Here is a 144,179-nt window from a genome sequence, read left to right as displayed (position 1 = left end):
AAAAGGTCAGCCTTGTGAACGTTGTTAGGTGTTTGGACATCACGTGCAATCTTTCTTGGCACTGGTAGGTAAATTTGCCACAACGCTTGTTTGACCAACCATGTTCGAGCAGCCCCATGGGTGACCTTTGCCAATTTTGCTATTTTTTAGAAGCAGCTTCATCTTTCCAATAACTGCAAGGATGTTGTAGATTTTTGGGTCAAGTCCGTCAGAAACCATGTTTGTTTGTACCAATATATTTTTCCTCCACTGAGTGGACTTTGTCCACCAGCTAAAATAATCTTGGTCTTCAAACCTTCTGTGATGATCCAACTAAAGATTCCTCCCCAAGTGTAGGATTGATCTCATTCAAGCCATGGATAATATCTACATGAAAACATTGACGTACACGGATATCGTTTCATGTTTTATAACAAGGAAACCCCGATAACATGCAGCATCAACACAATGTGCTTCACCAGGCTTTAATTGGTTATTATTGTCGAGCCGCGTTCCAGCCCAGCCGTAATTTTTATCCATAAATATGTTCTTCAACAGGATATTTACTCTAATGCAGCATTTGATTGCCTCTCTCTTATTATGTGTTTGAACACGCGTTGGATTTACAGCATTTGTTTTCATGAGATTTCGAACGCAACATGAAGACATGATAGTGTCATATACAATAATTGTGTTGACTTTTCGAACGCAACATGAAGACATGATAGTGTCATATACAATAATTGTGTTGACTTTTCGAACGCGACATGAAGACATGACAGTGTCATATACAACAATTGTGTTGACTTTTCGAACGCGACATGAAGACATGATAGTGTCATATACAATAATTGTGTTGACTTTTCGAACGCGACATGAAGACATGACAGTGTCATATACAATAATTGTGTTGACTTTTCGAACGCAACATGAAGACATGATAGTGTCATATACAATAATTGTGTTGACTTTTCGAACGCAACATGAAGACATGATAGTGTCATATACAATAATTGTGTTGACTTTTCGAACGCGACATGAAGACATGACAGTGTTATATACAATAATTGTGTTGACTTTTCGAACGCAACATGAAGACATGACAGTGTTATATACAATAATTGTGTTGACTTTTCGAACGCAACATGAAGACATGACAGTGTTATATACAATAATTGTGTTGACTTTTCGAACGCAACATGAAGACATGATAGTGTCATATACAATAATTGTGTTGACTTTTCGAACGCAACATGAAGACATGACAGTGTTATATACAATATTTGTGCTGACTTTTAACATGGCATCATGAACTTCTCTGATGATATCACTGTCCTTGACCTTTCAGGACATTCTATGCCTAAACCACTCAAGCATAGTTCCGATGGAACTGGAAGTTCCGCGTTTTCAAACTCAGTTCGCTCATTGCTCATTGGTCGACATGGAATAAATGTTTAACATGGACTCTGTTACACGTGATTGTAAAGTTAGTTGATGATCAATTGTGTTCTGATGTTTCAAAGATTTTATTGTAGCGCTTCAGCCGTCACCAAGGTTGATTTCTTTTCCACAATCGACGAAGCTACTTCCGTTGATGAACTTGATGAAAGTAAAATAAAATCGTGTAGGACGATATAATCCTAGAGCATCAAGTCAATCTCGCGATTATAGTTTCACGAAGTCAACACAAACACGTCGAAGTGATCTATTGAACACAACGATTCGCACACGTGCCTAAAGTGATCCATGACAACTGCAGGAGCTTAAAATTTCGTTGCATTGACGAGTATGGCCGTGCAAACACTCATTGAATTTGATGTGCAGCTGACCACTCGAAGGTGAATTCCGTGATATGTTTGCTGAGGTCACCCAATAGCCTTATTGTTTTCTTACAATTGTATCCCGACAAAAGTATCGAGTTGGTTTGTATGAAACAATTTAACAATCATGGTCCAGATATAAAATGTCAATTTCAATATGTGGTGTCAAAGAAGAGTATGGAAAGTGACAACGTAAATCTGCTCGTGAACACCAGGAACTCATTCGTAATGTTTTAGCCGGTCGTAAAAGAGTTAAAGATAGGTCACAATCAAGACAGACTGCGCGACAAAATCTCTGATCTTTAAAGATTTTTTCTGCTGATTAAACCGGAAAGGAAATTGCGGAACGTACTGAGGATATTTTAAAGACCACAAGAGCAACTGTGAAACATTTGATAGTGTTAACAAGAACTAGAGAAGAACCGGATTCAATTCGTAAGACAGTTAAACGCTCCATGACTACAAAACAAGCCACGAGGGCAGCTACACATACTATTGGACGCTTGGTGTGATCGCAAAAGGCACCTGTGTACCTGATAAGGATATTATAGATTATTTTACAGCACATCAAAGTACCAGTCGCAGATGGAAACACTAATTCAATACTTTAAGGAAAGAAGCTCACTAGGCAATCTTCAAAACTCCTTTGCATTTCGCTCTTTACATACCTGACAACTGGAAAGATTACTTGTTAAAAATACCATCAAAAACAAATAAGAAATACAAAGACATGGAATGGCCTAAAATGCATTCTTTGAGTTTATTGAAACATGAACTTGCATCTAGGAACCGTGCAATCATTTTATAAAACTATTTTAATCAGTTAAGAGCAGAACAACTGAAGAAGGTGAGAATTTATGTGTGGAATATATGAAACTGTACATACATCAACTAGTAATACCCACGCAGATTTATCAGCAACAAGAATAAAAACAACAGCAAACACAAGAGAAAGAGTTAGCTATGCCTTCTGCAGCAAAAAACCTACACGGAAACACAACGTAAAGCCGAAGAATCTGACGAGGCGTTTGAAGAACGACCAAATAAAAGGAAAAGGTTTTGGTGGACTATATGACCCTATCGACCTTGCAGATCGACTGAAAACACTCATGGACTGATAATAATACATCAGAACATATTAATGACGCCACGTCGATTTGTCTGCGTGCTGATGCACGAACATCTAAAGACACCATCGATGTTTATTACGACACCGATGATGAATTCCGAATCACCTCATGATGTACGCAAAACCTATGCTGCGATGCAATGTGTCATTCTAAACATAGGCCCGAACGTCACTTCGATCTTCACAATCTCATCAACAGAACCAGAATTTATTTTCTGTGATTTTTTATGAACCATTTACTGCTGATGAATTACGCGCATTTTAGATCGCACTGATATGATTTCAAGTTTATTATAGTTTATAGTTTGATCACCGTCCTTGTGTTGTCTTCGTGTAAATAACTAGCTTGTGTTTTTTGTTGCAAATAGTCGTATTTATAAGCAAAATAAGCCAGTACTTATCTCAGTGATCATCGGAGATACATAAAAGAAAGATGTCCTAAAATTGGTGAATATCATAATTGCATTACGGGTTATGGGGTTTCAACTAAATTATGTTGGTTGGTTACTAATTTTAAACATTTTTAACGGTCTTTTTTAATACGTCATTCGTCCTGTTAAGTTGTGGAAGTGACACGCTAGACACGCTAATGACAATGTAGCAGTCTACCCAGGCTTGTATGAGGTAGATGTCAAATCCGTAACCCGTCTGACGCATTATCAGTTTAGCTACATGGGCTCTACTTGACACGTTAAGTGTATCCTAAATTAAGTGCTCTGTCGGTTTCGAAAATATAAAGAATGAGTCTGCATATAGACCTATGGCGTCAACACTTGATGGAGTAGTGGCCATCTCTTAGCAGTTTAAAAAAAAACAGTACCTTCCTACAGGTCATGAAACAAAATGACCATGTGTCTTCATCAGTCAACTGTGTCACACTCTGTCAATCATAAGTTGCATGCACAATAAAACACATATAGTCTTCTTTTTGTAGAAATATTTGCCAGTTTTTGTGTTGTTGTTTTATTTTAATTTTATTTTATTTCATTTTATTGATTTATTTATGTATTTATTTGTTATTTATGTATTATTTAGTGACACGCAGGTCATTATGACTAACCATTTTACAGGTGAAATAAGTGCACGTTTCGACCCATACCTGTGCCTTAGTTTTATCACGAAGTTTGTGGTAAGTGTACGTTTCGATTCATACCCTTGCTTTAGTTTCATCACATGGAAACCAAATATTATTAAGTATCGACATCCGGTTGCCCCTGTATGCATTTAAAACTGTAACCTGCATATTTAAGTAAGTCTAAATTCTTTCTCGCCTTTCGTCGACAGACATTGGCTGTGTAACAATATGCGCATGCCCGAGAAAGGGGGTGGGCAGTGAATATATAGCATTTTCATTATAGAAGAAAGTTATGTTATGTTCCATTAAATCTTTGTGTAAAGTGGAGATACCCTAATATTTATCTAGATCTCTTCACTGCAGATGCCAGAGTAAATGCGACGCTCCCAATTAAACTGCATTAGAGCCAATTTGGACCTCATCATTTGGACCTCATCATTTGCTGTTATAAATTCTTACATGACTATGCATGTTGTGCAAATATGTGGGAAAAAAATAAACTGTCCCAGAGATCAGTTTTTATATATATGTACGCAGAAAATATTCTGATATCAGAAGGTCTGTGATTTATTCAGAGGTGAGAGTCCGAGTTGCAGAAAAACATGCGAAATGTTTGCATTTTTGGAATGGTGGGGATCAGTTTTTAAATGTTCATCTAATATTCGCTCTGATTCCCACGTTTAATGACGGACGGAAATCACGTTAAAATTATGATGTGTGGCCAAACAACTTAAAAACATGATGTGATTAGTGTTTTGTGTAAGGCAATACCTCGCAAAATACTGACCAAATTTCCATCTTGATTTCAAACGACATGTCTAATATCATTCCTATCAGACGAACAGTGGTGGGATGATTATCTGCCGATTTAAGGTGCGACCCTAATATCCTACATAACTAATAATAATAATAATAATAATAATAATAATAATGATAATGATGATAATAATAATAACATAATTAGCCAGCAGCTAGTTTACACTATGGCCCTGCAGTTAAAACACATACACGTGTACCTAATAGAAATGTACAAGTTTAACATCTACTTCATACAAGAATCTAAAGAAACAAGAAGTTAATAAAATTATATAAGAATAATATAATGTAACCATAGAGACATATCACACCTATCACATACAAATGGTACGCAGTGATAAAATCAGTTGATCATTATAATATTTGTAGAAGTATACTCTCTCTCTCTCTCTCTCTCTCTCTCTCTCTCTCTCTCTATATATATATATATATATATATATATATATATATATATATATATATATATATATATATCTGTGTATGTGTGTGTGTGTGTGTGTGTGTGTGATGGTAAACAAACACGTATCACTATGTAAAGAATAAAAACAGCCCAGAAACACATATCCGCCTTTTAAAATATCTGATGATAAAACTTCCTATATTAACGCAAATACCTATAAATGGGATGGTAAAGAGGAGTTTTGACTACCCGGCCATTCTTCCCCTGTTAAAGTTATTGATGAAGTGCAGATAAGAATATTTTAATAATGAGAATATAGTTTCCATTGGTACCTTATTTCGTACATCAGTCAATTACGAAATGAGTGTACCGCTAACTGTTGAACAATTTAACATGCATGGTCACTTTCCTGCACATCCAAAGAAAGTCTGCAAGATATAATTTTCACACATGTTAACTAAATACTCCAATTTATAAACAAAGGAACAAACCAAAGAAACAAAACAAAAAGAGAAACCCATGTGAGATCAACCCATACAGGGCAGTGTATAACACATGTATGATTGTCTCTGGTCAGATATAATTTTCACACATGTTACGTAAATACTCCAATTTATAAACAAAGGAACAAAACAAAGAAACAAAACAGAAAGAGAAACCCATGTGAGATCAACCCATACAGGGCAGTGTATAGAACATGTATGATTGTCTCTGGCCAGGACAATGACTCCGATCGCTGTTTGATGTAGAATAATTATTACTAGTGTCCTTCTCGTGGCACGAACGCAGGGACTGATAATTTGTCATCTTGGGTTCTAAAAATACTTTTTTGAGCTGAACAAGTAAGTATATTAGCACGATGCTTGACCTTTGTGCAAACAACATGACTCTGGAGACCATGGTTACTGAAATTAACCGTGCCTACCTCTCATCCAAGTGCGAGCAATACAAAGAACCAGATCTGCCGACGACGCATTAATCAAGGTCAGGACCTGGGCGATAGTCTTTAAAAAACGTGTAGAAAGCTGTGGACGAATCGATTTGTATTTGGCACGCACGTAGTCCACCAGGTAATCACAGCAGTTGCACAATGCTTGCGCGGACTGCTAACATTTTCTGACCTCTTTCACTAAGTTTTTCACAAGTTTTTCTCAAGTTGAGATATTGCTTATCTTCCTTATGAAACATGTGACAGTATTACTGGTGTAGATGGAGAAGAAGTCAAAGAAATGACAAAGCGCGTTAGTTTTACGTTTGTAAACTTTGGAATCTTTATAGTCTTGAGAATGAGTTGATAAATTCTTCAAATCTGACGACATCTTGATAATTTTATCAGAGATATGACAAGGTCATCTGGGGTCAAATGCATGCTATGATGACTGATTTTTAATCTTTGATATCACCTAATATTTCAGTGACAAATTTATTGCTGTTAACCTTGTAACAAGACAATAGATATTAAAAAATTTAAATTTTGTGAAGAAAATGTGAGGTGCCATGTGAAATTCGGACCTGATACCGTTGTCAGCTAATGCCTTTAAGTCTACAATGATAGACAGGAAATAAGAAAATTTCTAATGGGTTGCTTGTGGGGATATTAGAAGCTGACAATAATGATAGTTTGAGTCACAGTTCTCATTCCAGGGTTTCTAATATAAGGAAAAGTGAATTACGGTTAATGTCATTTTGTTAAAGTCTTCCGGTTTAAAGCTGACGTTAGTGTTGTTGTTGTTGTTGTTGTAGGGTTTAACACCATTTTTCAGCATATACATGGCAGCCAATATTAATGGTGGAGGAAGAACCCGGGAAAATCCCGGAAAGAACCTCCGACCCACGAGAAGCTACTGGCAAGCTTTCTCACATATCCACATTAGCCGAATCCGAGACTCGAACCCACGCAGACAGAGGTGGGATGGCAGTGACCCGTAACGAAGAGCGCTTGAGACCACTCGGCCACTCGGGGCCCCCTGACGTCAGTGACCTTCCGGTTTACGCAAAGAAAACCAACGCTTTTCACTCACTTTTGCCATAGGACTGCAATTATGTAAATAATAAAATCTTCAAAAATGGTGTGATTACCCTGTCTACTCACGTATCAATCTATTAGTCTACAGACCACATAAATTCGACCATATATTCACATTTTGTATCAATGTAGCCTATAGACCACAACAATTAGACCATATATTCACATTTTCGTCAATGTAGCCTACAGACCACAACAATTCGACTATATATTCACATTGTCATCAACGTAGCCAATAAAACACAACAATTAGACCATATATTCACATTTTCGTCAATGTAGCCTACAGACCACAACAATTAGACCATATATTCACATTTTCGTCAATGTAGCCTACAGACCACAACAATTCGACTATATATTCACATTGTCATCAATGTAGCCTATAAAACACAACAATTCGACTATATATTCACATTGTCATCAATGTAGCCTATAAAACATAACAATTCGACTTTGTATTCACATTCTCATCAGTGTAGCCTATAAAACACAACAATTCGACTATATATTCACATTGTCATCAATGTAGCCTATAAACCACAACAATTCGACTTTGTATTCACATTGTCATCAATGTAGCCTATAAAACAATAATTCGACTATATATTCACATTGTCATCAATGTAGCCTATAAAACACAACAATTCGACTTTGTATTCACATCGTCATCAATGTAGCCTATAAAACACAACAATTCGACTTTGTATTCACATTGTCATCAATGTAGCCTATAAAACACAACAATTCGACTATATATTCACATTGTCATCAATGTAGCCTATAAAACACAACAATTTGACTATATATTCACATTCTCATCAATTTAGCCTATAAAACACAACAATTCGACTGGCACGGAATTGTGTATGATTTATGTCAATATGTATATGCGATCAAAATGTACTCGGGTTTCGTTGCCGCGTACAGCGTCACCCGAGGGTGGTTTATTTTTGTCGGTTCTAGTTATTTCGAAATACTGAGCGCAAATCAATCCACGCTGCATGTGCAAATTGCCTGCAGTGAAAACCTAAGTACCTAGCTGCTCATATCTGTCACAGCTACTATACATAGAGAGAAAATACTCTATAAACAAATTACACTACGACGAGTCTTGTCAGAAGGCTTACCTCTTTACGGGAGCAAATCTTCAGCTGTAGAGGTATTGAAATTTAAGATTGTATTCTTTATCACTATTCGTTTTATATAACAGAATTGTTTCATATATTAGATGTGTTAGAATTTATTCTAAATTCTACAGAGAGTCAATACCTAGGTTATAAAACGCCATGATATTAGAAATAATATAGTCTGGTTCGAGTTAGCTTTTTGTTGTAACTGAACAGACGAATTGAATTTAATTATACGCTGCATGCATTGAACGATTAATGTAATGGGTAACGAATTCATGTGCGCGCATGCGCAACATATATGAATGCAGTAAGTACTTAATCGTGTCATATGTACTACGCGGTTTAGTTGTTACTTTTAGCTGCCTTATATACGATTTGGTGATGTGGAGTCACAGAACTCTTGTGTGGTTTCTTGTGACGTGTACGCTGTGTCTGGTGACGTTGGTTCGGAAGAGTGTACTTGTGTTCTCAATGCGAGGGACCAAAACTTCGCGACCATCGGGTCTGTGTTGAATGTGAGGGCTCTCGATGGATCCTTCAACAGACAGGGAGGAGTGGACCATGCTTGGGGGCTCTTTGACCATATATGTGTGTATATATATATATATATATATATATATATATTACGTGTTCCATGTTGTTATTTCCACTATTGCTATCTGAGCAAAATTACATGCATTCCCATTTCAATATCGTTACATGAACGATAGATTCATAGATTGATAGATTCATAAATTAATGCATTCTCCAATATCGCTTGATGAATTGATAAATTGATGAGTTGATAGATTGATGAATAAATGAGATTATATTGATAAGTACATAAATCACATGCTTGGTCACCCTTGGCATTTAATAAGACCTTGTTTATATTGGGGTGTTGATCATATAATTTTATTTGTTGATCGGTGATAGGACGTTATTCACGTTTGTTTAAAATTCCATTCGTTAAATTCATCTTGAGTTTTCTCGTTGAGTTACTTGTTGAGAGTTCCATGTTAGGAACTTTATAATTTTCCTTATCGTTTTGTTTATAATGGTGTCAGATTTGTTCATATTCAATTTGCGTTTATAAATAAACATCTTATTTACGCAGTTGCGTTCGGTGTCTTCACTAATTCAGTCCCAACCCGGCTTTATCTTGTAACACTGACCATATACTCAGACGTTGTTGAAAGCCACACAAATTAGACAATATACTTACATTTTGATCAACCGGTCTATAAATGTCACACATTTTACCATATATTCACATCTGAGTTAGTTGGTCTATAAACCACACAAATTCGACCAACCTTTCGTTTCTTAGATTCAGCTGTGAACTTCAAAACAAATGTACTGGTGAAAACACATTTCAACACTGTTAAAATATTCTTTACTGAACAAAATGAATAAACACTCATAATAACAAACTATTCGGATATCTTCCTGCTCTGACTGCGAAGGAAAGTTTCCTTGTCAGAGTGAGGGAGGGAGCGATATGTGATCTGGCCTACCTGTTATGGTGCTTTGGTTATAGTTAAAAAGGAGAAGATCGACCACGGTGTTATGGCCCGGATAGAGTAATTAGTAACATAAATTACGAAACTAATGGATGGAATAACAAAGATCTGAGCAAAGATGTAGAATAAAATGTGCCCACGTGTATAATAATATAGCAATTTAATCAGTTGCATAAACAAAATGAGATTGAACATGACATTTGAATGATACCCTTTCTCTTAGAAATAGAATTTTAAAAAATTTGCGCAATGCAATTAGCCGTTCTGTTATGCCGATAAAACAAATTTCATCATAGACCCTAGTGAATGATCGAACTCAAATTGCAGGCATATTAGCGTAACATGGTTGCTTCCTGCCCTTTCCAATTCACTGTCAGTGACAGGTCATCATTGCTTTATTTCTTCTCTCTCTCTCTCTCTCTCTCTCTCTCTCGCAGCCTCGTCGGGTCTTCAACTGTAAACTGTAACTTGAAGACTGTGGTATGCACTTCTTCCCAGTGTGTAGCGTATGCATGGAACTGTTCTTATGCTGTCCCGAGACTCGCTCCGTTTTCTGTGAAGCAGAATCTTTCTTTCCGTGTCCCTCAACTTTCCCGACACTCGTCCCTTGGACAATTTTAACAAGATAAGTACTTTTTACTGATCTCAGAGCCAGCTTCCACATCCACATGGAAAACAACTAGAACTGCCTAATTTCGCAAGGGAAACTACTTAAAACATTGAATATGGCCTTTGAAACACACCCATCGTTTGGCTTAGCCAATAGGGGTTAACTTTTTCTAACCGCTAAAGTTTTAACACTCTCATTGAAGTCAGAATGATTCTCTCTAATCTGGCTGTATTAATAAATATTGTTTTTATGACACCTCTTTCAAATGGCCCAAGATTTTCCAAACTCTGTAGCAGGCTTGTCTATTTCCTCTATTTGACCCAACGTTAACATATCTGTCAGACCGTTATTCTAGCGGGTCCTATTTGATTTCCAATCGTGCTTCCAAAGAGGTAAAACATCGCAAGTTACCAATTTATTGCGAGCCATGCCCATACGTCAGTTTTAATGGTTACGTGTCACACTGATCACGATAGAATGTACTGCAAAACAAAATCTACAAGAGTTTGTACCGTTATAGTCAGTAATTTATATGCATAAATTTGCTGCCATTCTCTCTCTCTCTCTCTCTCTCTCTCTCTCTCTCTCTCTCTCTCTCTCTCTCTCTGTCTCTCTCTCTCTCTCTCTCTTAAAGGACATTTTGAATACATTATTGGTATTATGATGCTTATGAAATGGGAACCAAGTTCCTTTCTCAAGGACACACCGACGTAAACGACTTGGTTTGGTCTGGGTGGGTATAGAACCCACGACCCATGGGTTACCCGATCCGACGCTCCAACTTAGTTACTGCTGATCACCTCTCTCAGATGATCATTTGGGTTCATGTCAGGACCATTGCGAACATCATTGAAACCTTGATAGTTTTTTTTAATGATCATGACATAGGTATGTGTTTCACGACGATGAACGAGCAATGCTTACTTATTCTACAGTCCTAGTATGATAGCAGTCAAACCAAAGTTTTAAAACATGTGTCCTTACTTAATATATTTGATCAAAAACACATCCCTGTTGTGAAGAGTTTCTGCGCGTTGTCTCTCGCATTGCAGGAGAGACAGAAACCGCATATGTTGTGATGAGTGTCCGTGCCTTGGAGGAGGAGCGAAAAATCACACTGAAACGTGTTCTAATTGCATACAATGTCATGTTAAAGTTTTTATAGATGTACAGATAAAGCAGAGACAGGGACACGAGGTAGGGCTATGCGCTAGTTTTTGTGCCTTCTGTAATTAAAAGATAGCATTAATGTTTAAGCAAAAAGAGCGTGCATTATGAGATGGACAATCTGACAAAAGGAGGACAGTACTTCAGTAAGCACATGACTTGGTATAGGCTCTCTTGATAACTGCTAACTCATGTTCATCTAAAGAGTGTGAACTCTTTCAGAATCTATATTGCATGAGAAAGTTAGATAAAAGTTGACAATATGGCTGAAATGAAAATATACTACCTACAATAAATAAAAACAAAATAAATAAATACTTGAATGTTTTGGGAGATTTTCATTAGAAAAGAACAAAAATGCTCTCTCAGCAGGATATTATAGATGATGTGGACATTGAGAGAAAGTCTCAAAATAGTTTTGATGTTGCTCAAGACATGTTAGATAATGAAAATGAGGACAACACCAATTCAAGGCCGGATTTAAACTTATCAGAGATGGATGATATGGGGAAACCGAAGGGAAATCTGAGAAACATTGAAAATGTCACTGATGCTGATACCAAAGATGATACCAATGTTGATGCTCTATTTGTCTCACAGACATCGCAAGCAGAACAAGATTCAGATGTAGACGAAATTAATGAAGGCATATACATGCAAATCAAAACCAAATTTGGAACTCTTAATAGAAGTGCCTTCAAAAAAAGATTGAAATCAACACTTGATGTCAAAGGTCTCAGGGATTCTAGGCAAGCTCTCTTTGATCTAGCAAAAAGGAAGAGATATGATTGTCCTGATGGTCGATTAGTAGAACGTTTACCTCGAACAAATAGTGCTCCTGTGGAGGATAAGTTATCGGAAGATATTTATATTATATTCCATTTCATTGAAGGAGAAAATAATTACAGTGACATGAAAGCATGTATATCTAAATGGGCATTGAAACATAATTCTGAAACAAGATCTTCCCAGCGTATAAACTCAATTCGCAGTGATTGTATGTCACAGAGTCCGAAAGCTCCGGTCAATGATAGCGCCTTACAAAGAACTGATGAAGATGCTGATAGAATGAGCACAATATTTGCGCAGATAGCGATAATGAATGATAAGTTTGAAGAAAAATTCTCCAGATTGGAAAACCAGTTGGGTGATATTATCACACGGACAGAAAATGAGATCCTAAACTTAAAGTCAGACTTAGTGGAAACTACGAAGAAACTCAAAGAGGCGAACTCTCATATAGAACAACTGAAATTAAAGGAAGAAAAACTAATCAATGATAATAGAGGAATGTATTTCCAGATGTCATCAATGGCAACCCGGGAAAATGAGATTAAAGAATTATCTTCTCATGTACATCAACATCTAGATGTGATCATGAAAAAGATTAACTGTATTGAGGGAAAGTTAGACACAATTTGTACAAGACACAAACTTTTATTCAATCAGTCTAACAAAGGAAGTGATAGAAACGTAGACTTGCAAATGAAAGAAAATCATGGAAATCATGAACTATCAGCATACAAGGAGAGTAGACATGTTATCTCTCCATCTATTGATCAAGAAAATGTAGTACATGGACAAAAAGAAATACATAAAGAGCCTGCTAGAGCTCTTCCAGCAAATTTGCCTAGCAATGGTCCCGCTATGTTTACATTGAAAGATTTCCCGCCACTTTCACGGAATGATCGGACTAACATAACGGAAAATGTGAATCATAATCAGCGCACAGAAATAACATCTCACAATGCAAGTACATCAACCTACAATCAGCAAAAGAAATTAAGATATGAAGATAGAGCTAACATAAATATAAATGAAAACATAAATAAAGATCAAATAGGGCACAACAAATCACCAAATGATCAAAGAATGATTCCGAATGACGAGGAGAGACAAAAAAAGGAAGATACATCGTATAGACATATTGAGACAATTATTACCAGACCCAATCAAAGGAATATAGAACCGGATGTGTTTGAACCAGTTGTAAGAAACAAAATAAGACGCATTCTGCTATCAAATGTCAAATCGAGAAAAAATATAGATGTAGTAAGGACAGCTATTGCAACTCAGTGCAAGGAGGAAGGTGTGACAGTAACATTCGTCCGCCTCATAAAGGAACGACCCCATTGGGATGGATCAAATATATATACATTTCGACTAAATGTACTGGATAAAGATTTTGAACTGATGATGAATAATGAATCATTTTGGAGTTCTGGAATAAAATGTAGGGAATGGATAACAAACAGAAAATGGAGAGAAGGCTACTTACTTGATGAAACGCATGAGAATTACAAAATATATTCCTAATGAGCATAACCATATGACTAGTAATTGCTTCTTAATTATAATTATGATCATTATTTCAACATGGAATGTACGTGGTATAATGTCTAGCACGCAGAAACTAATTGAATTGTTACCAGACACAGATATATTTGTTATCACTGAACATTGGCTTTGTACAAAGAATCTAACGTATTTAGATAAATTACATGATGATTTCAAAGTAGTTGCGCTACCTACTGAAGAGATACAACAATGCTATAGAGGTAGTGGCGGGGTTGCCGTATTTTATAGATCATCACTATGCAAAGCAAGCACCTTACAAAATGAGTTCCCAAATATTATGGCGGTGAAAATCTTAGTGAGAGACTTGGAACCTATAATTTTGATTGCAACCTACTTTCCCTCGACAACTAGAACTGATGATGCATATGACAAATTTTGTGAAAATGTTTTTGATGTGTATGATAGGTATTCTGCTGAAAATATATGCATAATTACGGGCGACATGAATGCAGATCTTGTGTGTAAAAATCCATCAAGAAGAGATCTTGCTCTCAAAACAAGAATAGAACAGAGAAACATAGTTGCTACGCTGGTGATAAAACCACATGAACATTACATCACGTATAGATCAAAAGACATGTCACGAACGTCCACACTTGATTATATATTAATACCTGAAATAATTAGAGGTGCTGTAAAAAGACACATAGTAAATGACAAAATCGATTTCTCAATATCGGATCACCTACCTATTACAGCGGCACTTGCAAAAGATATACTGAAGGAAAATAAAAAGACATGTGTATCTCCAAGAATGAAATGGAACTTGGCAAATCCATTAGAAATGAGCATGTATAAATCTGATGTTAGTGCATTCTTGAATTTCACCTATGAGTGTAAAAAGGTAGAAGATATAGAGAAGTATAATGAATTGATAACTAAGAGTGTAATAACTGCATCAGACCGATATATTCCAAAGTCCGAATTCAAATCGCACTTGAAACCATATTGGAAGAAAAGTGGGCTTGAAAATTTACATCAGAATATGAGAAAAGCGCGCGGAGAATGGATCAAAGCAGGAATAAATAGAAGCACAGAGTGTAGCATCAAAAGAAGATACAAGGACGCGAAAAGAAAGTTTAGAAAGAAACATAGGCAAGAGAAAAAGGTATATAAAGAGTGTATATTTGAAGAGATAGAAAAGAGTGCAGAAATGGGAATAGACGAATTCTATGCAGTCATACGGGAAAATAGAAAAGATAAATCGGACATTGGTAATATTGCATTTCGAGGAGTAGAATCTAATACTTTGGATGAATGTGTCAATCTATGGAAACTATATTTTTCTGAATTAAGTGGTACAACAGATGAGGAACATAATGATTGTGTCAAAATGAAGAATATGTACGAAGAAAGCAAACTAGAGAATGATAACATAAAATGTAATAATATTACAGAGGAAGAAGTGTTGCAGCATATCAAGTCTCTAAAAACAAAAAAATCACCAGGCATTGATTGCATATCGAATGAACACTTAAAGTATGGTGGAAAATATTTAATCAGACATTTAACTACCCTTTTTAATTACATGATCCAGTACGAGTATTTGCCTAATGTATATAGATGTGGGATGATTATACCGATATACAAACAAAATGGTAAAGATAAAAAGGATCCAGTGAATTATCGTGGTATAACATTGACATCTTGTCTGGGAAAATTGTTTGAAAAAATATTGATGACTAGAATTCAAAAGTATTTAGACGAAATAAGCTTTCCACATCCTTATCAATTTGGATTTCGTAAGGAGGCTGGATCTATCTCCGCTGCTTTTACTCTTCAAGAATGTTTGATGTACTTTAATAATCATAACTCTAATGTATATGCTGTTTTTCTGGATAACGAAAAGGCATTCGATAGACTGTGGCATTGTGGACTATTAAAAAAACTAAAAATATTAGGAATTAATGCAAAAATATGGAGAATAATCGCCCATTCCTACACACAGTCAAGTGCCTGTGTAGCGTGTAGAGGATGTATATCTAACACATTTCCATTACGGAGAGGCGTTGGTCAAGGGCGTGTAATGTCGGCTTTTTTATTTCTCGTGTACATAAATGACCTATTGAATGAGCTAGTAATGACTAATTGCGGGATAACAGTGAATCAGATGAACATACCTGGCATGCTTTTGGCAGACGACACTACTCTACTAAGCTCTACGCTGAATGGATTGCAAATACTCGTGAATACAGTTTATCAGTATGCACAGAAGTGGAAATTGAAATATAACTCTAACAAGAGTAATTGGATGATATTTAGTAAAAGAAAGGAAGTATACTCATCAAATGGAATTACTCTGGGATCACAGAATATTCCTAGAGCAAAAAAAGTGAAATATGCAGGAGTTACCTTTTCGCAATCAATGAAAACTAATGATCGTATAATCTATTCCTACGATAAAGCTAAACGTGTAACAAACTCACTATACTCAACTGGATTAAATGCAAATGGAATGAATCCTATAGTCTCTGTGAAAGTCTGGGAAAGAGTTATATTGCCATCTGCTTTGTATGGTTCAGAACTCTGGTTTAATATGTCATATCAGGGCATTGAATCAATGGAGAAAATACAACGATATTTCGCCCGGAGAGTACAAGGTTTCCCTCAAAGATCGCCTACTGGATCTACGACATCGTGCTTGGGGATGATATCAATGGAAGCTCGCATAGATAAGCAAAAACTCGTATTCCTTGGTCGCATGTGTAGAACATCAGCAAATTTAACGGCTAAAAAGGTTTTCCTCTGGGCTGTTGGAAATTTTATTTTTGACCCCCAACATAGCTACAACTCTTTTATATATGATGTAAATACTGTACTAAAAAAGTATGATTTAGAAGACTATCTCAACGACTTTATTTTCACTGGAAAATTTCCAGACAAAATAACATGGAAAAACTTAATTGGGACAAGAATACAGATATTAGAGGAGAGAAAACATGAAATGAGTATCAGAAATCCATCAGAGGGATTTGGTAGATTTTTAAAAATTAATCCAGGATTAAAAATGCATCATCTATGGAAAATAGCTTACACTGACTCAAGCAGAAAAATGGAATATGGGACATTAATTCGTATTGGAGGAATGCAAGCAAGACCTGGACTGTGTCCCCTATGTGGCAAAATGAGTCATGACCGTATTTTGCACATTTCGATGAATTGTGCCTTAACCTCAGACGACAGAAACCACTTGATGGAAAGTCTATTTTCGTATATGCCTCCAGTGATTTACCGTGATTTCTGTGATCAGATCGATGATGTTATACTGATTATACTACTTGGTGGTTTAAATGATATATCAGAACGTTTAGAATTTGAGGCATGGTTAAATATGATCAGACTATCTACCAAGTATTTCATTAAGATAAAGGATATTATATATTCGATTCAATAGAGAACTCACTCAAAATATAAGGAAAGAAATACTTGTACTGGATTGCAAAGAGAGTAGGAAACTATTTTTGTTGTGAGGATACATTTTCAAATGTTTTATCGTATATATATCTCTATCTAGATTAGTAATGATTTTAATTTATTTATTCGTTTGCTATTGGAAATAATTCAATAAGTAACGAATCTACTATTTTTGTGATTCTATGTATTTAAATGCATTTCTTTTTTGTCTTAAAATCTTCAGAAAATGGAGGAATAAAAGAATATCATCATCATCATATCATCATCATCTCTCTCGCAGCCTCGTCGGGTCTTCAACTGTAAACTGTAACTTGAAGACTGTGGTATGCACTTCTTCCCAGTGTGTAGCGTATGCATGGAACTGTTCTTATGCTGTCCCGAGACTCGCTCCGTTTTCTGTGAAGCAGAATCTTTCTTTCCGTGTCCCTCAACTTTCCCGACACTCGTCCCTTGGACAATTTTAACAAGATAAGTACTTTTTACTGATCTCAGAGCCAGCTTCCACATCCACATGGAAAACAACTAGAACTGCCTAATTTCGCAAGGGAAACTACTTAAAACATTGAATATGGCCTTTGAAACACACCCATCGTTTGGCTTAGCCAATAGGGGTTAACTTTTTCTAACCGCTAAAGTTTTAACACTCTCATTGAAGTCAGAATGATTCTCTCTAATCTGGCTGTATTAATAAATATTGTTTTTATGACACCTCTTTCAAATGGCCCAAGATTTTCCAAACTCTGTAGCAGGCTTGTCTATTTCCTCTATTTGACCCAACGTTAACATATCTGTCAGACCGTTATTCTAGCGGGTCCTATTTGATTTCCAATCGTGCTTCCAAAGAGGTAAAACATCGCAAGTTACCAATTTATTGCGAGCCATGCCCATACGTCAGTTTTAATGGTTACGTGTCACACTGATCACGACAGAATGTACTGCAAAACAAAATCTACAAGAGTTTGTACCGTTATAGTCAGTAATTTATATGCATAAATTTGCTGCCATTCTCTCTCTCTCTCTCTCTCTCTCTCTCTCTCTCTCTCTCTCTCTCTCTCTGTCTCTCTCTCTCTCTCTCTCTTAAAGGACATTTTGAATACATTATTGGTATTATGATGCTTATGAAATGGGAACCAAGTTCCTTTCTCAAGGACACACCGACGTAAACGACTTGGTTTGGTCTGGGTGGGTATAGAACCCACGACCCATGGGTTACCCGATCCGACGCTCCAACTTAGTTACTGCTGATCACCTCTCTCAGATGATCATTTGGGTTCATGTCAGGACCATTGCGAACATCATTGAAACCTTGATAGTTTTTTTTAATGATCATGACATAGGTATGTGTTTCACGACGATGAACGAGCAATGCTTACTTATTCTACAGTCCTAGTATGATAGCAGTCAAACCAAAGTTTTAAGACATGTGTCCTTACTTAATATATTTGATCAAAAACACATCCCTGTTGTGAAGAGTTTCTGCGCGTTGTCTCTCGCATTGCAGGAGAGACAGAAACCGCATATGTTGTGATGAGTGTCCGTGCCTTGGAGGAGGAGCGAAAAATCACACTGAAACGTGTTCTAATTGCATACAATGTCATGTTAAAGTTTTTATAGATGTACAGATAAAGCAGAGACAGGGACACGAGGTAGGGCTATGCGCTAGTTTTTGTGCCTTCTGTAATTAAAAGATAGCATTAATGTTTAAGCAAAAAGAGCGTGCATTATGAGATGGACAATCTGACAAAAGGAGGACAGTACTTCAGTAATGCATACATTTAACGGGTGGGGGGATAGTTGGTTCTAACAAGAGACTGTCAACGTTTCAAAAGCCAAGTAGGGAGAGTGAATAAAAAAAAATAGGGAGATTGGGACCTAATATCGGGAGGTTTTTCGCGGCGTTGTTTAAGCTTCTTTTTCACTAAATACTGGCCAATACGCGTGAAATTCTCAAAGGACGCGCCATTTCTCCCTGTGATGTACCTTTTTTCACACAGGACGTGCCTTCTTTGCATATTATGGTCAGCTGTGGCCAAAGTGCACAATAGCTAAAGGTTAGCGTTAAGTAATCAAGCAAGAAAACCAGTGTGATTAATTAACAGTTAATCCTTATCACTGCAATTATCTTGTGAAAAGGACTGGCACTCCAACATAATTCAACGAAACCATTTCCCAAAGCGGGTGCTATGTAAGCAACATCACATTGATTTGCAAATAAACCATGAAATCTTAAGCTACCGTACATGTGACAACTATTTTCCAACGTTTGATATCCCACCATATTTCCTTATCCTCAGGTCGAAAGGCATTTAACATTGTTCATCAAATAACTTTGTTATGTATATTTGATTTATTTTATATCTGATTTAATCGTTTGTAAGTTTGTAAAAAAAAATATATTTTTGTAAAATTTCATTATATGTCAAAAAAATGTAGCTCTTTTTGCTAGGAACTCGACACTTTTTCAGAAAATAGCTTGACCTTGCCTGTTCATTTTAGTAAACACATAATGATGAACTGGTTCCCGACTTTAATTGAAAATTAGTAACAGCCACATGAACAAGTTGTTTGTAATTTATTTTTATTGTGGGAATAATAAGGTTGAAATTGAGGCTGTATTGAATACGTGACCCTTGGCTTGTGATTAGTTTTAGTGAAATAAACAACTTTTTTCTCGAGTAAAATGATTGGTTTTTATCAAGGTCATACTGGGGCTACGTGATTTTTTATATGCAAACATGATCACGTGATCATCTATTTCGCAATTAGGCATTTCCAAAATTGCGCATTACTTAGTTTTAATAGTGATGTTTAGAGAGAGATCTCACAATCTGGGCTTAAAAACGCTTGTTGTAACCAGCTTTCAAGTTATATGTTAATTTTTCTTCAGATTATTTGGATTCTAAAAGATTAATTCATTTCTCTGGAAATATTTTTGTGCTCATACAGAATTCTTGAACAAAGACATTTCTGTAAAAAAAATTATTTGAATTTCCAAAACCGGAGGATTATTTCTTATTTCTACAAGGAACTGTAGACAACAACACAGTACAAGATACAGAATACATCATCGCCTTCCATCTTGGATTCTTCGTTGGGACTCGGACTTGAATTACTTAGAACATTTTATTATTAGGACTTCTAAAATTTTATTAGTGGGATATTCTTGGATTATTTTTGGATTTGATTCTTGAAACCGTAAGTTCTTATTTTTTTCATTTTTACAGTATTTTTTTTCCAGGGAAATAAATTATTTGTCAAGTTTTTCAAAGCTTGTTGTTTTCACTCTTTCATGTGTTACTGTTTATTCGAACCTAAACACGTAAAATATGAACATATTTATTCTGAATTAGGTTTCTGAGGGCACATAAACCGAGTGGAATGTTTCTTCATTCTTTCTTTTAATTTAATGATGGTAATTAACGTTTGTACATACGGTACAGTAATGCCAAGTGTTCACTCATGTCTCTTTGGTGGAAATGTATATGCCACAGCGTGCCAGTGCTAAGAATTTTATTGTTGTGTTTTAGTTGTTGTGGTTTATTTTCTAATTTTAGCATTGTTGTAGGGTTTTAAATAAGATCATCATTTGACGTTAACAATGTTTAAACAAGACATTCTATTTACTGAAGAAAAAAATTCTTTGTAGTGTGATAATTATGTCATCATACCAATACTTAAGAGTGATAAAATAGAGCATGACTTCAGTGGATTGCGTAAGATATATCTATTTATGTACGATTTTTTTAAAAGAAGAAATGATAATCAGCAGACATAATGTAATAATCTGGAGTTCTGGGAGATAAGAAATCGGGAGGTAGGCGTGGAATGACCACACCAATCGGGAGTTTTTCTTCTCCCAGCGTTAGAGTTGACAGGTGTGATAGTGTCCCCTCCGCCGCTAATTACAACCTCTTTTTTCCGATTTGCCACTGGTCATTTTGATTTCAAAGATATTTTCAAAATGTTAAATTTTCCTCACATAAAACTTGCTTAATATAATAATATAAAGGAAAACAAAGTATTATTGTATTAGAATATTTCATAGATTTAGGAACTATGATTCTCCGAATACGAATACGTTGTTCTGACATTATTATTATTATTGCTATTATTATTATTGATTTGCTTCATTCATGACTAAGACTGAAATATGAAACTCATCGATGAAATAATATTTCTCTTTTTTGTCATTCCAAAATTTCTTCAGTAGCTAAGATAGATCCTTATATTTTCACATGTAGAAATACAAGATTTCCCATAATCGCAAGTGACTCCTAAATATATGTATCTACATCAGCTATGCCGGTGGCGATAAGTAAAGAACATTATTTGACATATATAAAAAATAGAAGCTGTATTACATTTTAGGCATAAACCATTATTATTATTAGTAGTAGTAGTAGTAGTAGTAGTAGTAGTATACCTAAGGCGTTTGAGACAACCATTTCAACAAAGGCAACACTGCAGTCATATCGCTCGATCCAACGTGCTGTCATGAATGGTTATTCTAAAATATTGTACAATATGACCAAAATGTAAAGTTACAGCTTATTATGTCGTCCTAAATTTCATTCTCTTAAATATCTCCGTTTTATGATAAGCCTCTGAATACGATTCAAGTTGAGGTTGACGTACAATAGAACGGGGTGGGTGGATGGCGGCAAAAACTGATAAGTTAAATCTTACAAACTTCGATTCAGGAACTAGACTGGTATATACTTTTACAGCATTATTTTCGCGCTACAAAGGTAGAAAAGGAAATGTCACGGGGGGGGGGTACACGTGAGATATATCTGGTTATACTAAATGGAAAATATTATCTATTTATTACCTAAACTTTGCATTTCCTGCTCTTTTCTATATCACAATGTAATGACCTCGATTTATTTCAATACGGCCGAGGGGACTAGAGTAGTCGAGTGGTCTAAAGCGCTCGCGGTTACGATCATTGCCATCTCACCTCTGTCTGCGTGGGTTCGAGTCTCGGGTTCATCCAATGTGGGTATGTGAGAAAGCTTGCCAGTAGCTTCTCGTGGGTCGGTGGTTCTTTCCTGTGTTTTCCGTGTTCTTCCTCCACCATTTATACTGGCCGCCATGTATAGCCTATCTTGTGCTGAAAAATGGCGTTAAACACAACAGCAACAACACGGTCGACACTGAGATGGCAGTTGATAAAAAGAAAGGCAGTCGTTGAAAACGAAATAGAACTGAACAAAATTGAATGAAGGAAATGTTCATCTCATGTATTTTGTCAAAGCTTATTTAGGAAGAAAATAAAAATAAATAAATAAATTAACCAATTAAAGGTAATAAGGAGAATTTCTGCATATCAATATATAGCTACGCTCTCGTAGCCTCAACTTGATTTGTTGTGGTTGAGGCTACGAACTGATCCCATATCATGTAATGGAGCCAAAAAAAAAAAAAAAAAAAAATCATCACTAAAGTCAGAAAAACAAATAGTGTAGAAATCTACTACATAAGTATTAATCAATTTGTGAAAGAAGTTTGGCTTATTTTGAATTTATTAAGCCCTTATCGGATAAGAAAGGTAAACGAGATTTTACAACTATTTCTACAATGATTTGCAATACTTCAGGTATTAAATAAGAGGACTACTCAGTTTTTTTCATGCAAGGAATATGTTCAAATTGTTGATATTAGGCTCAAAGAGCGCCGGGTGTGAATCACACCTGGTTTGCTCCATTGACACATATATGCTCATGTTAGTACCCCGTTCACGAGATAGGAGTAAGGGTACTAATATTAGTACTAATCAATATACAGTGTGATGACGCATTTTTACACTTAACAAATCTACCGCTTTTGTGAATTGTCTCAGCTAATCACCTTCATTAAACGAGTGCCAGTTGGCAACATTGAATATTATCATAATTAATTTAGCTTTATTGTATGAATAAATCTGTATCACGTGTATATAATCTTATGCGTGTCTGGAATGGAGATAGGGTCATTTCGTGCATGAGAGTTATCTGCATATCTGTATTAGACAGGACATGCGCTGTGCGAAAAAAGTGCACGATATGCAGTGACTCCTAAAGAAACATCATGCCACTGAATTGTTAAATTGATCAGAAATTCAGCTGACATGGTGTCTATATCAATCAATTAACGTTAGGACAAATACACGGGATGGGTATGAGTAAAACAGTTTGCTTCAAAAAAGTGTGAAGCTCGAAAGTTAGTTTATGTAATCTGCTATTCCAAGGATCGGTTGGGGATTGTTCGTAATGTGATCCTGTCCCTCCTCGTTGCACATACTTGTTTACATGTATAAATGCATGGGGGTGTAGTGTTGCACTTCTTCAAAACAGTTTAAGACAAGCACTAAACTGCGAAATCTGGTTTGTAGATGTGTACGCCCGTCTTACCCCCCCCCCCCTTGATCCATCCCCAGAAAGCCTGTGCGTGGGGAGGGGTCTGTGCTAGGGTTAAGGGTTTTTTCTAAGTGATGACGAAACTGCAAATTCTCCAGAAAAAAAAATAATGTTATTACTTCTCTTCAGTCTTGATTCTTTCATGAACGATGTGCCCGGACTGAAAGGGGTGTGTAGGTGGGTGGGTTGATTATTGAGAGAAGCATGGGGTCGGGATCGACACGGCCTAACTTCAGCATTTAGCCAAGGTGTGTTTGCGCGTGTGTGCGTGTGTTTGAGCGCACGCGTGTGTGTGACATGGTTTAAATAAAATAGTTTCGCTGTTGGTTTCATCGCCTTTCAGTAATTCATATCGTGAACTGAACTGGCTGCGGGAAATTGTAAATTGCAACCGTTTCGTCACAGGATAGTAACATCACATTTCGATAAGGTCAAATATACTTCATACATCAAAATGACAAAATCGTTAGGCCACAAGTTCTTGATACGTGGTTTGGATTTCCTATATATATATGAAACACAAGACACAAATGACTTCTAATCCTCAAAACAGAAAGATCGAATGCCCACTCTTATACAGATAGTAAATTTTGTTGAAAAATAGCAGCAATTTTCCATGACCTTCGGTTAAGGCGGATTTATGATCTCACCCTGATTTCAAAGATTATTAATGTTCAACTAATTATCTGTGTCAGATGTTTGAATTTGATTTGAGTCAATCAACGAGCAATATCAACAAACATTTGAGTCAATCAACGAGCAATATCAACAAACATTTTAGTCAATCAACGAGCAAGATCGACAAACATTTTAGTCATGGCATACATAAGTTTTCTTTTTGCATCATGTTATGCAATGTATGATACTTTATGTACCTATGTATCACTCACGTCCAACCGATTCCTCAGTTAGACCCATATCTTCCGTCACGATAGTAGGTCGGGGTCTAAGCGATCTGCTTGAAATCATGGTAAAACAAACAGCGTGAACCCAGATTTACTAGTGCATTTTGCTACGGCAGGTCTGATGTTTGTTCGCAGGCTGTTGCGGGTTAAACACGGATGAAGACCGGTATTGATGTGTCATGCGATAATAAGTGCGTATACCCCGATTAAAGCGTATGCTTTATCACTTTTTCATTCCCAGATGGAATAGAACTAACACTAGTTACTTAAACAATCCATCCTTGTAAATATAGCGTTATTCAAACAGTGCAACTTTGACGTAACTTTATATGAAAACAGCTAATGCTACGATCTTTCTCCATTCTTTGGAGTGATTCAGATGTGTGAAAATACCGAGGGGTTTTCTGGGGAAGAATCAATCACTTTTTAAGCATCGTTCACAAAAGATATGTTGAAATCTGTCATGTGTAACATTCTGTTGGCTTATAAATTGTTTGTGTCCTGACAAATTACCATATTCCTGACAATATGTTACTCCTGTCTATTTGAGACAATTTGTCACGTTTCTTGCCAGAGGCAACACACATGTATTATTTATATCGACGAAAACTTCTACAAGTTATTTGCGGCTAAAATCATGATTATTTCAATCATTCTCAATCTTCTCAGTCTTATGAAATCAATCTGAGTTGAAATTCTCACATCATTATGGCAACCGTTTAGGTCCTATTCGACTAAAGCCGAGTACGATAAACATATCGCTTGTCAAAGTCTTCATCTGTCACAGGTATCAGCGACCGCCACAGAGTTGACTCGGTCGTAATAGACAAACACCAGACCCTGGCCAGTTTCCGAATCCGATATGTCCTTCACACAACAGATTCTTACTTTCGGACTTTTATTTGGTAAGTTTTTACATTTTACTCATCGAATATAAGTACACATATATTAGGGTAGCTATGTTTTTGATCATATTGAAAAATGAAAAATGGTGACGCATCAAGTCGATCTTTAAACATCAGGAGATCACTGTCACACGCAGACATACCTGCCCACATTCAAAACTACAGTCAACTAATTTGACAAGGAAACCACGTACAGTATTTTAAATTGAATACAAGGCTTATTGTATTAACTGACTAGATTCATATGTCTTAAAATGATGAACAATTATCAGGATATAATTCAAAAAGCTTTTGTGATTTAAACGGAAAACGAAATTAAAATTTGTAGCCAGATTAACCTATGCCCCATTACAAATCATTTACAAAAAGACCCGCTATCTCGAAGAAAAACAAAGACTACGGCATCTAATGTTCAATTTATTGGTCTGTCGCATATCAATTGAAAAATGGCTTTGAAAAGGTACCTTTTCAGCAAAGCTGCATTTCAAAATCAACGGCCATTTCAGTCTTTCTTGATTGTCATATAAGGCTTTGAACAAACATAATTAAAATGACACTATGTACTAACACTTATTAGAACTAATTTACTGATCTGCAGTCATTAAGCTAACAATTACCGTACTTAAGAATGCAAATAACAACCCCACAGCCGCGACATAGTAGACACACACACACACACACACACACACAGTCTGAATGTGGATTGTCAAAATCGAGGTGTACAGTGTGAATGTAGGATTCTCTTTCTACAAATTTGACGTCTTAAAGCTGTATTTACTCCGTAAACGAAGTTTAAACTCGAAGTCCTCTGTTGCTACTAACTTAGAGTCCTTTTTCGCTTCTAAATTAAAGGTCTTTGTTGCTACTAACTTAAAATCCTCCATTGCTAGTACACGATCTTAAGTGAAGTCAAAATTGCCACTGTGGAGACATCTGTATAAAGACCACGTGTTATTTACGGTCATCATCCTAGAGTCGTCATTTCGTAAAATAATAACCGCTCTGGTGGCCTAGTGATTAAAGCGTCCGCCTCGGATGCGGGAGATCGTGTGTTCGATCATACCAAAAGACTTACAAAAGTAGTACTAACAGCTGCCTCGCTTGGCGATCAGCATTAATAGGTTAGTGTTAGGACTGGTCTGCCTGGTGTCAGGATAATGTGACTGGGTGGGACATCATGCTATATGTCTGCGGCATGATGCCCCAGTGTTAGACATCACTATAAACTGCCACACTGCAGACATCGTAGCGATATGACTGTAAAATTGCTAACGCTACATTAAAAATCCAAATCTCTCTCACACACACACACACTCGTAATATAATATATACATGTAACGTACATACAAAAACCCATGTCAATAAAGGGTACTTGTTTGTCAGTGAGAGTCCTTTGTTTACAGGTTTCAGTGTGTTAAGTGAGGTTCTTGCATTTTCACCGCATCGAATATATTGAATACAGTTTTATTCGATGGCTTGTATGAAAACTGTTTTATGAACAAAGGCACGTAGGGATCTGGTGTCTTTTGATAGTTGGCTAAGATAGTTTCTTTTCATGGACAAGGAGAGTTACAATATGTCTTGAACGAGTTTAGAATAGTTTTGTATATGGACCTAACTGACTGATTCACTCTTGCATAGTTTGAATGACCACGAAGGAGCCTGGTACTTACACGAATCTATTCCAAATAAATATATATGTGTTACCTTATGGATCATATATGATCAGTTATTTTGTATGTCAATTAAGTACTTACCTTTTGGTTTGACTCGTTGCATGAATGACTTTGATCACTGACTATGGTATGCGCTAGAAAATTGATAGTACACAAGTTATCTGTATAACGTACTGTCAGTGGATATGTAGAGAGGGGAAATGGTTGCATCTACAGATGCAGGTTTTGTTTACACCCCCCCCCCCCCATCGAATTCTAAAGATATGTCGCGTTATTTACCCATTCGTATGGTGTAATCTGTTTTGAAGTTTAATTAGAACATCATTACTGTTTCCTTACCAATTTTCTAACAACTACACATAGTTCAAACATTCATGTGTGATTTCTTTGCTTCCTTATACAAGAAAGGGTTGTCCAGTCACAGCATTAGCTCACATTTAGTTAATTTTGTAGAATAAAATCTGGACCAATAACCTGAACCAGAATGTGGTTGACAAACTGTGTCTTTTTGCAAGCCACGTTACTTCTTCTGTTTCAGCGCCAAATGTCCTTCATATCGTGACGTGACGTTATATTTTAATAAATCACCAAAAGAGCTTGGTTTTTTTTTGTTTTAGACACATTAAGTGTACTTCATCTATGAAATATACTTACACGGTTTGTTCCTGGCTTTGAAGGATGTGTATTCTATTGCTGATTAGGTGCGGTGTAGCTATTAAAACATAATACATGTGTCCGTCATCCTAAAGGAAATGCGTTCGGGCATCAGTTAGGAAAATAAGACCAGCAACAGAATTAAATAGAATTGAGGGTACTTCTATCTCACGAGGCTGTAACTGCTTAGTACATAAATAATCCTGTAAGTAAGGCAATTTAATTGCTTTTGTGTATCAGTGGGGTAAACATCTTTGTGTTTGTACCACTGAATTGCTCCAATGGACAAACAAGGACTTAAACACAAAGTGTATGCGGCTGAAGAGATCTGATGGTATGTTTAGCCTGCGGTCATAAGGATTTTTGCTTTAAAGTTTTATTGACGCAAATACGGATGATACGCAAATGTAATACATAAATATTGGTACAATCTTTCAATCATAAAGACAAAAATGAATATATTCCTAGACAATTAGTTTTGTTACTTTAAAATGAAAGGATAGGAGTTACGAAGAGAGAGAGAGAGAAGAATAGTAAAGGAAATATTATTTAAATACATATTATAAAGTAAATGATATTTAAATTAATATTATAAAGATAACATATCATTATATATGACAAAATTAGTATTGATACAAAAGTATGAGAATATAACGAGTGGGCATATTCATTCACATCAACATGTACACGTATATGCACATTCTCATTCACCTTTATATACACACATATGTATGTATGTATGTATGTATGTATGTATGTATGTATGTATATGCGCATATGTTGCCAAAAACAATTTATTACTCTGTTAGCTGTTTGCACAATGATCATCTATTGTCAAACTTTTATCATGTACAGTTTATACAAATACTATATCATTCTACATTGAAGTTAAAATAATTTTTTTTTGAACTGAGGCAAACTTGATCTGTTTCTTTTAAATCTACATTTATAAATAAATTGTTTTTATATAGAATTATCAGTTTAATTATGTTATCGGCCTAAGTTTGGTCTTTAATTCTAAAGATAATATTTATGCTTGTGAATTCTAAATTATTTGTATGACTATATGTAATTTTTATCCATTGCAAAATATCATTTATTAAAAATTTTAATGATATAACAATCCCAAAAGACATCAGAGATTGTCTCTGAATGTAACATGCAAAAGAACAGAGTTCGTTTGTGATAATTCTGATTCCTTTGCGTTCGTAAACAAAATGCTATGTAATATTTTAAGCCGCAAACATCTAAGTTTTGGACATTTTGAAGTTTTCAATGTTTTTAAAAATATCTGCTAGTCGTCCTCTTCTAAATTGCCAAATTAAAAATTCCATTTTCTTTTAAAAGTTGGTGTGTCATTGTTTTCGATCAGTTTTCCTATATACTTCTACATCCTCTTTTCTTTTCTTATAATGGTATACACAGCTATATTTATAAAAGACTTAGTCAAATTTGAATCATAATTGATACTAAATTGATTTTTTATATTACTTTATACCTGCAAGTATGCGTTGAAAATCTATGAAATGAGCTAATAGAAAATCTGTTTTAAAAATTATCAAAACATATCCAGGAACCATTATCATTTATCATAGCGTTCATAAATCTAATGCCTTTCAGAAAAACGTGTTTTGTAATACACACTTTTTCCATCTATGGTATTACAAGGATTAAACCATATTTGCGTTTCTAACAATGTTCGTCTTACTAATTTGAAGGATGGAGCTAGTTAGCTCAAAATATGTTTCGAAGACATCTAACCTTAACGGATTAAGAACTTTTTTCACTGAATGAAGGAAAGCTACTCCAAAATGAAATTATCCATATTTCATACAAAAAATTGTAATCTACTTTTCTGTTTAGATTATAAGATAATATTTTTCTAATCCATGTAATTTTCAACGTATTCACAAACTTAAACATATCAGTCATTTTTAATCAACGTATTCACAAATTTAAATATATAAATCATATTTAATCCTCTTTTATGATAGCCCTTACAGAAATGTTTCTTTTGATTTTGTCCTTTCACCCATGCCATAGAAACTTCCTAAAAGAGTATAATTAGTTCACTAAGAACCTGTTTGGATAGATTTGATAAGGATAACAAAAGATTAATAATTTAAGTGATAGATGAATTCCTTTAGATAGTTACCCTTCCAAATGACTTAAGTGATAGCTGAATTCCTTTAGATAGTTACCCTTGCAAATGGAGTTTTAACAAAATCCTTCCACGGAATTAGCAAGTTCTTAATTTCTCGAATTATAGAGGGATGATTAAGAGTTGAATATTTTTTCCAAGTTAGTTAAAGACGTTATACTTAAGATCACAAACTCAGTACAACCCCTCAATTAAGTTTATATCCTGGACAGTAATTTCTTGTTGCTACCTGTTCTACCGTCTATCAAAACTGCTTTTGTTTATTTTCTTCACATTTATACTATGACGAAAAAATGTTCAATGTTGATATAAAAGATGTAAAACAGACATTATAGATATCTCTCTCTGAACTATCAGGAGTATTTGATTTATTTTCAGCAAACTGAGAGAAAGAAGATAGGTTATATTACCTATTTTAATTCCCCGAATATTTTTTCTTCTTTCTCACATTGGCTAAAATCTTTGCACACATGATAGAAATATATGGGGAAAGTGAATTTCCCTGTATGCATCCTCTTTCCATACGAGAGAGAGAGAGAGAGAGAGAGAGAAAGAGAGAGAGAATCGATATAATTGTCATTAAATACGTAAAGATTATGCCGACAATTTAATTTTATGAATTATTTTAAGTTATATTGTCAACAATCAGCTATAAAATGTATCTGCGATTTCAGCAGACAACGTTCAACTTTATATGATTTTAATAAGATTCGACAAAAACATGAACGCACTAGCAGGTGTTGGAGTAGGAAGTGGGAAGAATAAAAATGAATGATATGAGGAGTCAATACATGTAAAGGAAAGGAGACACATAAGATCTGCTAAAATAATGCGCAAATAAATGGCAATAAGCAATAAGAAATGAAATACAGTCGTTCGGTGTAAAATACTTTAAGGACAGAAATCCAGATACAATATGCTTACTGATGTCTCTTCTCTTACGCTCTCTTAAGGCAGTGTGTTTTTAAAAAAAGGAGAATTAGATAAAAGAAACAGGAGAAAAAGGTAAGGTCAAAAGAGTCTCCAGACTTCAGAGTTTGTAAAATTATAGTCATCATATTTATAACTAATGTCCTGAACGTAAGCAGAGGTTATGATAATATTGTACGGTTTGAGAGGAGTGACGTCACGCTAAGAACGGCAACTCTCATATTCTCCAATGAAACTGCTGCCTTTTCCTTGCGGGATAGGCGGTCGCAGTTTAAATTCATAACTAAACTAGTATATAACGTTTACCAAACCAAATTGCCAATTAACATGTCTAGTAAGATACTATTAACGGCATTGTATGCAAATGATACTTACTCAAAATTTGACCTAACTGGACCTTTAATGTGATTCAGGTTGCTACCAGGTTATGAATACATTCGTTATTTAAATCTATGAATCGTATTTTTGAATGGTAATCAATTAGATCACATTACACACGTATGTTAAATATTGTAGCTTACGATATAATTACGTACTATTTCGCTGTCTCCCTACTTTCCAGGATCATATTCCTTGTGAATTATTGTATAAAAAGGAAGGAGTGGGGGTGAAATGCGTGGAGTGATAAACGTTGATCTTGTCACAACATGTTTCGTAAAGTTTAGTTTTGTCCAAAATTGTATAGTAAGCCTCCAGATGACAGATTCGTTTACTATTTGCCAAATTTAACCTTTATAAAAACAAGCTGTAAAGAGACCATCTACATGTAACTTCCACACCAACCAGGCAGTCAATCGACCAAATCAGCAAATGGAAGAACAAGTTGAAATATTGAAAAATCCCATAAATCCATCAATCTGCTACCATCTGCTAGCCGATTGTTGTTCTTGTGAATTCCGACTGAAAACTACAGCCACAACAAAAGCAGCTGTATCAACAAGAACAATATTATCACCATCATCATCGTATTCACGGTGGAGGTCGTTTTCGTATTCATCAATGATAAAAACAGTAGCTCAATATTCCACTCTGTTGCATTATAAAGTAAAGGCTGCATCGCCCGAGTTTTAGGCTGGAAACTTCTGACAAGCGTATTAAGTCTGCAATGATTATTTAGAGATGAAAGGAGTTTACAGTCATGTGTTGAATTTAGATATATAGGTCAATGTTATTTTGTAGCTAAACTTAAACAGTAACAAACAATCCTGACCCTGTTGGCTGGATGATGCATAATTTACTTGGATTACATTTGCATATGTCAGACTGTCAGGACATGACTACTAGTCTGGAAGCATTGTCACCTTACGTGACCAGAGAATATACCGTTGTCTTCTTCATATTAGTGCGCACATTATGGGAGTTAAGTTTCCATTTGTGAAACATTTTTGGTGGAGACTGTTCTTTTCACATAATTAAAATGTGAAATGATACGCCAGGCCCGACATACATATCAGTTCTAAATAGCACTACTCACCTTCTCACTGTGAAGATCCATACATTTGACACCCTCTGCATCCAAACTCCAATTAATATCATCCAAACAAAACGCTATTAAGAGATGTAATGTGGATCAGGTTGATAAAGGACAGAGTTTCATATCGTATTGTCAAAAGAGAATATCGAACATCCCCGGAAATATTATAATTTTTAAGTTGAAACTTACTTCAAGTTTGCAAAATGAAATCAACTTGTAGGTTTAGTATGAATAATCACTGTATATTAACTAGTATATACAGTGTATACGCTGTATCTTTGATATACCACGAGATGTATATATATATTTCATTAAAAGGAAAAGAGGCTTCCAGAGTTTACTTTTAGAGAAAACTGAATACAACTAGTGGTATATTAAGGATACAGCGAACGTACTATACATTTATTTTATTTATATCACATACTAATACACACACTTGCATTTCCAAAGCATTTAAGATTCACTACAGGCAACTGTATATCTAACGGAATGAATCCCAGCCCAGTGTATCCGCTCCAAAATATAGTTCTTGTTCCTTATGCGGCTAATCACAATCTTCCTTACAAAGTTATACATTGTTTCTTTATTTTTTAAACTCTTATTTTCGTTCATATTGATTAAATACATACAAAACACACTTATGGCTTACGCATAAAAGACGGGTTAAATGAAGAAAGTAGAGCACTACGAGTAGAGCACGTTGAGGCTAACTATTTGAAAACTGAACGCACAGCCATTCATTTACCGGCGAGTGGGAAATATAAACCTAACGAAATGACGAACCAGCGAGAGGTAATTCAAACATTTCAGTGTACTTACAGGTGATGTAATTAATTACCATGATTTAATTGACATTGCTATCGACCATATCATTGTTTCTATCCTCCATTTCGATCTTTTCCCTTTACGTTGGTCCGTCTGACCGTAAACTTTACTTTCATATGACCAGATTCATAGCATAAACACAGTCGAAAATCCGCCGCACGGATGGATTTTTACCGGTATCTTCCTACGATGGTTCAGAGAGAGAGAGAGAGAGAGAGAGAGAGAGAGAGAGAGAGAGAGAGAGCAGGATAGATTTCGAGGATATTGTGTACCATATTGAATTCATTTAGAGAACATGGATTATTAATAATTTTTCTCCTTGTTTTCTTGCGTCGCTAATGATTAATCGGTGGAAATTATATATATATATATATATATATATATATATATATATATATATATATATATATATATATATATATATATATATATATATATATATATATATATATATATATATATATATATATATATATATATATATATATATATATATATATATATATATATATATATATATATATATATATATATATATATATATATATATATATATATATATATATATATATATATATATATATATATATATATATATTCGCCTTGCCTGCACATACGAGCCCATATTCCCTCATGACTGAGCACACATTACCAAACAATGATGCTATTCAATCGGTGTTTTATGCGCTCGTGTGTAGCAAACACACTCGCATGACGACCTAGTAATTAATTCTCATGTATCTACAAAGTCATTCCAGATTCCTTTGAAAGAAATCAAGGTATAGAGAATTAATCATAGAGAATTATAAATATACACCTGACAGAACGAAAAAATGCTATCCCTGGATTCTATAGAAGAATGTGTGATAATAGTAGGCAGAATTAATATTTTAATACAAATAATACTATCATACAGGTTAGAGAATTTTTAATTCGTACTCTACGGAGATTCAAACCGTTCTGTCTGGTGCATTTTTATAATTCTCTCTCTCTCTCTCTCTCTCTCTCTCTCTCTCTCTCTCTATATATATATATATATATATATATATATATATATATATATATATATATATATATATATATATATATATATGGTATCACGTGATATTCATTAGGTGATTCCCAGTCCAAGGGGAATAGATTTATTGCTTTCCTCACCTGTCATTTCCGATTCCAAATGGCTATACTGAAAAGTGCATGTGTCATAGAAAAACCTAAATACAGGTTGTTATTTTTTTTAAATAAGAAAATATGTCCTACATGAACTGTCCCTGTTTAATTAATGTTATTTTGAAAGCTATTATCCACCATTAATGTTACATTGAAAGTAATTATCCACCATTAATATTACTTTGAAAGCTATTATCCGCCATATCTGTTTTGAAGTTGTATTTTTTTCTCTTTAATGTTGATACAGTGGTAAATATTTTTGTTCTTTCAGGCGTGGTAAATGGGCAAGGTATGTATGTCGTTAAATACTACGCTGTTGGGCTCTCATACTAACTACTGGTGCTCTGTTTCTATAAATACTACTGAGGAATATTAATTTTGTCTAAGGGGATATTGTCTTGATATTAGCATCGATTAATTGTTCTGAGAATGTAATCTTCATAACGAAACATAATTCCATTAGTATTTTTTAGCATGGACTAAACGTATTTTGCTTGATTTTATATCGAATATTTGAAAATAATAAAAATAAAGTATTGTTTGAATGAAAAAGCTCTTTAAGAATAAATTGTTTTAATTAGTATTATTCATTGTATGGAATTGTATTACATCAAGCGTTTTGTATTGCCTTAGATCAAGCGTTTTGTCTTGCCTAACATCAAGCGTTTTGTATTGCCTTAGATCAAGCGTTTTGTCTTGCCTAACATCAAGCATTTTGTATTGCCTTAGATCAAGCGTTTTGTATTGCCTTACATCAAGCGTTTTGTATAGATTTACATCAAGCGTTTTGTATAGACTTACATCAAGCGTATTGTGTCGTCTGACATCAAGCGTTTTGTACAGCCTGCCATTAAGCGTTTTGCATTGCTTTACAGCAAGTGTTTTGTATCGTCTTGCGTCAAGTGTTTTGAAAAGTCTTAACAACAGGCGTTTGTATTTTGCCTTGCACCTAGCGTTTCGGCATCGTCGTATATCAATAGTTTTGTATCGTCTTACATAAGCGTTGTATTGCCTTACATGAAGCGTTTTATAAAGACTTAAATCAAGCGAGGCATTTCATTGCACATGTGAAGAACAATCAACATTAGGCCTAAATAAACGGCAAGTAAAAGCAGTCGTACATGATCGATATTCTTTACCTCTGTTGAACACAGAGCTCTACGCCTTCAATGTTGTCTAAGGACACTTGTCCAGAACAATTGTTACCTTAAGATTTCATTTTTGTATTAAAATGATGACGCATGCTGATCAAAGCTACAAACCAAGTTATGATGACATTTATACATTTTTATTTATGGTGTGCATAAAGATGCATTTGTAAATACCATTATTTATGGGGTGCATCAAGATGCATTTGTAAATGCCATTATTTATGGGGTGCATCAAGATGCATTTGTAAATGCCATTATTTATGGTGTGCATAAAGATGCATTTGTAAATGCCATTATTTATGGAGTGCATAAAGATGCATTTGTAAATGCCATTATTTATGGAGTTCATAAAGATGCATTTGTAAATGCCATTATTTATGGAGTGCATCAAGATGCATTTGTAAATGCCATTATTTATGGAGTGCATCAAGATGCATTTGTAAATGCCATTATTTATGGTGAAGATGCATTTGTAAATGCCATTATTTATGGAGTGCATCAAGATGCATTTGTAAATGCCATTATTTATGGTGTGCATAAAGATGCATTTGTAAATGCCATTATTTATGGAGTGCATCAAGATGCATTTGTAAATGCCATTATTTATGGAGTGCGTCAAGATGCATTTGTAAATGCCATTATTTATGGAGTACATAAAGATGCATTTGTAAATGCCATTATTTATGGAGTGCATAAAGATGCTAATGTAAATGCCATTATTTATGGAGTACATAAAGATGCATTTGTAAATGCCATTATTTATGGTGTGCATAAAGATGCATTTGTAAATGCCATTATTTATGGAGTGCATCAAGATGCATTTGTAAATGCCATTATTTATGGAGTACATAAAGATGCATTTGTAAATGCCATTATTTATGGAGTGCATAAAGATGCTAATGTAAATGCCATTATTTATGGAGTACATAAAGATGCATTTGTAAATGCCATTATTTATGGTGTGCATAAAGATGCATTTGTAAATGCCATTATTTATGGAGTGCATCAAGATGCATTTGTAAATACCATTATTTATGGTGTGCATAAAGATGCATTTGTAAATGCCATTATTTATGGTGAAGATGCATTTGTAAATGCCATTATTTATGGAGTGCATCAAGATGCATTTGTAAATGCCATTATTTATGGTGTGCATAAAGATGCATTTGTAAATGCCATTATTTATGGAGTGCATCAAGATGCATTTGTAAATGCCATTATTTATGGAGTGCATCAAGTTGCATTTGTAAATGCCATTATTTATGGAGTGCATCAAGATGCATTTGTAAATGCCATTATTTATGGAGTACATAAAGATGCATTTGTAAATGCCATTATTTATGGAGTGCATAAAGATGCTAATGTAAATGCCATTATTTATGGAGTACGTAAAGATGCATTTGTAAATGCCATTATTTATGGAGTACATCAAGATGCATTTGTAAATGCCATTATTTATGGAGTGCATCAAGATGCATTTGTAAATGCCATTATTTATGGAGTGCATCAAGATGCATTTGTAAATGCCATTATTTATGGAGTACATAAAGATGCATTTGTAAATGCCATTATTTATGGAGTACATAAAGATGCTTTTGTAAATGCCATTATTTATGGAGTGCATCAAGATGCATTTGTAAATGCCATTATTTATGGTGTGCATGAAGTTGCTTTGGACATGCTATTATTTGATTGACAATGCTTGCAATAAATGTTATTATTATTTCATTTTGTTTTGTTTTCTGCAACTTTTGCTATTTCTTTCATTATTATTTCCTGCCGTTAATTTTAGTCACCTCTGCAGTGGTTATTCCAGGTCTCACCAGGAAAATACCCTTTCCTTTCTAATTCTAGCCAAGCAAATAATTTTTTCCCACGTTTGTACGAACGAATATATAAAATATATAAAGTATATATAAAATAGTATTTATTTTAAATAATGTGGGCAAAAAGGAAAATTTTCTATCGATTGCCAAAGAACTGAGTCTGTTCAAATTTTTTTCCGATTAATAATACAAATTGAAACGAACGTTGTTTATCAATTTCAAATAGAATAATTGAAGTCATATTTTATTTGCCAAGAAAAGACTTAGATATGAAGAGAATGTAAATGGTGCATATAATGTTAAAACCGTCATCTGTCATTAGTACGAGACAAAAATATATATATGTACTTATTGTTCATTTCAATTTATAGCTTAGCTTAGTCCACCTTCATTACTGCAAGTTTCCTCTCGCCATCACTCCTCACATTTTATTTATTTTAGAGTGTAATTCAACTCACGCAGTTCATTGCATGTACTTTACTAAAATCATAATTGTTTTATCGTCCATTTGGTTTGCAAATGTCAATCCAATTATTCCATCTCAGCGCCTATTTTCTGAGGTGAGAATATATATTGCCAATGCTATATTTGGATATTCTTGTTACTAAGAACAGTTTTGACAAACTATTTGCATCAAAATAATAGTAGATTTTCAACACGACTTATATGAATGCAAATAAATAATGTACACATTTATGTCTGTTACATCAGCGTCATCTGATTTTCATTTAGTTCTCTTTGTGAAGTATTATAAAAAGAATTATATACCTCAGATAATTGATATTTCACCGGCTTATTTTAATATGTCGCAGTAGCTCGATACAATGGTTTTTATCCCTTGGCTTCACATAATAGGTCAGAATCTTGTTATTACAGATTCGGAGCAATATGCTTAACATCTTATAGAACAATTGTATGAAGGTGACATTTTCCATGAAGTACTAACAAAACAGAAGTATTCTGCATTTGATCAAACTTTGTTCCAAGTATTGCTGCATATTTCTGTATTCATGATCTCTTGTCTTCACTTTGGCTTTCATCATGGAATGCTCGTTATCGTCTTGTCTCTGCTCAAGAAGTATATGATATATAACACAATATTCTGACGATTCGGCTGAAACATTTAAAATCCACAAAAGTAAATGTACTTAGTTCCCGCAATAGCTAGATTTTCATTTGCTCTCAGCACAATATATTTAGGCGACGTTCGAAAAATGAAAGTGTTTGAAAGACGTTATTCTACTGTTTCAGAGGTCTGTAACAAAAATGGCAATTACATATGCTTAATAGCCCTAATATATTTGCTGATTGGTTGATTTGAATTCCAATGAATGACGTATCCACTGAATACGCTAACCACCCACCTTTGTCGACTGTTGGTTTTCAAAGAAATTAGATATTAGAGACACGTTTAAGTTCTCGTGAAAAGATTATCATAAATGTAAAAAGTCTGAGGTATATGCCGTCGATTAAACAAATAAAGAGATTTTAGCGTGAACAAAGGCCATACAATATATTCACTAGCATCGAGCCTTAACTTTGAAACTAGGTCACCACGGTCTAGTATATGCGTCACTGCAATTGTTAACACAAACTTGTCTAGCAACATGATCAATACATTCTTGCCAATTGCTATTGAACGTGCAATGATGGCGCATTTTTAGGGGAGTCTTTGGTGCACTGCATGATGAGCCTACCCTAACCTCATGGTTGACTGAATCCTTCTTAAAATTTAGTCGGCTGTTTTAATACTTTATTACATATTGATGTTAATGCGAGGGCGTGGATGAATATCTGTCATTGTGCAAAGATAGGGAAAGGTGACCTGCTTTTTGTGCTTCATGGAACACTGCTGAGAAATTGTGACCTGTGCATATTGTCAAAATCTAATTTGGTTTTTTGCAGCGAAACGTTCAATACGGTTGCAGTGTTTGATGAACGAACAAACAAGCATACACAGGTACAGCGCATCAAAACTTAAGCCATGTTTAACCCCCGCTCTTTTTTCCCAAAGTTTCTGAACTCTGCATTTAATGTATAGTGTTTTATTCCTACTTGGCACTAAACTTACAGTGTGGATGAGTTTTGGAATGAATGTGTTATACACAGATACAAATTACGTTGATCATTTTTTAAAAAAGATACTCAGAAAAGACGATCCTAATTACCATTTACTTTGTGTGCTAATTAGGACTAGGACTAATAACATTTATATATGTCATCTACCAGAGCATAGAGTGAATGTAATTAGACTTTATGCAAGTATTGAAAATGCATGTTTGTTTGTCCTTAGTATATTGCATTCTGTTTCGAGAGTACATTTGTTCTTTGGCATTCGTCCGATTTGTTTTAAAGCTTGCATGTATTATAATTTTCATAATATTGACCCTATGAGAACTAAAATCGTATAGAATGGTGAAGGCGATACAGCACCCAGAAGAACTTAATTTAGATGTTGGAAAGACACTGAAAGATTTCAAAAACAAAAGCTGGAGACCGGACGATAGGGTGCATACTAATAATCTGAACAACGGAGGAATACAAAGGAATCAATCATCAACTCCATCGCTTTCACCTGATTTTCCGCATGTAGCACAGCCTACTTCTTCACCAAGGGAGCAGACGCCATCTCGTGGTATTGGAATCTTTATCAGTGTAGCAATATTTTCAAAGGCTTTCTGCATATTCGACACTCCACGCTGCAATATCTACAGCTTGTCACGGCCTTCTTCTAACAAATGATGCACAGTTTTAGCAAACACGGAGTTTTATTTCATGAATGCATTCGTTGACTGATTATATATAGTCTGTTAGTGAACTTACGTGAATGTTCACATTTTCTCTCTCCTTCTCGAAAGCTATTAAATTTTTTATTGCTAACCTGGTCATATCTTTTGAACAGGATTTACCTGAAACACTTTTGACCAAATCAGAATAAACAGCTTCTTGCTACGCATTCATTTAATGCCCCATTTTAAATAGATGGGTTCCAGGTGTCGCTTTAAGAAAATTATTTTGGTTCGTGTTACAATGCAGGCAGCAATCAAGAAGTGCATGATTGCGTTTGCGTGCACATATATACTGCTTTTGATGCTCATGTCTAATTATGACCAATCGCTACGTCTGCATTTTATCGACTACTACGCATGCACGTCGTAAATATGTAAACAATTTCTTTTCCATATAATTCAATTAAGAAGCGGCTTTGAACCCTATGAACTCATTTCTTCGAACGATGATCTGTATGAAACAAAGAGTGGATAAATTATCAGTATCAAACAAAACAAAAACTTAAGGCTGGTTACCATATGCAGTTTGACAACGACACTTTAAAATAGACAATTGCTAGAATATTCATTTCTGTCGTCATTCAGAGTTGTCGTTCCAAACTCATTCAGAGCTGGCCTTCTAAACTCATTCAGAGTTGTCCTTCCAAACTCATTCAGAGTTGTCCTTCCAAACTCATTCAGAGTTATCGTTCCTACCTCATTCGGAGCTGTCCTTCCAAACTTATTCAGATTTGTCATTCCAAACTCATTCAGTTATCCTTCGAAACTCATTCAGAGTTGCCCTTCCAAACTCATTCAGAGCTATCATTCCAAACTCATTCAGTGTTGCCCTTCCAAACTCATCCAGAGTTGTCCTTCCAAACTCATTCAGAGTCGTGATTCCAAACTCATTCAGAATTGTCCTTCCAAACTCATTCAGAGTTGTCCTTCCAAACTCATTCAGAGTTGTCCTTCCAAACTGTGCTTCTGAGTTAAAGTCCAATCAACAAGTTGCGGTAACATTTCATGGGAAATAAAAAGTAAGTGTCAAGTTCCTCAACACGTTCTTATTAAAAATTGTATTCCTGGGCGACCATATCAAGAGTTAGATGTCAATTACAAGTAACCATGACAAAATTAAATATCAGTTACAAGTAACCATGATGAAACTTAAATATCAATTACAAAAAACCATAACAAAGTTAAATGTCAATTGCAAGTAACCATGATGGAAGTTAAATATTAATTATAAATAACCATGATGAAATTTAAATATCAGTTACAAGTAACGATGATGAAAGTTAAATATAAATTACAAGCCACTATGAGTAGTTCTTTCAAGGAAAGACATAACAACCATCAGTCTTGCTTGAAATTTTACTTTGATAGAAGTTTTAAATTATAGAAAGTGAAACCAATGATGCTTCCCTATGATTCTTCACTGCCCAACATACCGCCCCAGAGGAATGGGCGTAATGTCTTTCATGCCTTCCGTTAGAAGTATAGTCTAACATGTAAAACCAGTGCACGACAGGTTTTACGACATAAAGCGAACAGAACATGCATTGTTATCATACTGTAGCAATAAAGTAAAGAAACAGCTTTAATAGTTATGCATATATAAATAATTTTTTTTTAACTATTGATCAAGTCATTCTATGGCCTACCACAAAATAGGTTAAGAAAACTTTGACTTACTAATTGAAGACAAACATATTTTCAAATAACTTATCCGCTTGGGACACGCTTCCTTTTGGAAATAAAGACAATAAGCTTTGGACGCTTTAGTTTGGTAGCTTTGGGCCTTATTCTGTCTTTTACAGCACTTCGCATTTATAAAATATTGCTGGTACGGATCATACATTTTGTCTAAAATATACACTGTGTTAAGCTTGCTATTTCATATTTAACCATTTTTATAATTTTAACTTTAAAATTCCATCTGTTGTTGCCGTATTATTGATATTTTCTGTTAGAATATATACAAAACAACAGAACCTTACGAGAAATATCGTACACAAAACAACAGAACGTTACGCGAAATATCGTACTAAATCTGCTACTTTAATCTGTAAAACATATTGATATCCAAGACATTTGAGTGTTTCATAAAAAATACAGTTTGCTTATTCCGAGTGAATAATGGATATATTTCATCTTGTGGGTGAAAAACTCAATTATTTTGGCTCGTGGCTGCTCCACTTGTGAAGATACTGAGTCTTTCAGTCATCGATGAAATATGTCCTCTATAGACAGGGTAATTTTGGGTGTGTCACATAGATATGCATTTAAGATTACGAATGATATACGATCAAAATGTTTTTGATATTCCAGCTAATATAAGCACAAGTCTGTATTTTTTGCATCACTCTTGCACCGATGACAATGGCTGTATACGTATATCCCAGTGGTGACAGCTGCACGAAGTAATATACAAATTTGTAGATCGTTACTCCTTGCTGATATGTGTACATGATAGATTAGTAATATCATAGCTTGTAGACCGTTACTCCTTGCTAGCAATCGTATACGATTTACTAGTAATTTTTGTAGTCAACAGTTATCCATTGATCTGGGTCATATCCTAATATAAATCTGATTATTACAGTCAACACGAATGCCATTGTAACGAATGAGAAGTCGAGAGAAAACTTTGGAATCTCCGCCGTCCAGTCACCAATTGAACTCGGTTTTGAATTAGGTAAAAGAAGAAAGGACCCTGGTGGTTTGCCAGTAACTAACTTTCTGGAATCAAATTTTGTTAAAGATACAAGCATAACATTACCTTCTGTTGGTATAACGAAGACCGAAGATAAGATACCTGTATCAAATCCCGATGTCTTGTTCAGTGACTATAGTGGAACCCATCGTCCAACTACATTATCTACTACAACCCTTACTACTGACTTGCTATTACCGGATAGAGCAAATACCTGGACAACAGATGCCTCTAGTGGAAGCAACGCTTGGGTATTGCCATCAGTAACCACAGATAATAGCCGAGGTGAGCCGTTTGGTCAGAAGGCATAACGTATCGCAGTATTATATCAGCTGATCGCACACAACATCATAAAAAATTAAATTTATTTTCCAACGACGATTACACCAACACGTGTTAGTTTGAATGCTAAGTGTATACTTCAACTTTCATAGCAAGTACCTAAAATAGGATGCAGTTATGTCCTTATCAATTGGTAATGTTATACACTAACAGTTAGTTAGGTGACGGACATTCGACCAAGAAGTCCGTTAGGCTTACCACTAGTCATTTACTGTACTGCCTAATACCTTTTCTATCGATATAATTGGTTAGTGATCAGTGCATGTGTTTGGCATTTAGCTTGATATTTTTTATTTATTGTTTTTGTTTATTTTTGGGGGGAGGGGTTGTTTTCTTTCGTTACACATTGAAATCTCTATTTTGTATAGCTGTTATTTTTCTGGATTTCTACCTAGAATAACAACGTTTAAGAAACATGGTCAACCTCTGTTTTTCTATTTATAATAGTTGAATGAATTGTGGGTTTTGTTCTGGTATAATGTCTGGTAAGTCTGACTTGACATGGTAATGTCTAGTAAGTCTGCCTTGACCTGGTAATATCTGGTAAGTCTGACTTGACCTGGAGCTAATACTAATATCAAAATCTGTGGCATTTATTGTCTCGTAACCTACTAATATTGCATTGCGTTACCATATAATAATAATAATAATAATAATGATAATAATAATAATAAATAGATGATTATATTTGGTATTCCAAACTTTCAAATGTACGCATCATTTCTGTTTTCTTTTTAGCGGGATTGCTCATGTTTGAGTTATGCCTTTGATGCAGTTATAAAAAAGTCTAATCTTACCCCTAGTACAATGTCATTAATTTATTTATAATTTATTTATGGGAAAGTGTCCTACCTGACATTTGTTTACAACCGTTCTAATTCATAGCTTCACCTGAGTAAGTGGAAAAGGAAACTCTCTCTCCCTCTTTCTTTCTCTCTTTATATATATATATATATATATATATATATATATATATATATATATATATATATATATATATATATATATATATATATATATATATTAATCTGTACTAGGATGGGCCCCATCCACGCAGGCGCCAGGCTCAGGGAGCTCGGACATCTGGGGGACACAATCTGCAGGGGCCACAGACAGCATGGGCCTCATAAGTAAGTATATGTTTTCTAAGAAGCATGTGTTGTCTTGTACATTATTGCATGAAGCAAGCACGCCTCTATTCATACGGAACGTTTACTTTTCTAAGAAGTATATATTGCCTTATACATTATTGCATGATGCAAGCACGTTTAATTTCATACTGGCGTTTACTATTTCGTATTTTAAGGCGTTGATTTTGCATAGTTATTACTCACATGTTTCGACTAAGACACACACTTTGTTACCAATAAAAACTTTCTCTTTTGTCTGAATAATATTTTTTATTTCTTCCTCTATGGCAAATAAAACAAAATATTCATAAATCGATTACTTATAGATCTTTTCAAAACTTTGATACTGTTAAATTCCTGGAAGATCTGAAACAGATTCCATGGAATACTCTCCAAATCTTTGAAGATGATGTTTTATATACTTGGACAGATCTATTCATCAGTATAGTGAACAAACATGCCCCTTTAAAAACACACAGGATAAAGAAAGACAACCGGTCAGGCTGGATCTCCCCACAAATTTTAGAATCAATAAAGCAAATAGACCAACTAAAACAGTAGGAAATCAAGCTGCATATAGAGTTTAAAGGAAAAAAGTTAATAAAATGATATTTAAAGCCAAACAAGTGCACTATAAAAAAAAGTGCTGGATGAAAGCCAAGATAACCCGAAAGCTGTCTGGAAAGTGTTTACAGAGTTTGGTGCAGTAATGTAAGGGTAAAACTGAAATTTTATCCCTCAATCATGAGGGCATTTATATCGATAATTCAACTGACATCTCAAATATTTTTAATGACTTTTTTGTTCAAATTGCTGAAAAACTTAAAGAACCAAAACTTCATCTGATTATTTGGAACTCAAACATTTTTGTGCTAAAAGACAATCAAACAATATAAAGTTTGAAATTCCTGAAATGAGTCCAGATTTTGTGTTGAAATATATTAAAAAATGGATGATTGTAAAGTTACAGGACTTGCTATGATTGGATCAAGGCTACTAAAGGTAGCTGCACCTGCAATTATAGAGAGTATAGCTTTCAGTTATTAGTATTAGGTCTAATAAATTTCCACAAACATGGAAAACTGCCAAGGTTATACCATTGCATAAAGCAGGAACAAAAGATGATGTAAATAACTACAGACCCATCTCTATCCTTCCTTGTCCCTCCATATTACTAGAAAAACATGTACATGATTCTTTTCTCAACTATTTAAACACTTATGATCTTATTCATGATAACCAGTCTGGCTTTTGACAGAATCGCTCCTGTGAAACTGTCCATGTATCTTTGATTGATAAATGGCTGAAAACATTAGATCAAGGAGAAACGGTAGGCACTATTACGGTTGATTTTCGTAAAGCTTTTGATCTTGTAAACCACGAACTTTTGCTTGAAAAACTAAAAATCTATCAATGCAGTGAAAACTCCCTAAACTGGTTGACTTCTTACTTAGCCGAGAGAGTGCAAAAAGTATTTTTAAATGAGCCACTTTCTCAAAGTAAAAATATTAATTGTGTAGCACCATAAGGCTCTATCCTTGGACCTCTGTTATTCATTCTTTTTATCAACGACTTACCTCTTAAGACTGGAACTTCAATTTCTTCCACTGACCTCGATGCAGATGACACTACACTGTCTGACATGGGTAAAACCAAAACGGTACTTGAAAATAACTTACAAAGTGCTCTCAACAGACTTCAAGGAAAACAGTACGATCATAAATGCAGAAAAAAGAAAGCCCTACTAGTTACAACTCAATAAAATACGAGCAAAGCTCGATAGCGACATAATCCAGGCTCTGTTTGACAATGTGAGCCTTAATATGACCTTTCATGATAAAATTCTTGGTGTATTCATAGATAACAATCTTACTTGGTCTATTCACATTAAACATGTTTTAAAAAACCGTTAATTATTATCTTTGGCTACTGAGGAAAACCAAAACGTACATTCCTCTTCAGTATAGGGTCTTCTTTCATAACAGTTATGATCAGCCATATATGGACTCTTGTAATGTAATTTGGGGTAATACCTCTAATTCAAACATAACAACACTTTTGAGACTCCAGAAGAGGGCTTGTCATTTAATTCTAGATCAGTGTATAGCCAATTTCCAGAATGCAATGCGTAACATAAAGATTTTAACAATACATGAAAGAATATTTCTTAGAAAGGCCAGATTGATGTATAAAGTATCCAGAAAAGCCATGCCTGTCTATCTAAGCAATATATTTCACCAAAGAGATGCTGATGGTACTCCAGATTTTTTAAGGTCCATCCGAATTAAAAAATTTTATTATACCAAGGCTAAAGAAGGAATTGTTTTAAAAAAGTTTTTGAGTATACTGGTCCATTGGTATGCAACAACATTCCCAGTAACTTAAGGCAGGCTCCTACCATTTATTTTCCATAATCAATGTCTCAAATGGATGAAATCTTTAGACAATTGAATAGCTCTAGTACAATAAATACCGCCTGCTTTTCTGTAATTTCGCATTTTTTCACATTTGAATTTTTCAATGCAGGATGATATTTTGTATTTATATATGTTCATGTATTCAAAGATAATTGTGCATATGTTGCAGGCCTGATACTTTGATTCTTAAAATCACTTAATTATCTAGTGTCAAGCCAGATTCTTCACATCATGTTGTATATACTGTATATATTGTACATAACAGATAGAAAGTCTCAAGGTAGATTAGTTTTGTAACTAACTGAGTTACCTTCTCTAAATAAAGTCTTGTTATCATTATTATCATTATTATTATTATTATTATTATTATTATTATTAGTAGTAGTAGTAGTAGTAGTAGTAGTTGTAGTAGCAGAGGTAGTAATATCCTTCTTTGTCTCCTTCCTGAAATACATTGTTGCTCTTCAATAAATCATGCACTATGTATTTATTAGCCGCATGCATCAAGTATAAAACCCTTTATGTGACGTATATGTTTGATGAAAATGAACTTATAATTGGATTGCTCATCTTTTATTCCCTTTCTTCATCTTTACAGTTATCTAAATTGTGTCATCTTCTATGTTCTTTTTTATTATTCCTCATTTAAATATATGATTAAATTATTAAACATTCAGTATTGTTTTATAGATTTTGTTATTGTATCTGTGCTAATATATGTGTGTGTGTGTATGTGTGTGTGTGTGTGTGTGTGTGTGTGTTAAAAACTGGACTGGTAATGCATTCCTGTATTTGACCGATTTCCTTGTAATTTGATTACGTTTTGCGTGCATTTTATTTTTGATCCATTCCTCGAAGCAATTACAAAACAAAAATGACCTCTAGTCTACCAGCGGCGGCTGTTGATTGTGGTCGCATAGCAGAAATTACAATAGCCCGCTGTCCAATCTAATATCCAATCTAAGTTTTAATTTCTAATCACATTACTTACTGCTTAGGTCAAGCCGTCTGCCAGGAGCCCTGTGGGTCAGTTATGCGATTTATTCTACATCAAATACACATTTTAAAATCTTTATAATTTTGATATGTTTAGTGCAGTTTTCACAAATGTTCACCATACCAAATTCCTCCATGAATTACGCTTGTTATTTGCATGGAGCTAGTTGTTAGGACGGAACATCCTGTGTTTCCAAAAGGTCAATCTCCGTTATAATTCTGGAAATTTTAGTATGTTGTCTTTCTTTGTTTCAAAAGATTATCCATGATATTCTTTTTTTTTAAATCGAAAATCAGTTTATGTGATATTTCAATAGAATTATTGCGGAGAAATCACTAGCAATTTAGAAAGAAAACGTGATAGTTAATAACATATGAAACCTTCAAAATACGCATTATTTTATAACTTCTTTGTATTGTACTTACATATTAACCCTAGTATATATGCTGACCCCATTTCTGACAATGGAAAAGTAGGCTAACAAGATAACCCCGTTGATGCATGCATTCTGATAATGACGAATCAAGAAGATGGTGGAAATGATATGATTAGAGGAATATGAGTAAGTATTATATATATATATATATATATATATATATATATATATATATATATATATATATATATATATATATATATATATATATATATATATATATATATATATATATAGTAGCAATTCCATTTGGACATTGTACTATTATAACACTAATTCTAATATATATTACTCACTGGTTAGGTGCATGTGAAAATGTATTATATCCTAACCACTGGGGAATATAAAACTCATTTTTTAAGGATACGTGGCCAAGGTGCATTTATGTTGGCACGATGAAAATTTACAAACAAGCGCAGAGAAAACTGAGAGCGTTTTTTAAAGAAAAGAAGTTCAGGAGATCATGGAAGAATCAAAAGATGAAATAGGAAAATAAAGAAATAAAGAAGAAATTGATGATGGCGATAATTATATTTTTTCCAATAAAATTCGATAACAAAACGTATCAGCATGTAATGAAATTTTTTAACTCGAAGTTTTAAGTTAAAGAATAAAATTTTGTCTCTAGAATTTTATCTGATGGGAAAAACCCATATTCTTTAAGTTATGTTATACAGAAATGATTTAAGTTATGTTAGAAAATCATCCTTTGATGTACTTATTAATTTCTGATTAATTAGACGATACTTGCGAATGTTATTGAATGCTGCATTTTACAGTGTATACTAATGTATTTGTTTGAAATATTTGCTTTGTGAAATTCTTTTACTGATGACCAAATTGGTTTTAGATATGCTTGGAAACCCTCTAATGATGTTCCTCATGAGCGGCGATATGCCAGATGCACCAAATCTTGGAGCAGCAGGAACGGATCCACTGACAGGAGGAATGACCGACCCATTGTTGGTCCAGTTGCTGCGTGCACAGATGTTGCGCCAACTCCGCAATGTCAGACCGACTTCACAGACAGGTAGAAGAAACATGCCTCCAGACTGGAGAAGGCCTAGATCTGGGTCAGAGTTTGAAGCAAACACTGGACCAGACCCGAGGTTTAAACCAGACGGGGCGACAACCTTTGATCATGGAATCAGAGGCAGGTTGCATTCTAGAGACAACCAGGCTCCCATGACGAATTCTATTGCCAGAGATCGTCAAGTACGCTTAGGATTCACGCCACCTCCTGGAGCGGACCCTATGGAAGGAACAATCGGACAAACTCTACCAACAAGGGATGTTTCTGGTTCTGGCAGAAGGCCTGGTGACATCCCGCCACCAGACGCTATGGGATCTGGGGATATGGGTCGAAGGCCTATTGAGATACCAGCATCAGGTGCCATGCGGTTAATGGATATGGGTAGAAGACATGGTGACATGCCACCACCAGACGTCATGGGATCCACAGATACGCCTCCTATGATGGATAGAATGACATCTGGAGCCAGGAGAGCCATGATCCAAACTCGTGTGAGAGAACGGATGGGATCGATGCGCCCACCAGTTGATACCCTAGCAGTGCTAAGGCGGTTGAGAGAACTGCAGCGCACAAGCATGTCACCAGCAGCTTCTGAATCTGGAGCCCTGGCTGACAGGGCATCTGACTTGGCCGACATGAGGGCAGATAGACTGGATAATCTCCAGGCCTTGGGGCCCATGGGTATGCTTCTGGGATCTGGTGGGTTTGGAAGTGGTGGTCTTGGCGGTCTTGATGGTCTTGGAGGTATGGGAGGTCTTGGTGGACTCAGTGGAATGGCTGGTTTGGGCGGACTAGGAGCGGACGGCCCTGGAGGTCTTGCCAGTTTAATGGGTATGATTGGCGGGGCTGGTGGCTCTCTTACGCCGATGATGGCCCTCCTTAGTGCCACATAGACCAATGTACTCCAGACATGGTGAACGAGTTTTTCGAGACATTCTGTGTGAATTATTCAAGGAGGCAAGGTTGCTGTGTGAATAATTATGGACCATTATTCAATGTTTGAGTGAGGTCATAAATGACTATATATATATATATATATATATATATATATATATATATATATATATATATATATATATATATATATATATATATACTTACGGCAGATCACATACTGTAGATGATTTTAATGTGATACTTTGTTTTATGGGGTTTGTTCACGCTATACACAAGTTTTTAAAACAGTATATCCAAAACTGATTGTGATACATTTCATCTGCTTAACCATACGATACACTCCAATTCATTTTTGAAGATGGCCAGGGTAATGCTTACAGGACTGTATGCAGTAGGGTTAGAATACCCGATACGTAAACTCGAACCGACAAAAGAAAGAAAACTCAAATGTAAGATGAAGGTAACGCATACACCTCTACAAAAATGTTAAAGGTGTGTTGTATTTGAGAAATTGCATAAAGTATTAACCGTGTCACATTTTTGGAGCGTTCGTTATTCGAGCAATGAATTTTATATAATATTAAACAATATAACAATTGTAGCAGAGATTGAATTATTGCAGTTTATTCTCATTTTCATCAATAAAATGTACGAAAAGAAATTAATTTGAGTTCTCTAACTTAATAAAATATTCCTGTAGTTATTGTCTGATATATGTATTAGGTGATGCAATACAATGCAAATCTTAGAACCTGTTTACTTTTGAAAGTACAGTTGATGATAGCACTTCTTTCCAGGTAGCTTTTCACCATATATGAAAAACATTTTAGTCTACACTGGAACCCGTAGGAAGTGCAGAAATAGACCATGTTATTATATGATTAGTTTAATTTAAATTTAGCATTTTCTTATAATATAAATAATCTAGTTGATAGAGATTACCATTTTCAGCACCTGTGTATTCAAATTGAAGACATACCTCTCCACAGACGACTATTAAAAAAGGAACATGTATTAACCTAAATGACACTAGAGAAGACCTTCAAAATAATGAACATTTTATTAACTTAAATTAAACTTGGGGAAAACCTTCAAGATAATGAACACTTTAACAACATAAATGACACTAGGGCCGATCTTCAAAATATTGTACCGTTTAATAACCTAAATGACACTATGGATGACGTTCAAAATATTGTACCGTTTAATAATCTAAATGACACTATGGATGATCTTCAAAATAATATACTTTTTAATAACCTAAATGACACAATAGATGACCTTCAAAATAATGTACCTTTTAATAACCTAAACGACACAATGGATGACCTTCAAAATAATGTACCTTTTAATAACCTAAATGACATTATAGAAAAGAGTCTCGCTATTCAGTACATTTAAATGAGTAAATGTCGCACGATACAAGTCACATATTTCATTTATAAATCTTTCCCTCGTTTTAAGACTTTCAGTGAAATAGAACAAAAACTGTGACATGTCATTCGGAAAACTAGTGTAATATAACTTTTCTTAGACACTTTATGTTTTGCAGTTAAATAAATAAAGACATCAGTGACAGGATGATTATTGAGTCTGTAAAGAGTCGTGTCAAGTAAATTTAAAACAAAACTCCAAAATTTTCCTCACATGTGACATACTCTTTTAAGGAGCATTTTAACAAAAATATTACGGAATTTTAATGTTTTCTGCCCAAGGAAGGTTTGCTTACATATCACTTTTGTAAAATATAGCAATAACAAAGACATTTAAGGAAGAAATCGAAAGAAGAAAACAATTTAACCCGTTGAGTGAAACTGGTTCGAGATTTACATTTGTTCATCTGCCTTTACAGTGTATTGATATTACTTTCTCATCTGCAGTTTTAAAAGCATTGATGTGTATTGAGGAGAATGAGGAACGAGGGTGAAACATTTCCATCTAGCAGAGTGTGTTTGGTCTAAACATATTTTGTTGTAATAGAGAAACGTTACACACGACAAATGAATCTGAAATTTATTTGACTTACTGGTTACTCACCATTAGAGAATTATAAACATGTATACAATATGTAAAATGTCAGGTGAAATGTATATAGCCACTGGAGTAAGAAATATGACCGCAAATGTTCGCTGCGTTGATCATATTATTTCTGTTATCGTGTTTTTTAGATGAAGGCATATCGACAGTAGTCTTAAATCGTAAATTGTACCGAATGCTACTTTTTGGGTCTCCTTGGTGATGCAAACAAACCATGACGCCTCGCAATAACGAGTTGACATAGAATCAGAAGCAGAAGATAATTCAGTTTGCAAAGAAAGATTTAATGGAAGAAAAAAGAAAGTGAAAGAGTTTCGGATCCAGGATATTTGCTTGACAGAAGTCGACTACGATTTCTCAGCTGAATTACACATCGTGCGTTCATTTGCGCAGTGAGGTACAACTGATCCGTTGAAAGCCAGTGATATATACTAACTTGTGCAATGAAGTGCAAGTCATTTTGGACAAAGATCTGAAGTTTATGTTTAGAGAATACTCGATAAAGAATGCCAATCAAAGTGTTATTCATTGTACAGTGGATAATCGCCATTAAAGAATATTTATCAATATACTGGGGTGCATTACCTACAAACGGTGTTGAAAACTTGACCCCGTTCAGGGCAACATCGGTTTTGACAAGTATATCAGCATCTTTGAGGAAAATTTGTTGCCCGATTTTGCAACGGAATTTCCAAATGGCAAATTATTCTTCCAGGAGAATAGTTTTCTGGACCATGTTGGGAAAAAAATGGAATAATGATAGAACACCAAATCCTTATCTGTCACAGAATCACCAGCAAACAATGTCCATATTGCATACCTTCAATATTTCTGAGAATATATGACCGACAATTAAGTCATAGTAAGAAAACAGACTGCATACAGTGGATTCTTGGCCTGATCTCATTCGTGTATTTATTTATGGATCTGTTTCAATCAAATTTATACTAGAGAACATTGTAACTGCATAGGTAAGTGTTTATAGACACTTTGTAACTGCATAGGTAAGTCTTTATAAACACTTTGTAACTGCATAGGTAAGTGTTTATACACACTTTGTAACTGCATAGGTAAGTGTTTATACAGTGTGATAAGAGCCAAATGCTAATTAATCGATGTGTAAGTTCTATTTTCAATTATATCTGTCTTATGAGTACTTATAGAAATATCAATGGCGTTCTTTTTCCTTCTTAAACGTCAACACTATTGGTTACCCATTGTAATTAACGCTACAGGTTGAATGGATGGTGCTGAAACAGTGAATTTTGTTATAAAAGTTTTAAACGTTTTAATAGTAGGAAAATTTCTTGTCAGTAGAGGTAACTTGTTTCATTTGTTGACCATATCTGGCAATCACTAAATAATGAAGTAAAGCATCAAAACTGAACGAGTTTGTTCGGAGTTTTTTTTTAATTATATTGTATGAGTTTATGTATTGTACCTACTATAGAACGTAATAAGGATATTTGTGGAATATGATCAAAACACTGATGGAATATAATCAGGACATTGGTGGAATGTATTATGGACATTGTTTGTTTATGATTCTGTAAAGCTTAACGAGTTTTGCATTTGTTTATCCCCGCACGAGAAGGCTAACCTAATTCCAGATAAAATGCCTCTCAACCTTTATGTTTTGGTCAACAATAAACTAACCCGATTCAGGTTGAACTCTTCAGTTATGTATCTCTATATCGTGTGCTGAACTTTTATCCATGATTGTATGTTGCAGTTTTAACTATTAATCATTTGTAAGCAAATGTTTAGATAGCTGACGTTTTTCAAGATTGTGGGTTGTGCTTTAAGATCATATTTGGATGTTGACATGACCTTTTCACCTTAAAGGTTCTGGAAGCAAATTTATGGCCCATATCCTGTTGATTGTATTGTGTCTTACGTTTCTAAATAAGATTATGACAAAAGAAAGTATTAATTCCTATTTTAATAGCACTCTTTCTGGAAGCACGTTTTGTTATGTTCAGATATAATTCAAGAGTAATTATTAATTCAAATTGTTCATTGAAATTACAAAGTACTCATTGATATTTTGGACAAAAACGCTGTTTTGGGATTGTTGTGAATTCATTCAAAGATATTCCGGATTATATCATTATAATACATCAAGACTATTTGGTATATGAACTCATTCAAGACTTGTAGTGTATCAGAACATTCAAGACTCTTGGAATTCATTCGGAATATTCTACATTTTTGGACTTGTGTTAGAACATTTAGGATTATTTGGGATTTAATTAACAACACTGTAAGTCTCTTTTCAAGTTTCTCTTTTGTATTCTACAAAAATAAATTATGTGTTAAATTTTTATTAAATTTGTTGTATTTACTTTTTCTTCTACTTAGTTTAAAACCATAGAGTCGCAACATCTGTAACGCTTTCTTTTTCCTCAGAAATAGCAGCCATGCATATAGACCACATTTCGTAACCAAATTCTAAGACTAGGCAGATAGGGTTAATCGTAATGAGACTATCATTTGAAATTTCTAATGGTGATGAATGTAACCTAAGATACTTTGAATAATATTATAATATGGTTTGACTAAGATCCGTGTGCTTTCCCAATTTCCAGTGATATGTATGAAGTCGAATTTCTCCGCAGAATTCAAGACAAGCTAAAATAGTTGAGTTCCCAGTTAGTAAACAACATGCATTATGTTTTAGAGGGATTAATGATAATTGACCATATATTATCCTTGTCGTTAGATTTCTGAAAAATACCAATTTAATACACTTTGAATGGAAAATGGGTCGGTGGAAATGTGAAAAAAATGTCAAGGAAGAGATTTTTAACTATATCATTTGTCATGAACAAAAATAGATATGGTCCTTCATTTGATCCTTGAATGACACCCGCAGACGTTAGACCAACATCCCTGAGTTCTGAATAAATCTTCTAATCACTGTAAAAGATTTCCCTTAATCTCATAACTTCTAACATTTAATTTTAGTTAAAGTGACTTGCTCTTTACAGGATTTAATGAGTTTGTAGACACCAAGTGACATTTATTTTATGACACGTTTGTTTCACAATAATGTGTTTCTCACCAACAATATTCAACAGCTACCGAATGGTGTTCAAGGAGCAATGCACGGGTAAAGATATTTTATTTGTTTTCTGTGAGATAAACGGATACGGCATTGATGCTAGTTTGTTCCGGTTTTTGATGACGGATCTTCACATCACTTGAAAGATCGGTAAATACTGCACTCTATAATACCCGTATATCGCCAACACAACGCTGATATATTCATACATCACGCAATGCACTGCACTTTCTGTGTAAAGGAAACATCCTTCATTTTTATCAAAACATCTGAAAGTAAATGTAGTTATGCTTCATTCATATTTGTTATTAATTTCTACAACGATAATATGACGAATCTTTTAGCACAATAGGAAGTTCGAAATTCATTTAAAAAAACTTGTTAAACTTCGGATGGGTATCTGGACTATTTTTCTCATATAAACTGTATGAAGTAAAAAGCTTTTGTTAAATATTCTATTGCAGATTAATTTATATTTGATTAGACTGTGCATACATTACATAGTAACCACATCTGTGATATGTGAATCGTGTAGTACAAACACACTAATATCCACCATTATGATATGTCATTTATATCGGATTTTATAAATATAAATTGAAGAAAGAAAAAACATTTTAATAAGGAAATCATGCGCTAGTACTAAAAATAATTGCTGATGTGATGTTCACATAGCAACTTGTTCGTCCCTAGCGTGAATGGAGTTCTTATATGCATAGTGGTCAATTTCATTTGCGATTTTCTATTTCTGGTTTCACATGATTTACATCGTAGGAGTATTCAAACGGTGAATACAATAGTATAACCAGAAAACCAACCAACGCTTAAAAGACGATTTTTTTTTCTGACAAAAAACTTAAAATATGTTTCCGATATCCAGTTAGGAAAAACAATCGCAACCAGTCCATGACTTTATCTTCACGAACTCTTAGACAAAACGTTTCCATAATGTCATGCGATATTGTCATTTTCTTTCGGCTAATTTCCTCCTGTTATCGAGAAGCGTTATGTCAGCACACACACACACACACACACACACACACACTGGAAGCTGCGATCACTTTGTAAACTTTGCCTATTTTCATATGTTATTTTGTTAGCAGAAACTGTGGTTTCTTAGTGGCTCTGGTGCGAATTGCTCTTTGATTTTTCAGATGTATTAGACCCTTTCAATGCACTCAATTCCATTCTGCCCTTGGGCTTCTATGGCATGGATGGAAGTGACTTCATGAGATTGAACGGAATGATGGAAATGATGGGCAGAACCGGTGGTATGAATGACGTCATTCCGATGTGGGCCCTCCTTGGGGAATCCTAGTCGTTTATTCGCTTCACAAGATTTGAGTGTTCCTTGTATATTTTGGTAAAGGACAAATCCTTGTGATAAAGGAGCGTGGTCTATCAGTGTATATTTATTTCCAAAAAAAAGAATTAATTATATTTTCCCATTAAGCATGAATGAATAGTTCCAAAGGCGAGTATTGTTGTTCCATTCTTGTACTTAATAAAGGCTGTTAAAAATGAAGTAATTTAATAAAATCTTTGTGTGACATGTTCCTTTGTGCGAATGATTTTATTTGACTGCTGTACCTATTAATGCACAATGAAAATGAGCATTAGAAATAAAAAATTCTGTCGACATTTTTTTAAATATCTAATACACTAATTCTATCCACACTGTCCAGTTTCTACTGGGCATTTTTCCATCTAACACACTAATCTATATCCTAACAGTCCAGTTTCTATCAAACATTTCTCCATCTAATACTTTAATTTCTATCCACACTACCCAGTTTCTATTACGTTTTGTCATATTTATCTTAGTCATCAGAAGCAATGCAAACATCAGTGAAATACATTTTCTGTTTGTAATTAAATTTGTAATGTTAAAAGTTTAAGGAACCTTAATGTATGTTCGAAAATAATTATTGCTTTCGTCCAAATAAAAGCAATTGAAACTGACGGGTAAGAAATTATGTGATACAGTTCCTGTAAAGTTGTTCGCTCAATATTGACGTGCTCGCTTGTGTCTGTGAAGTTATTCTGCACCTTCTACATATGTGTAAGTATACTGTTTCTTTACGATCCCCATATATCACGATCACCATATAGCACGATCCCCATCCATCACTATCCTCATACATCACTATCCCCATACATCACGCAGCAAGCTTTTCTCTGCACAATGCACTCTTTGCGTTGCACAATGCTTTTCATCTAAGACAATTCGTATCATAAGGGTCTAAACAGTATTGTTATTGACAGATATTAAAATATGCTACATACAATGCATTTTTTTTCTTCCTTGTTGCTACTATATACTATTTCATGCCATTTTGCATCAAAATTTTCCTTTTTTCTACTATGGCTAAAACAACATATTAACGTGTTTTTTCTAGTAGTGTATTTCCTTTCATGTTGCACTAAATTTCTGTAATATTCAAAGGGAATGCATATAACAAGGATGCTTCTTTTTGGTCCACAAAACTACACATAAATCTCACTCGTTAGGTGCATTTCAACAAATTTTACGAGGCGAAAAAAGTCTATACACAATAGTAATTTTGAAATGGAGAGCGCTAATGCAAAAGATTTTGATCTTCCAGGCATGTCTGATCCAGTTATGTCGGTAAATCGCACGCTGTCGATGAGATTTCATAAACTGGCCCAAGATAATGATAAAAGGGAGAGGAACTTGTTGCAGGGACTGTCCCAGTCAATACCACCGTTAGGATCAAGAGGTATCATCTTTTTAACCCCCGATAAAGTTGTCGTTGATTTAATAAAATACTTGTCGTTGAATGCACTTGTACTATTAAACCTGTCTATAAAAACTGATACAAGTAATGTGTGTGTGTGTGTGTGTGTGTGTGTGTGTGTGTGTGTGTGTGTGATTTTGATTTTTAACGCAGTTTTAACACTTTTTCAGTCTCATCGCTACGATGTCTGCAGTGTGGCAGTTTATAGTAACGTCTAGCACTGGGACATCATACCGCAGACATGTAGTGTGATGTTCCATCCAGTCATAATAACCTGATACCAGGCCGACCAATCCGAACACAAACCCCTAGCGATGCAGCTGACAGTACTACTTTTACAAGTATTTGGTATGATTCGGCCGGGGTTCGAACCCGCTACCTCCCGCATCCGAGGCGGACCCTCTAACCACTAGGCCACTGAAACGGTCAGACACACTAGTAACAGCAAAAATATTGGACAGGTGTCCTTGGAAGTTACCAATCTAAGTGAATACAAGAAAAGGGGTCAATTAATATCCATTTTAGACAGATTACCTACACACCCACACACCCATATATATATATATATATATATATATATATATATATATATATATATATATATATATATATATATATATATATATATATGGGTGTCCTCTTAGACAGGTACGTATCAGAGTGTTTTCAGAGCTATATACATGGGTGTCCTCTTGGAGAACTATATATCGAAGTGTTCGCTTAAACATTTATATTTCGGGGCGTACTCCTAGGACTATACCTCGGTGTCCGCTTAAATAGGTATATATTAGGTGTCCTCTTATACTGGTATATATCGGGGTGATATTTAGGTATATGTTGTGGTGTCTTGTTAGACATATATTTTGGGGTGTCTGCTTAGACAGGTATATGTTGCGGTTGCCACCTAAGTATTTCATATCCTAGTTTGTACGAATGTATATATGTGTATATACCTCTAGACATTAATAGACAGACCAAAGGAAATGTACATATGTGTAGATACCTTTAGAGATCGATAAATAGTCATAAGATAATGTACATATGTGTATATACCTCTAAGGATCAATAAATAGCCATAAAGAAAATGTACGTATGTGCATATACCTCCAGGGATCGATAAATAGCCATAAGGAAACGTCTATATGTGCATATACCTCCAGGGATCGATAAATAACCATAAGAAAATGTATATATGTGCATATACCTCTAGGGATCGATAAATAACCATAAGGAAATGTACATATGTATATATATACCTCTAATCATCATGGGCGGCTCAGTCTCGAACTACAATGCGAGATGCGCCCTTGGAGTGTCGTCTGTCTTTGGGGTTTTGGCTGTGCATGCCTATGCACGAGTGACAGTCCCTATTGCAGTTGGTGCAGACATACTGGGACTTCTAAGTTGCTGTGGTTGCTTCCGCGCTCTTCTTTCTCTCACGTTTCTCTTCCGCCAGCTGGCCTTTCCTCACATCAGCGATGGCTATGGCCTTACGGACCATCTGTCTCCGGGTACATCCGTCCTCGGCATGCACTTCTCAGTCGTCGGATGAAATGTCGCATGCCTTCATGTCCCTCTTGCACACCTCCTTGAAACGCAGTGAGGAGCTGCCGACTTTTCTGGTGCCAGTGACCAGCCGTCAATATAGGATGTCCTTTGGCAGCCTCCCATCCTCCATGCATCGGACGTGTCTCAGCCATCGAAGGCGGCGTTTGCTGAGCATGGAGTATATGCAGGGGATACTTGCATGCTGCAGGATCTCGCTGCGTTGGATGCGGTCTTGACAGGTGATTTTCAGGATGCGTATATGGAAGGAGTCGAGCTGATGCTCTTGCCTCATTCATATAGGTGCTCACTTCCATATAGGAGGGTGCTGAAAAGCAAGCACGGTGGACTTAGATCTTGGTGTGCTCTGTCAGTGTGTTGTTTTCCCACAACCTCTTCGTTACTTGTGCCTTGATGGTATTTGCCTTTCCAAGCCTTCTGTCCAGCTCCACATCGAGCGAGAGCGTGTTTATGATGGTTGACCCTAGGTAAGTAAAGTCGTTGATTGCTTCCAGGGTGACACAGTCGATTTTGATGGGAGGGGAAGTGGTGACATATTGCACGCTGACGTTTGTCTTGTTCAAACTGATGGTGAGCCCGGACTGCTTGCAGACATTAGCGAAACGGCCTCACAGTCTCTGGAGGGCATCATCAGTGTGGGTCATCCGCAAAGATCATTTCCCAGATGAGCACCGACCTCACTTTGGGCTTCGAGTGCAGTTGTGCCAGGTTGAACAGCCTCCCGTTGGGCCTGGTGTGCAGATATACGCCATCAGTGGACGAGTCGAAGGCGTAGGAAAGGAGCAGGTAGAAGAAGATCCAAAAAAGGGTCGGCGCCAGCAGGCAGTCCTGCTTCACGCCGCTATTGATGGGGAAGGAATCTGAGGAGGATCCATCGTATCGTATAGGACTGTTCATATCAGCATGGAAATAGATTATAATCCTGCGGAGTTTTTTTTTTTTTGGTGGGGGCAGCCGATCTTGCTGAAAAGTTCAAACAGGCCCTTCCTGTTGACCAGTTCGAAGGGCTTAGTGAGGTCAACGAACATCATGTAGAGTGGCTGACCTTGCTCTCTGCTCTTCTCTTGGAGATGTCGGAGGGGTCGATAGATAGACGCAAGGAAAATGTACATTTGTGTGTATATTTCTAGGAATCGGTAGATCTAAAGAAAATATACATAAATGCATACACCTCTGGAAGTCGATACATAGAACAAAGAAGAATGTATCAATGAGTCTCTACATCTGGGAATCAATAGAGAAACCTATAGAAAAGGTATCAATGAGTCTCTACATCTGGGAATCAATAGAGAAACCTATAGAGATTGTATCAGTCAGTCTCTACATCTGGAAATCAAAAGAGAAACCTATAGAAAAGGTATCAATCAGTATCTACATCTGGGAATCAATAGAGAAACCTATAGAGAAGGTATCAATGAGTCTCTACATCTGGAAATCAATAGAGAAACCTATAGAGATTGTATCAGTGAGTCTCTACATCTGGAAATCAATAGAGAAACCTATAGAAAAGGTATCAATGAGTCTCTACATCTGGAAATCAATAGAGAAACCTATAGAAAAGGTATCAATCAGTATCTACATCTGGGAATCAATAGAGAAACCTATAGAAAAGGTACCAATCAGTATCTACATATGGGAATCAATAGAGAAACCTATAGAGAAGGTATCAATGAGTCTCTACATCTGGAAATCAATAGAGAAACCTATAGAGATTGTATCAGTGAGTCTCTACATCTGGAAATCAATAGAGAAACCTATAGAAAAGGTATCAATGAGTCTCTACATCTGGAAATCAATAGAGAAACCTACAGAAAAGGTATCAATCAGTATCTACATCTGGGAATCAATAGAGAAACCTATAGAAAAGGTATCAATCAGTATCTACATCTGGGAATCAATAGAGAAACCTATAGAAAAGGTATCAATCAGTATCTACATCTGGGAATCAATAGAGAAACCTATAGAGATTGTATCAGTAAGTATCTACATCTGGGAATCAATAGAGAAACCTATAGAGAAGGTATCAATGAGTCTCTACATCTGGGAATCAATAGAGAAACCTATAGAGATTGTATCAGTGAGTCTCTACATCTGGAAATCAATAGAGAAACCTATAGAAAAGGTATCAATGAGTCTCTACATCTGGAAATCAATAGAGAAACCTATAGAGAAGGTATCAATCAGTATCTACATCTGGGAATCAATAGAGAAACCTATAGAGATTGTATCAGTCAGTATCTACATCTGGGAATCAATAGAGAAACCTATAGAGAAGGTATCAATCAGTATCTACATCTGGGAATCAATAGAGAAACCTATAGAGAAGGTATCAATCAGTATCTACATCTGGGAATCAATAGAGAAACCTATAGAGATTGTATCAGTGAGTCTCTACATCTGGAAATCAATAGAGAAACCTATAGAAAAGGTATCAATGAGTCTCTACATCTGGAAATCAATAGAGAAACCTATAGAGAAGGTATCAATCAGTATCTACATCTGGGAATCAATAGAGAAACCTATAGAGAAGGTATCAATCAGTATCTACATCTGGGAATCAATAGAGAAACCTATAGAGATTGTATCAGTGAGTCTCTACATCTGGGAATCAATAGAGAAACCTATAGAGAAGGTATCAATCAGTATCTACATCTGGGAATCAATAGAGAAACCTATAGAGATTGTATCAGTCAGTCTCTACATCTGGGAATCAATAGAGAAACCTATAGAGAAGGTATCAATCAGTATCTACATCTGGGAATCAATAGAGAAACCTATAGAGATTGTATCAGTGAGTCTCTACATCTGGAAATCAATAGAGAAACCTATAGAAAAGGTATCAATCAGTATCTACATCTGGGAATCAATAGAGAAACCTATAGAGAAGGTATCAATCAGTATCTACATCTGGGAATCAATATAGAAACCTATAGAGATTGTATTAGTCAGTATCTACATCTGGAAATCAATATAGAAACCTATAGAGAATGTAAACTGAAGGTGTGTGTGTGTGTGTGTGTGTGTGTGTGTGTGTGAGAGAGAGAGAGAGAGAGACAGAGAGAGACAGAGAGAGAGAGTAGAAATTATATTAGGTAAAATTACAGATTATCTTTCTCCGCTTTAAAAGACTGAAGGTGTCCACAGTTCAAGCGCAATGCAGGCCAAGTGCGGTAAAACTCGATGTAATTATACGACTAACGATGAACAATACAAATCATTGTCTACAACATTACATGCCCGCAAATAAAGGCATATCCTTTACCAAGGCATTGCTTGAGCAGCGCAAATAAAGGCTACAAGGATTGACTGGAAAATATCACAGCTTCAGAACTTATTGAGATACAGAACTAATATTTGGAACACAAACAGAAAGCTAAACTGTTACGACCTAGTAGTCTCCACCGCGTATACTAGACTTATCAGCTGGAATTCGATCAATGACTTTTCGTACAGACGTGTTTACTGCAACAAATTCAGAGAGTCCTGCTTTTGTTCTGTAAGCCGAGGCGCAGACTGTAGTAGGTCACGAGGTTGGTACACTCTAATGCTTCGTCCCCGCCATTTTCGATAAATCAACACAGCAAATCAAATAATGTCTATTGCGATGGTGGACCCAAGACTTTAAACCGACTTGATACACTAAGTACTCGCTATTGAATAATTATATTATTATCTATATGTTCTTCGCAACGCTAAAAAAAAAACAATCTTACAAATTGTAATAATTGGTTTGATAAATTAATTATTCTATATCCAAGGAGACCTGTTTGTTTTGCTTTAATTGTGTTATGCATAAATGGCGTGACATGTTCAGCAGTTCAGCAAACATTCAAAATATATTTCATCTTACTCAATTCCAGATGTTGAATCGATCGTTTTGTTTACTTCAATCGAGAAAAAAAAACTCAGTATTTAGTTAATTTTGATTATCTCCTGACCAAAATTGTTATATAAATTGTTATTCTTATATATGTACAATTAAATATGTCGGCAGAGTGAAGACTTCACATTTTTAAATGAAGCCGGTATATAATTGAACCTAATCAATAAAAGGTATCAGTGATTTATTAAATCAATAAAACGTATTGATTTATTATGCCCAAATTCAATCATTTTAGCTTTGCATCTTTATAGACGATTCACGGTATCTGTTACGATATTGCTGATGAATGGCACATGAACCGATTAAGAATTCGAAGATTTGTAGGCTGTAGTCTACAAACTTAGCTCCAGTAATGTCAGAAACAGTAAGGAAGCAACTGTAACAACATCCTACTTAAATTCTTTTAATCGCGACATTATATTATTATTATTATTATTATTATTATTATTATTATTATTATTATTATTATTATTGTTATTATTGCAGGTGGAATGATGACAGCAGATAGGCCTGGCATACGGCTGGACTTAATACCAGACATTGTTAGACTTTTAGGAGGCTTCTTTTAAATCTACAGGAAATGGACAGTACCTTAAGAAAAAAATACATGATATAATTTCATTATTTAATATTTAATTATTTTTTAAAAAAAACAACCATTTCTTTTTTAGTCAAATAGAGTAGACTGCTAGTAGGTTTATCCATGTTGATATCCACCATTTTCTTTTGGGTGCAATCTCAGCTACTTACTGATTATAAATATTAAATCTCTTTGCTTTGGGTAAATAACCTTTCCTGATTTGTTTCTGAAGTAATATGTCATCACGAACAAAAACTAATTGTCCCACTTGAGCCACGCTCACAATAGTTTGTGTTTAAATCATACCATTGGATTAACCCGGGTCAGGGCACTTTGGTCCACCTGAGCGGCACTGGATAATCTATATGTGTTGCGGTGCCGTAAAACACCAAACTCAATCAAAGCATCACTTACGGCAAGAATCGATGAAGCTTTGTTTAAATGACTTGTAAAACGCAGGCGTTGAAAATATTTTGGAACACGCGATTCAATAAACTTGGCACAAACAAATCAGCTGGTCTTGATGAAATTCATCCCAAAACTCTGAAAATGTCGACTTTATCAATATTAGAGTTGTTATTAAGAAATAATTAACCGTAGTATCACATCCTGTAAATTCCTGGGATCACTGAGGTCACCAAAAAAATTCGCAATTTATAAGGGAACTGAAAAGAATGGCCCATCCAGCTATCGACACATATCTGTTCTCTCTGTACTTTCAAAAATTATTGAAAAACATGTCAGCAAACACATTTTCAGATATATTGACAAGTACCAACTCCTCCTTAGATCACAATCAGGTTTTCGACAGAATCATTCATATCAAACTGCATTGAGAAAACTCAGAGACCAATGACTGCTAGCAATATAATTAAGCGAACTTACTGGCGAAATCTTCATTGATTTTAACAAAACATTCGATTTGGTTGACCATTCGGTACTCATCAAAAAACTTTCAGCTTACAAGTTTTCTTCAAAGTCATTTGCCTGGTTGAAGTCGTATCTGACTAACAGACACCATGTTGTTTGCACGGGTAAATATATATCCGAACCAAGTCATATCTTAAGTGGTGTTCCTCAAGGATCTATATTAGTGCCTCTTCTTTTTCTACTATTTATCAATGACATAGCCTTGCATCCGGCGCACTCTAACACACAACTTTATTTATAGACACACACACACACACACACACACACACACACACACCCTTTACACACACACACACACATCAATGGCTGGGAAACGTATCACGTATAGGACGGATTTTTTGCTTTATGACCTTGAGGTCACTGTCTGTGGGGTGGGGATACATACCGGAGACATGGTTTATAGACTGGTGCCAGCTAGACTATTATTTGTATTACATAAGATGAACTATTTAGCATGATATTCTTTAAATTTCAGCCAGGCCCAATTTTTAAGTTTTCTCTGAGGTCACAAAAGTAAACTCACACATCAATATTCAATTATTTGTTATTTCTAATATTTTCAAAAGTGTAGTTTTCATATAGGACCAATCTGAAAACAGTTATCATTTAGGGTATGTATCATCTGATATTTATAGGGATTGGAATTTTTTCCTTTCTTATAACAATTTCGGATGCAATTACGTCGACGCTGAACGGCCTGTCGTCATCATGTTAGTAATGAATTATTTAAAGGAAAGATAAAAGTTGCACAAGACACTAGAGCTTTGCTATATATAAAAATTGTTATTAGTTTCTTCATCAAAGCTGAATTCAATTCTCGCGTAGTGATTGTGTACAAATTAAATGCATATGTACATCATGATGAAGAAGGGCAGCGCGCAAATTTTCGTACCTGTTCTCTCAACATTAAGAAAATGACAATTCAGTTAATAAAATGTAAAATATATGATTCCCAATACAATTAAAACCAGACAATTGTGAGAGTAAACGCTGAATATATATTTTGGAGAAAATATTGTCACTAATTTGATCGATTTTAAAGTAAGAGGGGCAATACAGGACAAAACTACATACAGTTCATTTGTCTTCCTGTTTTAATTTTCCATAGCTAAATTTGAAATAACGTATCTTTAAACTTTTCTTTTAATTTCCATTATTTCCTGGAATTTATAAATGGTGACGGAATTAAATGATGACGTTTTGTTTATATCTGTGCTCACAGAGCACTCTGCATTACACGAGGCAATAGTTCTTATATTTCTTCACACTTCCTCTTAGTTATCCAAGGGTATAACATTTTCATCGAAATATTTTCCACCTGAAATAAAAAGGATTCGTTACTTAAATGAAACAAATCTGATTAATGAGGAATCGAGAAATACGGCATGCACGATCAGACGTGACTTTTAAAATTGGTAATTAGAAATGACAATGAGATCTAATACATCTTTCGCTTGTCTTGAAATACGGTCATGCAAGTTTCAATAGTTTATAGATGCGTTGCCATGTGCTTTAACAAATTTGGGGAAACACTGCGACACAAATCCGTGATCTCTCTCATTGTCTCACCATATTGTTAAAAATACACTAATACATGCTGATTTGTTCACCACAAAGTTTAAATTGGTAAAGGAATATAAATATTGAGCCCCAAAATCAAATACGCAAATAACATGACTTCGCGTGCTAATAAAATGGTCATAAAACATGGTGGCTGATATATGACATAAATTACACAATTTTGTTAATTTGTTTCGTCAAGAAAATTTAATTCACGAAGAAAACTGCAGAAATTAAATATTTTTATTCTCGCTATAAATAGTTTTGTTAGCATCGGGTAAAATACGTTTTCATCACTCAGAAAATATTTTTGTTCGCATCTAAGTACAACTTTCTCTTCGAGGAAAATTTTCTTACCTTCGAAAATAATTTCAGTCGCCATGTAAACTGTGACGTGAATGTATTCGAGGAAAAAAAAAACAATTTATGGCAAAAACAATTCAATTTTGCACCCAAAATAAATTTTGATTTTAAATCAAGCTGAAAATAGTCTTCACAGAGCAAAATAATGTATTCGCAAAGGAAGTAATTTTATTAACTGCGAGAAACGCCATTTCCTTCGCGAGGAAATATGTTGAAAATATTTGCCTCTGCGCTGTAAATGATTGTAATTCGGATCTTAAATAAAACCTAAGTTCGCAAATTAAATTTAGTGCGTCACAGTGTCATCAGTTTCCTTCAGACTAAATTGTTTCAAATGAAATTATTATAAAAGTGCGTTATAACTGTATCCACTAATTAATGTATCAAGTACGGTAATAAAACGCCCAAGACGTTAAAACTGACGGGGTAATGTGCATGACTTTCCTGAATGATTGTGACACACGCACACACACGCACACGCGCGTGCTCGCAAACACGCACACGTTCTCTCTCTCTCTCTCTCTCTCTCTCTCTCTCTCTCTCTCTCTCTCTCCTCCTTTTCGAATATGTCTATATAATGATGAATTGTACACCAACACCTCGAGATATCCAAACACATTTTCTAAATACTGAAATCTATAGCAATTATAAAGGTGGCGTGGGCAAATGGTTGGCCGTACGAAACTACCCTGCGAGCAATTTTTAGTCATATAACTCTGGAAAGGATAATTAAGCTGTACCTATCTATTATATGTGACATTATTATGTGTGATATCCTTTCTGTGTGATATCCATTCTGTGTGATATATATTCTGTGTGATATCCATTCTGTGTGATATCCATTCTGTGTGATATACATTCTGTGTGATATTCATTCTGTATGATATCTATTCTGTGTGAAACATTTTCTGTATGATATCTTTCTTGTTTGATATTTATTCCCTGTGATATATTTTCTGTGTGATAGACTACATTCTACAGACATTAATACTGGTGCCAAATATTGACAGAGGTGTAAAAAAAAAACCACGACTAAGATATTATACTTTAAGAACCTTATCAAGTTCTTGTAGATCACAAAAGCATTTCGTTTTGTTGTTCCTTTCGTTTTGCATGTTTATTGTAGCAATAACGTTAAATGGAGCTAACCGTTTACGAAAAGAGCATACCTCGGCACTCTTCAATGATTCGTAGAAATGTTTCACATGAAGCTAATAATTCACAAGTTCACGTCTAATATTAGGTGTGGGTAAAATGAGTCTTTAGTAAAAAAAGGATCTGATTCCAAAAATACGAATCCATACCATAAATTGATACGGCGCCTTTTGGGTTATACCATACTCTTAGAAAAAATTCCAAATAGCATCTCTATTTTTTGTAGCAGTTCAGTTCATGCATGAACAATACACGGGTTTTCTGTTTACAAAATGATAAAGTATACAAGACACTCTTGACAATGAATGGGCTTTCTGTCTAAAAAACGATAAAGTATACAAGACACACGATAAAGTATACATGACGATCTTGACAATGAATGGGCTTTCTGTTTACAAAACGATAAAGTATACAGGACAAACGGTAGAGTATACAGGAGGATCTTGACAATGAATGGGCTTTCTGTTTACAAAACGATAAAGTGTATAGGACACACGATAAAGTATAAAGGAGGATCTTGACAATGAATGGGCTTTCTGTTTACATTAAGATAAATTATACAAGACACTATTGGCACTTAATCGACTTGTGTGTTTATCTCAGTGAGTGAGAGATAACTTTAAAAATTGGTTAGATCCGACTTCGATGCTGGTAATGCGAAATGCGTTTTCCCCAACGTTTCACTGAACAACTGAGTCTTAAGATGGTCAAGAGGAGCAATAACAAAACAGAATCTTATAGGCCTTGTGCTGTCGCATGATAAAGAACACAAGATAGAGCTAAAACCTTAATTCAAATCGTTCATTGAACGGAACGTCAGTAGATATGAACAATCCTAACAAATCTAATAAGACGTTATTTTTTTATCATAGTAAGAACACTTTAAAATGAAACTTCAGTTGGACATAGAAATATGATATCTTTTAAAACTTGCGATAAAATAAATTTTCATACCGTTATATTCTTAAGTTCTTTAATCACAGTCAACAACTCTTCGTCGGTTGAGATACCACTCTGCAAAGCATCCTCCACATGGATTTACCCTGTTATATAATTCATGTATTAAATGTCGATTGTGTAATATGTATTAAGAAACACAGTCCTTCAAGAATGGAGCAAGTAAATATACATACATACATACATACATACATACATACATACATACATACATACATACATACATACATATATACATACATATATACATACATACATATATGCATAAATACATATATGCGTAAATACATACATACATACATACATACATACTTGCATACATACATACATACATACATACATACATACATACATGCATGCATGCATGCATGCATGCATGCATGCATGCATGCATACATACATCCAAACATACATACATACATACATACATACATATATACATACACACATGCATGCATGCATACATACATACATACATACATACTTGCATGCACGCACGCACGCACGCACGCGCACACACGCACACACACATGCATACATACATACATATATACATGCATGCATGCATACACACACACATACATACATACATACATACATACATACACACATCCATACATACATACATACACACACACACACACACATCCATCCATCCATCCATCCATCCATACATACATACATACATACATACATACATACATACACACACACACATCTATACAGACATACATACATGCATACATACATACATACATACATACATACATACATACATACATACATACATACATACATACATACATACATATTTATTCGCTATTTGCAGAGAAAATCTCATAAACATTAACTGTTTGAGTGTTAGAGAATCGAAATGAGACAGAAATTCCGATGCATTATATATGATGGTTTGAATATTGTGAACGGCTGTGTAATAAAGGATTGATTTACAATTTCATTTGAAGTGTTTGTATTTTGATTGACTAAATCGTGCTATAAGTTTGTGTACAATAATGCATAAATCATAATTTATACTTACACACACTTTGCAGCAGGAAATCGAAGGCAAATAGGTGCACATGGTGTCATAGGCCCTTTACCACACGCATCAACCCTTTGTGCCAAAACTGGACATACTAAAATAATAATAATAATAATAATAATAATAATAATAATAATAATAATAACAATAATAAATAATAATAATAATAATAACAACTATTACGTTTCCTATCATCATCCAACACTGTGTAAGTCATTCGAAAATAAGACGAGTTCAACTGCAAGCAACATAAACCCTAATCGAACGTGTCATTATGCCCCAGTAGATCTGGGTCTATTCTATTTGTTCTACTGATTTCTCATAACAAACTTTATAGAGCCAGATACGCAATTACATTATGCATGTATTGTGTATATTTATTTTGCATTGTTAGTTGTTGTTTATTTCCTCCATGATTATATGACATCAATAATTGTACTTAGACTTTCCCGGGTTCTTCCTTCACCATTTATACTGGCCGCCATGTATAGCCTATCTTGTGCTGAAGAATGACGTTAAACCCTACAACAACAACAACCTTGTCCAAAATCAACTCCATTGTCTACCTAATTAGAGCCCGTAAGTCAGTAAACAAATAAGACATTTTCCCTAGGAGTGTAGTTAAATATTAGGATCATAACAATAAAGGTAAACATATTTATTTGGGTCGGAGTCAAGGACATTGGTATATTCTATGAATAAGCCAGTTGTACCTGATGTGGACCACAGTCTTTATTATAATTTTAGCAACAGATTGTATCTGTTTGCAACTTACATTTTTCTATAAATGAGCTTTGGACCTACATCCTGACTTCTCTTTTTGTCTTATTTTTTAAAAAAATATAATATTGTTTACTTGAAACAATATTAATTCCTGTCAAAACATCCGAGGCAGAAATCATTTATATTATTGTGTTCAGGTTTTGATTCTGAGTGGCATTAGTGCTCAACTATAATATAACTGGACAGAAACATTAATTTGGAATTATGGTGATTTCAGACAAGATCATTTTTGTGATCTATCAGAAGACTGTTTGCACATCATCACAATTCAGGCCATTGGCACATCATCACAATTCAGGCCATTGACACATCATCACAATTCAGGCCATTGGCACATCATCACAATTCAGGCCATTGGCACATCATCACAATTCAGGCCATTGGCACATCATCACAATTCACGCCATTGGCACATCATCACAATTCAGGCCATTGGCACGTTACCACATTTAAGTACATCAACACATTCATCGTTTGATCTTAACTGAAATACCACTAGAATTTAATTATAACTTTATTCATTAGGACTGGATTATTTGGGATTTAATTCGCAATACTGTATATTCTTTTTAAATATTCACTTTGTATTGTAGGCAACTAACTTATTTGTTAAGTGCACAAAACTTGTTGGTTTTTGTTCTTTTCTATTATTTATATGATTTAGTTTAAGACCATACATTCGTAATAAATAGCAGATCTGAGTATATGCACTTGACAGTTAGATTTGACGTATAAGCGAGGTATACGGTGCATTGTACATTACTATACAGCAACTAGCGACATGTGCGGTTTTAACATGAACTATTTTTAACTGAAGTCATCCACTTCTCCTTTATATGGGTCTGACTGGAAACAAAATATGGAATGTATTTGTCCCTTTTATACTCTTCTCGTGCCATGCGGCATAAAAATATGGAATGTATTTGTCCCTTTCATATTCTTCTCGTGCCATGCGGCATAAAAATATGGAATGTATTTGTCCCTTTTATACTATTCTCGTGCCATGCGGCATAAAAGATTCTTTCACAGTCTCTAAGATGTATAAAGTATGTAAGATATTTTAGTAACTCTGTACTTGTTTATAATGTGCCGTAGGATATAATCGGATATAAAAAGTGTCCTTGTATTTCTAAGAACATAATTCAGTATAATAACACACTATTTGACCAGATATAAAATGTGTGCATGTATTTCTAAGAACAGAATTCAGTATAATAACACTATTTGACCAGATATAAAAAGTGTGCTTGTATTTCTAAGAACAGAATTCAGTATAATAACACTATTTGACCAGATATAAAAAGTGTGCTTGTATTTCTAAGAACAGAATTCAGTATAATAATACACTATTTGACTTTAAACATTAAATAATATCCATGCAGAGCATATATTACTTTTCTCCTTTTTATTTGAATCTTGATTTAATGTACGATGTTTTTGTCGTTCCTTTATATGCTTATGGGCTGTACTTTGTTTATTCTTTTTTATTGATATCTACACATAAAAAGTACGATTTTATACACAACATTTCATGGATAAATTACGAGTTCGTACATAACGCTTCATGAATAAATTACGATTTCGTACACAACGATTTCGCACACAACATTTAATGAATAAATTACGATTTCATACACATTTAATGAATAAATTACGATTTCCTTCACAACGATTTCGTACTCAACATTTCATGAATAAATTACGATTTCGTACACAACATTTCATGAACAAATTACGATTTCGTACACAAAAGTTCATGTATATTTTTTACCTCTGTATCCTACTTTGATTGGACCTGAAAAATATTAAATTGCAGAATAATGAATGAATAAAAATATTGAGATGTATAATATGATGAAATTAAGCTTTCCTTTCAAAAGCAATCCATAAGGCGACCAAACAAGTCTATTTACTCTAAGAGCCGGTTGAACTCATTCGCATATGAAAGAACATCCTTTCTAATTGACAATAAATGTTTTAAAAGAAATAATCTGCATCTATGTATGTATGTATGTATGTATGTATGTATGTATGTATGTATGTATGTATGTATGTATGTATGTATGTATGAAGGGGCAAATTTCTGGCGATCTATCAAGAACACATTAATTTGAGACCAGAGAACAATTAATTAGATTTATGGGGACAGGCCCGTATCAAATCGTCTTACTGCCATGATCGGTAATGTCTTTTCGAGGGGAGAATTTCAATCTTAATTAAGCATTCGTTTATTTAGCCAACAGAAGACTGGTGGAGACAAAAGCTAACTTCAATTCCATAGTGTAAATGTCAGGATTGAAAGATCGCAGAACACTGTTACTCAAACTAGAAGGTCAAGTTGACCACGACTGTAGCGCCTCTGGAAAAAGGCGTCAGATATATTTGATTCTGATTGGTTGCGCTAAAGAAAGGGGCGTGTTTCCCACACTAAATTTCCTAGTTTTAATATAGACACATCGAAATTTTTAATCGGTCTAAGCTTTTCAGCAAGAGAAAACAAGTATAGAAGACTCCGATAGTAATTTGGGAGAAATTCTCTCGTAAAACGGTTGTCGAGAAAAACCGCCGAACAAATTTGGCGGTAGAAGCGAGGAACGCTGAAAGCTCAAAGGTATTTGTGACAATTCCATGTAATTTGTTGATGCCATATATAATGCTTTGCTGAATTTATTTACTTATATTTGCATGAATCTATCTGATACATTCGTATATCAATTTGCTTTATGAAGTATAACTGTGTTGAGTTTATGCATAGGAAGTCGTACATTAATCTTTAGATAAGATTGACGAATTGTTTGTATTTGTCGTCTTGTTGCATAAGAATTAGGTTCTACGAATTTCATGCATTACATTAGTTAATATGAGTTACGAGAATCCGTGTGAATTCACCGAATTTAGATTTCACGTATGATTCAGGTTGAGTGTGTATTCGCCGAACATGACGTAGTAACCATGTAATGTATTTCATTTATTCACTTGTGTAAATTGAGACTGGCTCGGAACCGCTATGCCTCGTGTGGTGTTAATGCGTGATGAATTAGCCATTAAACTAACTAGGGTCGTTATAGGACACGTGGAGCCGACTGATAGCCTTAGCATCTATTTAGCACCGATACTAAGATCTGATAACGAGAGGGGATAGTGCAAGCCCCTGTATAATAAACAACAGAAAATGCAGGTGTCTCTATTTACATTTTTTAAAAGGGAGAAAATAGCTCCTGCGACGTATTATCTCTGAGACGTATTCGGAGACGTATCCTGCAACGTATTAATTCTGAGACCTATCCTGTGACGTATCTGTGAATCTACGTGCTACGCATAGAGTTGAGGACCGAAAGAGACAAAATAGAGGGAGGTCGAAGAACAGCTACAGCGCAAGTGGAGTGAACGGAGAAGCAGCTTATGCAATTGTACAAGACATTGACTTCGATTGTTCACTCGATCCTATGATGAACTAAATCTATCAGGAAAACAGATCGGCTACTTTATATAAATATATTTGTGTTCTTTGTAATTCGGTGAAAGTTTTATTTCTAGAGGCAGGTTATATTCCTGATGTAATGAATTCTCACAAATGTTGTATGTAATTGATTAAATTGTTCTTTACATGTACGGGGGCTCGTGTTGGTCTGTTCTATATCTCTGCTCACATCTATATCTATTCCACCTTTAAGTTGCACCACTTATATTTATCTTTACTCGAACCGGGCAATAACATCGAGGACGGTCAACCTCTAGATAACGAGAACCAAATTAAGCGGACACCTTGAAAGAAGGTACAATCCGCCAACCCACACACCTCTTGCAAGAAGAGGGGACTTTGTGTATAGTTTCTACAAAGTGGACCCGTGGGCACGCCTACAGTATGTATGTATGTATGTATGTATGTATGTATGTATGTATGTATGTATGTATGTATGTAATTTTAGTATTATCAAGTATTCTTCTATAGGAATCCAAGGATAGCACTTTCCTTTCTGTCTGGTGTATATTTATAATTCTCTATAATTAATTATGTATACCCTGATTTCTTTCATAGGAATCCGGAATAACTGTGTAGATACATGATAATTAATTACTAGGTCGTCATGCTAGTGTGTTTGCTACACACGAGTACATATAACACCGATTGAGTAATATCATTTTTCGTGATGTGTGCTTAGTCGTGACGGAATATGGGCTCGTGTGTGCAGGCTAGGTGATGTGTGCCGTTTACCCGCGGACCTAGGTTCGAATCTCCGTAGAGTACGAATTAAAAATTCTTTACCTGTATGATAGTATCATTTGTATTAAAATATCAATGTGTGTGTGTGTGTGTGTGTGTGTGTGTGTGTATATGGGAAAGTCAGTCTTTTATCTCCATTAGGACTGTAATTCCTGTAATCTGTTTCTCTGAATTACATGCTACAGTTACATAAATTTGATTCAATCATCAAATAAATTTGATATGCAAATTATTTTGAAGCCTTATTTTCGCATTTTCCAAAATCAATTCATAAATAGAAGTGCACGGTAATACCGGTATACCAATTTATCGAGGTATTCTTTTCGTTGATGTTACTTATCACGTTACTTGTTAACTTTAGTTGTATTTCGGTAGTTTCCGTCAGTAAGGAAGCTACGGAAATTCCCGAACAATCTTGTTACGAATTTAATGATATTAACAGCATGTTTTAATTTTCATAACAAAATAAAACAGTTGTATTTTTCACAAATTAATTTTGAACATTACAAATATTATTATATTTACGATCCTTTATTCGTCTGTTTGACACGTGTCACGTATGCCAAAGTGGTGGCCAAATGGGATGGGAAGAACAATATTTCGGCCAAATCCAACGTTTTGGAAAATTGTCGTTTTTTAAGTTATTTACTTGCGTATGTCAAAGTATCAGCTACATGTATACCTTTGTAAGACTGCAAATCATCCTAAGCTTTTCAGAAGACAAATTGTTTTCTGTTTGAATTTTACGGGATTTCTGTTTACTGCCACTCTCTGAAAAATATCTCCCCCAAAGTGTTGACATCCTACTCAAAGTTTCCATGCCTATTATATCAGTGGTGTAGGTAGTAAATTGTATCGACACTTCATATTTTTATCAACAAAGCTCTCTAATGTCGGGGCGCTGTCTTCACAGGATGTAAGCTACAGTCTCAGCTTAATCATTCCACTTTAGTCAAAATATTTCTATTTAAGTTTATGCAACAAGTAACACGTACATAGCACATTCATTTACTAGAGGGTACTGACCATTTAACTTTCGGGATGGGGTGCTATGTTTTGTTTATCTTAAGATTATAATTTTTTTAGAGAATATAATGGATATAAAATTATATCATTTTGCTCTAAATCAGAGCAAGATATTATTTCAGGCTATAGACAAACGTAAATTTAAAATATGTGTAAAGCCCCTGACCATAGAATAAGACATTTTTGGTCCCTAATATAACAGCGGTATACCGTGACAATTATTTTGAGAAATATTTTCTTGGTACTCAGCTCAAATCACAAAAGTGGCTTCAGTTAGGCGTTCACCGAAAGTGCTGCGGAACAATGAATAGTTAAAGATTGAAAGCCGACCGGTTGGTGTAGATAGAGTAGGTAGATAATTATACACAATAGCTGGGATTCGTCAAGAAGTGGGGTTATCTGCCCGTATTAAACAAGGTCAGAAAACCTGAACATTTACAGGTGAGCAACAAGATGCCAAGCTTGACCTCTGACTCGGAGACATCAACTAGGTTTTTTTTATATAAAAAGACATCAACCAATTAGGATCCGATACGGGTCACCATAAATATGTGAGAGCTAATTTTAGACAGTAGCCAGATGAACCCTAAGTGTTTGCCATGGAGATAACAAACGAACTAAAAAAAATACATACCTGATGCATAGAACCAGTTTCCGTTGCCTGAAAAGTTGAAAAAAGTTAATTCTTTAGATCTGTCGCAGTTTGTTTGCATCAATACGGTGTAAACAAGTAAAGTTTAAATTATGAACATTAATTGTACAGTTTCTTTCGTCGACTTTTCTGTTTTTTAAGCAACTGTACCGAAAGGCCTGTAATTGTATTAGGCAATTGGACCAAAAGGCCTGTAATTTTAAGATCTAATGCTTGAATATGTTTCAAGCTGTACATTTTCGAGAAATCTTACTCTTAAAATTTCCGAAATAAGTCTAATTGAATTACATTTGAAGTTTAAATATTCGTGAGGCTATGCCTGTCTAGGTTCATTTACTCAACTTTTGATAACGCAGCCAGCTAATAATAGTTCTTTAAATAAACCGTATAGTGTTCAATTAGTCCTACAACCACACAGGATACTAGCACCTCATTTAATACAGTGGCAACAATACATCATACTTACTGGGCCACATCATTAGATCGGCTGAAAAAGACAAGAAAAATGTATTTCAGAAAGCCGAGGAAAATAGCCTTAAAATTATTCTCTTTTAACTGAATGGTTGAAAATAATTATTTATATACATTTTTGTCCTGAAGGCATTTACTTCAATCTGCGTTTGTATCGGATGACTCCTCAATAATTCTATTTTCATCATTTCTAGCTTTGGAATTAGAAATTCATTCGATTCATACTCAGCTTTTATCATGTATTTTTATTAAATAGATTAGGCAAATATTTCATTAATGTATTAAATGTTTCAAATAATGTTTCTTTGACAGCCTCCCAGAGAGGCCTCGACATGAATAATTTATTTTAGTGTTGATACAACTATGTTAAAAATATGGTTCTTATTTGATGGCTTAACGTGAGCTTTTGCCTCTATTATAACTATCATTACCTGAAAGCATGCCCATGCCACCTCCCATTCCACCTCCTCCGCCCATTGCTGCATTCATTCCTGCACCTCCGCCCATCGATCCGCCCATCTCCACACCCATTACAGAATATTCTACACCTCCACCCATCCCGGACACATCTGCAGCCATACCCACGCCCATCCCAGCCATATCTGATCCCATGCCACCTAACGAGAAGGTAGCATCTGTCACTCCAATACCTGAGCAAAGGAATTGCATAGCATGTAGACGGGTGGGTATGGATGCGCACAGTATGCAAGTTTATTTAGTTATTTAAAAAATAAAAGTATGAATTTAATTTTAACATTTATGGATGTGTAAATTGATAGAGTATAATTGGCGTATCTCTTCATTGTTGAATCTATTTAAATTCACAATGAAATCTTGAATAAGATTTTTAAAAATTATGTTTACGTAAAATGCATAGATAAAATGGGAGACACTGAAATTGAAACTTTGCTAAAACTATGGGAAACACTGTCTAGCATATATATATATATATATATATATATATATATATATATATATATATATATATATATATATATATATATATATGCAAAATGTAAAGATGGATATGAAAGTGGTTGTAAATTATAAATTGCAAAGTTTTTATATACCCCTGTTTCAGAAACACAAGGCAACCTCTTTAAAGCAGTCACCTATGCGATGGACATATTAGACTGGATAAGGGTAGTGGTTGTTGAGAAGTTAGATATGCACTTGAAGACAATGGAAAATGGGGTCTCACTCGATAGGAGAGGTTGTTGTGCAGTGAGAGAGAATGTTACATGAGGTTGCAATGTGCATTGTCAATTGCATGTGCAGTAACATAGCATGATTGATAAGAAGCGTTTGCTAATATTCAAATTACTATGATAGTTAGTAATGAAGAAAGAAGGCAGACGGAGGAAGCAAATGCTGGCAAATATCGGTATAGAAATGTTAGGTTTCCGATATCGATATAGACCACCCTGGAAAGAAAGTTTGAGTTAAAGAAGGTTGTCAGTAAGATATATGTGTAGAATGAAGGCAGTAATGGGAAACACTGGCTGGTAAATACGAGTACAGAAAAGTAAGCTGTCATATATAGAAAGGAAACCAGATTTGAGCATATGAAGTTAAGCTTTCAAATGAAAATCACAGGCTGGTAAAATTTGAGTACACGAAGGTAAGTTGCGCGGTATAATGAAGGCAGAGTATATGAAGTTTAGGTGTTAGATATAATGAATGTACTCATGCTACCCTTTCTTTTTACCTATGATTATGGAAATGTACAATTTTTATATGTAATTGTTTCGCATGAAAGCCTATTACCCACGAAAAATATTTGTGAGCGCCAGGCCAAACTTAAAGAGCTTTTGTCATCAAGATGTCGGTTATTCAACTGAAAATTTTATTTTCAAGAAGACAACATATTTTGAGATAATTTATGGAAATTATCATTGAATTTTAAAAATCCCAGGATATATCTCAGGAGCTTCATCTGCAAAGAATCTTATGAAAACCATTTTTCGTTTTCAAAATATTTATTGCCTTCAATTATGAAAGTTTTCACACTTTATCAAGGCTTCCTGACGTGCATTAAGTACAAGAGACGGCACTAAACATTTAATGATAAGATAACCATACAGAGTAATACCATAATACCTTTCAGTATTGTTTAGAAGAAAGAAAGAAGCAAGAATGAGTGGAAAAATCAGTAAAACAACTTCGGACAAGCAGTAAAATGTTTGTTTTAAAAAGAATCACTCGAGTCAGAATTCCTTGTCAAGAACATGGTAACATAAAAAATGTTCGAACTTAGTAACAGTACATATTATATGTACAATATAAACACTATTTCATATGCTGTTGGTAATTTAAGACAAACGCAGAAAAATTGTGTTGAGGTTATACACTGGAACCATCACAAAAAAGAAGGGATCTTGTGTTAGGTTCACTCAGTATTGCTCATCTTTCAAACTAGTACGACTTTGATCAGAGTGATCTTAAATTTTCACATCAGGATATACACCAAAACCTACCAATGCTTGCAATCATGATTTATGCCAGACATGGACATCAGGATTTATGCAAAAATCGACCAAATGTTTGCACATCAGGATTTACGCCAGAATCTGCCAAAAGCGTTGGAGATATCACAGAAGATTAGAAGTACCACACATTTATCATCAGTAACTTTATAGCTTTTATTATACGTTTCAATTAGTCGAGGAACACAGTAGAATGGTTACAGTGATGATACATATAGTCAGTTCGGTTTAAACATCAAGATGTTTACCAAAATGTAGGTGAATTTTTTTACTATCATATTTCTTCAAATATTAAATTCGTTGCGTTGATTTTTATATTACATTTTTTCAGCTATTTCCACTTTCATTTGTTTTAGCTTTAATTCAGAATTAAACTAAATTAGCAAAGTAACATTTAAATTACCCGTTATGATCTCTGCTGGATTTAATTCAAGAACAATTTTAAATTGTTAAAGCGATCGGCAAATGTAATTGTTATTGGAGGATGGTCTATTCATAACGCCAAGAAGTATATTACAGCCTTTAGGTTTATCAGATATATAAATATGTGCAACAGAAGGGCAATCCAAAATGGAATACTCTTTAAACTATTAATTTAGTACAACAAAATACTGCTATAAGACCATCTTGATTTCTTCCATGCAACCACGAGGACTTGTGAAATCCATCAGTAGCGAGATGAGAATATCGAAACGAATCTGATATGAATCTGATATGGATCATCTAAATGTTTTAGTCAGGGCCGTCGAAATTTTGTGCTGGACGCAATAGGGCCGTAGTTGTCTTTTTGCACTACATTCAAGAGAAGATTTTGTAAATTCTGAATTCCAGATTACTGTCAGTGATGGTTTGATATGGCCAAATTCACGCTTTTGAATTCCGTTAAAATTGATGTACAATTTTAAGATTTTGTAAATTCTGAATTCCAGATTACTTACAGTGATGGTTTGACATGGCCAAATTCACGCCTTTGAATTCCGTTAACATTAATATACAATTTTAAGATTTTGTAAATTTGAAAGCTTAATCAATAACGATTTAATAAAACCATACTTATAATTTATGGATGACAAATTTAGATTTAAAACTGAACATGGTGAACCAGCAGCAAAGTCAGCCAGATGAATGGCAAACGTTGGCATAGCCCTGAAATCATTCATACGTTTAAGGAGATTAAAAAAGCATTGCATACTGTGGAAAACTATACCTTTATAAGACGATATTTCTGTTGGCCTGTAGATAATATCAAAAAGACAATTGTCAAGTATAAGTGTTCACTGGATATTGTTTATTTCGTTTTAAATTACCAATAAAGAAAGCTATTTACGTAAATCATGAAAGGACAACTGGTTTGGTAAATGTAAATCAATGGTAGCATCAACATTAAAGATGAAAAGTTAAAAAACAATTATTAATGTCAACAACTGTTAAATGAACAATTTATACAGCGGAAGCAAGAGCATACCCCATTACGAATGGGTTTATGTCATTCGCTTGGGGGCCCAGTGGGATGTAGAAATTATTGATATGCAGGCAAACGAAACAAAACAACAGCACAAATACGGTCTAACAGTACTATATAAGATTATCGAAGTACACTTGGAGTGAAAAAGTGAATGAAATAAGGAGCTCATACACGCGATGCTTTCATTGGAATCTTTCAGGAATAAAAACCTAAAACAAATACAGATTGAGGAAGGAAAAGAGTTTCATTTAGACGAATAAGCGTACGTCGTGGTAAGGTCTAACAGCACTCTACAGACTACAATGCTGAACTTTATTCATTAAATTAGGCATACAATAGCGAACAATCACAGATCAATAGACAATTTCCGGTTGAAGAAAGTAAAGAAGAAAATGGATAAAAGTGTGGGTACATCTTTTGGTTACTCTAAAACGGATACATTTGTAACGTCTAACATTGAAGTTGGTTAAACGGTAAGAAATTCAAAATACAAAATAATTCTTGAGAAGGACTATCTTTCTAATATTACTGATAAAATATTTGAAAGCATGCATATAATTTTGTGCGGCCTAGTCGTTACAAAATTAGAAGATTTGAAGGGAGAAAGATACATAAGGCATGTTTTACAGACAAGAGCTTTCAGTAGACTACAAAAATGACGTTTACGAAGCTGGAAAGATATAAAAAAAAGAGTGGACGAATGACACACGTAATCGTGAAGTCGAAAGGAAACCGGTTGAAAATATTGCACCAATGAAATAAATCGATATAGAACCATCTATAGGTCAAATTATTAGGGAGTATGACGAGTCTGTTGTTTTGAAAGAAAACTGGTTTCTATAAAGCAAGAAATGCAGTAAAAAGCAAGGAAAACAAGCGCGCATTCGAGCATGATGCATACAGTTTTAAAACATAATGAAATAGTAGTTTGTGCCATCAGTTACCTCAACAGCATTGGCGACCTGATAAGCAAATCAATAAGTTACAAACAAATCACGCATGATTAGTTATTTGTATCATGGACGAAAACAGAAATACAGTTTTATAAATGGGAAAATATGTAAAATAAGAAAGTCGTGACGTAGAAGGGAAAAACTTCTTTGGATAAAGGAATGGAATTGAAAGACGCAAGAAAAGGTAGACTCCAACTGCTACAAATTTTATTTTGGGGGTTAATTTGAGAATTTGCTTCACACAATGTAAGTTGTCTTGAGAAGAAATTACAGGGGTCACAATTAATAAATTAATAATCGGATGAAGATGTGAAGACTATGGACTTGCAACCTATGTGTTTTTGGCAGATAAATTAGAAAAGATGGTAGCAATATTTTAAAAGGTCCTTGTGACGTAGTTTTTCCTTTAAATTTAAAGCAAAGACAAGAGGAGAAAGAACAATATTTGTATTGATATCTTTTTGTTAAAAGAAACAAAAGATGATGACACTCACAGTATTGATTTTTACTTGAGAAGTGGACCAAGACGCTGATGCAATCGCAATGGTCACACATTAACTATCAAAATGTCATCCACAACCAGATCAATAGAAATGACAATGATGACGTTCATAAAATGTATATTTTTTGTTTCAGATGCTTATGTAAAAATTAAAAACAATCATCTACAGTAAATAATGACTTAGACAAGAGTGACGCAACAAGTGCGGATGATAACTTAGATACAACGTGTCCCTTGTTGGTTCGCGATCAACTTACCGCTCATTCTGCCACCAAATCTGTTTTGTTTTAATACTCCTAATCGTACAATTCGTACGCAGACCATTTAGAAAAACCTAGCACTGTAGGTTTCACAAACTGATTTTGTTCACTTTATCTTCTTGTTTCAGTCTGTCTAACACTAGATCACTGTTTTTAATTAGTCTCCTTGCAAATAATAAATCTTTGAGGTGATTAATATATTCACTTATATATGTACATATTGAATCGTTGGCATTTTCCTTCATATTTTCCACCTGTTTACCGAATATGAATTATTCATTATTTCGTTAAAGCCTCTTTTTATAAATCTTTTGTTGAGCTCTGTCTCAAACTAGTATTGAACTGAATGTATGTGATTAACCATGTAGTTTGTGAAAACTAGAAAACTTTATGTTCATTCTTCCTATTGAATATATTTCATATTCTTGGATGCAAAGTGTATTATGTAAAATCAATATTGTAGAGATCAGTTGTAAATGGTATCACCATTAGTGGGTTTGTAACGGAACTTTCAGCCCTTTTTGACAATATTATGACAAGCGAATATGAATAAAATACCATTCCCACGGCAACTGACACGGGCTGACTTTGTCGCGTATGGAACCCAAGACTCTTCAATCACGAGTATGACGCTCTTCCAGTCAAAGTATGGGAGCTTAAGTAGGGACGGAATTATAGAGAGAACATACAAACATACATACATTCATGCAGATAGACTGACGGATTTGCAATGAACGAATATGCGCACGCTATTTTGTAAAATATCAAGACAAAGAAGTTAGGTAGAACATGCTGCCATAGCCATTATGGACACAGTAAAATGTCAAATTTATTCCATTTTGTGGTAAAATGGACAATTACCTTCTGTCGTTCCCATTCCAATACCTGTCAGGAAAATAACAAGCACGATATAAGATAGCATTGTCAAAGATTTTAACTTACTAAATTTACAGTTAGATAAAATATTTCAGTATATTGCTGGTAAAGCAAGGACAAAATTTATAATTAACTACCAACTCTAAACAATCGTCCTAAAGAAAGAGAACCCAGTGATCATACTGTTGCTATGAGTTTTAATGAAAATATTTTCCTCACTGAATCTGCCACATCAAAATATGTAGTTGACTGTTTTGGACGACTAAAATGAATGCAATACATTCTTCTTGAGCTACAAGTTGTCATCCAATGTTGTAAACTGAGGAACTGCCGATTCAACTCAAATGTCATGTAAATAGGTATGATTCAATTTTATCACAGTAACAAACTTAGTTGTGGATAAGTTTCATGATTCTGTTATTGACCTTTTTATTTTGTCTTCGTTTGTTTGTTTCTTTGTTCTTTTATCCTGATAGCCATTCTTTGAGGAAAAAACTCATTCTGATTTCAGTATAAATACATAAAACCCGAGGATCATTTATTCTTTATCCTTAACGTGCACTGTGATTTGTAGAGAAACGTATTTCTTCTGCATAATTTTTTGCCCGTCTTTCTCTCAATTTTAATCTACATATTCATGTTTATAAAAAGCCGATCGGCTGATATGCAATACAGATTTTGTTTATATTTCTTTAACATTAGGTTAACTTTTCAATGCTCAACAATATCATAATTGAGATGTGATTAATAATGAAATCCCATCGACAGTGAACCCTTAACATATAATTAAAGTGTGATTGTACGACACTGCATAATTATCACTGTATACAATGTTCAAATTCATATAATTTTAAATTAATAATATCCCTAAATATTCTTATAAAATGTAAGTACACAGTTTGTGTTTATATTTAAGATGTCTATTGAAAAAATGACAACGCTTTGTTAGTGAGTAAATGGCGCTCTCTATTCAATATATCAGTCAAATTTAGGAGTATGTCAAGTTTATATTTACCTCCACAGCTAAAAGTTTCAATACTTTCTAAAATCCTACATTGATTGTGCTTTCAAACACTACTAACCTCTTACATAGTTTAACTTCGAAGATCGATAGTTTATTGTTTCTCTAAGCTGTATAAACATGAACTAACAATTCTTTTCTACGTCGCCATGGTCATCTACTAAGCGTTGAAAACTTTCAATAACGAAAATGTTAAACCGAACAAAAATAAAGCTACAAAGTTAGAATACTTTTTATAAGTCCACCACTAGCTTCAGTATCCCAAACAAAACTCACTCGTACAGACGCACATAAAATCATGATCTAGATGCACGTTTTTCAAAGTAACGCTTGATGAAAATGGGTTTCATAACGTGCTTAAAATATTGAAATTAAAATAATTAAACAATAAGAAATTGTATTTTTATCAAATCTTTACACCTCAGTTTTATGATCTAGGTAATCAAGACAGTACACTTGTAAAATAATAACAAAGAATTGAAAATAAATATAGAAAATAGAACCAATAAGGAAATAACTGCCAAAACCTTTAACTCACAACTTTTTTGAAACAAAGGAGGAAAACAAATTAAGAAAACTTATTGAAATCTTTGTCTATGCAAGATCTGCTAAGTTCTTGTCAGATGCCAGCTAGTGAAGTTTTACTAGTTGATGATATGAATGAATTGCAAACAGAAGTAAATGAAGATTAGATTAAATCAAATAGTATTAGAAACTTTAATGGATGTTAGTCATTTGAGTCAGAAGTGTCTAAGTGTTAGTTTGATAACATGCAATCACAATAATTAAAAAAGAAACATACAACAAGCAAAATACATAAAGCTGAGGAAAAGAAGCTAGCTAAGTGAGAACTTGTGATCAAAAGTAAATAGAACAAAGGAATTTGTTTATTGTCTCTTTCAAAATGAAGTTTACAGTTTTAAAATATTTGTTTTATTGCATTCCATGTCTCTGTCTTAGGTGAGATGTTATCCTTTTTATACCTGTTTTCATTCGCTTTCGCGTATCATGTGTTCGATCAGTGTAAACGATATCTCAATGGTGAGATAAAAAAAAATGAATAAAGGGATAGCCAATAAGATCGTCTGCACCTTCTAATATATTCAAATTTGGACATCACTTACAAAAGTCAGCAGTTACACACCGAGGATTTTGAAAGTGTTATCGGTCTTTATCTTTCGATTCCATTCACGTAAGACTCGAACAATTACTAACAATTTTGATTCATGCAGCATTTATTTCTAAATTATTAAATTATGTGTTCACTATCCACCTTATTCCATTGTTTATGATAGTCTTTGTTCTCTTTTCCGATTTTTCGGTAGAATTCATTTATACCTGATTTGCAATTAGGAATATCTGTACAAATTTGTCTTAGTATCTCTGATTTACATTTTAATATTCCATTTGTAATGGCCGTATGACTAATCAAATGTTTACTGCTTTTATTTTCATTGTTAAAAATATAACTGAAGTATAGTGTAGTAACCTAAAAATTATAATTGCATTCAACTTTTGATTTCATTGTAATAGAAACTAAATGTTGATAATACAAAAATAAAGATTGATATATTGAGAACTTTTTTACCATAAGGTGATTGACAGAAAAGAAACATCCAAATGTAATTACATTTAAGAAGCAACTTGATTTCACGCCAAGTAATTTAAAAAAAGAAAAACGAACGATTCATTAGCTGCATACAAAATACACTAATTGAAGACAAGATAAATAGTTAGAAACGAAAATAGATTGTTATTTGACAGGTTGTGCTCTTGTTTGTAATAGCTAATGCTGATGTTTACAAAGAGATAAGTTGCTATACTGGATAAAACATAACCAGAACCACCGGTTAAATTACCTACTATGCTAAAAGAAGAGCCAAACCAATGTTCGTCATTGTAACAGACAAATATGATGCCAGCAAAATATTATTTGGAATTTGGTGATTGTAAGGTTAGAGTAACGTGTTGAATTAAATACTGAAGACAAATATTTGTTCGTCTTTATATTTTAAATTAATAATACATGTCTACATCCCTACTGGCATAAAAAGTACATGACAAACGCATATCTTTCTCAGATAAAATAATAGAAAAATTGGAAAGTTTTTTAAAACAAACAGAAATGGAAACAAAAACAAAACACATCTTCAACCAAATATATTGCAACACTGCTAATTATTGCTTACTAAGAAAATATGTTTTAAAAGTATAATAGATTTACCAAGTAAATAAATTGGTCAAACAATACGTTAATTATTTATATAATGAATGGACTGTTGCCTGATAACATTGTAAGGAAAATGAGTACTATTCAGCCTAACGATAATTGCTTTTTGATGCTAAAATTACCATAATAAGAGCGTTTAAATTTCTTTCCAATATTAAAATTTAGTTGAAGATTTCAAACATATAAATGAGAAAGAAAAATACATACACTTTGGAAAGACACTGATTTAAATTAAGGTTGCAAAGTATAACAGAAAATAGTAACGAGTTCGTTAAAAAGATCTAACATGTCGAAAGTGGTAGAAGAAAATACAAAACAGCATCTAATGGTTTAACGTGGGTAAAGGTTAGCATGGCTACATTTTGAAATAGGATATGTGTAGCAGCTTAGCTGCTGAATTAGGAGTCGAAGAAATAGTAGAAAGGTTTTTTTTTAGTGCTCTATTTATGGACATGATGCAACAATACTGGAGTGTTTACAAAAGTTTTCAAGTTGACCTGGAACAAAATTATGAAATGTGATTGTATCGTGCCTTCTTTTAAACAGTATTATTGAAAAGGTAAGTAAGACAATAATCGATAGCAAAGTTAGACATGAAAATTTTAAGTTGGTATTTACGAACTATACATATACAGGGATACTTAAGGGAAGAAAGTAAGAGAGATAGAGATTAAAAGAGTGAAGATCGAAATAGGAGGAAGGAGGAAATTAACTAATAGAGAAACTTACAACAAAACAGAAACGTAGTATGGTAACAGAAGTAAAATGAAAATACACAAAATTTGGCTAGTTTATTTTACAATCCAAAAATAGCAGCTATATTACGTAGAAGGACAACCTGATAAATATATTTGACCAATCCTGTTGAGAATAGACATGGTAAACTACCAATAACAAAGGAATGATTTTGCGGTTGGTTATCGCAAAACTTCCAATGAACTGAGATACAGCATAAGTCATGACACCAAGGGAAAGAAGGAACAACGGCTGTGCTAATGTTTGGTTCTAATGGTTTTCATAATTTTGAAATGTACATGGACAAAGTCAAACATAGAATGATTCCTAAAAACGACAATGAATAAAGTAATAAAATTAAGTGTTCGAAATACAAATTGAAAGTTTTAGTTACTCTATCAAATAATTACACAATGTATATTACAAGCTAAGACTCGAAATGTAACGGATTCAATAGACAGAGAGTCGAATACTGATCAACGACAACACACATTAAACTAACGGTTACCTTTCGTGTTTGTCACAGAGAACAGTTTTAAGGCACTTATTTCATACCACGTTAATGTTCATTTTATGCAATCACGAGAGTTTTAGTAGATTTTAAAAAAGAATTCCAGTCATTTGACATATAAATTCTTGCATAGCAATTGCATATCTATACATTTGGATAGACGACTTTAAAACGGTTTCATCCTATCTATCAAAAGGGTACCAAATGCAGGTGATACTACACAGTCTGATACACATTTGTTTTACAATTCTGTTTGACTGTACTGCAAACTAATAGGCAAGCTGTCCTAAATGATCACCAAACTTGATGCAAACAGAATTAGATATCTACGTATATAAAAAAGCTATCAGAACAAATTAAGACTGTTTTGAAGAATACTGTATTTTACTGAATAGAATACATCACTGCAATTTGTCACACACGAAACATAATTAAGAAAAGCTCTGTATAGCATAGCCCATTAATGTTTTATAAGATTGTGAACGAGCCACGATCATTCACTGATTTTCAATGCAGGGTAAAAAAAAAAAAAACGGACGGATACTCTTAGTTTATAACATACTAAATAAGCTAAAAGACAGTAAAATAAGCGAAATTAACTTTGATCGTATCATAGACTTTTTGAAAGTTATTTCAGGAAATTTTGTGAAAATCAGATATGATGATCAAAACATGAACTATTCTTCGTGTGGGTACGAAATGTTCCTTGTATGACCTACACACATCTTTACAAACCTATAAGCATAACCAATTAATATGACGGAGGGGGCAACATTAGTTAATGGTATTAGCAAGGTGCGTTGTGAAACTTTTTCATAAACGAGGACAACAAAAATTGTTTCTGATGCTAGTACAGACCTTTTTGGTAACCGTTGAATATCGTTGCTAATAAAGGATGCAATTGTAAAGAACCTCACAAATTCACTTTATTTGCTTTTAGAAATTACGGAGAAAAGCCAAGGTTAGTATATTTAATAATAACCAAATAGAAATCAGTCTTTGACAATGTTGTCATCATTTCTACAAAATTGTGTACAACAGCTTAAAATAGGAAATATTTATTAAAGATACCAAAGTAATTGTGACGGATCAGATTTCTGTTCCTAATATGTAGTTTTTACAATAATCATGTAGGCATGTTGGTACTTCAAAAAATATTCTACATTACCGACAAAACTGTTATTATCTTTTCTAAAACATTACTGTTCTTTGGATTGTTTTGAATTGTACCTTTATGGCACGTCTAAATTATTTGTAACAGTCTTACAATGACGTATGCGTCAATTCTGATGTATGGACCTAAGACAATGGTGTATGGATCCAACACAATGATGTATGGACCTAATATAATGATGTACAGACCCAATACAATGATGATTGGACCAAATGCAATGATGTATGGACCCAATGCAATGATGTATTGACCCAATACAAGGATGTATGGACCCAGTACAATGATGTATGAACCAAATACAATGATGTATGGACCCAATACAATAATGTATGGACCCAATGCAATGGTGTATTGACCCAATACAAGGACGTATGGACCCAATACAATGATGTATTGACCCAATACAATGATGTACGAACCCAATATAATGATGTATTAACCCATTACAATGAGGTATGGACCCAATGCAATGATGTATGGACCCAATACAATGATGTATGGATCCAATACAATGATTTATGGACCCAATACAATGATGTATGGACCCAATACAAGGATGTATGTACCCATTCTAAAGATTATTGTAACCTCGGTACACAATACACGACCTTGACCTATCGTATTCTCCATTATTGGCAAGAAGATCCACCTGTAAAGTGTGTTCCAATATGGACATAATACATCAATGGATTTACCATACTTATCTGGTAACCTTTTTAATTCATACTCAGTAACAAGTCTTTTGTTTAAAATGCCCCCGTCATCTTTTGCTTATGGCAGTAATCTTCTTTTATTGCTACACCTCTAAGACCCCGTCATCTTTTGCTTATGGCAGTAATCCTCTTTCATTGCTACACCTCTAAGACCCCGTCATCTTTTGCCTATGACAGTAATCCTATTTCATTGTACACCTCTAAGACCCCGTCATCTTTTGCTTATGGCAGTAATCCTCTTTTATTGCTACACCTCTAAGACCCCGTCATCTTTTGCTTATGGCAGTAATCCTCTTTCATTGCTACACCCCTAAGACCTGAGTATTATTTTGTATTGTTTCATTTGTTGCAAGTTCAATAAACGGATTACTTTTCAAACATTCTTATTGTTCTTTTTTAATAATATATTTTCATTTCTTCATATATACAACAATGAAAGCTTTATTAAAAGAAATAGATATATCGTAGTTAAAATTTGGTACTTTTTGTACTTCTTTATGGTAGCAATCCATATACTAGTTTTGATGGGAATTTACATAGAAATAATAACCTGCACATACCTTCCGTAACTCCACTCAATCCTGAATTCCAATCGGCTCCAGCCGCTATGAAACATAAAAGGTAATAATATGTGTTTTTAACCTATTTACACACCAGTAAATGACATACATGTGCAATACATGTTTTATTACACACCAGTAAATGACATACATGTGCAATATATGTTTACATTAACAGTGGAACAATATTGCTAATACCTTTGCATAGAGATAAAATCTAAGCGGTTTCGAAAAATTGTATCGTGTCACGGTAGGAGGAATAAAAGATAACAAATGAAGATAGCAACAAGTAGACAAAATGAACAGAGTAAATAAAAGTATGGTACTTTCATGTTTTCTGATATCGATGTCACATTATCCGTTGATAAGCTATTGAGGCAAAAATGGTAGTCATCGTGCCAAGTGATGGCATTGGCATTTTCTTACAAAGTCTCAGATTTTGGTAGATTTGCTAATTGATAACAATGATAGCTATTTTTTGTTGGATACTTCTAAGACGTTTGATTTTTAAACTGACTTTGCAATGTTAATACGCTTTATAGCCTATTTTCTTTTAAAAAATAACATTTTCTGTCACATCTATGAGTTGTGGTAGGTTCCACAGTCTATGCCATCACTCTGCTAATGAAAATGATTTTAAACCAGTTGTGTGAATTATCTCCTTAAGATAGCTCCTATTAATAGCTCCACTAGTTGTCATAAGCCCACAATGCCATTACAAAATTATTTTCTCTTTTAATCACTAGAATACAATTGTCTCTGAATTTTCCATAACCCAAATAAGATTATCTTTAAATTTTGGGCAAAGGTGAAGTGATAGCTTCTGAAGCTATGAAGCACACACTTGCCAGATATATTTTGTAATTTTATTACAGCTTGTAGAACCTGACCACGCTGTGAATAAATTATAAAAAATGAGATTCGTAAACCAATCAGACATTTGCATTGTTGAATCTGGTATCCTATGCGAGAATATTTCTGGCCTACTTATATATTTGCTAACACTTACATGTCCTTGGGTGATAGTATAAATGTGTGCTGTCTTATACATTGATATGCAGAATAAACCAGACTGAACCAGTCTGTCATTCTTTGAAATTTAAATTTTCGCATATATATGCGAAAACATTTCTGAAGTATTCATTCCTTTGTTTTATAAAAAAAAATATACCTTAAGGTCACTGAGCATTAATGAGCATTGATATGGAGAACCATTCAGATTTTGCTCTCATTTTATGAACACCTCAGATTCAGCGACGAGAGCATAAAGAATGAAAACAAAACATTTAATAGACATAGGTACATCTGACCACATGTTGACTGCTAGATATTTTATGGTATATAAACGACGGCAAATCTGGCACATGCCCAGACAGCTGGCGAGAAATGTTAGGAGTGCCACTTATGAATGACAGATTAAGTGCTTATGTCTGCACTAAAATATTATTAGCTAAATGTCTTGCTTTAGCTGGTCTGAACGAATGTAAGCGCTAATACATTTCTGAATATTCTAATGCATTTGCAGACGATGTAATTTTGAATTGCGTGTGAATCTTTCTCTCTGCGTTTTTAGATATGCCGCAGAGAGAAAATTAAGAATTGGTGACGCAACTTCTTCGAATCTTAGTAAACGAAAGGCTACAACTGCAATTTGATTTAAGCTTATTACGTAGTATCGCTAAGACAACTCTGTAAAGGAGCTTTAGTGTGAAGTATAGTGGAGTAAAAGTCAGTCTACCAAAAATAATTTTAAAATAACTTTTTTTTATATATATAAATAACGTAAGAGAAAAAAAGCCTAATTCACAAAAGACAAATATAACATATTAATTTGTACTTCTATGTTGAGAATAATCTTGAAAGGCTTGAATGCTTTTAGAGATTGCAGGCTAATACATATATATATATATATATATATATATATATATATATATATATATATATATATATATATATATATATATATATATATATATATATATATATATATATGTATTATACATACATATATATATATATATATATATATATATATATATATATATATATATATATATATATATATATATATATATATATATAACCACATAGTACTGAAAATTAACGATGGCAAGTACCGTACATTGAGACAAAATAATCATTTATGAAAACTAAGATTCGCTTTAGTTTATCTACAGACCAAATACAAGATAAAAGCAGATTAAAATACTCTGCGATCGAAATACAGTCTGGCAGTTATAAAAGTTTAAAAATAAACGATGCAAACAAAACAAGTGGTAAGTTTGTATTTCGTTCTTCATGGAAATTTGGAGAGTGTGTTCCCCACTCCGCTATGGTGACTTATACAATTCAATTACACTGGTCAACAGTGAAATCATTACTGACTTGAAAAGGCCCTAATCTGTAGTATTTTGGTGTGCCGAACACGAATATAACCGTGAAAAATTTGTATTGGCTCTCGTTTTGAAGATATTCATATACCTCATTTTCTATGTTTCACTGTGTAAATTTCTCCAGTAGGACTGCAGCAACATCCGGAATAATGATGTAACATTGCATAATACCATCATGCTCACATCATCCACAGTTGATTGCATCATTTTCTGATGCAATGCAATACTAATGCCATGCGGCTGCTGAAGTAAGTTGACGTCAGCAGTGTACTATACATGTGTAGGCCTATCATACTAATGCCAGGCGGCTGCTGAAGCTGACGTAAGCAGTGTACTATATAAAGCCCAATCAGATAGGTTCAGCATTTAAAATATTTTAGACGTTGTGCGAGACAGTTCAAGCTACTGTTACATAAAACTTATTATTTTATCCATTTACGTACAATAAAGAACAGTAATGCCTCGAAAGTGTGTTAATACCGCGGACAATTTTTGCTGTATTTGTGGGGAAGTGACATTTGCCAACCAGAAGAAAAGTATCAATTCTCAAGTGAAGAAGGCATATCATCTTTACTTCGGATGCAAGGTTGGTGACCAAGACAAGCCTTGGGCTCCGCATATATGCTGTGCTACATGTACAACACAGCTTTCACAGTGGTTGAATTGCAAAAGGTCATCAATGCCGTTTGCAGTCCCAATGGTGTGGAGAGAGCCAAGCAACCACCTAAATGACTGTTACTTCTGCTTGGTTCCTCCTCTTTCCGGCGGAATAACGAAGCGAAAGAAGTCGAGAATAGTCTACCCAAACATTCCGTCTGCATTGAGACCAGTTCCACATGGTGAGGGACTTCCTATTCCAGAACCTCCAGCAGAATATTCTCTTGATTCATCTGACGAAGACAAAGGTGAGTCGACCTGTTCTTCTCCTGGTCCATCAGCATGCAGTGATCCAGATTTTCACTGTGGTGCATCATCAACCCCACACAGAATAACACAGGAAGAACTAAATGACCTGATTCGTGATTTGGACTTATCAAAGAACAAGGCAGAATTGCTAGGATCAAGACTCCAACAATGGAATCTTCTAGAAGAAGATGTCACAATTACTGCATATCGAAAGCGCCACCAGCAATTGGAGCCTTTCTTCAGAAAGGAAAGTAATCTGATATTCTGTTCCGATATTGAGGGCCTCATGAATGCTTTAAAAATCACTCATGACCCACAAGAATGGAGACTATTTGTGGACTCTTCGAAACTGAGTCTCAAGGCTGTGCTTTTGCACAATGGAAACATTCTTCCATCTATTCCAGTAGCGTATGCTGTCCACATGAAAGAGACATACGATAACTTAAGGCAGCTACTGAATTCCATTGAGTATAACAAGTACAGCTGGCACCTCTGTGGTGATTTGAAGGTAGTTGCCCTTTTAATGGGACTGCAGCAAGGATATACAAAATACATGTGTTTCTTATGCAAGTGGGATAGCCGAGCAAGGGAAATGCACTACATGAGGAAGGAATGGACTCACAGGCAGAATGTAGCCATTGGAGAGAAGAATATCCAACACCCAGCTCTGGTTGAGGCTCAGAAAATCTTGCTACCACCCCTTCACATCAAACTAGGTTTGATGAAGAACTTCGTGAAAGCCATTGACCGGACTTTGCCAGCATTCCGATACCTGCATGAAAAATTCCCTCGACTCAGCGAAGCAAAGATTAAAGAGGGAGTTTTTGTGGGTCCTCAGATTCGAGAGCTTTTCAAAGATGACCGGTTCAACAACTTGCTGGAAGGTGACGCGAAACAAGCATGGAATGCTTTTCGCCTAGTTTCTACAAACTTCCTCGGAAATGTTAGGGCAGAAAACTATAAGGAACTAGTAGAAGACATGTTGATGAAGTATAAGAAACTTGGCTGCAATATGTCTCTAAAGATTCACTTCCTTCATTCCCATTTGGATTTCTTTCCTAGCAACTGTGGTATTGTTAGTGATGAACACGGCGAACGTTTTCATCAAGATATCGCAACAATGGAACAAAGATACCAGGGAAAATGGTCCACTACAATGCTGGCTGACTACTGCTGGACACTCCTCAGAGATGCTCCCGAACAGCTGTACAAGAGACAGGCGAAGAAATCTAAGATGTAGTCAATGACTTGATTTTTTATAAGTAGGCTATTACAGTTGACCTTTTACTATTGGAATGCATTTCGTTATGTAAACATTAATTTCTTGCAGATTACAAAAAAACTAGAGCCAATTTTGCAATTTGACTGTCATATTCGTGTTCAGCACATAAAAATTGATAAGAATTGACTAATTTTATTTCAGTAACATGACTTTTGTAAAAATTTGTTGTCCAGTGTTATAAGGAGTCGAATGAAAATAATTATATTGTGAGGTGTGCATTTGTAAATATCAAGGAAAAAAACAAAGGTCAAAGATTTAATACACACGTATGCTGATTATTTCTCTAAGCTATGAGAAATACCAAAACAAGCTATAAAATAGTAACAAGTCACTTCAATGCGTATTAAAACTAAACTTAAAGTAAGACGTATGCATAAATCGTGGATCATACCAAAACTCCTATGTAACTATTTGTCAATGTCATGGGAACGTTTATAGTATTGTATAGTGCCGGAGACAACGCATGTCAGATGCACGACGTGTAGAGGAGGTGAAATCAAGGACAATACAAAGATTCAAACATATTCCATACGGGTTCTGTTTGTATATCAAACCATGCACAACATAAGAGATATAAACTAACAGCATATACATGTATCGACTGTATTAAAATATTTTAGGATTGCCAAAACCAATTTAAACATAATTAAGGTCAAACAATGGGAAACATTTGGTATATATTTTATTCAACATTGATTTCATCGTTGATAGGTTCATGAAGGGAAGAACCAGCACTTAAAAGGACAGTTTCATTTGTATATAGCTTTAGATTCATGAAGCGCTATAGAGCCGATAGCAAAGGCTGTATATTTACTGAGCCACTGAAGCTGTTTAATAACATAATGCATAATGCAATGGGAGAGAGAGAGAGAGAGAGAGAGAGCCTTTGCAGATCGTAGTGCGTAACAGAGGTATAACGACCTCTAAATATTTGTAAAAAGACATCTGCTCACAAGAATACATAGACAGCTAAGAAAGTTTAAATAAACAACTATATCACCGACAGATCCGGGTTTTCTTACTCATAACCAAACGATGACCTGCATGTACAAAAGTCATGGAAAATTTTAGCAAGAAATCACTCTTGCGTAAAGAGCAATAACCATTTTCCGTGGTAAGTCTTGTACAAAAAATTAGGACAAAGAATGGAAATGTAATAAAAAGGTTAATGTATTCATTATCTCGCAGCGTCAGTGCCAAAATAGAATTTCCAATATTGGTCACGTGGGAGATTAGCATCTTGTGATACTGTTTCAAATGTGGGTCAGCTGCTCCCAGCAACTATGACGTCATTATACCGGTCCGGCGCATAACTTAATAACACTTGTTTTGAATGTTTACCAGATGATCCAACAGTTGTATCAATTAAAAACCCAGATAGAACATCACGTTTGCCAGACCTTGCATTTTCAACGATATTGTTCATATTGCTTTTTAGAACATTTCTGGTTTACTAACTCGTATCGTTTTACATAGTTATCAAAACATCCTTAAATGTATATGTACTGTTCATTTAACCCTTCTTTCACTTCAGACTATTTCAGTTTAGTTTCGTCTGCTTTCGTTTGTTTACAAAATTGATTTAATATTTTTGTAAGCAACTAGACTTCAATAGACTTAACAAGGATGTCGTAAGTATTGCTGTTGGACTTTCGTCTCGGATGGAGAAGTACATTTTTGATATGTCATATCGAAACGTTCTGAAATCATCTTGGTAATACACTATCCTCGATAATTTGTCTTTACGTAATTATCAACAAGCCATCAAAAAGTCAGTCTAAAACAGACACTTTTAATTTTTCAATAATTTGTAACAATACTTTAATCTTTCCAAATGTACAAATGATTTCAGATTCAATCTACAACAATGTTTTAATCTTTTCAAATGTACAAATGATTTCAGATCCATGTAAAATGTGATTGTAAAACAGATAATTGATACTTTCAATAATCACGTTTTGCTTTAAATCTTTAAATCCACATTTGTTGTCCGTCATTTCTATATACGTATTTGCTGACTCATTGAAGCCTGAATTTGTAAAGCTTAACAGATCTTCAAAATCCGAATGCAAATCTGTGTTTACTCTCTTCAAATGTAATAAATATTCCTCCCTATTTTATTAATGCGCTAACAAGAAATATGAAATGATCTGCATAGTCATGCATATACTAAGAGAATTTTTTTGTATTTAGAAAATATGAGCGGTCTGGAAAGTGTTTGGTATTGGAATACGAGATTTAAAATTGAAAATAAAATGACTGTTTTGTATAATCTGTTTCTACATGTACAAGACAATATAATATGATCGGATCATTATTCTCTATCAGCATTCTACTACCGTGCTCTAGCGAACATGTCCATACTATGGACCCCTCAGGTGACCTAGTGTTTAGAGCGTCTGCCTCGGACGCGGGAGGTCACGGATTCGAACCCCGACCGAGTCATAACAAAGACTTATAAAAATGGTACTAACAGCTGCCTCGCTAGGCACTCAGCATTAAGAGGTTAGTGTTAGGACTGGTCGGCCTGGTGTCAGGATAATGTGACTGGGTGAGACATGATTCCACATGTCTGTGGCATGATACTCCAGTGCTAGACATCACTATAAACTGCCACACTGCATACATCTTACCGATATGATTGAAAAATTGTTAAAGCTACGTTAAAAGTCCAAGTCACACACACACTGCCCGTGTTATCAATATAGTTTGCAATCATCAGTGTCACGTGGCAGCAATATGTCATACCTAAAAAGAATAGGATGGAACTAGATTCTTTGACTAATAATTTATTACAAGAAACAAATTGCATCTTTAAATTGAATACTAGATTCTAGATACACTTTTCTTAAATCAGGACTGAAGGAAGTTTAGTTTGTAGGTTCGTTTATCATCCTGTAATATTTCATGCAAACGAGCGTCCGACATTTCAATGGACAGTATTTTAATATTTCATGCTAACGAGCGTCCGACATTTCAATGGACAGTATTTTATGCCTGATTTTGCTGTTTCATCCATATTTGTTCCTTTCTGTATTTAACTGGATTATAGGATTATATTAGACGGCATAAGGATAAGGTCCTAATTGTTGATTAGGAGTCAGTTTTTTTATTATCTTAGACTGGTTTTCAAGACAGGAAACCATCACGTCATATTTTATCTGGACATTCAATTATTAGTCTAAACTTCGTCTCATTTTGTTAATGTTTAGTAGTTTGCTAATATTAAAACAATTATTTCATATTTAAATCAAAAAGTCGATATTAATATTTTATATGTAAGTAAAAAAGTAGATATGCTTGAACAAAGAAATATAATCAACCATAAAAGACAACAAAAAGCAAATAATCCTGAGGGTCGCGACAACGTTCTAATGATCAACAGATATGCTAATTGTAACTGAATTTGGTCCGTAGATCGCAGTAGCGTCACTAGGGGTCGGTGTCATCCAGTGCGGTAACTCATGGTGTCACCACCATAGACCCCCTTCCCGCACAAAAAATTCAAAACTTTTCTAGACAGTCATGTGCGGTAACTCGTGGTGTCACCACCATGGACCTCCTTCCTGCACAAATATTCAAACAATCTATAGACACTCATTTCGGTTTCACCCCCTTTGGTGGTGTCACCCTGTGCGGTCCTCAACCCTCGCACCCCACTCACCCCCGTAGTGACGCCACTGGTCGATCGGTAGTATACTGCAATATTGTCTTGATTTATAATCTTTTAGATGAATATAAATATACACGTATATAAAATACCTGCACCACCACCACCTCCTCCTCCCCCTCCATGCCCACTGGCATCAACGGCCATTCCCCCACGGTTGACGTTACGTGCCCCTCCTACGTGCCCTCTTCGTGGATCCCACACTCCCACCCCTCGGCTTCTTGGCAATCCCACTCCTGAAATTTTTTAAAAAGACGACAGTATCATACCAATGATTATCATCTACATCTTTTAGTGGCAATGAAAACTCTACCCAGCTAAAAGAGACCAAGAAGAAAACTCTACCCAGCTAAAAGAGACCACAATGAAAACTACCCAGCTAAAAGAGACCACGAAGAAAACTCTACCCAGCTAAAAGAGGCCACAATGAAAACTACCCAGCTAAAAGAGACCACAACGAAAACTCTACCCAGCTAAAAAACCCACAATTTAAACTCTTAAAAAACTATATATATATATGTGTGTGTGTGTGTATGAATGTGTGTGTGTGTGTGTTTGTGTGTATGCGTGCGTGTGTGTGTGTATATGTATGTGTGTGTGTGTGTGAACCCACTCACTGATGTCATGACTGTATAATCATTAAGACGACAATATTCAATAAGGATGTTACACATGGCTTATGATAAGTACATGAGTTTCCTCTGAGAACTTATGAGAAGTACATGAGTTTCCTCTGAGAACTTATGAGAAGTACATGAGTTTCCTCTGAGAAACGTTTCTCTGGCAGAAATCCAAAATAAACCCACGAGAGCAAGTTTTTGGGAAAGCATAATCATTCTAGTCTGGCCCTCATCATGAAACGGAGAGGAGAAAAAAAAAAAACGTTTCATTGGTATTTGAAAGAAAATACTTTTACTGTCTATTTTTAATGTTGCGTATATATAAGACGATGCTGAAAAGTCAATAAATAGCAACTTACGTGTCTGCGAAAAGACTGCACCTGAAAAAGTAAGCAAAAGTATTTGTGACCATACCAATTTATTTATCATGTAATATATGGTTGTTTTTGTCATTGTTACCATTATTGTCTATACGCAGAACACAACTGAATGGAAAGCAAATAAGCCATCTATGGATGTATCTATTCAGTGCAAAATTACACTTCGTAAGTACAAACATATGAAATTTTGAAATTCTATCTGTTTGTAAGTAAACATTATGATTCATCAGTTTTTTATATGACATGAAAACTGTTTCCTTTTGAATCCAGATATATAATTGAAAGAGTTTCTATAAACATACACACGGACATACGCACGCACACATACACGCATACACACACACACACACCCACACATACATACACACACGCACAAGGACGTACTAGATGAAATAAATGTTGGATTTATTCCATCGCATATGCCATCTTTATGTCTTGCAAAGTGCTGAGTAATTTTCATGCTGTACTTAATAAATGATATAAGGAAATAAAACCTATCACATCAAAACGAAAATTCTGTAGTTTTAAATTTAGCATATTTTATTCATAAAAGGAAGGGGTTAGTAGAACGCATCTTTGTTGTCTTTTGCTGTTTTAATTGCTGAAAACGGTTTGAGTTTGTTCATATACGGAAAAAGGTATAGTAGGTGTTGACCCATTTTATCGTATATTTTAATGCACGAAAAAAATGAGATAAAGCAATATTTGTTTTATTGATGCATAGTAACATGTATTGTTGTAGTTTTAAAAATTATGCACTGCTCGATTGATCGACAATATATTTTTCTGGCAAACGATAAACTCCGAGGATAACCCAATATCGGGACTGGGCTTTCTGTGGCGCCACCTGTTGGAAAGATATCTGGCTACGATTCCTCATTTACAATCAATATGCACCAATAAGGATCAGTAATAATTTCGATGTTACAATTGGCCAATTTTAGAACTGTATTTAAAATCGAAGACGATTCCTTCTAAACAAAATAAAAAATAGTCGGTCTCTCAGTCTACTTCAAACACGGATCAGGAAATAAACAAATATTGAAAGTTCCACATTTAATTCTTGAGTATGTTACCCATTTTACAAAAATGTTCATATAGACCCGCAGTAGAGAGCAAATAAATAAAAAACAATCACTTTGTCATATTATATGCGCTCGTCACCTAGGAAAGATGCTAGCCGAGACAACTTGACGGAAGATTACAGCGTTTCCAAATAGGCTTAATGAACACGGATATAGGAAAATCTCTGAACTGTGTGAAGTATTTCGTACCGTTATAAACCAGTATTCGATATCTTGAATGGTCAGGTAAGTATGTCAATTACATTGCAATAGTAACTTCATATTGTAATTTGTTTTTGAATCTCTTTTAAATTTCAGTTTGAATCGTACAAAAACCTAGAATGCAGATGACAAAGATAGAATGAAATGCATGACCAGTCAGGACATCGTCGGCCTTTTCTGTTGAATGCTTTATTCGACTTGTATCGGAAAGAAACTGATGTTCCGAATGATGGAATGATCTCTACAAAGAACGTTTATCTCACTTGTGATTTTGACAATTTGCATATATTTATTTTTTAAAGTAATTCACTTTAAATGTAGATTATCGCATATTTCGTTTAGTTACAAAATATGAATTTTTGTAAAAAATATAACAAACTAGTTAAGTACATTTGCATAATTTCTAGACTATGTCTTCCTCATTCTATTTTAAGACAATTATTTTTTATTGCAACGGATTCAGAGCGACATGTGTAATTAATTATAATTATTCAAATGAGTAACAAAGAGTGCATGTAAGCTGACGTAACCATGCCAATTTGTCCTGGCTTACGGTACAACCACTTTTTCTCGCAAATAAATTGCACGATCTCCCGATGACGGATTCATGACAGCGCGTATATTAAGTTTTTGAAAGAAATTTACCAATTCGCGGTTATTTTTTACCATGGATAGAACCTCGAGGAAGTAAACTGATAATTGTAACAAAAGGTTTTTGTAGAAATTATTAAATTATTATTATTATTAATATTTTGTTTCATATTTTCCACTTTGCTGTTTCAGAAAGTCTGTTAATTTGTCACGAATCAAAACATGACTGAACAAAAAACTGACGTCTTTTAATTATAAACTTTATTGGTGAAACGTCTTTATGATGCTCTACAAATTATATTTTGAAATGTTCATTATTTATGCAATAATATGATAAATTTAAGAGACTGGAAAAATTGCCTTACCGAAAGAGAGACTGCAAATCCATACAAATGACAAAATCCAGTTCATTTCCGAAAATCCAAAAGTACTAGTCCCTTGGTTAATTAAGATAGTTTTGTCAATGCTTCATTGGCCGTAAACTCGTTGATGGCACCGTATCGGTGATTTTTACTTAGATCTTAGTCTTCGTCTGGTTCCACAACCTATGCCAGACCTGCGCCGGTACAGTGTAACTGTGCTTAGTAATCTTAGTATTAAGTCTTAATTGCCAAGTGTCACGTAATTAATCCCGAACGTGGAAACCATAATTATTACGATTAATTGCCGTGTCGTGATGAGTTGTTAACTTTAATTATGCTAATTAAGACAATGTCGTTACATATATGTTTTAATATCGTGTTGCCCATATATATATATATATATATATATATATATATATATATATATATATATATATATATATATATATATATATATATATATATATATATGTATGTATGTATGTATGTATGTATACATACATACATACATACATACTGCCGAAGAACTAGAGGATATGGAAATTAGAACTCTATCTACCAAAAGATATCGTGCAGAATACACATTACGACATTGTCCGTAAATGATAAAGAAAGAAATGTTAAGTATAATTGTATCCACGTAACATATAAAACAGGGACAGGTTTAGCGAATGGGGTGGTCTAGCGGTCCTATTTAATTTCCTTCCACAAAATCAGAAAAGTCATCAGAACTAACATGCCCAATATGCAACCATAACTTGATATTTATTTCTTCATGAAATAATACTTACACATAATTATTTAGTAATTTTACATACGCAGGATACCGCTCCAGTGGCCTAGTGATTAGAGCGTCCGCCTCAGATGCGGGAGGTCGTGGGTTCGATCCCCGGCCGAGTCATACCAAAGACTTACAAAAATGGTACTAACAGCTGCCTTGCTTGGCGCTCAGCATTAAGAGGTCAGTGTTAGGACTGGTCGGCCCGGTGTCAGGATAATGTGACAGCTTGATGCCCTAGTGCTAGACATCACTAAAAACTGCCACACTGCAGACATCGTAGCGATATGACTGAAAAATTGTTAGAAGCTACGTTAAAAATCCAAATCACACACACACATACACACACACACACACACACACACTACATGCGCAGAGGGTATTTGAGAACATTTTATTTTCGGAAGAGTTCTGAATATTTTATTGTAACGTTTTAGTTTCTTTGAACATTTCAATAACTTAATGCCGATCAATAAACAAAATAGCATTCTAGAAAACGATATGTACTGCACCATGCAGCACGCAGGACACCTACAGATATATACGTGTGACTTAACATATGTAGATGACAGTGACGCAAACTGTCGAGGGAGAACAATTCTAATACCAGGCAAATACCAAACTAAACAATCCGAATGTTCTTGGGTGACTTTCTGACTGACATCAGGCCTACTTGGATAAAGTTTACGATGCAATTCTCCTTCACATTCTACACATATGAGGTGGTTTCGTCGTTTGAAAGATAGATACAAATCCTTGGAAAAGATGACCGACGCTCTCGAAGACAGTGTCTGTGATTGGTATGCGACAAGAGGGTGTTGTAAAGTGTGGAGTGTGGTGGAGATTGTTGAAGATGCTAGATACATAATGAAAACTATTTTAGTTATCACAAGGTACTCACTAAGTCATTTACCCTAATTCAGACACGCTACTGTATATAACTTTGAAACAAAACAAAACAAATATTGTTGCTTGTTTGCTTGCTTTACATGGAGGTCATTTGTGATTTCATTATATAAAGACGGAGCACCATACAAATTGTTTCTTCGTTATTTATTTTTAACATTTTTGTGAGGAAGGCACCGTAGTTTGAGCAGGAGAGAAAATACTTGTTAAACAGGTAAAAAGATATTATTTAAAGTTATCTGACAGTGATCATCTTTGTTTCCAACTGTATCCACAATGTTAAGCACATCATTCCAAAAAGCAGAGTTTTTAGCTACTTTCCTAAGGCATCCCTAAACCGGAAGTGGAATTGCATACCTTTGAGACACCGATGTCGAAGATGTTTTTGTCTACATTAATATAGTCATTACCAAACAGTCTGGATCTCTTTGACACTGGTGTTCAAGATGATATTTCATCTGGTAATCTCCTCCATATTATCAGCATTCTTGTAATATTTAACACCAGGATGAATACATATCATGCACATTCACCAAGTACAACCTACATCTTGCCAGTAGTATTTACTGGGCGTGTACATAATATACACCAACAACAGAGGCTACACGCTTTGAAGAAATGCAAGACGCAACCCTCTGTAATTGTTTACCTTAATGATAATAAATGCATCAAACTGTCGTTCTAACCCAGGACATAAGCCAATTACCTACCCATGCACCATCTGTAGGAAAGCTTGTGTGTGGTCTGGAACCGTCCTATCTGTCTCCTGTTCGAACTGTGAACGTTGGTTCGTTAAAGATTGCATGAATATGCCAACAGTAGTATGCGTTTACAGCAATGAGACGTAAGTTGGCATTGTTGCATCTGTGAAGTACTGAAGTTTAACACCACCTTATTTGAAGAATAAAATTTTTCATACACCACTTGTAGCACCCCGAGTCATACGTCTTCCTTCAGTACAGCAAACTCCAGTTGTGACTTGGGATCTCCAGTACTTGCCTCTTCGCCTAACACATCAAACCTTAAGAAAGCATCTTCACAAAAAACAAACTTCGCATTCACTTAATCAATTTTCACAGCATACGATCCAAACGAGAGGCATTCTGGTTATGCTAGAATACGCTAATCCTGACATTACGTGGCAGTGAGACATGGCTAAACTATACAATTTTTGTACGGGAAGTGCTACCAGAAAGCTACAAGTTCATTGCTCGGAAATACCGTTTAAACAGCTCTCTCGGAAGAGTAGCAATCATCGCCAAGCATGACATAGATTACTTTGAGATCGACACAACCACAACAACTGAGTTTGTTGCTTCATCATTTGCCTTCAAGGGACAAACAAAACCCATCATTATTAGTAGCTTCTACCGTCCCAACAACAACCATGTCGAGTACAGCCAGGAGATGCGCAGAGCAGTAAGTGGCCGACATACCAGGTAGGGCGGTGATGTAAACCTTACAGACATAAACGTTACTACTGACGACATAACGGCACATAGATAACTGATACCCATTCATAAATACAATCAACAAATTAGGCCGCGTACAAACAGTAGACTTTCCTACCAGGCTAGAAAACACCCTCGATATCTTTTCCACCAACAGACCTACTTCATTCGTAGATAAATGTGTCCCACCCTCTGGCCTAGAGATCATGATATTGTCATTGTTGACACCTGGGTATTACCTGCTAGGTATTACCTGCAAACAAACGCGTCCGCTCATTCATCCATGGAAAAAGGGAAACATTCAATCCATAGCAGCAGATCTTACCTTTTTTCAGTTGGCTTTGTCCTAGAGCATATGTCATCAACACCAGCGAGCACTCTATGGTCCATCTTCAAACATAAATGAATAGAAGCCATTAGCACCTTCGTATCCTCTAAACATGCATATACACGCTTTAATCAGCCATGGTGTAACCGATCTTATACATCGCTTGACGAAACAGAAGTGGAGAACCTTAAAGAAAGCACGCTGTACCAGACTGCATAAAGACTGGGAGAGATACAAGCAAATTCAGAAAAACACACAGTCTGCATGCAGGGACTCCCGCAACAATTACATCCACGACATAGAAAGCCGGGCAGTAAGAACAAGATTCTATACAAGTAAATGAAAAGCATGAAGAGGAAGGATGTTATTACCTACTCTGACACCAAAGACAAATCAGATCCTCAACAATCAGTTCTCTTCGGTCTTCACTAACGTAGACTGTGACAACCTTCTCCAGATACGATCAACTTCTTTTCCAACTGCTCTTCCAATCCTTTTTCAAGCAAGGGTGTGAAGAAACTCTTAGAAAGTCTGAATCCACATAAAGCAAGCGATCCAGACCAAATCTCATCTCGTTCCATGAAGGAAATGGCGCCGGGCAATTATACTAGCTATCACCTTAATCTTTCAGGCATCACATGATCAAGGTCAAGTTCCGGAAGACTGGAAGGGAGCGTACGTTACTCCATTATTAAACAAGGGAGACAAACAAGAGTAACTCCGCCAATTATAGACCAGTGTTCTTGATGTCAGTTTGCTGCAAGGTCATGGAACATATTGTCCACAGCCACTTCATGAAGCATCTGGAGCAAATAACATCATCTGTGACCAACAATATGGCTTTAGAAAGAAAATATCCTCTGAAACCCAACCAATTACTACTGCTCACGACCTTACACTCGGATTAAACAATAAACAAAAGATAGATACAATCTTGCTGGACTGCAGCAAAGCGTTCGATAAAAGTGCCGCATCAACGCCTTGCATCACTATTGACTCAGAGACCGAACACGTACATGAATACTGAGATTGCTAGCAGATAGAAACCTACAGGTCGTGCTTGACGAGTTTGTATCACATGGACGCTGCATGTCTCATGTCTTAGCATGTACACCGTGTGTTATTTTATCTTGTTCTTAACTTGTACAAAGAGCCTTCCTTCACATATGTACAAAGTTCACCCATTGCGACTATGCCTGTATGTAGGTCAAGCGCTTAACTGGAAGAAGAAGAAGAAGAAAAAGAAGATAGGGCTCCTGTGCACAATAAATGTATTGATTAAATTCCAAATCCATAAAGTATATTTTAAAATTTGAAGAAAGATAACGAATAAAAAGAATGTATTTTATAAACCTGTTATGTGCATATAGTTTCTGATGTTTTAGAGGTCATATTTTACTTCTTATCCAAGAATCGCGGTGCAAAGTTTGTTGAGCGTCATGTTCATAATGCCACCCACCCACACCCGGCTATCATGGGTCGGCTGCCTCAGTGTGCTAAGAGAAAAGACGCTTAGGTCCCATATTCAAATACTTCACATTCGTCTAGATTCAATAACAGAAAGCGCCTTTAGATGAAAATATGTTGAAAATTTCAGTCTGGTAGATAGATATACACCCACATCTCTGCTCCTCCCACTTTCTTGCGGGCATAACGGAAGGATCCATACATTCAACGTGGAATATATAAGAATCAGATTCTAATATATTACATATCTACATAACATGAATCAAATATTAAGCACACCTTCCAATGGCCATCCTCGAAATAAATTCTGAGTTTAGTACATTATTTTTTTTAAGGGATTCTGTTTGATTCATGTTTTTGACCATGAATTACTTATCAATAGTCGAATGGTAACCCCTCCGGTGGCCCAAGTGGTTAGTGTGTCCGCCAAGGATGCAGGAGCTCGCGGATTCGATTCCAGGCTAAGTCATACCAAAGTCTTATAAATATGGTTCAAACAGCTACCTCTCTTGGCGCGCTGTATTAACAGGTTAGTGTCAGGACTGGTAGGTCTGGTGTCAGAATAATGTGACTGGATAGAACATCATGCTGCATGTCTGCGGCATGATGCTCCAGTGCTAGAAATCACTAAAATCTACCACACTGCAAACATGTATGACTAAAGAATTGTCAACGTTATGTTAAACATTCAAATCACGCACACTCGAATAGTATGGTAAACAGAAAAAGAGACATAACCGATTACTGCTATCTAAGTTTAAACAGTAAAATGTGCAAATCTGAAACCTATAACCAGTGACTGTCTTTTTTCTGTCTTTCTCTCCCTCTGTCTCCTTCTCTCTCTCTTGTTACGGCTCTACGGTCATTAACTGTAACAGTAAAAAGCAAAACCGACAAGTTAGTTATTAAAGTTATAAAATAAAAATGTAAGAGGAACTTACAGTATTATGAATTGAATCCAAAATAAGTCTCAAAGAATCGAATGTTCCTAATGAATTTCAGTTCCTCAAATCTACTTATCACAATATTATTTTCCCGATTTTTTTGGGAATAATTTACAGTAGTCTCAGAATAAAATTCTAGTCCAATGAGCACCATATAATTCCAATGAATAACAGTAACAAATGTCTACTCTCGAATTATCTAAACACAACATTAAACACATCTGCATACTCATGATAACAGATGAAACATGAATTCGACATATGAATGAAACAAAAAAGGAAATCTCTGTTTATATGCACCTCCAAAGGTCTATTAGGCCTATATGTCGCAATATATCCCACAAGTCTTACAACTCAATCTAATATTTCAAAATAGTAGTCATGTGACCTAACATATCCAATGTTAAATAAATTAATTCTTCTAAGAACCCATTTGAACCTGTCCAGTGAGAACCAGAACTATCGGAATCAACCACAAACTCGTAAACAGGTCTTATTATGTATTATTATTATTAATGGTCGCAAACACCTACGTCAGAAAAATATTTATACATCCTACGCAATCTACACTCTTAATATTTATAAAAAGAATTCTAGATTCGTGTACAAAAAATAACTAATTGTTTGACTATAGATGATCATAAAATGAATAGTCATGACTAAAAGCTAATCATAATGTAGACACAATCATATACCAAGAGTTACAAAGAAATACAGATATACATAACACTAACACACACTCTCTATATTTATATATATATATGTATGTATTTGTATGTATGTATGTATGTATGTATGTATGTATGTATGTATGCATGCATGCATGCATGCATGTATGCATGTATGTATGTATGTATGTATGTATGTATGTATGTATGTATGTATGTATGTATGTATGTATGTGTGTGTATGTATGTATATATGTATATGTATGAATGTATATGTATGCCTATTTGTATATGTATGTATATGTATGTATGTATATGTATGTATGTATATGTATGTATGTATAGGTAAGTATCTGTATATATATGTATGTATATGTATGTCTATCTGTATATGTATGTATACATTTGTATGTATGTATGTATGTATGTATGTATGTATGTATGTATGTATGAATGTATCTGCTCAGAGTAGTTTCAGGACCCTTATTAAAAGTGACTGCTCTTTTGTTAGGATCGATTCTTGGACTATTTTTAGGCGGAGCCATGCAATGATAAATTAAAATAACAGCACACTTGTAACTTTGGATCTTATGGTAGGACGAGAACTCAATGTAGTTCCATACAAAGGATGGATCGAACCCCAATAAATTGGCTTCACACTTTTAGCCAAGGCATTACTTCTACTATTCCAAAGCAAGGATTAGGCAGAAGCAGACGACAAAACCCTTTCACATTTCACAAACAAATTTGAACCAAAAAAAAAAGAAAAGAATATGAACAGTCAGAGAATTCAACGTGTTTGATTACTAATTGAAGAAGAAGAAGAAAATGAGGCCCTCCAATTACACATGTTAAGTTATGTAATTAAGAAGTAAGCGATGCATATACGAAAGCGTCGAGCCAGCACGTGTTACCTACTCGACGACTAACTAAGAAGTACGCTAAGGACGGATATAATCCCAGCCGAATCACTCAGTGCACTGAAGTGCATTGGCCTGGCAGTAGAATCAGGATGGAACATACGAGCCCAGGAAAGAGCAGCTCTTCTTCTGATGTGGGAAGATTATAGTCATACAAGAAGACACCAGGGAAAAAGGAGAGGGAGACCACAGACTGTGATGTAGTTGTTTATTCATTTTCATCTTTTTTTAAAATCTACGTTGTACTGCCTTAAAGGGATTATAACTATAAACAAAAGCTTGGAAGTTATGTATAGGACCCCCGATTCACATTGTTAGTTTCTAAAGAATCATCGCTTATATTATATTGCAATGGCAATGCTTTTGTACCGGTTCTATCTTTGTCGATTTATGTGCCCATTCTCCTTCCTAAAATGATGCGTTCAGTGTTGGTCGTATTTTCATTCCAGTTATGGCAACAACCCATTAGTGTCAGTCTGCCATACAGATAAAAAGTTACACAACAGTGTTAGTCTGCCTTATAGATAATCCGTTACACACCAGTGTTAGTCTGCCTTTTTATATCAGTCTTAAAGATAATAATTTACACGCCAGTATCAGTCTGTCCTATAGATAATAATTTACACACCAGTATCAGTCTGTCCTATAGATAATAATTTACACACCAGTATCAGTCTGTTTTATAGATAATAATTTACACACAAGTATCAGTATCTCTTATAGATAATAATTTACACACAAATATCAGTATCTCTTATAGATAATAATTTACACACCAGTATCAGTCTGTCCTATAGATAATAATTTACACACCAGTTTCAGTCTGTCTAATAGATACTAATTTACACACCAGTATCAGTCTGTTTTATAGATAATAATTTACACACAAGTATCAGTATCTCTTATAGATAATAATTTACACACCAGTATCAGTTTGTCTTATAGACAATAATTTATACACTATTACCAGTCCATCATATAGATACTAATTTACATACCAGTATCAGTCTCTCTTACAGATAATAATTTACACAATATTACCAGTCTGTCATATAGATAATAATTTACACACAAGTACAAGTCTGTCTTATAGATACTACTTTACACACCAGTATCAGCCTGTCCTATAGATAATAATTTACACACTATTACCAGTCTGTCATATATATACTAATTTACACACCAATATCAGTCTGTCTTATAGATAGTACTTTACACACCAGTATCAGTCCGTCTTATAGATAATATTTTACACACCAGTACCAGTCTGTCTTATAGATACTAATTTACATACCAGTACCAGTCTGTCTTATAGATACTAATTTACATACCAGTACCAGTCTGTCTTATAGATACTACTTTACACACCAGTATCAGTCCGTCTTATAGATAATATTTTACACACCAGTACCAGTCTGTCTTATATATGCTAATTTACATACCAGTACCAGTCTGTCTTATAGATACTAATTTACATACCGGTATCAGTCTGTCTTATAGACAATAATTTACATACCAGTACCAGTCTGTCTTATAGATCATCATCATCATCATCGTCATCATCATCATCATCGTCATCATCATCATCATCATCAGTCTCTTGACCTAGTGTGGTAGTCGAGGCGCTGCGCTGCTGAACATCTGACCAGTTCCCTCCACTTGTCTCGATCATGTGCCAATGCTTGTGTCTCCGCAAATGTTTTCCTGGTCCATTCTGTGATGTCGTCAGTTCACATTTTTCTCTATCTACCTCTCCTTCTCCCACCCTGGACGCTGCCCTGCAGGACTGTTGTGGATAGACTGTTGGCTCTAGTGACATGGCCATACCATTTCAGCTTTCTCTTTTTGACGGTGGTGAGGCCTACTTTGCGCCTGATGGTGTTACGCACTTCTTCATTTGTGATGTGGTCCATGTAAGAGATGCCAAGGATGGTTCTGTAGCATCTCATTTTTAGTGCCTGGATTCTTCGTTGTAATTCTGCTGTCAGGGTCCAGGCCTCACATGAATACAAAAAGATTGAGATGACTAGTGCTTGCAATAGTCTGATTTTAGTTTTCAGACAGATATTCTTGTCACTCCGGATGGGTCTCAGCTTTGACGTAGCTGCCGTTGTTTGTGCTGCTCTTGACAAAATGTCAGCTCTTGATCCCTCTTCGGTGATTATGAAACCAAGATATTTGAACTGGCTCACTGTTTCCAGTTCCTGTCCTCTGACTTTAATCTTGGCTGAGATTTGTTTGCCACTATTTGTCATCAGCTTTGTCTTCTCAGCGCTTAAGTCCATGTCAAATCTGGAAGATGTTTCATCCAGGTACTTCACTAAGGTGGCAAGCTCGTCTTCACTGCCTGCCAGCCCATCTGCAAAGCGGAGGTTGGTGATGTTACGCCCTCCAATGCTGACTGTCCCACAGTGGTTTTCCAGGGCTCCGCTCCTGATGCGCTCTAAGTAGATGTTGAAACGCGTGGGTGACATGAGACAGCCTTGACGTACTCCGACTGTTGTCCGGAACCAGTCCCCCACAGAACCTTGGGCAATTACTGCACTGGTAGCCTTGGCGTACAGCTGCTTGATGGTATTGGTCAACTTTTGACCCATGTTGTACTTCTTCAATGTGGCCCACAATGCCTCATGCCACACTCTGTCAAAGGCCTTTTTGAAATCTATGAACACATGATAGATGTCTTGTTGATGTTGTGAGTACTTTTCACATAGAACCCTGAGATTGAATATTTGTTCTGTTGTGCTTCTTCCACTCAGGAACCCGGCCTGTTCTTCAGCGATTATTTCTTCTGCTTGTGTCTTATAGATACTAATTTACACACCAGTACCAGCCTGTCTTATAGATAATAATTTACACACCAGTACCAGTCTGTCTTATTCATTATACTTTATGTGTGCTAACTGGATGATATTCTAATTGTCCATTAAGGACTAAATATAGGATAAGCTGATGGTCCGTTTAGGACTAAATAGAGAATATGATGATGGTCCATTAAGGGCTAATAGAGAATATGCTGATGATCCATTAAGGGCTAATAGAGAATATGCTGATGATCCATTAAGGACGCAGTGGAGGATATGCTGATGATCCATTAAGGACGCAGTGGAGGATATGCTGATAGTTCATTAGGGATCAAAATGGAGGATATGTTGGCAGCACATTATGTGCCAAATGGAGGATATGCTGATTTTCCATCAAAATGGAGGTTATGATGATGTTATGTTTAAGAGGAATCTAGACGATTATGACATTAGTTAACGTCTTATGTCCCGAATAATCTTGACAGGACCTTAACACAAGCTGGGCTAAGAGATTCATCGTCTAAAGCTTCCTTTATGTCAGTTTAATCGAAAATGAATCAACTTATGTTAGATTTTAATAGCGATGAATTTATTATAAATAAGCGTATAACCGGTTCCTCGTCAAATTTTGACTTGCGTTGTGTATTTGTCTTATGATACTAAAGGAATACTGGTATATATATATATATATATATATATATATATATATATATATATATATATATATATATATATATATATATATATATATATATATATATATATATATATATATATATATATATATATACTGTTGCTGATAGTATTTTAGTATTTTTACATTTATTTTTTAAAATGTTGAGGTCAGTGTAAATCCAATTTTTATATAATATATCCTTGCAAAGTGCAATTATTAGATGTGGAAAACATATCAGCATATTGCATGCTAATTCTTCGTGGATTTTGCCCCAGATTTTGTTCTGACTTCTATGAAAATATCACTTCCTTCTCTTCACTATACCAGAGTGTAAATTTGTCTTCTTTCAGGCTTGGTTAACTACTGCATACTGTTCTACTGATACTAAGAAAAGAGGGCGTATGTTAGCCAACAATAAAGATACGTTGCGTACATTTTAAACATATGTACTTAACTGCTTACAAAATCAATAGTTACACAGGTGGATAAAACTAAAATCAACAAAGAATACAATACTAACTTTAGACAGAATTAAATAAAGACTACCGTATTGCACTTCTGAATTTAGAAGAAAGCGGACATAAGACTTTGTTTGAATTGGGAGTGGCTGGTCAGTTGTGGTCAGAGTAATCCTTCTAAAAGCGTGGAATCTCATGCTGTGGTTACTTAAACATATGTTCCCCAACCCAGAAAAGTTATCCCCCTTTGAGAGAGTCAATCCATGACTTCAGTACAATGAAGTACTTATACATTTGAAAGGAAAGTAGATACAATGACACGTACTTGTGCAAAATGACAAAGCAATGAAATCAAGTGTTATGTATATTTTATTATTTGTTGTGCTTGTCTTGACTTGTCTATATTGCAGGTTGTAATTTTTTCCCTGGTAACTTTCTACTTGATGTTGGTCTTGATATTTACTGAATTTAAGGCCTGAACATGTTTACCAGTTTGGTATTTTCTGGAAGCAAAGATTGCTTACCAGTAATATGAAAAATAACCTATATCCGAGACATTTTCTTGCATCACATGTCAAGTGATAGTCTGTATATAAAGGGCTGGTGGCCAATTATTTTTCCTATTTTAATATCAGTTTGTGTAATTACTTTTAGTTGTTGTGTTCTGATATAATTTTAGAGGAATTACTTATTTAAATTATTCATTGGAATTACAAAGTGCTGATTAACTTTTGTACTTAAACACTGTTTTGGGGTTATTGAGGAAGAATTCAAAGTACATCAGTATATTCAAGACTTATAATTCACGCAGAACTTCTATTCTTGTGGACTTTGTTTGAAAATTTAGATTATTTTGGATTTAATTCACCATACTTAAGTTCCTTTTAAATTTTTGATTCTTATTCTATGGGAAAAGTTTGTTTGATAAAAATGTAACAAAAACCGTATGGTGTTGCTTTTTCTGTTACATAGTTTAAAACTATTTAATTATAACACAAGCAAACTTACTTTTTGTGCCAGGTGAGAAAACATTGAAGTCAAGGACACGCAATTGTTGTGCTAAATTACACTATATCGAGGTTTATTTTGTCGATTCTACTCATTTCCGCTGATTAATGACGGGATTTATTAGCTGTGTCAATTCCACACAAAGTATATGTGTCTGTGATTTGAGCTGGGAGGGACGTATCTTGACTCAGCTGCATGTGTGTTTCTGCTCTGTCCTTGAATGTTTGGAATTATAATGTGGGAAAAATATGAACTCTTTCAATTGTAATTATCAAAAGGACGCTATGGAATTCCACGTTCATTTCATTTTGAGTACAGAAAGGAGAATATTATTGTAGTTGTGCATGTAGTAGAAATTACAGTACAATTTCGCTGTGTTTAATCAAGTTTTAGAGCCCATGAAATAACTCATTTAATTTGGATTTTCAGAACTAAGAAAGTACAGTTTGAGGAAATTCAAGAGGCAAACAATGTAAGTATTTTTTTCGCCAGCTAAAGAAAACATGTTTATTCCTTGTCACTTGAATGCCCTTTGTAGGTACCCAGTTATGTTATGACATATATTGCTTTTATCGTATGCCTAAATTCAAAAAGCTGTATCAACAAAGTTGACGCGGAAAATTGCACAGCAGATGGCGTGCGACAGTCCATTCAGCCAGCGGTAATAAGAATTCTTCGTCGTCATGGCTTATTGGCTCTGAAGCCCTTACTTTTCTACCAAAATATTCAGTTGCATATTTTTCTAGAATTTAGTACTGTGACTTATAAAAATGGTACATCTTTGATAAATATGCAATTGCCCTTGGTCCCAATATGCTTTACTATTCTATTTTTATGTACCCCAGATAGCACTGGTCATAGTCTAAACCATTCCATTACGAAACGTTACACACATTTCTTCTAATTAACCGTTTAAATGATCAGAATGGTATTTGTAGACATTGCGAATACCATGCTCATTCATTTGCACAAAGAAATCTAATACATTAAAACTGAAAGCATCTGTTTCATGAATGTATATATTTTGTTTACAAAGCAGTTTTTAATACTCTTTACTACTACTAGAGCACCGCTCCGGTGGCCTAGTGGTTAGAGCGTCCGCCTCGGATGCGGGAGGTCGTGGATTCGATCCCCGGCCGAGTCATACCAAAGACTTACAAAAATGGTACTAACAGCTGCCTCGCTTGGCGCTCAGCATTAAGAGGTTAGTGTTAGGACTGGTCGACCTGGTGTCAGGATAATGTGACTGGGAGGGACATCATGCTACATGTCTGCGGCATGATGCCCCAGTGCTAGACATCACTATAAACTGCCACACTGCAGACATCGTAGCGATATGACTGAAATATTTTTAAAGCTACGTTTAAAATACTAATCACACACATCACACACATACTAGTACTAGACACACGCGTCGTGCACTATCAAGGTGTTCAGTGTCTTAAAATACTGCACCATTTTGGCAATGCAGAGTTAACGTAGATGAAAATGAGTATATAATATATACATCTTAGGTTGAGTAATATGATGTTGTACAAGATTTTAGTGTTATTTGTTTGTTTGCTTGTTCTACTAACAAATGGGCATTTAGCTGGCTTGAAAGAAAAAGCCAGGATTACTGCCATTTAGGAACACAATGCTGGACTTATTTTCTCGAGCAATGGAACATTCTCTAAAGCTCACCAAATATTAAATATTGCACTTACGGCAATGAAAATGCTTATTTGGAATTTGAAAAAAATTAGAATAAATGTTTGAAACTTTTTATATTTATGTAAAAATATATACTTATGGTATCGGTGTATGCGGCGAACTTGGAATACCTTATGAATAATTGGCTTAGAATTAAAAGTCATGCAAATATTATACCGTGCATTTCATGACGGAAGTTATATAATGAAAATGAATCAAATAATAGTATCAACTGGGTTACACTCTTAACATTTATTTTAAATATATTTGATTTTGGTGAAGTGTGTATGTTCCTTGATTATGTACATTGCTCTAAGTTTTTTCCAGACAAGAATAACAAATTACACGTTCTAAAAAACAAATTGACTCTATGCGAATGCCATCAGACTAGAATAATAAATTACAAATTCTAAATAACAAGTTGTCTCTGTATAAATATATAAAAGCTTAATTTTGCCTCGAAGATCATTTAAACTGCTTGTATTACCATTGACATCGATCAGCTTTGCCAAAAATCCGAGTGTCTTCCCATTATTTGAAAATAGAAACGTGGAGATACAGAAGCAAATGAATAGACTGAAGTGAAAGATATTCTATGCTATGTGCCAACCTTGATATTGATGATGAATATCATTTTATTTTAGTATGTCCTGCGTAAAGAAGCTCGCGTGTAAACCTCACTCAAAAGAACATCTGGAATAAACCATCCATGCACAAGTACATTGAATTGTTAACTTCCAGTAATAAGAAACTGACATGTTCACTTAACTGGTTTATGAAGCGTTTAGAATAAGATATATATTATCATTTCTAGAGTAAATTAGGACCAGAATGGTGTATATTTGTCCATCCTCTATTTTTCAGCTCTTGACGATTGCAGTTATAAGTTTTTGTTTAAAGCTGTACATATGGCAATATTTTTATATGTATTCTATAAGCATGTAAATGCTAATGAAAATAAACTATTGAATTGAATATTATATGTTGAAGGAGTTACTCCTTACGGTAGGGATGGGGGTAAGGAAATTGAATTTCCATTAGGGATGGGGGTAAGAAAATTGAATTTCCATTAGGGATGGGGGTAAGGAAATTGAATTTCCATTAGGGATGGGGGTAAGGAAATTGAATTTCCATTAGGGATGGGGGTAAGGAAAATTAAATTCCATTAGGGATGGGGGTAAGGAAATTGAATTTCCATTAGGGATGGGGGTAAGGAAATTAAATTTCCATTAGGGATGGGGATCAGGAAATTGAAGTTCCATTAGGGATGGGCGTAAGGAAATTGAATTTCCATTAGGGATGAGGGTAAGGAAATTAAATTCCATTGCAGATTCTCCCACATCATGGGTATAAATACATCTATAGTATTATAATCGTTAGGTTTGTGCGATACATGTTCCCCTTCCAATAAGAAATGAATGCTAAGAACGGAAAGGCAGCTTGTAAATTTTCGATGACTTTCTACTCAACCCACATAAATCAATTAAAGGTGTACATAAGGGGGGGGATAATTTCCTGACAATTTTTCTGGAAAAATAGTACATGAATATTCTTTTATTTTAGAAATAATACCTAAAAGTTTCCTTGAGTTTAAACTTCACGTGTGCCATATCATACGCAAATTACTGAAAACGAGATGCCATTTTGAATTCAGGGCAAGCACTGAGCTTTGGTCAATCAGACACCAAGATGTCGTTTTAATGTGCATTCATAATTCAACAGTATATAGATATATATTTACTAAATAATGCAATGAGATAACAGTTCTCTATTGTTGCGGAATGTTTAGATGTAGCCATTGTTTTAGATGATAACGTACGTTTTGGATGTAGCCATTGTTTTAGATGATAACGTACGTCTGCTTTAAACTGACCTACTCTCACATTAGGCGATGCATGATTGGTTTTTGTACCAAAATTTATTAGCGAGGTATAGACTTTACTTAAAAATGTCGTGCAATCCCATTAGGCGATGCAAGATTAGTTTCTATTCAATTTCATTCGAGACATACAGACTTAACTTAAATGTCATGTAGTCCTATTCCTATGAGATGATGTAGGAGTAATCTATATTAAAATTTACATTCACTTGTGGCATATATACTTTATAGTCTTGTGAGGTGATGCAGTATTAGTCTCTATTACAATTCATTTGTGACCTTTACTAAAATGTCATATAGTGTCTTATGAAGTGATGCAGGCTTAGCTTATATTAAACTCCATTTAAGACATATAGACTTTACTTAAATGTATCATATTAATATCGACTTGTACAAGGTTACTATAGGAATCGAAGTGACTAGATAGATAGATAGATAGATAGATAGATAGATAGATTTTAATAACTAATAACAATTTAAAATAAGACTACATATCGTAGAAGGCATTTTATATGAAAAATAAATCCAAGATGTAATATCTTCTGGATTTCCCACAAGAGTATCCTGTCAGATATTAAAAGCATCAACAATAGTATTCTAATATTTATTAAATGTGTACATGATTGTATCCTATCAGATATTAAAAGCATCAATAATAGTATTCTAACATTTATTAAACGTGTACATGATTGTATCCTACCAGATATTAAAAGCATCAACAATAGTATCAGGTTTTAAAGCATACACAAGATTCACAAGCACACGTCAACATATTTGATCATGTGCCCCGAGCATTTGACAACATCTTTTATTTCCGGTTAAAATACCTAATGAATGGACATACCCTGGTATATTATACTAGGAAATTATGAGTTTGGGTTCCAATCGGCTATTCCTTTTTAGATCGGGAGCCACGTTTTGGTTACCTAACTCGACTTCATGTCTTCAAATATATCAACAAACAATGGCATAGAGGCATATAGATCTTTAAGGATTCATTTTTGTAAAATTAAGAAAATGTTTGTTTTCAAATAATATGGACAATCTTTCATTTCTATGATTTTAGGTAAAGTTTTGAATAAGCGCCAATTTAGTATCAAATACCGATCACAAAAAATTGCACTCCCACTAGCTGTATGAGAGATTTAAAAAAAAAAAGAAATATAATTGGTGATCATTTGTGAACGAGTACAAATGGAAATAAAGATACAACTGGATGTAAGACAACACAGACTGCTTGATATCAAACACGAAACACATAATAGCTTTCGATAAGAACACGATGCATATATTCACATCCGATAAAGGTCACGAAGCATATATTTGAATCCGATAAGAACACAAAGCATATATTTGCATCCAATAAGAACACGGAGCACAGATTTGAATCCGATAAGAACTCGAAGCACATATTAGCGTCCAATAAGAACACGAAGCACAGATTAGCGACCAGTAAGAATATGCAGTCCATAACACAGGATAGTTTTATAGGTAAATTTATATAAATTAAACTTGATTTAAAAACACTTAGAAATGACTGCAAGTTATGGTCACATAAAGTATTTTCAGCGCTGAAAAAATAAGGATGTTGCAAATGACGGATAATATTTATCCCAAAGCTGTCTGAAGGAAGACAAATTATCAAAATGGGCCAGAGCTGTAGAACATGGCCATCTTTTTGCGATGAATAATCATCTCTTTGAAATGAAAACGTAGTACATCAAGAATGATTTTGTAGCTGTACAAATATTTTCTTTAAACAATTAAGTATTAGTTTTTTAATCTTTAGTGCGAAAGAAACCATTGAAAAAGTACGCTAATCAGAAATTATAATGCCTCGAGAGGTACGTGATCTACTAAAAGTATTTATTGGATTAGGATTTTGTACATTTGTTCTGGTCCCCGATGATAGAACTGGTACTATCTTTGGATCCGGCAAAGATGGTTTTTTAGTTGGAAATGTTGTTGGAAGAGCTGGAGCTTGTACAATGGGTTGCCCCAGTGGTACGAGTTGTCCTTGATTGCTTGGTAACTTAGGTACTTGTGGAATTTCAACATTGCTAGGAGCAACTGTTGACTTAGGTACAGAACTCTGAACATTTGATGGAATCTCGATAACTACTGGCTGTGTGGGTGGTATCACAGGCGGAGGAGATATGGGTATCCCTCCAGATGTCCCATTACCTGAAGGCATTTCAAATCGAGGTTGGTTACTTAGGTCTGGCACAGGAATTCCTTCCACTGCTGCAACAAGGGGATCACTTGGCAAGAAAACTACCTCTCTTTTAGGAGCAGCGGCTACAGGCACTATGTTGGTGTTGTTTGGTGCAAATTTACCCCACTCTCTACAGGTGACGATCTCGTTAGTCAGGATGTGGACAAATTCGAAGTTGCACTCTCCACACCTATCTACTCTGAAAACAAGCAGAAATGGGTACTTGAATAGCTTCTGAAAAAGTGCAGAGCTTGTCGTCACTTATTATCGCAAAATGCTTGATAATAATACAAGACGTAGATTTAGGTTTCTGTTTTGTTTTTGCAAGTTCGCCAAAGTTATTTAGGATCGCAAAATCTTCTGTGACGTACAGAAAACCGATTATTTTCAGAACCTGGTTAATGTCTTAAATAGACATTCGAATTTGTTTTTTGACAAACAAGTCTCCCGTCCAGTAAAATAGGTATGCGGAATAAATACGCAAGCCTGATTTTGTGTCAAAATTTCAAGTTTCATGTCTCACTTAATATGCACGTTGGCTTTATCATATCTCTTAATTAGTCCAATGACCAATTGGCGAAGGAAATTATTATAGCAGCTCAGTCATATTTAGCATTGAATGTGCGACACATATATCCCTTTCTACATAAAAAAAGAACTTGTGTATTTTTAAGCGATACGAGACAGGGGAACATGGTTGGACACCTTTTAAAAGCATAACAGCCAAGCAAGAAAGTGATAGGTCCCAGGGCGTTTTTATAATAATGAAATACATGTTGTCTATCGTTACAAATATCCATAAATTTAGACGAACTTGATATTTTTGCTTTCTCTACATTTGTTTTTGTGAAAAGAGCATGTTCATCCAACTGATCTTCTTCACGGATCATGGTTGTCGCCTATGATGTCGCATTAGCATTTATGAACCTACCTGCACATTGCCTGGAAGTTTGAGCCACATAACAGAGACGGGCAAGTACTCGGAGGACAGGTTAGTGCCGTCACACCTGCAGGACACGCTGAAAATGTATAAATGCTCTTAATGAATCTATCTTTTTATATAATGCCTGTGAAACGAATTACAGAATGTCCATCTTTTATGAATCATCGCACAAATGTGAACTGAATCAGCTGGTCTCCTAAAATCCATAGGATATTAAGATAAATGTAAAATTTAAATTAGTCATATAATTACAGACATTGACTTTGTTCAATATAGATTTTGAAGCTTCTGTAACTCTGTGCTAGGATTGTCATGATGATATGCATGTAGCCATATGACATCACGTAACCTTTCAAAGTTTTATCCCTGATTTTCTTATAAAACGTCATATGGTCAATGTCATCTTATGAAAGCTTTCATCATAATACCCTTCTGACATACAAATGGCTACGTTTTCAAGATACAGTAAAACATCGATATCCCGAGCCCCCAGGGGTCTTTATAAATCAGTTGGAGATATCGGTAGTTTGAATTAATGAAGTTACATGTGAGTGTAGACATATGGCCATATCTTCAACACCAATCCGGTCTTTTTGAGTCAAACATTCTCAAGTCAAATAGAGTCTGCGGCGGTTCATTTAGGAAAATGAAACTAAACAAGCACCGTTTAGATGAGTTATCGTTAGGTAAAATGTCTGTGCAACGAATAGCGCTTTGTCTCACTATATATATATATATATATATATATATATATATATATATATATATATATATATATATATATATATATATATATATATATATATATATATATATATATATATAACGACGAACGGTGCAAAATCTAGTTTTTAACTAGCCCGAGCGCTTTCAACCCTGACTGAATCTTTGTCATAGGCAACACAAAAGAGAGGCAAGACGGTGAATAAACACAAAAGCACTGAAACAACACAAGTTTACACAACTATATCTAATGGAATTTAATCTTAAGAATGTTCGATGCTTCGTCTAGTTGGCCTAATCTAGACTGATGATGTATATTCGTATATGTATTTGTTGGTGTTGATCAACAAAAGGTGAACCTAGTGTGCCACCTGTTTTTATATTAAAGAATTGTAGCCGTCATATTTCTAGTTTTTTGGGTTTAAACCGCTTTATTTCAGTGTTAAGATTTCTTTCTATCTGGTTTCGGAACTCCAGTTGGGGTTGTAAACAATTGCAGTAAGTATTACATCGCTGAAAGTGTGCCCAAGGGAAAATAAGTGTTCTGCAATCGGAATTCTGTACATCTTATTTTTCATCCAATCAGGTCTAAGAAAATTGATCCTTTTGTATAGGTTTTCAGTTTCGCCCACAGTCTGAAGGCCTCAGATCTTACATGTATTGAGATAAATTACATTCTATCTTTGGCACGTAATGTTTGGACCATGTATGCTAAATTTTTCACTCGTCGATGCTTGTTTTTATCATATTTTGACAGGTTTTGCACTGTTTACCATAGGCACCAGCTTTGCTAGAATGGTATACTATCTATTTGCTATATAAATACGATGTATTTGAGGTTTTTCCTTCTGCGGTAGACTACTACTTTTTTTAGGAGCAAGACAAACCTTTTGAAAACGGTTTTATTTCTGCCTCTGTAAGTTGCGTGTTTAAGAGATTAGCTAGTTTAATGTTAATACCTTGGAAGAAATTTTCGTTGTGTATTGTTTCTTCCTTTTACGGTGACCTTTCTTCTTATTTGTATTTTTGGAGAAATTTCATTAGTTGAAGTTTCTTGGTTGCAGGTTGAATGTTTTGAGTTTCCGTTCTCTGACTTTGTTTAGCTTTAAAGATAATATTTGTTGATCCTTGTTTAAGTCAGAGGTAAACGTTTTTTAATCGTTCCTCTGTGGAAACTGAACTTACCTCCTGGTTTAGTTTTTCGATGGCTGCTTATATGACAACATATTGATGTTTAAATTTCCTCCTTAAGAAGGACCGCATTATCTCATCCTGGATTATATTACTCCAACTTTGATTGAATATGTTTGAGATCTTGCCAATATTTGGAGCTCGCCATTTATTTGAAGACCTTTGGTCTTTGTGCTGGTTTCTTGGAAATGGTGTAAGAGAGTACGATGGCGCCTTAGACAAAGTAAGGCGATGGATCGTTGCGGAACCTTTGAAGTATTTTCTCTTTCGTATGTGACAGTGTCTTGATATATTACTGATTCAGAAATCAGAGGAAGATAAAATGAAAGAAATGCGGACGTATACGCAAAAGTGACAAAAAATACAGGGCATAAATTTTCTTAGAATACATCTAAGGTAGACCGAGTCATACCAGATTGATATTAAGAATACTATGAAGAATATATATCATATGGCGAACAACAGTCCTTTGAAGTGGTGCAAGGGATCCAGTAATTGATAGCGTGATATAACGGGGAATTATATATATATATATATATATATATATATATATATATATATATATATATATATATATATATATATATATATATATATATATATATATATATATATATATATATATATATGAATATAAAACTATGATAAATGCACACTTACGTCGTGAAGGCAGAAAACATTTCACCTCTGTTCCGTTCAGATAGAATTTAGCTTTACAAGACCCACAGGTGCTTGCTCTGAAAGATATAACATAGTATTATAGAATTTCTATCAAAATCAGCGTTAAAAAAAGCTTTCGAAATTTTCACAAATATTATATAGTTCTATTAAAATATTGATGATTTGCATAGAAGTTGATAATTTGCACATTTTTACTCAGTTGATGAATTTCTTTTAACCTCAATGATCTTCTCCGCGTTTAATGAAAACGAATAGGAATATTTAAACCTAGAACAAGTTACGATGATAAATGATGATGCTGATGAAGACATACGAGAATAGTATCAAGATATTCCAGCTAATGCAATATGGCAGACGGAATTGAAAATAATGCTTGCACTAGCGGATGTTACGAAAATTGGAGTTTCAGGGCAGCTAAGCCAAGGACATTTTAATTGGTGGGTATTTTTTTCTCAACTGTACTTTACGTATATTTTTGTTATTCTTTTTTGGGCAGCTCGCTGGTGAGTGTATTTTTATGCACATTGTCGAGCGTGAGTTTTTTTTATGTGTTCACAGAAACGAATCACGTCTTTTGGCCGCTAAAATCGCAATAAGAATACATAATGAGCTTCCAGTATACTCGGTCTGTTATGGAAAGCATGTAGTCAACTGCAAGAAGTCTCGTGTATACTTAAGAATAACGAAAACAGATAACTCATCACACATTCAGAAAATGTTTTCAACAAATAACTGTTGTAAATGAACAAGTTAAATGTTGCTCTGGTGAACGTCATTTCTCATCATTTACTGGATGTTAATCTTTAGCGTACACATTTACCCAATCGTCTAAACCTAAATAAAATTAAAAATTTTACCATCTGACCTAGTTAACAATTTTACTAGCTGATCTAGTTTCCTCACCTGCATACAGCTTCTTTGTGGTTGGGGCACGAAGGACCGAAATATTTACAGGGGTCATCCACACACCTCACTTCCGGTACTCCAGGCGGACAGGCTAACATGGAACAAAATATGTGTATTATTTTTTTAGGGATATAAGACAAGTCTGGTACTTCATCCTTTTACACCCGTAAGTTTGTATTTTGTCAGATAAACTCACCTTTTTGCCCTACAAATACGTCATCTATAATCATTTCGTACTTCATAATATCCGCCAAGCATTACCAAGCTGAAATGTAATGTCTTTAAGTCTCACCCTCAACCATAAGCCATGCATTACATGTTAATCATGATGGACAATGTATCCGTTCCTTTTTTAATGCCCATAATAAATAAAAACACACATTGCCAAAAACGGCAATAATAGTACCTTGCATTAACATCTCTCTCGTGATAGTATATAGAGTGATCTCAACGAAGGCATGGCAACATTTCTTGCCATGAAGCAACAGTTCCACATTTGAATTATTCTTGTTACAAAATGGATCATGATTGCATGCAGTCTCAACGAATTTTATAATTATGTCCCTTTAATTACGTTTCCAAGCGATAGACTGATTTATTTCTTGCAAACAAAACTGGTCATAAATACATTTGGTTAAAATAGCGTGCCATCGCAAAACCCTAATGCAATGAAAGGGACTATTTCAAAATGTGGTTTTATGGTATAAAATTGTAATATATTTCATTATAAATATTATAATCTGCAATTTTATTTCAATATAAATATTACAATTGGAAACATTTCTTTAATAGTGGTTGTTGTAAGATATGTATCTTATTTCACTAATATGCACTGTCATTGTTTGAAAATGTATTAGCTCAGAATGACAGAAAATGCCACAATTAATCTCCTGAACCCTTATGTATATACGTATGTATGGATGGATGGATGGATGGATGGATGGATGGATGCGTGCGTGCGTGCGTGCGTGCGTGAGTTTGCGTGTATGTATGTATGTATGGTTGCATGAAAGTGAACGTGTTAATATGTATTTACATCTACTTACTGCTTGCAAAACAGTCCACAAGTTGGGATCCCACGTACCACTCAGAACGACAACCGCCGCATCCGTTTGGCCTATAATGTATTAAAACAAGCATGCATGAATACAAATGAATATTAACTAACTACATTGTTAAAGATAGAATAAAACAAACATCAAAGCTTTCAATTTGAATTTTTCTATGCTCATCAAAAACAAAACTATTTATATTTCATTTAATTAATTCTTTGTTGTTTGTTTATTCCAATGTTTCAACCTTCATTGTGTCATGATGCAAAACAAATGACAATCATGCCGACGAGTTTTGAGAATAGTAGTCTTTCAAGAAATAGTCAGGGTCACGTTGCAAATGATGCAAATAATTTTACTTTAATTTTATTTCTAGACGCACGGACTTAGTTTTAAACTGCGATTGGTTTCTTTCGAGATTTTAGATGTTTCTAGGCTTGTTTGGTTAACAGATATGGCTATACAAAAATATTTGTATCAATACACTGCTTTACTTGTTTTTCTTCGAGGTACTCAAAGAATGAGTTTGCCTTGAGTAAACATCTAGACAAATATTTAACTGAGGATGTATAACACGTTCTTTGCTAGATACAATAGCAAGGAACTTTCCCAGGATTCCATACATCAAAAGCAAGTAGAAAATTGATTTATGATGTGCAAACGAATGCAGATTTTATATGAACAAATCAGAAAATGTAATTTTTTCTCAGTCCTGTCATATATTTTGTCTATTTGTGTACATATGTGTGTACATATTACGTCGAATAATTCAAAATACCTGCACTCTGCATTAGGAAAATTAGGACACGTCTGTCCTAGACAAACGTCCTGAGTGCACATAACCCTGGCTTGACCCTGCGCACATGGAGTTTCCACCTGCACGGCGCCACTTGACATGGCGCGGACCACTGTATCAAATTGGATGGATAAATCTGTAAGGTAAAACACATTCTACAGTTTTAAGCAATGCAAATAACGAGAACATATGACATTTCAATGTTGCAGCTACATCTTTTGGAACTCGTAGATCTAGATGGATTTCATTTTCATGGCTACGACTACGACTTATCTTGTTTAGTGAAACATAACACTGCAGTCTCTCGACATATGGTGTTTTCATTCAGAGAGGAAGGGACTATTTCCGATGTGGCAGCTCAAGCTGAAACACTGCATAGTTAGTATATTGTCCACTGTTATTTTATTGATCCGTTTACAGTCGACCAGAAAGATAACCGTTTATATATTAGCTAGAAAGACATTAAACCTACTAGAAACTAGACGAATGGCGACAGGTGTAATAAAAATAGTGTTTACTATTTTATCCTTACCTGCATTTGGACACATTCTCCATTGGCCTTCAACAAGGTATTCCGCTGTACAACCTCCACAGTTATTTTGTCTAAAAAATTATAACATGGTATGCAAATGATCAAGATTTATAGCAGAATATATATATATATATATATATATATATATATATATATATATATATATATATATATATATATATATATATATATATATATATATATATATATATATATATATATATATATATATATATATATATATATATATAGGTATGTATACTTTAATAGCAATAGCTATCTAGATTTTTAATAATATTTTACCGACTACCTCCTATGTATTATAATGGAGCATCGTCCTTCACGTATGAAAGTAAGACTGTATCGGTAAATCTGATTGGTCATTCTGAAGATCACATTTGCAAGAATGACACAATAATGTCACGCACTTTTAGTTTAGATGGAAATCATATTGTGTTCGTAATCAGTGCACATCCTCCTACCACGTATTACAGACTACTGCCGCTAGAAATATTTGACAAAGTATCAGATAAGCATATTGTTTTCTTTCAATTTCCTTCGTCTATCTTCTGGTGCTTTTAAATATATAAAGTGCATATTTCTCTGGATGTAAGTAAATGATAATGTACACATAATTTTATCGATTACCGTGATATATTTTTTGTAAAAATCAAAATCAAAATTTCAAAAGAAATTTTAAAATACCGAAATCAAAACTTGGTTTGTTTAGCTTTGTATCGACATGTTTATGGAAAAAAATAACACTTAAAATGTGATTCGAAATTTTATGAAGTGCCCTTTTTCCGTAAAATGTTTCTGGTAATATAGATTGATATGTTATATCTAAGACACTTACAAAAATATGTTTTGAGATTCGCATGAATAAAGATGATAAAAGTAATCAAAATGTAGAATGTTACATTCTAAATGATTCAGTATTTCTGTCTAAATGCGCAATGATACCTATAGTCTTAATTAGAATTAAAGCCCTTAAAATAATTGTAATTTAACTGATTGCGTTTCAAAGTAATTTATCCCATCTCTAGCATAATAATAATAATAATAATAATAATAATAATAATAATAATAATGAGGACTTTGTATAGCGCCTAATCTTTAGAAGCTCTAAGCGCTTTACAACATTAGAGACGTACATAATGATATGATTACAAAAAATAAACACCATGAAATTAGAAAACATAAAACATGCTGAAAATATTTAAGGTAGGAAACATTATTAGGTCTTTAAGTTTGTTCTTGCAGTCAAAATATGCGAGTTTTGAGAGCACTCTTGAATGAGATCACTGTGTCTGTTTGTCTAAATTCAGTGGTCAGTTCGTTGCACGTTGCTGTGCCCTGGTATGCAAAAAGAACGTTGTCCATATTACTTCGTTTTCTTCGTGGGAATAATGAGTATTCGATTGTCAGAAGAGGATTGTAAGTATCTTGCTGGTGTGTACACATGAGTGAGGTCGGATAGGTAGTTGGGATTGGAGTCCGTCAGTGAAACGTATCACTGAAAACAAATTGTGTGTTTGATTCTGGATAGAATGGATAGCCAGTGTAGGGTAAATAGCAAGGGGTATGTGTGTGCTGATCGTGGTTTTCTAAGGATGTTCGAGCAGCTGTGTTTTAAACTTTTTGAGGTTTCTGGAGTAGATATTGAGACGAACCAGACAGAATTGAGTTACAGTAGTCCAGTCTTGAAAGTACTAATGAACACACACGTGTTTCAGCTCAAGATATGCAGCCTAGCAAATGTTAGTGATATTTAGGTACAACGTGAGAGTACTGTCGAGAGTAACACCGAGGTGTCGTACTGACTGTGTGAATTTAATGTTGGTATTGCTGATATTTATTGTTTGAGGTAAAGGATGAGAATGAGAAAGTCTTTGTGTTGTAATCAGAATGGGTTCAGTTTTATCATCATTCATCTGCAGCTTGTTACATGTCATCCATGATTTCACGTCAGAAATGTACCTCTCTACACATTGGTAGCATCAACGTCAGTTGGATGGCTAGATTTGTATATTGGGTGTCATCAGCGTACCAATGGCGAGTCACTTGAGAACGGCTGAGTGTATGGAATGAAGAGAACAGGTTCAAGAACAGACCCCTGTCGAACACCACAACATTAGATGAACTTGATTGGAGTGTATTTCATTTGTGGACACAATTTGACACATAAGACAGACACAAGCTAGATTAATTCATATGTAAACAATGAATTATTTCACAATAAATGTTATTCTTATTGTCGTGGTTACTTACTGAATAATACGGATACTACAATGAATGCATTTTTGTATGTAACATGTGACTATATTCAAAATGTCTTCATATTATGTTAATTCAAGAACATAAGAAAAGTTTAAATATCTCTAGTTTGCATAACCATACAATACAAATGGATTTTTAATATGTGGAGTGCCTTTGGTACGATAGCCACGGTGGCTTAGCGGTACAAGCGTTTGGACTCGTGACCAGAGGTGTTTGTGATCGATTCCTTCCTTTGGATACGTCCGAATCAGGTACAGTAGTGGGTCTTTGGCCAAGGTATTTTACACTACTTGCCTAATATGTTGTAATAATGTGTTGCAATGCCAAAAAGCACACAAAAAAAAAACAATTAATATGATACTTACCGACACTCAGCGTTTGCAAATTGGGGATGATCACAAAGTTTGGCACAGGAATTCACCCGACATTCAATTACCGGCTCACCATTAGGACAAACTGAAGCGAAAGCAAATAGCTGCTATACTACTATATAATATGTATTGCTCTGTACGAAATTGATGTGATTTTAGTCGCGGACTTACGAATACACGAATTCGTCTACCTATTACATACGTTTCTGTTGATTTTTGTGTCTCTGAATTGCATGGGAACACGTTTTGCAAACCTTTATCATTGCTGGTTTTTCCTGTTTAAGTTTTGGGAAACGAATTCTGAATATTTCGCATAATTTTGAGCAAATATATTCTAATATACTATTCATTACAAGATATATTAAACATACAGCCTTAAAAATAGAAATCAGATATTAAATTGATTTTGCTGCGTAAGTGCATAATTCTTACTTTAGGTATTTTGATATACGAAAGTTTAACGCAGGAGAGGAGGGGAGGGCGGGAGATCATATAAATGAGTACGAAACATCCGGAACGCTTCCTTAAGTAAGTTTACCATACAGTTGGATGGTTAACATTATGCCCTGGAAACCCTTGACATACAGAAGCTTCCAGTGGTCTCCGTCTCCAGAGCTTCCACTTTCCGGTGTTCCCTCTCCTCTTCGCCTCAAGTGTTCCCCCTCCCCCGTTATCCTTTCCCCCTCCCGATATATCTGGATAGGGCACTATGACAATCTATGGTTTATGCTTTTTAAGGAATCTCAAGAAGTATATCGAAAGACAGACCCAAAAAATTCCGAGAGATAAACAATATTATTTCTGAGATGGAGTATTCGAGAGGCGGACATTAACAGTTCTATGATAGAATTCTTGCTCGAAATTTGTGCAAGTAATAATTAGAAACAATAAGGACAGTGAAAGATGTTTTTTGCGTCTATTGATGCAATGCAGTTAAACATAAGACACTGTTATATATTGCTGTGTTTAATACTGAATATGTTCAAAGGATTTTGTACAACTTATCCTATATATTGTTACAATGTACCAAGCGTATGAAAACGTCCAATGTATTATTTAAAACTTAATGTATATTTTTAGAATTTACCAAGCATATGAACACAGTCAACACATTTGGTACAGCTTATCCTCTATTGTTACAAAGTACAAAAAGCATATGAATGCACTCAAAAGATTTTGTACAACCTAATGTATATTGCTACAATGCATGAACACATTCAAAAGATTTTGTACAACCTAATGCATATTGCTACGATGTACCAAACGCATGAACACGTTCAAAAGATTTTGTACAACCTAATGTATATTGCTACAATGTACCAAACGCATGAACACGTTCAAAAGATTTTGTACAACCTAATGTATATTGCTACAATGTACCAAACCCATGAACACGTTCAAAAGATTTTGTACAACCTAATGTATATTGCTACGATGTACCAAACGCATGAACACGTTCAAAAGATTTTGTACAACCTAATGTATATTGCTACAATGTACCAAACGCATGAACACTTTCAAAAGATTTTGTACAACCTAATGTATATTGCTACGATGTACCAAACGCATGAACACGTTCAAAAGATTTGTTACAACTTATCTTCTGTTGTTACAATGTACCAAGTTTTATGAATGATGTGCAAAGGAATAAAGTGTAGTAGACTCTTGTCTTTTCGTTGTTAGGACTATCCTCTTCATTGTGTTACACAAAACATTACATACTCCTACTATTCGTATTATTTGTAGTCGTAACACTTGCATCCACTTTTTAAGACATGTTTGTCTTTTGTAATAATTTGTGCAACATGTTCGTCTTTTGTACATACTCCTTACGACATGTTCGTCTTTTGTACATACTCTTTACGACATGTTCGTCTTTTGTACATACTCTTTACGACATGTTTGTCTTTTGTACATACTCTTTACATGTTTGTTTTTTGTACATACTCTTTACGAAATGTTCGTCTTTTGTAATACTCTTTACGACATGTTCTTCAAATATACGAACATTAATTTGCATAAAGAGAGCGAGAATTTTATCTCCTAATTACCTTTTGTTTTTCGTCAAGCCGTTTTCTTCAGAAATATCCTTAAAGATACAGATCCGAAGTTTTGTGTTTTTGAACTAAGTTCAAAATTTAAAAAAATATTATCTCCCCGACTTTTCCACCAGCAGTCTTTGTGATAAAAATATAAATGTACATATCCTAAGGACGTTTAATAATCTCCATCTTCATTCTGATTTCTGAAAGCTGTCTTTATTTGTGTTTCAGTGTAGACGGCAATGCTTTATTTCTAAGGTGGATCTCGTAGAAGAATGTTAGCTATGATTTGAAAATGAGCTAATTCCCTTTTACAGTTTTTTTGATCCATTAAAATTTAATAAGTGTACTTTCAGAAAATAGTAATGCCTGCACTCTGAAAATTAATTTAAGTATTTTAAGGTAAAGTTAGTGTGCTTTGTTAAAATCGGCGGCTTTCTTGCAGAAATGACTTTTCTTGCTTTTACATAATTTTTGAAGGAATTATAAAAATGTAATGGAACATACAACTATTTTAATCCTTGAGCTCTCAGATCCATAACCATTATTATGGTTAGTATATCAAACATAAAAGCAAAGAAACCACTGAAATAAGAACTCTGAATAAACAAAGCTCACGCAATGGCATTGTTCCCATACCACACTGGAATACAGTTTAACGTAAAACTGTGTTGATACAATCATTTATGTAATTATTAGTGTTCATTCCAGGTACATGACTAGAAAATTGTTTCGCCGTTGTTTAGTTCTGTCTTAATGGGTGTGTTGTTAAGATGAAAAGAAATTGATTGATGATTAGAATTCAGCTTGAAGCGAAGTCATCAAAACATCTAAGTCATGATTTATCCCGAGACATATTTCTGGTCACAAGCGCCTGAACACAATCATGCTGATAGATGTTTCAACTTTACTGACCTTTAGTTCCAGCTGCGCTTCGTGAGCAGTTCACCATATGCCCATCCACGATCCACAAGGCTTTGCAACCATTGCATCTAGTTCTGTAGGAACTACAAGGGAATGTAGGCTTGATAAAGAACATGTAATACACTCGTTAAAATGTGAACGTAACCACGTGCATTCCGCACAACTAACTAAACCTTCATACTGTTATATGTCACATATATAAACGCAATAAAAATGGTAATGATAGCTTCAGCAGTTTTTATATATACTGCAATATGTCATTTCGCATTTTACTCGTTCGTTTTATAAGAATGAGAACGGAAACCGACGTTTAGCAAGTTTAAACACGTTTCTTGTAAGATATATTTATGTGACGTGTTAATTCTGACAACAATTTAAAGTGACTGTTTTTCAACTATTTTTATCGTCCAATATGTCTCTTTATTGTGTGTGATGTCTGACTAAGGCATGGTTTAGTCAATTGTACTAATGTGGTTTTGTGTATACGTACTGTACATTGATATTCTGAAGTTTATATCGTAGGGACACATGAATACATACTTAGATATAATGTGTGTGTGTGACTTAGATTTTTAAGGTACCCTTAAAACAAATTCACTCATATCGCTACGATGTCTGCATTGTGGCAGTTCATACTGATGTTCAGGCCTGGGACATTATGCCGCAGACATATAGCATCACGTACCACCTGAAACCAGGCCGACCAGTCCTAAAAGTAACCTCTTAATGCTGAACGCACAGTCAGACAGCTGCTAGTAATATTTTTATTATTCTTTGATATGATTCGGACAGGGTTCGAATCCGAGATCTTCCGATACCAAGACGGACGCTCTAACCACTTATGCCACCGGAAAGGTCGACACATGCATACATACATACATACATACATACATACATACATACATACATATGTATGGACCATTAAGTTGGCCTTGAGGTTAGAGCGTTCTCCTCGGATGCGTGAGGTCGTGGGTTCGATCCCCGGCCGTGTCATACTAAAGACTTATAAAAATGGTACTAACAGCTGCCTCGCTTGGCGCTCAGCATTAAGAGGTTAGTGTTAGGACTAGTCGGCCTGGTGTCAGGGTAATGTGACTGGGTGGGACATTATGCTACATGTCTGGAGCATGATGCCCCAGTGCTAGACATTACTATAAACTGCAACACTGCATACATCGTAGCGATATGACTGAAAAATTGTTAATGCTATATTAAAAATCCAAATCACACACACATACGTACGTACATGTGTGCGAGCGTACATACATATATACATACATAAGAGAGACAGACATACAGACACTTAGGACTAGTCGCTTAATGTAGCTTCTTCATACAGTATTTAGGGCATATTGTGTTGTATATGTTTTGCACGAATTATAATTTATGTTAAAGCGTGCGAACAGGAATGATGGCATATGGATCATTTAAAAAAATAGATTTGGTGCACCTTGCATATTTAGTGTGTGTGTGTGTGTGTGTGTGTGTGTGTGTGTGTGTGTGTGTGCAAAAGTAAAAATACTAACAAGCACTGTGCTCCTGGAAAAGCCTTACACTTGGGCGAAAACCTACAAGGATCCAGTAGACAACTGAGCCAAGCGTTGCCAGGGTAACATGGCTCGTCTGAAATAAAATACGGAAGATTCATATGAAGTTTGAGCAGAGTGACCTGACGATCGGAACTTTCATAAAAATAGTAAATCAGAAAGGATAATCCAATACTGAAGTTGAAAGGTGTGCATTGGTTTCGCCTGCTTGGCATTTACGAGATCTTCGTCAAAACAAGAACAGATAATATCCATGTACACGGTTAATTTTGTACCTGAGTGGAAAATAATTTGATGAATATTAAAGGCCAAACTGCCAGGATATTTTATTGGTTGACATATGTGGAGACAAGCACTTCTTAATACAAACATTTCCGAATCATGCGCTGACAAATTTATATTTCCTTTCTCACTAATATTCAGCATGCTCTTACACCGATGCAAGTATTAGACAATGGTTTTAAAAATCACCAGCTGCTATAGACTGATTCATGTTAAAAAAATTTCTCTTTCTACTGTTGATTTGTTTGTTAAATACTTTTAACTGTTTAAAGTGTCATTCCACCATAACCAGTGTAGTACTTACTGTCGATATTCGTTGTCTGGGCGGACACGAAGACTGAAAGAATGAAAAAGTAATGAATGTATGGCATATAATATGCAGTGTATACTAATTGAATATCCAAAACAATCTTTAATATTTGTTACACATATTTTCATTCTCGTTTCCTAAATTGTGTAACAATTCATGTTCTTTATTACACATTCTTTCATTCTCGTCTCCTAAATTGTGTAACAATTCATGTTCTTTATTACACATTCTTTCATTCTCGTCTCCTAAATTGTGTAACAATTCATGTTCTTTATTACACATTCTTTCATTCTCGTCTCCTAAATTGTGTAACAATTCATGTTCTTTATTACACATTCTTTCATTCTCGTTTCCTAAATTGTGTAACAATTCATGTTCTTTATTACACATTCTTTCATTCTCGTCTCCTAAATTGTGTAACAATTAATGTTCTTTATTACCATTCTTTCATTCTCGTCTGCTATAATGTTTAACACTTCACGTTATTTATTGTACATTATTTCATTCTCGTCTCCTATAACGTGTAACACTATATTTCACATGGTTGTGCACGAGTCATCTTTCATATTTGACATTTATTTCAGGTATACTCTACCGTTTTTGCCAACCATGTACTAGGTGGCTTTGACGCAAGTAGGTTTTCGGTTGTCGCTCATTTGTCAAACTGTCGCTTGGTCGGAGATGATAGTTCTTAATTTATACGAAGCGGTCTTCGTTAACGGCTTTTATTTGCAGCCAGGGAACACTACACGGTCTTTATGCGACCATGGCGATACACTGTGTTACACCCACCCCAAGTTCAAATAGAAAATCACAAACGGGACAATTGTACATGTATTTAGGCAGAACAACCATAGTACAACTTATCTGTACGGTAAATAATTTGCACATTTTACTTACTCCTTTTAATTTATGTACATATGAACACAATGTATTCTTTTCCTTTTAGGACACCTGCATACTTGTTATTTTTCTAATTAATCTTTTTCTAAGGAAAGAAAATGATGATAACGATGATGAAAATGACGACAACTGCGCTGACGCTAATACAGACAACATTATTTTAAGAAACTATCACGATACATTAATGCTAAATTTTGGTTTATAACTGAAATACATGTTAGAATGTTCGCTCCAGGAAATCCACAAGTCAAAATATGTGTTTTTATTGCTCTATTGTGTAAACAAGCTCTTCGTGACGTCAAACTATTCCAAACTGTACATCACAGGCTTAAGGCTTTCTACTTTTATGACACAAAAAGAGCAATTTTCTTCCATCCCAACTGGAAACAAAATGTTTAGCATTCAGTTCGAGTCGTTATTGCAGTAAACTTTACAGCAATTTCTTAACTTAAGGGATGCTTTCAATTTTATAATTGGATTAACCATCATAAAAATCATTTTACAAAGATTTCTCAAATCGTCCAAATAATCGCTTCTCTTGTCATATATATATATATATATATATATATATATATATATATATATATATATATATATATATACTAAAAAGGTAATACCATCTGTTAAGTCAGTAATTTGTCAAATGTAGGTATATGTTGATGTAAAGGTGACAAATGCCTTTCCACTAGTCGGAACGTGTTCGTCACATCAAAAAGAACATTCGCCGTCTTGATGACGGATGTTCAATCTTTTGTAGAACTCTTACCTATGTCAAATCTTATTACGTAATACAAATGTTTGCTGAGTCGGGGTCAACGAATCCATTGTTTATCCACTATTCCAAATTCGTACATTTATCTGTGTCAGCATATATTATCCCAGATTTTAAACAAATGCATTGTCATCTTGAAACGCTGCTTTTAAAAATCTTTACATGTTGATCGAGCAATGTGATCATAGCATTAATGCGCTAATAAGGAGCAGCAAACATTTTAATTTATTTTAAATGCTAATTAAACATTTTAATTTATTGTGAACTTTTCTCCTTACATGTCGTTAATTTTGGTTCATATTTCCCCAACTTTACGTTAGCGTGCATAATAAGTATGCACCTCACGCATCTCTATGGTTAACTAAATACTTTATTGACCTAAATTATCCTGGGGGCATCTCTTCTCCGATGTGTGGTCATACACTTGTGTGATATGGGAAACCCAAGACCTAAAAGGTGGAATGTGACAGGTGATAAAATATTTAAAGTCCATTTTGCCAGATGTTCCCAAGTAAAGGACTACCTGCAAAAGGAGCATTATTTTGAGAGTAATTATAATGCATACACAATAAAGAAAGAACGATCAGGAAGAATGTTGGAAAACAATTTTTTTGTTCAACTTACCATTAAAAAATCCTATCGCTGATACGAACAAAATCGAAACTGTTTTTAAGTGACGACCCATATCCTCAATACGTTTCTGCAGTCCGTTTATCTGCCTTGTTGAATCAAATGTGGTTCGCAATTGAAACTAAATCAAAACAGTCCGAAATTTTATAGAAGGCCCACGCTATCGCGCTAATACCGGACGTGTGACGTTATTTCACCTGCAATCAGTTCACATTTATTGTTGTCGATATCTATGGTACACACATAAAAGGAAATGACGTTGTCTTGTCTGGTCTGACAGCTTTGATGAATTAATTTGTCCTAGCTACAGTGTTATGATTCACGCAAATCCATCCCTAGCTAATACGAACAAGGAGAAGCAATTTGTTGCCTGTTATTTTTGTTGGACTTAACTGTTATTTATGCGTGTCGATCGCATGAAACGGTGTTTTTGGTGTGGCCAGCTCATAACGGCAAATTGCTGTATTATTTTAGTAAATAAATGACTGGTTTGGCCTGGTTAAAACTCTCTCTCTCTCTCTCTCTCTCTCTCTCTCTCTCTCTCTCTCTCTGTAGTCATGTTTCATAGTTTGAGGGTGCAGGGTAGCGATAGGTCGAATGAATTACAGCACTGGTTCCCGATAGCTAGCTGACGGCTATCATTATTCGCAGTACGGGTTCGATTCCTCGTTGGAACAAAATATGACGATCTAATCAATTTCATTATATTTGTTTCAATCTGTATGATTTGCTTTCATATATTCATGTAGCCATGTATACAGTATGGGAACCACGGATAAACGCTTTATTCTCTGTCCGGTATATTTGTGTAAATGTTCGTTATAATTAGGTTATATACCTTGCATTTTTAAGTGTAAGTCCAGAATCCAGCGGGATTGTGCATTTAGCTGAATGTTATTTTCCCCTCGCCTCTCGAGTAGGTTCCTGTGCATCTTGGTCCCCTTTCTTTGAAATTATACCTTCCTTTGAGAGAGGAGCGCACCGACGACTGGATTAGAGATCTTTCACATGAGAATGCGGATAAGTTTCCAAGAGAGCGTCTTCTTTACAGTTAGGTGGTTAATAGTATGCCCTGGAAAAGCGTAAAATGCGCGAGCTTCCAGACGTTTCGCTCTCTGGGCCCAATCCTGGGTTCCGTCCCAAAGACCCATCGTCTGCTTGTTTATTGCTCGCCATTATGATATTTCTTCGTCACTGCTTGAAGCTAGAAGTGGGTTCGATTTGTTGTATGATGTGCTCCAACCGTTACGCATATCAAATGAGAAGTTGTTGTAATCCATTTTTGTTTCTTCGAAATGTAATATTTGAAAATTATAGTTTCGAAAGTACGTAAATAAATAAAATAAAGATTTCCTTTTATAGAGCTATCAACGATCTCATTTTTATGGGTTTTTTGTGCCTTTCTTTGTCCATGTTCACTCAGTAGGCTCCATATGAGAAGTCCATAGGCTGTTCATCTGGTTTGAAACTTCTTCCTTTACAAGCCAGAAGCTTGACCCTTTATGTATAATGAACACTTGTCCCGTTTTCTTAAACACCATTGATCGGGTCAGAATGTTATTTATTGTTAAAATTCTTTTTCAGAGGAAAATTAGTAAGAATTTCAGTTTTTTTCCGGACCATCAAGCTACACGTGGGTTTGACTGACTGAGAATCAATGTTCTAAGAGAGATAAAAATTCAAGTCAGATTTATTCAATATCTGTTCGTAATCACCTGTCAGGATGATTATCAGAATGCAGAGAAATAATCTTCTTGACATTTACAAGTTCAGTCTTAAAAATGCATTTGGAAATATAACTAATTTCTTTTCATACGTTGCTCGTTCCTACATTGACTCAGCCGTTCTGTCAACATTTAGTACTGGGGGGGGGGGCAAATTTTATATTTTTAAATAATTTATTTCATTCTGAACTTAAATACCCAAAGCAAATTTGTAGAATAGGTCGTTCGCTTAGACAATGAGAAGTAGTAATCCAAATTTTTGTTCTAAATTTTAATACTACAAAACTTATAATCTGCGAAATTGTATACATTAAAATCTAGAAGATTAAATTTCTTTCTTTAAAATCTACTACCGCTCTCATTTGTATGGGTTTTTAGATGTAAGAGCAATTCCCACCGATTTTGGCTCAGTGGCTTAATCGAACAGTGAGATTCCGAACTCAGAATTTGTTTACAAACAATGCTGTCACGTGGAAGTATTCTGATAATCAAATCGTTGATTGGTGAACGATTGGCCAATCAGAAATTAAACTCTTGAGGGAACGTGACCGAGCGCTTGGAATAAACATGTTACATTGCGATACAAATCACCATACCTTCATCCAGTAGCAATCATTATTAAGTGTACTAATACACTTAATAAAATATTGGAATGTAATCTTCGACTATTTGTGTAGGTAATTTAATTTGACAAACTTGTTTTGTTACATGAAAGACGCGATTTGGATATACACTACCAATAACACGATGCGACAAAAATCGGTAGGTCGTGTGGAACGAAAGTAGAGGCATTGGAATACAATATCGAGGACGACAACATTTTTGGAATTTGTATATATCATGTAAACAAATAGTTGTTCTAAGTTTAGATATAAATTTAGCCAAGTGTAATATAAGACCCGTATAAGCACATAGTTATTGAAGTCGCTTTAATTCTCTCTTTCCAAGAGACGGTATTCAATTCGATATTTATCCAATTAACTTCATGAACATTTTTTAAATATGATGGATTAATCCAAAGTCAACTATTAGAGATATCTGAGTCGTGAACAATAGTATCAACTATTTGGTAGAGATATCTGAGTCGTGAACAATAGTATCAACTATTTGGTAGAGATATTTGAGTCATGAACAATAGTGTCAACGTTCTTGTCGTGATTTTTAATTCTCATTTAAAATATTTTGATTGCGAATATAACTTGGAACTATGAAATGAGTCCATCTAAGCCAACTTTAAAAAAAAGTACATACCATTTGTAAAAAAAAAAACAACAGAGTTTCTTACGCGATATGATAAGGGTTCATTATACCCGTCTACTGAGGACAGCACATGTAAATCAGCTATCGAATAATAGAGATTCGGATAGACCCGTAAAAGAATGGACAACCAGTCATGTTGTAATAATTACATAATTGTGTGTCCAGCATGGGTTTGGTAGACCAAAATGAAACAATGTACTATATAGGATAGATAATTTAATTCTTGATAACTTGTGCACTATTCCTCATAATTTCTTGAACATTTTTAAACTGACTTACGATTTTCTTAATTGAAAGTACTGGGGAAATTTGTAAAAATCGATACGCCGGTTTGAAAGAATTATATATGCAAATGAATGTGCGATGCACGCTGCTGTTCATTCAACTCAATTGATTTATACGCGGATGAATTTAACACCAACTAGTATTGTATCGAAGTTATTAGTACATAGAAGTAATATCTAAGATCATTAATGGTTTAAAGGTTCTTTTGTTAAACCTCCAAAATTTCCGCGCGAATGCAAATTCCTTTAATTTTATAACAGTGAACACGGGGCAATTTGTGAGTAATTGGCTTATTGATACATGTATCAGTTTGTGCGATCCGAGATCTCGTAGTATTCAAATAGTAAGGTACATATAATAGTTGTCAATTGGCACGTTATTATGAAACGACTTGAAGTCTATATGAAACTCACAATAACGAATTTGCTGCGGGAAAATCGTGTGCAAGTAATTGTTTTTAAATTTTTGATATTTTGCAATAATTTCGTTTTCCACTGCTATTAATATGTATCTACTTTCTTGATAAAGTTCCTTAGAGTTAAACATGACAAAACGGACAGCGACCGGCATTTACTGCGAAAACGCAATGTCTGACGTAATCATAATAGCACAACAATGGGGTTTCAAATTAGTGGAAATCATAGTATTAACAACATAAATTAAATTTGATTGGTTATAATTATTGTTTAAATGAGACTTTCCCCGGCCTAAACTTAACGACGACATCCCGTGGGAGGCATAGTCTCGGTACTTCGATTGCATAAATACGTTGATAGTTCGTATTAAATCTATGTACACTATCATTTGTGGAGTAGTGAGAGGATTAGATAATAACTCATGTTTGGAAATGGTGAGAGGATTAGAGCATAACCCGTGTTTGTGAGTAATTAGAGTATTAGAGGATAACCCCGTCTTGGAATAGTGAGAGGATTAGAGGATAACTCCTGAGTAGTGAAGTGGGATACCCTAGCGACAATGGAAATTAGCATTACAGACCCCCTTGGGACAATCTGGCGACAATGGAAAATTAACATGGAGAAAAATCGTGGGACAATCTGGCGACAAGGGAAATTAACATGGAGAAAAATCGTGGGACAATCTGGCGACAAGGGAAATTAACATGGAGAAAAATCGTGGGACTGTTGAGCGACAAGGGAAATTGAACATAGGATTTTTGTTTTAAAAAAAAAAAAATTTTTTTTTAAAAAAGGGGTAGGCAATTCAAAGACTATCTCTTTTCGAGAACTATGGGGGCCCTGAAAAGGGCCTTTGGGTTTTTTCTTCTTCTTCTTTTAACTTCTTAACTTCTTCCACCATCCTCTTATTTTGTCCATCATTCCTTTCTTCTTTTTCTTTTCTGTTTCCGGCAACCAGTCCGGGTGGCCCATGGCCCGGAACTTCTCTTGGATTTTCATCCAGTTTGTGTTCAGTTTTTCGAATTCATCCCTTTTTTTTCTATTTTCTTCTTCTTTTCTTTCCTTTAACCACTTTTCTTTGATCTTCTTGACCTCTTCGGTCAGCACATTCCTCATTAGTTCTTCAGCTTTCTTAAGTTTTTCTAACCCCCACTTCGCGAAACACCAATCTGTCCATTCTACAATGTCTTCTAGAAAGCACCTTGCACTCGTCACATGATCTATCGCTTCTTTTAACTTACCCACTTTGACATACGGTGGGTTAATTAAACCTCTGATTCTCTTCTCCTCATCCTCTATCATTTCTTTTACAATATTTACGGATAAGTGGAGGCTGGTTACTTGTCTTGAGACGAAGTCTTTTGTCACTGCATACCTCCATTCCTGTTCAACCCTTTCTACTACACTCAATCCATCTACCATCCAATACCAACTTCCCATAAGATCGTTGTATAAAGCTGAAGCTGCTGGCATCTTCTTGTTTGCTTATTCCGTAGAATGGGTTCCAATGGCCAACACTGTTAGTTTTATACTCAAAGCGCGAACGTGAAGGAAAACATCCCTTAAAAACATAAAATTGATCTTACCTAGATCATGACCCAACAACGCGCGGACGTGAAGGAAAACATCCCCCTACTTTCTCATTTCATATAATAAAACCCTAACTTTACTCTTCACATACGCTAAGAAACCCATAATCTACTATTCACACAAACATACCTTAGCTCTTACAAACACAAACACACCAACACACAAACTCATACCCTCACACTATCTTAAAAAAGAGTTAGTGTTTATATACACACTACTCTACCTACACACATTGGCAAATCTATCGTTATTTCTTTTCTAGAGTATTGGGTAGCCCTGAAAAGGGCTGTTTTTTTAAACTCCAGATGCACCTATCTAATGGTTGCACCTTCCTGGCCTGGCGCCGCACACGCATCTTCTTCCCCAGTCTTCTTTCACCTTTCTTCTGGGGAGCGCAGAGGGAGGATGATTCGCTTCAGCACCCCAATCCTCTGTTTCAGGAATATTAAACGACATCATCTCTTCTCTTTTCTTTTCCTCCTCTTCCCTCTGTCTTCTCTCCTCTTCTTCCTTCTTTATTCTTGCTTCTTCTACTATAGCCTCCGCTGATAGTTCGTTTACTATCCGCCTGGCATATTCCAGGTGCATCTGGAGTTCTAACAGTTTCACTATTCTGCTAGTCATTCTTCTGGCTGTGTTGATCAATCAACAAGGGTAGCTGGACTGCCGAACGAGTTTCAATTTATACTGAAAGCGCGGACGTGAAGGAAAACATCCCCCTAAAAACATAAAATTCATCTTACCTAGATCATGACCAAAAAAAACAACAACGCGCGGACCTAAAAGAAACACTCGCTCACTTTTTTATGCTACCCATCACTTCAATAGACTATCCACATACGCAAAGCAATCCAATCTAACCCTAAATATACACCTCAAACAGCCCAAAAAACAAACATCATTTTAATCTACTATCCACACCAACCTACTTTATCACTTACAAACACAATCACACAAACACATACCCTCAAAATTTTTAAGAAAGAGTTAGTGTTTATTTTCACACTACTCTACCTTCACAAATTGGCAAATTAATAGTTATTTCTTTTCTAGAGTATTGGGTAGCCCTGAAAAGGGCTGTTTTTTTGTTTTGCTATGGCATTCTTTTTTAGTTTCTAAGAATGCGATGTCCTCTGAGGATAGACTTTCTGGCGATAGGTCTGCTTCTTCGGAAAGAGAAGAAGAATTCTTTGGTGTCGATACGACAATCGACAAAGCCTCTGTCAGCTTCAGGTTGCTGCTGCTGTTGCTGTTGTTGCTGCTGTTGCTGCTGTCTCTGAAGTCTGTACTTCTCTGTCCATTCTTCTTTCTCCCTGTTCATTTCTTCTCTGAAGAGCTCTTCTATCAGGTCTTCAGTGATTTTTAACATTCTCACATTCTCTATTTCTTCTGGCTTCGGTATCAGACTGTGTCTGACCCTATGCAAATTCACGTAGGCTTCGTTGAGTTTAGCTAGTTTGGAGCACATCTTCTTAGGAGGATGAGTCGACAATGGATGGCTAGACTGGGAACAACCCGGTTCTTAAAGTTAAAGCGCGGACGTGAAGGAAAAC

The 144,179-nt window shown here is 34.9% G+C and overlaps 4 protein-coding genes across 8 annotated transcripts; 2 read left to right on the top strand and 2 right to left on the bottom strand.

Moving 5' to 3' along the window:
• The first annotated feature begins 25,316 nt into the window (after nucleotides 1–25,316).
• LOC149795999 (uncharacterized) lies at nucleotides 25,317–64,645 on the top strand. Of its 3 annotated transcripts, XM_089965915.1 has the most exons (8): nucleotides 25,322–25,637; nucleotides 34,799–34,816; nucleotides 39,410–39,464; nucleotides 39,916–40,139; nucleotides 42,881–43,276; nucleotides 44,371–44,463; nucleotides 57,951–58,085; nucleotides 64,039–64,645. In XM_089965915.1, the coding sequence occupies exons 1-8, from the start codon at nucleotides 25,595–25,597 to the stop codon at nucleotides 64,119–64,121; spliced, it is 1,047 nt and encodes a 348-aa protein (XP_089822041.1). In that variant the 5' UTR covers nucleotides 25,322–25,594; the 3' UTR covers nucleotides 64,122–64,645. The 3 variants fall into 3 exon arrangements, with proteins under 3 accessions (XP_089822042.1, XP_089822041.1, XP_089822043.1); XM_089965916.1 differs by lacking the exons at nucleotides 57,951–58,085; nucleotides 64,039–64,645 and adding an exon at nucleotides 56,499–56,898 and having other exon boundaries at nucleotides 25,317–25,637; XM_089965917.1 differs by lacking the exon at nucleotides 39,410–39,464 and having other exon boundaries at nucleotides 25,323–25,637.
• Nucleotides 47,288–50,895, top strand: LOC149796000 (uncharacterized). Its single transcript, XM_089964160.1, has 2 exons — nucleotides 47,288–48,439; nucleotides 49,164–50,895. The coding sequence occupies exons 1-2, from the start codon at nucleotides 48,436–48,438 to the stop codon at nucleotides 50,237–50,239; spliced, it is 1,080 nt and encodes a 359-aa protein (XP_089820286.1). The 5' UTR covers nucleotides 47,288–48,435; the 3' UTR covers nucleotides 50,240–50,895.
• A 1,493-nt stretch (nucleotides 64,646–66,138) lies between the features above and the next one.
• On the bottom strand, nucleotides 66,139–102,518 carry LOC149795998 (uncharacterized). 3 transcript variants are annotated; one of them, XM_089965918.1, is made up of 12 exons: nucleotides 102,276–102,518; nucleotides 100,013–100,033; nucleotides 99,126–99,269; nucleotides 90,783–90,827; nucleotides 83,824–83,847; nucleotides 77,728–77,946; nucleotides 77,292–77,312; nucleotides 76,808–76,834; nucleotides 72,694–72,717; nucleotides 70,137–70,233; nucleotides 69,095–69,183; nucleotides 66,139–66,380 (listed from the first exon to the last, which is right to left on the bottom strand). In XM_089965918.1, exons 1-11 carry the CDS (start codon nucleotides 102,319–102,321, stop codon nucleotides 69,114–69,116), a joined length of 738 nt encoding a protein of 245 aa, XP_089822044.1. In that variant the 5' UTR covers nucleotides 102,322–102,518; the 3' UTR covers nucleotides 66,139–66,380; nucleotides 69,095–69,113. The 3 variants fall into 3 exon arrangements, with proteins under 3 accessions (XP_089822044.1, XP_089822045.1, XP_089822046.1); XM_089965919.1 differs by lacking the exon at nucleotides 83,824–83,847 and having other exon boundaries at nucleotides 102,276–102,517; XM_089965920.1 differs by lacking the exons at nucleotides 83,824–83,847; nucleotides 90,783–90,827.
• Nucleotides 102,519–118,743: 16,225 nt separating this feature from the next.
• Nucleotides 118,744–137,597, bottom strand: LOC149795997 (uncharacterized). The gene is made up of 12 exons (XM_089965914.1): nucleotides 137,346–137,597; nucleotides 135,041–135,073; nucleotides 134,434–134,530; nucleotides 132,899–132,990; nucleotides 129,936–130,026; nucleotides 127,291–127,361; nucleotides 126,741–126,894; nucleotides 125,957–126,027; nucleotides 124,908–125,001; nucleotides 123,984–124,060; nucleotides 121,398–121,485; nucleotides 118,744–120,665 (listed from the first exon to the last, which is right to left on the bottom strand). Exons 1-12 carry the CDS (start codon nucleotides 137,404–137,406, stop codon nucleotides 120,068–120,070), a joined length of 1,527 nt encoding a protein of 508 aa, XP_089822040.1. The 5' UTR covers nucleotides 137,407–137,597; the 3' UTR covers nucleotides 118,744–120,067.
• Between the last annotated feature and the right edge of the window lie 6,582 nt (nucleotides 137,598–144,179).

The sequence above is a fragment of the Sinohyriopsis cumingii genome, chromosome 7 (genome assembly GCF_028554795.1).
Source record: "Sinohyriopsis cumingii isolate HCF-2022 chromosome 7, ASM2855479v2, whole genome shotgun sequence".
Taxonomy (NCBI): Eukaryota; Metazoa; Mollusca; class Bivalvia; order Unionida; family Unionidae; genus Sinohyriopsis; species Sinohyriopsis cumingii.
The sequence above is the reverse complement of the archived record's forward strand: the minus strand, read 5'-3'. Positions and strand labels throughout refer to the sequence as shown.

Coding starts and splice junctions, on each gene's coding strand:
- LOC149795999 (XM_089965915.1), top strand. CDS start 25,595: ATGTCCTTCACACAACAGATTCTTACTTTCGGACTTTTATTTG. Junction 44,464..57,950: donor AGACAGCATGGGCCTCATAA/GTAAGTATATGT, acceptor TTGATCTTCCAG/GCATGTCTGATCCAGTTATG. Junction 58,086..64,038: donor ACCACCGTTAGGATCAAGAG/GTATCATCTTTT, acceptor TTATTATTGCAG/GTGGAATGATGACAGCAGAT.
- LOC149795998 (XM_089965918.1), bottom strand. CDS start 102,321: ATGAACTGGATTTTGTCATTTGTATGGATTTGCAGTCTCTCTTTCG. Junction 72,718..76,807: donor AAACTGGTTCTATGCATCAG/GTATGTATTTTT, acceptor AATATTTTTCAG/GTCCAATCAAAGTAGGATAC. Junction 70,234..72,693: donor AATCAAAGTAGGATACAGAG/GTAAAAAATATA, acceptor TTATTATTTTAG/TATGTCCAGTTTTGGCACAA.
- LOC149795997 (XM_089965914.1), bottom strand. CDS start 137,406: ATGGGTCGTCACTTAAAAACAGTTTCGATTTTGTTCGTATCAGCGATA. Junction 132,991..134,433: donor TTTCCAGGAGCACAGTGCTT/GTTAGTATTTTT, acceptor ATTCCCTTGTAG/TTCCTACAGAACTAGATGCA. Junction 124,061..124,907: donor CACAAAGAAGCTGTATGCAG/GTGAGGAAACTA, acceptor TATATCTTTCAG/AGCAAGCACCTGTGGGTCTT.